The following is a 144,179-nucleotide window of genomic DNA, read 5'->3' as shown; positions in this document are numbered from 1 at the left end:
TGCAGCTCTCAAGTCCAGCTCACCCTACCAGAGACTATGAGTAGGACAAGAAAGTACTCATCCTCTCATCCGCATACACTGGGTTTGAACGCCCACATTGCCAAACTAATCTCGTTAGAGATGATGCCCTATCGCTTGGTTGAAAGCGCAGCTTTCCGCGAACTCAGGGCCTACGCAGTACCACGCTATGACCTACCCAGTCGCCACTTCTTTTCTCGCAAAGCCATCCCAGCCCTCCACCTTCATGTGAAAGACCGCATTGTACATGCACTCAAGCAATCAGTGAGTGGAAAGGTGCACCTCACAACTGATGCATGGTCCAGTAGGCATGGCCAGGGTCGTTACATGTCCATCACTGCGCACTGGGTTAGTGTGGTGGATGCAGGGTCCACAGGGGACAGCGGTGGTGGGACAGTGCTGTCTATCCCACAGTATAGGAAACAGTTGGCTGTAGGCGTTTGACCCTCCTCCTCCTCCTCCAGAAGTGAAAGGTGGTCCACAGAATGCAGTCATACGAGCACTCCATTCGCAGCTGCCAGTGTTGCACACGAGGTGTCCCCCTATCGATCAGCTAGTGGAAAGCGTCAGCAGGCTGTGTTGAAGATGATGTGTTTGGGCGACAGACACACCGCGGAGGTACTGGCTGACTACTTTCAACGACAAACTGAGTCATGGATGGGCAGTCTAAATCTTGAGGCAGGCAAGGTAGTTAGTGATAACGGCCGGAATTTTGTGGCAGCCGTAGCCCTTTCAAAACTCAGACACATACCTTGTTTGGCTCACACCTTGAACCTGGTGGTGCAGTGCTTCCTCAATAATTATCCGGAGTTAACAGGCCTGCTCCAGAAGGTCCGAAGACTGTGATCGCACAGCCGCCAGTCGCCGGTACACTCCAGTCGTATGCAAAAGCTGCAGCGATTGCTCCACCTTCCCAAGCACCACCTAATTATCGACGTTGCTGCAAGGTGGAACTCCACCCTGCACATGGTTGAGCGGCTGTGCGAACAGAGGCAGGCCATAATGCATTTGTGGGAGGATACACGGGCAGGCACTTTGAGGGCAGACATGGAGTTGACAGGTGTGCAGTGGTCGAAGCTGAAAGACCTCTGTAAAGTCCTTCAGTGTTTTGAGGAATGCACACGCATGGTAAGCGCAGACGACGCCATCATAAGCATGAGCATCCAACTTATACGTCTGCTCATGCAAACTTTGACGCACATTAAGGAGCAGGCGTCTGCAGCTGAGGATGATGAGGAAGAGGAGGAGGGAAGCCTTGATGACACTCAGCCATTGTCTGCTCTGGGAAATCTCCTGGACGAGGTGGAGGAAGAAGAGGAAGAGGAGGAGGAGGATGATGATGGGGATGATTATTTAGGGGATGAGGATGCTTCTTGTGGGGCAAGAGAAAATGTTGGCGTCGCAAGGTCTGGTACAGGGTTTGTGCGTGACTGGAGGGATGTGGATTTGCGGATTTGCAAGAAAATGCACCTCCACCCAGCACTCATAGTGCTTCATTGACACCGGGAACATTGGCCTACATGTCAGATTATGCCTTGCAGATCCTAAAAAGGGACCTCCGCATTGCCAAAATGATGAACGATGACGACTACTGGTTGGCCAGCATCCTGGATCCACGCTATAAAGGCAAATTCCAAAACATCATGCCACAGGAGAACCTTGACCTAATATTGACTAACAAACAAGCAACTCTGGTAAACCAGTTGGTTGAGGCATTCCCAGCACACAGCAGCGGTGATGGTTCTCACACGAGCCGTAGGGGCCGGGGGCAACTTGGAAGAGGTGTTGGTGGTGCACACATCAGAAGTGACGTTGGAGACAGGGGTTTCATGACCATGTTGTGGACTGATTTTTCAAGTCCCGCTCAGACGACTGGTAATACTGCATCGATTGAAAGTGACAGGAGACAGCACTTGTCAACTATGGTTACAATGAAGAAAAGAAACTACCATGTGATGTACACGAACCACAGGTTAATAATGGTGTAAATATGAATGAAGAAAATCCAAGGAATATATAAAGAAGATAATGTTTATTATTATAAATTCTAGCACAATATACAACAACAATATAAAAGACAAATAAAATAATTATAAAATGTGGCACAAAGAACACCTCAATATATTAGTAATTACATACTTTGATATTTTTACCACTGCAAAGGAAAATTTTTGTATGGTAAGGAACAAAATTATGTAGTAGTCCCCAATAGAACAGCAGAAAAAATACATATATATATATATATATATATATATATATATATATATCAGTATACGTGTATAAAAATAAATAAAGCGAAAAAACAAGAAAAATTTTTTTATTGTGAAAAGGTACACAATGAAAAAATGTCAAATGTAAAACACTGTGTGACAATTGTGATAATATATGTGCTATAAATATGTGTAAAGGACAATAATATAATTGGGGCGCGTTACTGTGGCATTCCGCCTCCACCACTGCTCTTCACCCACTGGATAATATATTATGCTTTACCTAGCTTTATGCCCTTTTCATCACTGAGCGCAGGACATTTTGTTTAGTCCACTATACCATAGATCCAGTCTGGTGCTGGCTTAGACTTAGTCTTGTACTGGCCCATGTTTACAACATAGCGCTACATGATAATTTAATCTACCACATGGGTTACCATATTAGGTTATGTACTCTATTACTAAGCGCTTTATTCATTGCACGGTTTAACATAGCATCTTTATTGTGCTGGTTTATGTTTTATATTTAGCGCTACATGGTGGTTTATTATATCATATTGGGTTTATTGTTTTTTGTGTTATAGAAGCGCCGGATAATTCACTTATTGCGTATATAGTGCGCTAGAGACACATATATATTTTTTTTTCACACAATCGCTTATTAGATTGTAGATTGTACTTTTCTGTCTCTGTGCTGGCCCATGTTTACTACATAGCGCTACATGGCAGTTTAATCCACCACATGGGTTTTGTGTTAACATTTGAGGATTTGATACTCAGCCTTTTGTATATATGTTATGGATGGTATTTTTGTGCTGGTTCATGTCCATCCTTATAGCACCTTGTGGTAATCCAATCTATTACATTAAGCTATATACCTTGTGATTGATTCCAACATATAGCGCTATATGTCCATTCATTCTAGGCTTCATGTCTTGCTATTAAGCGCTATATAGTTTACATACTGGTATTGCACATTGGCGAACAAATTTTGTTTACCCAACTATTTCAGCAGTTTATACTATATATATTTTTCACAATTTTTATTATATTATTGTCCTTTACACATATTAATAGCATATATATTATCACAATTGTCACACAGTGTTTTACATTTGACATTTTTTCATTGTGTACCTTTTCACAATAAAAAATTTTTTCTTGTTTTTTCGCTTTATTTATTTTTATACACGTATACTGATATATATATGTATTTTTTCTGCTGTTCTATTGGGGACTACTACATAATTTTGTTCCTTACCATACAAAAATTTTCCTTTGCAGTGGTAAAAATATCAAAGTATGTAATTACTAATATATTGAGGTGTTCTTTGTGCCACATTTTATAATTATTTTATTTGTCTTTTATATTGTTGTTGTATATTGTGCTAGAATTTATAATAATAAACATTATCTTCTTTATATATTCCTTGGATTTTCTTCATTCATATTTACACCATTATTAACCTGTGATTCGTGTACATCACATGGTAGTTTCTTTTCTTCATTGATACCGGATGGTCTGCCATCCAATTTTAAAGGAACACATTGCTAATTTATTATAGATTTTATTTATTTTTATATTTTCGATTTACATTATATATTGTTGGTGTGTTCCTTTACGTTTTTTCAACTATGGTTACAAGCTACTTCTCGTCCCATATCGATGTTCTCCCACACTGGTCATTCCCCTTTGACTATTGGGCCGCTAAACTGGACACCTGGCCTGAATTGGCCCAATATGCCTTACAGGAGCTCGCTTGCCCAGCTGCAAGTGTGCTATTGGAAAGAGTCTTCAGTGCTGCTGGATCAATCCTGACAGAAAAATGGACCCGTCTCTCGACCCAAAATGTGGATGATCTAACCTTCATTAAAATGAACCATGCATGGGTTTCTAAGAATTTTGTCACACCTTACCCTGATGACACATTGTTTGCCAGAAAAATGGCTTTCTTTGGTCCTCCTCTTCTTGGGACTTGACCAATTTCACCCTTAGCAGCAGGTGAATGTCCCACATCAACATATGCCATTTTGTTAACCTCCCTAACTGGGCTGCCTCCTCCCCCCATGGCTGGGGTCACCACCTAGCGCACGCAACCGTGTGAGTGCCGTTGCAGTGGACAGGTGGGTGGGCCGACTCTTGGGCGCGGGCACTGGCACAGGGCCCCTCATAGTGCAATCAAGTGTCTCTGACGGTGGGGGTGCACACACGCCGTCAGACACACCGCCGTACTATGAGCGGCCCAGTGCCAGTACCGACGCCCATGAGTGGGCCCCCTTGCTTGTCCAGGGCCCCAGCATTTGCAATGTTTACCTATCCTTGCTCCTCCGCTGTGTAGTCTGGGCTGTCAAATCCTTCACTGGGACTGTCACTACAAATTTGGTGAACTGATAGAAGATGATGGTTAAGACGTAGCTATGCCCTGTCCTGCTGGCCGGGCTCTAGCTTCAGATGATCAATGGCTTCCATTTCTTATGGACGTCGACTCACAATGAGATGCAGTGGTGGTTTCTCACCAGCTTTCACAGTTTTCCTACCCACTGACGTGTGACATTCCAGCGCACATTTTTAAATGTGCCCTCTCATGCCAATCCAATTGAATCGCCTATGGCCTATGGCTTCTGTGTTTTGCACTCCAAAGTTATGTGACAGATCATGATAGGCAGTGAGCACCATGTTTACATCTCTCCCTGTGATCAAAATTGGATGGATATGAGTAACGGGGATGGGATCAACGGTACTGCGATACAGCAACACTTTCTTCACAAAGAAAGGTTTTTGCTGTCTCCACACACTAATTAATTGCGGGTCAGCATCACCTCTAAGAATTGTGACGGAAGTTTTTCCCTTGAATAGTATTTCCTAGATTTCTGCAATCACTAGACTTTATGTCAGTAATTGTATGCATCTCATTTCAATTTGCGGAGAGTCTGGACTGTCTTACTGTGACAGAAATATATATGAAGATTAAAAAATACCACCAAAAGTGTATACTGGTGTACGCTTCAAATACATTTCCTTTTTTCGACTTTTTAGATTGTTGTCTAATCCATACTGAGAACACGGAGATTTTAAATGTTTAAACTATGCTATATATGCCTGCTATCCAGTGATAATGTACCATTTCTCAACTTTGTACAATCTGGTCAAATCCATACTGGACCTGAGAACGTCTGAGTCTGCCTCCTGATCTATAGACATATATTTTTAATGTGTAAACTATGCTATACATACCTGTTATCCAGTGATACGGTAACCTTTGTCACCTTTGTCCAATCACGTCTAATCCATACTGGGCCTGAGACCGTCTGAGCCTGCCTCCTGATATATAGACATAGGTTTTTAATGTGTAAACTATGCTGCATATATATGTGTTATTCGGTGAAACTGTACCCTTTATCAACTTTCTAGAATCTTGTCGAATCCATACTGGGCCTGAGAACGGCTGCCGAGCTGTTAAGCAAGCTACAGCACCTGTGGTTTGGACACGTAATTTTTTGCTTTTTTTCAGGAATGCCGGTTAGACCTATTTCAGGAATTGCGGTTGACCTGCACTTACTGGGAAATCATCATTCGCGGGGAATAATTGGAATCACACATCCCCTTCACTAACGGTGTTCAGCGGGTTATCTGCACCTGTAAGCGACAAAAGCTGGTCCTTTCAGTGTAGCACGCATGCAGCCCCGGACAAGTAAGGCCATGATAGACCTGTTATTGCTCAATCTCGCGTGCCAGAGCCTCGCGTATCCCTCTAGTAAGCTTGACGCGTACCGCGGGGGCATGCCGGAGTCTCGTTCATTAACGGAATAAAGCTGACAAATCGCTAGCGCAACTACAAACTGACATACCACACCACACACAGAATCGACAAAACTTTCAATGTGTGCATCTTTTCTTGAGATGGCATGATTGTGGTTTCCCGGGTGGAGTCCAATTAAGCCGCAGGCTCCACTCCTGGTGGTGCCCTTTTGGACATTTCTTCAAGGTTCAGCTTTGCAATCATACTGCCCCCGGAAAGCAAACACTTTGCCTTCATGGACGCTGTTTGGAGGTTCGTGGGAATAACGCCGCCCGATCGCCAGTTGGCATAATTTATCGGTGGGAAGTCCAACGGTATATGATCGTGTTCGATTTCAGAATTTTTTTTTTTTTGGTTTGTATTTTACATTTTTATTACAGCCTTTCTTGACTTCATAAGGGCATGACAAGCCTATATCTGTGTCTCCTCCACCTCCTACTTTTACTCCTCCACCTCTTTTCTAAATGTAGTTGCCCTTTTCCATATGTTATTTTTGTCTTCTGAGCATTTTTTCGGCTTTGGGACACCTTTTAAGGTGTTTTGTAATTGTTTTCTATGTGTTTGTATGTGTCTGTGCTTGCCTGCAATTGTTTTCAATGTGGTTCGACGAACATTCGACGAACTTGCCTCCTGTGCGATGAACCAAAACACTAGCGGGGTGGCTCAACACTACTCCTGATATATAGACGTACATTGTTAATGTTTAAACTATGCTATATATGCTTGCTATCTGATTATACTGTACACTTTGTCTACTTTTTATATTCTTGTGTAATCTATACTGAGCCTGTGAGCGCCTCTGTGTGACTGATGGAGTATATATGGAGATTAACAATTATCCTTTGACTGAATAGAGCTGTACGTTTCTGATACAGTGCCATATATCTGATGTTATTTTGCGTCTATTTTGCGCTAAATTTTGAAGTTTGGTGGAAGAGGCTGCAGTCGTGGGCGTGGGCGGGCCAACTGGTGCTGATGGTGGTGGTGCATCTGCTGGTAGTGGCAAAAGCACAATAGTAGCTAAGGCAGGAGGTGTTGAGCCTGTGTCATGGTCTTGCTCCGGAACGCCTGGAAGGCTACCTTTTCTGGGAGTAGGTTAACCGCTTTTAAAGCCGGAGCATGAGGAACTGGTTTTGGCTTACATTGCCGAAGTAGACTCCAGCAAATATGCCCTCCTCTTCTGAAGTTTCAAAAAATGCAAGCACTGAGTCGTCAAGTGCTGGCTCCTGGTCAGGAAGAACCCCTTTCCTTGTGTCCTGCACCACCACCCAAAGTGAATGATGCAGCAGGCCACACTTCACATTAGTCCATGTAGCTCTTTCTATCATACCATGCCTGGGTTATCAAGTCAAATCGTGAATTCTCCAGTCCAAGATGAATCTGACATGGAGTGTGGGTGGCCAGCCAGGGCAGTGGGGTTAATCAGTACCGGGCCGGTGTCTCACAACGATGTGTCACGATGGTGGTGACCCGTTCCGTGGCCCTGGGCGTCCATGCAAAGGGGTGAATTACGTTTATAGGTGAATGATACGTTACGCCACCTCTGGTTTCTGATTAGATTGCCTAGCGCTGCAGTGTCGCTTCTGTGGTACAGATGTTGTGGTGCAGCTAAGATGCAGAAGCCCTGCACAGGTAGGGCCGTAGTTGCAGGGCAGATGAAAGAGCTGGTAGATGGTGTGCAGTGCAAGATGTAGCAGAGCTGTGTGCCAGGTGCATGAGAAAGATGACAGACACAGTCGTGCAGTTCCTTTACCTGTACTTGGTAAGTGCCGTCCAGGACCCAGAGTACAGATGGAGAAGGAGTTGGTCAGCCTGGAAGCCAATTTGGATTTCTCTCTCTGCAGATAGGTAGTGTGGCCTCCGTTCTAGCGCTTATCTGAGGTACTCGCAGTGCTGAGTTCAATGAAGTTCCCCCTGTTGACTCTCTTTTTGAACTTTCTCGTATGGCAGGAAGCCGTAGCCTTTTCCTTCTGGCTCCCACACGTCGCTGCTGGGGCCTCCGAGCCTTAGTTGGGTGCAGAGCATTTACAACTGCTACTTCCTCCGGTTTCGGCTGCAGGAACGTCAGTGTCCCTACAAACTCGGAGACCGGAATCCGGACCAAGTGCTCCAGCTAGGAGTGAGCCTTAACTCTGCTCATCCTCCAGCTCCCCTTCTCAGGTCCACACACTTCCCCTTCCCTTCACAGACCGCCCTAACCTCCCTCCTCCCAACCACAGAGAGCAGCTCCTCAGCAGTCAGGTTCAGAGGTCTCCCTGCTGGCCTGGAGTGGGAAATGTGTTGTGTGTTTGTTTAACTGCTAGAGAGATCCTTTGTTGCTCCCAAGCATGACATCACACTCCCTAGGAGGAAGGTAATGCCACTGTGGTGACCGTACTCCTGTGGGCACCACAAGTGCACTCATGCCCAGCCACTGCTAGATGATTCTGCTTGTACATTGACCCAGACCACTACATTCCCCTCGCACTCTACAAAGCCAGAATCTGACCCTGATGAAACTCAGGTTACCCTTCCCATATACTGTACCACCTTACACGGTGACAAAGAGGAAGGTACAGCTGAAAGTACAGGTTCGGCCCACCCGCCGTCAGACACACCGCCGTACTATGAGGGGCCCTGTGCCAGTGCCGTCGCCAACGAGTGGGCGCCCCCTGCTTGCTCTGGATCACAGCACTTACAAAGTTGAAATACTTACCTCTCCCTGCTCCACCGCCATGATGTCTTCCGCATTTCCTGACAGTGATATTCTGATCAGATTGCGCAATGACATCACGTCTGTACGCCCAGATTAGTACAGGGATTCCCTAGCGAGGAGACTTATTTGAGGAGACTTATTTAATTGTTTTCAATGTTGGGACAGCAATTTTTGGGGAGCACTATACTCTGGAGAATGATATATGGGGCCCACCATACACTGGAACATTTCAAAGGTGGACATCAGACGCTGGAGCAGCATTTACAGGGCCCATTATACACTAGAGCATTAGAAATTGGGCCCATTATATATGGAGCATTATTTGGGCCCATAAGACAGTGCAGCTTCATCCATGGGGACCAACATATACTGTAGCATTATGTGGAGCTCATCATATACTGTTTCAAACTTTATATGGGACCAATGATTCTGTATGGAGAAATATATGGGCCTCATTACTTTGTATAGCGCACTATGCGGTGGCCATAATACTGTATGGACTAATATACTGTCCGTTTTGGGAGCTATTGGAGAATTTAAAATGGATATCAGTCATGAGATGTAAAAAGTGAAGTATTTTTCATTGTACTATGCCGCTATTCCTCTGCCGTATCGGAGCATCATGAGTTGTGGTATGTGTTAAAGGGGCGCTCTTTGGCCCAGGGCACATGAAAACCAGGAGCCAGCCCTAACCCCCCACAAATTTAGCCAAATAACCCCCATTTTTCAGTGCGTAACTAGTACAATGAAGTAAATTAAGGTTGAAAAGCTTCAGTAATCAGAATTGATGTTTTTGGCATTCAAAAGGGCACTGTAGGTGTGTTTCCTGTCCTCCACTCCCTGCCGACTTTGCTTCCCCATTTACTTGCATTGGGTTTCGTGTTTCAGTCGCCCTTCGACTTTTCACGATAAGCGGCCGATTTCGTTCGACCCGACTTTTGCGAAAGTCGGGTTTCATGAAACCCGACTTGACCCGAAAAAAGGCAAAGTCGCTCATTTCTACTAAGAAGTATTGAAGAGTTTTATTCTACCAGTCAACATAAAGTCATTGTATTAAAACAGAACCATAATAATATATTTATAAAATATATGTCAAAATAGTGTCATGGGTGTGTCAGTGTCACGTGGAACCGTCCTGTGTGACTCGACCAGCAGGCCGGAAACTAGAACAACAAGACGCGGCACATGATACTGTCCTGTGTGACACGGCTCGCAGGCCGGTAACTAAAACAGCAAGACAAGGGGTAGGGAAACAGAGACACTTTTGCATACTATGAGGGGCCCTGTGCCAGTGCCGTCGCCCAAGAGTTTACCCCCCCACCAGCTCAAGGAACCTGCACTTTCATCTGCACCTTCCTCTTTGTCACCGTGTAAGGTGGTATAGTTTGCAGGAAGGGGAACCTGATTTTCCCCTGGGTCAGATTCTGGCAGTGTAGCGTGTTAGGGGAATGTAGTGGTCTGGGTCAATGTACCAGAAGAATCATCTAGCAGTGGCTGGGCATCAGTGCACTTGTGGCGCCCCAAGGAGTACGGTCGCCACAGTGGCATTACCTTCCTCCTAGGGAGTGTGATGTCATGCTTGGGAGCAACGAAGGATCTCTCTAGCAGTTAAACCACACACAACACATTTCCCACTCCAAGCCAGCAGGCAGACCTCTGAACATGACTGCTGAGGAGCTGCTCTCTGTGGTCGGGAGGAGGTAAGTTAGGCCATTCTGTGCAGGGAAGGGGAAGTGTGTGGACGTGAGAAGGGGAGCTGGAGGATGAGCAGAGTTAAGGCTCACTCCTAGCTGGAGCGCATGGTCCGGATTCCGGTCTCCGAGTTTGTAGGGACACTGATGTTCCTGCAGCAGAATCCGGAGGAAGTAGCAGCTGTAAATGCTCTTTACACAACTGAGGCTCGGAGGCCCCAGCATCGACATGTGTGAGCCAGAAGGAAAAGGCTACGGCTTCCTGCCATACGAGAAAGTTCCAAAAGAGAGTCAACAGGGGGAACTTCATTGAACTCAGCACTGCGAGTACCTCAGATAAGCGCTAGAACGGAGGCCACACTACCTATCTGCAGAGAGAGAAATCCAAATTGGCTTCCAGGCTGACCAACTCCTTCTCCATCTGTACTCTGGGTCCTGGACGGCACTTACCAAGTACAGGTAAAGGAACTGCACGACTGTGTCTGTCATCTTTCTCATGCACCTGGCACACAGCTCTGCTACATCTTGCACTGCACACCATCTACCAGCTCTTTCATCTGCCCTGCAACTACGGCCCTACCTGTGCAGGGCTTCTACACTTTAGCTGCACCACAACATCTGTCCCACAGAAGCGACACTGCAGTGCTGGTCAATCTAATCAGAAACCAGAGGTGGCGTCATGTATCATTCACTTATAAACATAATTCACCCCTTTGCATGGACGCCCAGGGCCACGAAACGGGTCACCACCACCGTGACACATCCCTGTGAGACACCGGCCCGGTACCGATTAACCCCACTGCCCTGGCTGGCCACCCACACTCCATGTCAGATTCATCTTGGACTGGGGAATTCACGATTTGACTTCATAGCCCAGGCATGGTATGATAGAAAGAGCTACATGGACTAATGTGAAGTGTGGCCTGCTGCCTCATTCAGTATGGGTGGGGGTGCAGGACACAAGGAAAGGGGTTCTTCCTGACCAGGAGCCAGCAGTTGACCACTCAGTGCTTGCATTTTTTGAAACTTCAGAAGAGGCAGACATATTTGATGGAGTCTGTTTCGGCAATGTAAGCCAAAAGCAGTTCCTCATGCCCCGCCTTTAAAAGCGGTTAACCTACTCCCAGAAAAGGTATCATTCCAGGCGTTCCGGAGCCAGACCATGATGCAGGCTCAACACCTCCTACCTTAGCTACTATTGTGTTTTTGCCACTACCAGGAGATGCACCACCACCATCATCACCAGCTGGCCCCCCAACGGCCTCTTCCACCAAACTTCAAAATTTTGCACAAAATAGACACAAAATAACATCAAATATATGGCACTGTATCAGAAATGTACAGCTCTATTCAGTCAAAGGATAATTGTCAATCTCCATATATATTCCATCAGTCACACAGAGACGCTCACAGGCTCAGTATGGATTAGACAAGAATATAAAAAGTAGACAAAGTGTACAGTATCATCAGATAGCAGGTATATATAGCATAGTTTAAACATTAACAATGTACATCTATATATCAGGAGTAACTGTGGCCCAGTATGGATTTGACAAGATTCTAGAAAGTTGATAAAGGGTACAGTTTCACCGGATAACACGTATACATGTAGCATAGTTTACACATTAAAAACCTATGTCTATATAACAGGAGGCAGGCTCAGATGGTCTCAGGCCCTGTATGGATTAGACTTGATTGGACAAAGGTGAGAAAGGTTACCGTATCACTGAATAACAGGTATGTATAGCATAGTTTACACATTAAAAACGTAGGTCTATATATCAGGAGGCAGGCTCAGACGGTCTCAGGCCCAGTATGGATTAGACGTGATTGGACAAACGTGAGAAAGGGTAACGTATCACAGGATTACAGGTATGTATAGCATAGTTTACACATTAAAAACCTATGTCTATAGATCAGGAGGCAGGCTCAGACGGTCTCTGGCCAAGTATGGATTTGACCAGCTTGTACAAAGTTGAGAAATGGTACATTATCACTGGATAGCAGGTATATATAGCATAGTTTAAATATTTAAAATCTCCATGTTCTCAGTATGGATTAGACAACTATCTAAAAAGTAGAAAAAAGGAAATGTATTTGAAGCGTACACCAGTATACACTTTTGGTGGTATTTTTAAATCTTCATATATATTTCTGTCTCAGTAAGACAGTCCAGACTCTCCACAATAGGAAATGAGATGCATACAATTACTGACATAAATTCTAGTGAGTGCAGAAATCTAGGAATTCCTATTCACGGGATAAACTTCCTTCACAATTCTCAGAGGCGATGCAGACCCTCAATTAATTAGTGTGTGGAGACAGCGAAAACCTTTCTTTGTGAAGAAAGTGTTGCTGTATCGCAGTACCGTTGATCCCATCGCCATTACTCATATCCATATAATTTTGATCACAGGGAGAGATGTAAACATGGTGCTCACTGCCTATCATGCTCTGTCACGTAACTTTGGAGTGCAAAAGACAGAAGCCACAGGCCGTAGGTGATTTATTTGGATTGGCATGAGAGGGCACATTTAAAAATGTGCGCTGGAATGCCACACGTCTGTGGGTAGGAAAACTGTGAAAGCTGATGGGAAACCACCACTGCATCTCATTGTGAGTCGACGTCCATAAGAAATGGAAGCCATTGATCATCTGAAGCTAGATCCCTGCCAGCGGGACAGGGCATAGCTACATCTTAACCATCATCTTCTATCAGTTCACCAAATTTGTAGTGGCAGTCCGAGTGAAGGATTTGACAGCCCAGACTACACAGCGGAGGAGCAGGGAGAGGTAAACATTGCAAATGCAGGGGCCCTGCCAGAGCAAGGGGGGCCCACTCGTGGGCGTCGGTACTGGCACTGGGCCCCTCATAGTACGGCGGTGTGTCTGACGGCGGGTGTGCACCCCCACCGTCAGAGACACTTGATTGCACTATGAGGGACCCTGTGCGAGTGCCCACGCCCAAGAGTCGGCCCACCCACCTTTCCAGGGCAACGGCACTCGCACGTTTGCATGCGCTAGGTGGTGACCCCAGTCATGGGGGGAGGAGGCAGCCCAGTTAGGGAGGTTTACAAAATGTCATATGTTGTTGTGGGACATTCACCTGCTGCTAAAGGCGAAATTGGCTAAGTCCCAGGAAGAGGCGGACCAAAGCAAGTCATTTTTCTGGCAACCTATGTATCATCAGGGTAAGATGTGACAAAATCCTTGGAAACCCATGCATGGTTCATTTTAATGAAGGTTAGATCATCCACATTTTGGTTCGACAGATGGGTCCTTTTTTCTGTCAGGATTGATCCAGCAGCACTGATGACTCATTCCGATAGCACACTTGCAGCTGGGCAAGCGAGCTGCTGTAAGGTATATTGTGCCAATTCAGGCTAGGTGTCCAGCTTAGCTGCCCAATAGTCAAATAGGAATGACCTGTGAGGGAGAACATCGATATGGGAGGAAAAGTAGTTTGTAACTACAGTTGACAAGTGCTGTCTCCTGTCACTTTCAATTGATGCAGTATTACCAGTCGTGTGAGCGGGACTTGAAAAATCAGTCCACAACATGGTCATGAAACCCCTGTCTCCAATGCCACTTCTGATGTGTGCACCACCAACACCTCTTCCAAGTTGCCCCTGGCCCCTATGGCTCGTGTGACAACCATCACCGCTGCTGTGTGCTGGGAATGCCTCAACCAACTGGTTTACCAGAGTTGCTTGTTTAGTAGCCAATATTAGGTCAAGGTTCTCCTGTGGCATGATGTTTTGTAATTTGCCTTTATAGCGTGGATCCAGGATGCTGGCCAACCAGTAGTCATCATCGTTCATCATTTTGGCAATGCTGGGGTCCTTTTTAGGATCTGCAAGGCATAATCTGACATGTGGGCCAATGTTCCCGGTGTCAATGATGCACTCTGTGAGTGCTGGGTGGGGAAGCACTTTCAGGCAAATCCACATCCCTCCAGTCATGCACAAACCCAGTACCAGACCTTGCCACTCCAACATTTTCTCTTGCCCCACGAGAAGCATCCTCCTCCCCTAAATAATCATCCCCATCATCATCCTCCTCCTCCTCTTCTTCCTCCACCTCGTCGATGACAGTTCCCTGAACAGACAATCGCTGACTGTCATCAAGGCTTCCCTCCTCCTCTTCCTCATCATCCTTGGCTGCAGACGCCTGCTCCTTGATGTGCGTCAAAGTTTCAATGAGTAGACGCATAAGTGGGATGCTCATGCTTATGATGGCGTCGTCTGCGCTTACCAGCCGTGTGCATTCCTCAAAACATTGAAGGCCTTTACAGAGGTCTTTCAGCTTCGACCACTGCACACTTGTCAACTCCATGTCTGCCCTCAAAGTGCCTGCCCGTGTATCCTCCCACAAATGCATTACGGCCTGCCTCTGTTCGCACAGCCGCTCAACCATGTGCAGGGTGGCGTTCCACCTTGTTGCAACGTCGATAATTAGGTGGTGCTTGGGAAGGTGGAGCAATCGCTGCAGCTTCTGCATACGACTGGAGTGTACCAGCGACCGGCGGATGTGTGAGCACAGTCTTCGAACCTTATGGAGCAGGCCTATTAACTCCGGATAATTAGTGAGGAAGCACTGCACCACCAGGCTCAAGGTGTGAGCCAAGCAAGGTACGTGTCTGAGTTTTGAAAGGGCTATGGCTGCCACAAAATTCCGGCCGTGTTCACTAACTACCTTGCCTGCCTCAAGATGTAGACTGCCTAGCCATGACTCAATTTGTTGCTGAAAGTAGTCGGCAAGTACCTCCGCCGTGTGTCTGTCGCCCAAACACATAATCTGCAACACAGCCTGCTGATGCTTTCCACTAGCTGATCGATAGGGGGACATATCGTGTGCACCACTGTCAGCTGTGGATGCAGTGCTTGTGCGATTGCGCTCAGTGGACGAGCTTTCGCATCTGGAGGAGGAGGGTCGAATGCCTACAGCCAACTGTTTCCTATACCGTGGATTAGGCAGCACTGTGCCATCATAGCTGTCCACTGTGGACCCTGAATCCACCACATTAACCCAGTGCACAGTGATGGACACGTAACGGCCCTGGCCATGCCTACTGAACCATGCATCAGTTGTGAGGTGCACCTTTCCACTCACTGATTGCTTGAGTGCATGTACAATGCGGTCTTTCACATGAAGGTGGAGGGCTGGGATGGCTTTGCGAGAAAAGAAGTGGCGACTGGTAGGTCATAGCGTGGTACTGCGTAGGCCATGAGTTCGCGGAAAGCTGCGCTTTCAACCAAGCGATAGGGCATCATCTCAAACGAGATTAGTTTGGCAATGTGGGCGTTCAAACCCAGTGTATGCGGATGAGAGGATGAGTACTTTCTTGTCCTACTCATAGTCTCTGGTAGGGTGAGCTGGACTTGAGAGCTGCATATGGTCGAACTAGCGGTGGACATGGCGGACTGAGAGAGGGTTGATGATGGTGATGGAGTTGGTGTTCTTTCTGATGGCCTAGATTCAGTCTTTCGTTGCAATAACAGTGTGATTCCCTGACTGATTTGCCCTTGCGACGAAAACTCAACATTTACTGCTGGTGGTGTGCTAACCGTGGGCTTACACTGGGGGAAACAATGTAGTGTTGTTTACAACCTTTTTTGGGAGCAGTTGCACATGTGGTACGTGAGTTTTGGTAGTCCGTCCACGCTTGCAAGTGCATGGTGGTTAAATGTCTTAGCATGCAACTGGTATTCAAATTTCTCAGATTTTTCCCTCGGCTAAAGGTCTTTGCGCACTTCTTACAGATAACCTTTGCCTGATCATTAGGATTTTGTTAAAAAAAGTGCCACACTGCACTCTTCCTTCTATGGAAGACATTTTAAGGCCTTGTACACTGTGCTATTTTGACTGTCTGGCCAAGCTGTCCTGCAACTCTTTTGGTTTTTGTAACCTGTTTTTGGACTGCTCTGGGCCTGCCAGATAACAGCTGTTGCGATGTCGATGCCCGCTGCGGATGCTCCTCCTCCTCTTCTGAGCTATTGGCAGCGGAACCCTCTACCACCAATGGATGCCAATCTGGGTCAACAACTGGGTCATCCATCACCTCCTCTTCAATGTCATGTGCACCTTCCTCTGTGTCACCGTGTATGGTGGTATAGTATGCGGGAAGGGGCACCAGAGTTTCATCTGGGTCAGATTCTGGCTCAGTACACTGCAAGGACAATGTAGTGCTCTGAGTGAATGTACCAGCAGAATCATCTATCAGTGGCTGTGCATCAGTGTACTCCTTGTCAGATTCATCTTTGCCTGGGTAATTCACGATTTGACTTGATAGCCCAGGCATGGTATGTGAAAACAGCTCCATGGAGTAATCTGTAGTGTGGCCTGCCGCATCCTTCAATTTTGGTTGGGGTGAAGGACACAAGGAAAGGTGTGATTCATGAACATGAGCCTCCAATGACGACTCAGTGCTTTTATTTTTTAAAATTTCAGAAGAGGAGGCGATAGAGCTGGAGGCTGAGTCAGCAATGTAAGCCAAAACTTGTTCTTGAAGCTCCGGCTTTAAAAGCGGTTTACCTACTCCCAGAAAAGGGAGCCTTCAAGGCCTTGTGGAGCCAGACGATGACGCAGGCTCAACACCTCCTGCATTAGGTGCTATTTTGCTTTTGCCACTACCAGCAGATCCACCACCAACACCATCATTACCAGCTGCCAACCCCCGCCCACTTCCACGGACTCTTCCACCAAGCTTCTTCATTTTTGGGGAAAATGTACCCCAAAAACCACCAACTATATGGTACTGTAAAACAAGGTACAAGGTGTATATAGTAGTGGAGAAAATTTGAATCTCTCTAGACTTCAGGACACAGTTGGATTCTGTCAGGCCCTGTTTATTTTACACCGCAATGTGACAGGCAGATTATGGATGGTGTAATAAAGGTGGATAGAGGACTGTGAAGAATTGGAATCTCTCTAGACTTCAGGACACAGTTGTATTCTGTCAGGCCCTGTTTATTTTACACCGCAATGTGACAGGCAGATTCTGGATGTTGTAAGAAAGGTGGATAGAGGACTGTGGAGAATTGGAATCTCTCCACACTTCAGGACACAGTTGGATTCTGTCAGGCCCTGTGTCTTTAACACCGCAATGTGACCAGAAGAAATTGCCTAGTGTATGACAAACTACAAGATGTATATAGAATTGGGCAGAATTGGAATCTCCCTAGAGTGTAGGTCTGTAAGAACGGACAAACTCCTCGGCTTCTCCTTACAGAGTCACACACTTAGATAGCTTCAATTTGGCCGTGATAACAGCCGTTACACGGTACTGAGAGAGGAGCATGCACTACACCGCTGTACGGTGTATGTAAAATTGTCAAGCTCCGTGTTTTTGTATGCGGACTGACACACGCCGTCTCTCTCTAGTTTTGAATGTAATCAAACAGCAAATATACTAAACTGTTTGAAAAACGGACAAAACTATAAGGTGTAGGTCTGTAAGAATGGACAAACTCGTTGACTTTTCCTTACAGAGTCACACACGTAGATAACTTCAATTTGGCCGTGATAACAGCCGTTACACGGTACTGTGTGAGGAGCATACACCGCTGTACGGTGTGCAAAAAAATGAATGCTCACTACCTCACCAGGACAAAACAATACAATTTGGATTGCTTTTAAAAAAGCAGTTTAAACACCAGTGTGCACACAGCAATGCAGCTAGCCTTAAAAGGCAGGCTAATCATCACCAGCGCTGCTGCACAATAGCAAAAATCTTCACCTTTCACTGCACAGTAACTACAGTGAAAAGCGCTAGCAGCAGAAGCAGTTTTTTTTTCTTTTTGCCTTCCTAACGCTCTCCGTACAAAATCAGCAGCTGCAGCAGCTCTCCCTATTCTGAGATCAGCATGAGTAACATGGCGGTCGGCGTCCCTGCCCTTTTATACCCCCTGTGACGCCACACAAAGCAAGCCAATCACTTGCATGCCCTTCTCCAAGATGGTGGTGACCGCTGCCTTTGTCATCACGTTTCCCACAGTATCCGCTCTTCCTGATTGACTGAAAAAGGGCGCTAAAGCATCTTTTGAAACGCGACTTTGGTGCTAAAGTTGCCGACCTCGTGGCCGACTTCACGCTAAGGTCGGGTTTCTTTTCATGAAACCCGACTTTGGCGAAAGTCGGTGACTTTTGAATGTTTTCGACCCGTTTCGCTCAACTCTATTTCTTAGTAATTGATCTTTGTGTTTTAAATTAATTTGCTCAATTTTATGAAGTAAAACAGTTTAGTAAATTTGGACCAAAGTCATTGTAACATTGCATGTCTGATTAGATATGTTTTTCCTTAAGATCATTCTGTAATTTCAAAGTGCCCATACTGCTGCCTGAAATCAGCCATCTGTTGATCTGAAGATTCTTTCTCACATTTGGACAGCTTTTTCAGCAGCATGAGAGGAAAACACATTTTATAAAGATGATATTTTTCTTAAATGATTCCTTTAATGTTGCATTAGCTTTTAGATCAATTTTCAACAGTAAATCCCTCTAAACTGTGCTTGTACACAAAAGAATATTATAAAATAAGTAATTATCTTTGATACAAAAAGAATATTTTGTCTTTAATCATCATTCAGCTTTATCAATTCCCTATTTATTATGTAAATAAAATATTTTTAATTTGTGATTTTCCCATTGTAACTACCACCATGGAGCATTATTACTGTAAGCAGCTCTGTTTTTTAAAGCTTCTAACTTGTGCATAGTGTAGATATCAATTTGTAAAACAAATATTGAAATTACATTTCTAGCACATTCAGTGATATTTAGTATTTTACAGTGGTGTTAAAGTATACGGTAGAACAAAACTAAGTTAGACCAAGATGAGATTTGTACACCATCTTATTTATCGGTGCAATTTATAGAGATTCCGTTTTAAGGGGATCTATAATTTATATCACAAAATGTCAGCACAATAGGTATATGAAAGAATACGGGTTCATAGACTGTCCAGATTTAAAACATATATTTATTGGCATTTATTAAAAACCTCTTAATGGCTACAATATTCAAATATGAACACACCCCAAAACGTGATACCTCAAAAAACTAAGAAAAAAATATTAATTAAAATATGCCATTTGGTCAAGAGTGAAGAGACAGTCACCCCAATGTGCCAGCTACTCTTGTCCCTGTCTGTCCTTGAAAGTTTGCACCCTCTTGAATTGCAATTGGCGGCCCTGCTTCCCATCGGCTAGCCCTAGCAGTCCCTGTAAAACAGTATGAAGATGACAGATAAAGAAACTGAAATCTCAGTAGTGTAGATAAAGACTTCATTCAGACTCAAAAGTGTGAATAACACAATCATGTCTATCATATACATAGATATTAAGACACAATCTTTGCCTCAATTATGCTAGCAGGGACCATAAGACAAGCACTCTATCTGTCCGTATCCAAGACTATTGCACATGGAAGAAAAGATATGCTCTGTCTAGATAAGTTTGTCATGGATAGGATTCCCAGACTAACAACAATAATATTACCACAAGATGTTTACAACCAAATGAATTGCCACAAGAAGTATTAAATTGCTAAGCACATATGCAGCTATATGAAGTACAAAACCTTACTATTGATAGTAAAAGAGATTTAGGGAAATATTAGTGCTAGATATCATGAACTTACAAAATATGTGTAGTATTTTGCAAAAATCCGGCAATTAATGTACATGGCATGTTTCACTTGACGTGTTTCTCCTCAACAAAAGGCTCATCAAGAGTACATACTGTGAAAGTTCATTAGAATTAAATCACTTAATGTACTGAAAATTCTTAGCTCATGGGAATAATGATGGTGCCCTTGGTAATGTGCCTTCTGTATACAATGGATACAGTATCCAGATAGGAGGAGATCCTATGCAACAGCAGTGCATAATGTTGTACCGACCATGCAGCATACCATATGACTGGTCACTCAGTGCCATTAAATATGAGATATTTTTTTTCTATTAGAGATGGGTGAACCCGAACAGTAAAGTTTGATGTCTCCACCGAACACCTACTGTTCGGGCACGGACACCGAACACGGACTTCATCAGGAAGTCCTTGTTACTGTTTGAGTTCAGCTGCCCAAACACAAGGTGTTTGTCGTGCTGTCATGTGCACGGCAGCACGACAAACACCGCTTTTGATCGGCGATGAAAATACACGGTGAGCATTCAGCTGTGATTGGATGTATAAAGCTTACCTCCGGTCACTGTAGTCAGCTGAAGGGACTACTGATCCCATCATCCACCACCTGCAGCCACTAATTGCAGTGAGAGCAGGAGCGGTGGATGGGAGCATTCATTAGCCACTCCTGGGCAGCAAATAAATAATTTTAAAAAAGCACGAGGGTTCCCCTGTATTTTTGCTAACCAGCCAGACAAAACTCACAATTGGGGGGCTGCAACCATCAGCTGTCAGCAAGGCTAGTTATCAAGAAAAGAGAGGTCCCCATGCTGTGTTTTTAATTATTTGAGATAATTTTAAAAAATGCATGGGGTCCCCCCCAGGGGCGTAACTAGAACTGATTGGGTCCCATAGCAAACTTTTAAACGGAGCCCCCTCAAAGACACACCCCCTCAAAGACACACCCCCTTCAAGACATTCCCAGAGGTCCATGCGGCAGGCAGTTCTGCAGAGAGCTAATAGACAGCGAGGGCTCAAGGAAGGGGCGGGACTGAACTAGTCTGAAGCAATACACTCTGTGACTGGCTGCAGGCAGGGAGGCGGGCCCAATATGTGCTTCGCTCCGCACAGCAGGCACAGAAATGCAGCTTAGGCTGCAAAATCATAGTGTACATTTTTTTCTGCTGGGGCCCAGGATCCCCTACACTACACGCACCAGGCCGGTGGGCCCCCAAGACAGCGTTGGCCACCCACAGCACCCGCTGGAGCGCCGCAGTAATTTACTTAATTAAATAGCACTACCGGGTAGCGCCTATCGGAGCCGGGGACCCGGGCCCCTATATGGGCTGGGCCCCAAAGCAACCACTTCAGCTGCTACCCCTGTAGTTACGCCTGTGGTCCCCCCCTTTTTTGACAACCAGCCTTTCCAAAGCAGACAGCTGGGGGCTGATATTCTCAGGCTGGCAAGGGGCATGGATTGTGTCTCCCCAGCTTAAAAATAACAGCCTGCAGCTTCCCAGAAAAGGCACATCTATTAGATGCGGCAATTCTGGTGCTTTTCCCAGCACTTCCCACTTGCCCTGTAGCAGTGGCAAGTGGGGTTCATATTTGTGGGGTTGATGCCACTTTTGTATTGTCAGGTGACATCAAGCCCACGGCCTAGAAATGGAGGGCATCTATAAGACACCTATCCATTGCTAATCCTATAGTTGTATGGTAAATAAATACACAGCCAAAATAAAGTTCTTTAATTGAAAAAAGACTAAGCACAGTTTTCCATTTTTATTTTAATGCCTAATTCCAGTAAAACCCTCGTTCTCCAGTAATAAAGGTAAAATAAAAAAAACAATATTCCATACCTGTCCGTCGTTCTGTCTGACACCATAATCCATGTCTGGGCGAACCACTGGTGAATGAGCTGCTGCGAGCATGGCCTCAAAGACCAGTGGTGACATCATAGAGGTTACCTCCGATCAGTGAGGCTCCGTTCCCAGCCAGTTTGAACTGAGGTGACCTCATTTAGACTGCTTGCACACTTGCACAGTCAGAGCTTTTAATAATTTAAATAATTAAAAAAACAGTGTGGGCAGCCCTCTATTCTTGATAACTAGCCAGTTACCCGGAGGCTCACATTTATTCAGAAACCGGCATTTGTTGATAAAGGCTTGATTATGCCGAAATGTTGATATACGTGCCTGTATTACCTATATTTTGTGGCTACCGAGTCAAAGCAATTAATTCCTTTACAATAAACAGGATCTTTTTCCTGAGTGCCGGAGTTCATTATTTCTTATTGACTTATCATTTCTCCAGAGCACCGATAATGGCAGTTAGCACCCATTCTATATTTCTACCAGTAACCATAGGTAAGCTTTATATCTCTGATTACAGCTGAGCGCTTACGCTGTCTTTTGACAGCGTGGGATCCGCGGCTCTCTGACCGGCTGGGATGATTTCCACACCGATCAGAAGCTGTGTTTGCCATGCTGTCATGCACATCACAGCACAGTAAACACTGGATGTTCAGGCCCCCCCATTCAAGTGAATGGGGTCTGGGTTCGGGTCCAGGTACTGTTCTGGCACCCAAACCCGAACTTTTTGCAACTTTTCAGCCGAATTCGCCGGACTCGAAGATCCAGGTGTCCGCCCATCTCTATTAGCTATCATTCAGCCATCACCTCTGTCATATAAGCACCAGGACTGATGCAGCCTCATTATCAAGTAATTCTGTGAGACATTCTTGGAATGCAGGTTCACGTTCCAGGTCAGGAGCACATGCACAAGATGGCTGTGGTAGTGATTATTGCCTTGCAACTGTTAGAAAATAACGGTAGCAGACATGAAGAGAAGAGGGAAAGTCAGGCTGCGCACTTGCGACAAAAGGAGAAGACTGATATGGAGAAGAAAGTCAGAATGTGGTAAAGAGAGGAAATCAAGGAAATAGGACTAAGTATGTGACATAACAGAATGGGAAAAATAAACACAAGAAAATTAATAAATATAAGAAAATATGTATCTATATAAGAAAGTGAGGATGGAGAAGAGACAAGAAAGAGATACAAAAAGGGAGGAAAGGCATGTGATATAAAGGGGAATAAAAGAAATAGAATTGTATTAAAAAGGGGAGAAGGAAAAAAGGGATAGAGTTAAGAAGAGAGGAGGGGAGAAGGAAATTGGTAGAGTTATAATGCTTTGCATAATACATAAATGGTCTAATATGACAAAACAAGCATAACACCAACTAGGGAATAAACAAACAATATTTGGATAGATATTAATGGTAAACAAAATAATATTCCCTAGTATGGTCATGGGGTTCTACTGTTTGTAAGATATGTATGCAGTAGGCCTCTCAGTCTTTTTTTTTTTCTTTTTTATTGAATTTATAACGAATACAACATAAAGACCATTATATAAAGGGCAATAGCTACAAGCGTAATTTATACATACAAAACGTACATAAGGTTGGGTCAAACAAATTGAAATTACCCAAATTGAAATTGCCTCTCAGTCTTTAAGTACTTTAATTTTGTTTCCTCCCCATCTTTCCATGGGTAAGTGCTCTAACACATGGAATCTAATCTTTGAAATAGAGTCTCTCACAGTTACAAAGTGTGAATTTATAGGTAACATTAGCCATTTGTGTTCTATGAAAGATTTATGTTGTTTGATGCTGTCTTGGGTATGTTGGGTGGTCTTACCAACATATACGAGACTGCAGGGGCATTTGATGAGATACACACGTGGTCAAAATTGTTGGTACCTCTCATATAATGACAGAAAAACCTGAAAAGGTCACAGAAATAACTTGAATAAGACAAAAGTAATAATAAATAAAAAACCTATGAAAATTAACAAATGAAAGTCAGAAAAATATTCAGAATTGAGAGTCCTCAGTGGTTGATACCTTTTAATGGCTAACTGAAAAGATGGTAACACATTGCAAGCTTTCGAGACTACTCAGGTCTCTTCATCAGGCATTGACTAATACAAAATCTGAAGAATCATATATTTATGCACAATACAACACAGAAAAAACGCAATAGATAAGACAAGTGACATGAAGCAGAACTATCATTATGGGAGAGGGATAGACATAAATATTGGAACAGTTCATAGATAAGGAGTTTGGATGTTTTATTGTCCTCTGATAGCGGTCTGGTTCTGTGTTGTCATGCCCCCACAAGATTTAGGAGAAAATTCCTTAATTGATGTAAAAAGATATAAATTCATGTGACACATTCATTCCTGCATGAGAGTGTCAAAGGTCGTCATGAATTTGTACTCACAGACTCTTCTGTCTCTCTGAGATGTGATGTTACCTTTCAATGAAAGTCAGACATTGCTTTTCAACCAAGCTTCCACAGAATAAAAAAAAATAAAACTCATGAAATAGGCCTGGACAGAAATGATGGTACCCCTGAAAATAATGTGACAAAAGGGACATGGTAAAGCAAAGTGTGTCCAATAATTAGCCTCACAGGTGTCTACAATCTTGGAATCAGTGAGTGGTGACATGGTGTGTATCATACTCAACATGGACTAGAGGAAGTGAAGGAAAAAGCTGTCTCAGGAGATTAGAAAGAAATCTATAGGCAAACATGTTAAAGGTAAAAGTTATAAGACTTGTCATGATCCATTTTTGGATCTGTGGCTGAGCCGGGCTCTCATAATTAAAACTTTTTTCCTTTCAGGCCATCGGGGGTTAATATTAGTTTTTCCCCCTGGTGGCCTCTGGTGTTACTGCATCATTAGTTGGTCTTCTGGTGAGTTTTTCCCCACGGTGACCGCTGATGTTACTGCATTGTGACTAATTATCTATGCAGGCAGAAACCACTCCCACCTTCCTACATAAGCTCACCAGGTGCACCAACTAACTGTTGGTGATATTATTTCTCTTTGGAGACCAACCAAGCTGGAGTTCAGGAGCTGACAGAGTTCTGTGGATCTTCAGTTGTCTGCTGTTTTCAAGTGGCTAACTCTGCTATCCTGGAGCATTGCCGCAGAGCAAGCTAAGTCTTGTCTTTCAGTTTATTTAACCCCGAGGTGTCTATTACCCTTTCCCTGTTTTTTGGTGCAGTTTACTTTATTCCCTGTCTCACCACCTGGGGAGAGGGTTGGGTGTTTTGCTCAGGGCTGAACAGGAGATAGGGACAGGTCGGAGACTTGGGCCTCATTACCCTTAAGTGTACCCCCAAGTTAAGGAAAGTCAGGGCACCCCTTAGTCTTAGGGGCAGTTCAGGGGCCCTGGTTACACATCCCCTGCAAATGCCCCGTGACAAGACCATCTACAAGCAGCTTGATGTTCCTGTGACTACAGTTGCACATATTATTCAGAATTTAAGATCCATGGGACTGTAGCCAACCTCCCTGGATGTGGACGCAGGAGAGAAATTGATGACAAATCATAGTGATGGATAATATGAATGGTAACAAAAGAGCCCCAAATAATTTCTAAACAGATTAACTGTGAACTTCAAGCTCAAGATCACACCATCAGTCTTTGTATGAGCAAAAGTGGACTTCATGGGAGATCACCAAGGAGGACACCATTGTTGAAAAAAAATCATAAAAAAGCCAGACGGGAATTTGTCAAACTACATGTTGACAAGCCACAAAGCTTCTGGGAGAATGTCCTATAGACAGATGAGAGAAAAATGGAACTTTTTGGCAAGGCATATCAGCTATATGTTCACAGATGGAAAAATGAAGCAAATCAAGAAAAGAACACTGTTCCAACTGTGAAACATGGAGGAGGCTCTGTTATGTTCCGGGGCTGCTTTGCTGCATCTGGCACAGGGTGTCTAGAATATGTGCAGGATACAATGAAATATCAAGACTATCAAGGGATTCTAGAGAGAAATGTGCTGCCCAGTGTCAGAAAGCTTGGTCTTTGTCACAGTTCATGGGTCCTGCAACAGGATAATGACCAAAAATACACAGCTAAAAACACCCAAGAAGGGCTAAGAGGAAAACATTGGACTATTTTGAAGTGGCCTCCTATGAGTCCTGACCAAAATCCTATTGAGCATCTTTGGAAAGAGCTGAAACATGCCATCAGGAAAAGGCAACCTTCAAACACAAGACAACTGAAGCAGTTTGCTCTTGAGGAGTGGGCCAAAATGCCTGTCGAGAGGTGCAGAAATCTCATTGATAATTACAAAAATTGTTTGATTGCAGTGATTGCATCAAAAGGTTGTACAACAAAATATTAAATTAAGGGTACCATCATTTCTGTCCAGGCTTATTTCATGAAGTTTTTTAAAAATTCTGTGGCAGCGTGGTTGAAAAGCAATGTCTGACTTTCATTTCTTCATTTTCATAAATTTTTATTTATTACTACTTTTGTCAGATTCAAGTTATTTCTATTGCCATTGTGTGTTTTTATGTCATTAAATGAGGGGTACCAACAATTTTGACCATGTGTGTAAATGGCATATGGTACATTGCAAGTGAAAAAAACTTTGATCAAAAACTGCTTTCCTGATCTTGGATGAAGAAAATAGTCCCACTTGATCACGTTGGCACAATGAGAGTGTAACGTCAATGCTGGTGCCCCTCTATACACTTCCCAGCAGGGACACCGACATACTCACTTACCCAGCTACACGGCACAGTCCCTCCCTGTTCCCTGCTATCACATCCTGTCTATCTTGGCCTGCACACGTCATGCAGGTCTCTTGGCGGTGCACCTAGTGCACACGCCTTGAGTCTTAAAGGGAAAACAAGCACACTTTGGAAATTCTCCCAGTCAATAGCAGGGAGGCATCATATGTATAAGGCACACTCTCCAGTGGAGAGGTGCCTGAGCATTTAGGTGCTTTGATTTAGTCAATCTTCTACAATTAGTATGTTGCTAGATCATCTGTGTTTGAACCAGAACCTGTTCCTGAAAACCTTGCTGCCTGAACCATACCCTGTTCTTGAAATATCTGTTGACTGAACAGGACCTGTACCTGAAACCAGTGTTGTCTGAACCAGTACCTGTCCCTGATACCTGTGTTGACTGATCCAGGACCTGTTCCTGTACCTGAAGCAGCTCCTGTGGTACCCAAGCCTGAAACCACTCTTGTGGTACCTGAGCCTAGAAAAGAATAGTGGCGAGCATAATATATACATGGGTGAAACTATTCACACATAATGATGAAACTGACATTAAATTATACACCACCCAACTGCATATAGGGACTACCATCTTACTTATGCCAATCTTAGCATAGGGAGAGCTGCTGTTGCTGCTGATTCTGTCGGGAGAGCGTTAGGCAGGGAAGAAGAGCCAAAAAAACTGCTTCTGCTGTTAGCGATTTCCACTTACAACAAAACACTGTGTGCAGTGACAGGGGAGGCTCTATTTTTGTGCATCAGATCTGTTTGTTATTAGGCTGCCTTATAAGGCTCCCTGATAGCTGCATTGCTGTTTGCACACTGCTGTGCAAACTGCTTTTTTAAAAGCAAAAATACTTTTCTTCCTCTTTTCTGCACAGTTACCAAGCATTCATTTCCCCCTCTTTTGTGTTTGTGCACTGTGCAGAAGCCCTGCTTATTAGGCTGTCTGCGTCCATACTTGGACTGAGAGCATCATTGTCAGCATCCTCAAATCTATAGTGAGATTCAAAATCTCACCAATTCTATAGACACCCTCCACCTTGTCATTCACCATCCAATTTCAGCCTGTTACATTGAGGTGTAATCTCTACTGGGCCAGAGACAATAGTTCAGCATCCTCAAATCTATAGTGAGATCCAAATTCTCACCAATCCTATAGACACCCTCCACCTTGTCGTTCACCATCCAATTTCAGCCTGTTACATTGAGGTGTAATCTCTACTGGGCCAGAGACAATCGTTCTGCGTCCTCAAATCTATAGTGAGATTCAAAATTTCACCAATCCTATAGACACCCTCCACCTTGTCATTCACCATCCAATTTCAGCCTGTTACATTGAGGTGTAATCTCTACTGGGCCTGAGACAATAGTTCAGCATCCACAAATCTATAGTGAGATTCAAATTCTCACCAATCCTATAGACACCCTCCACCTTGTCATTCACCATCCAATTTCAGCCTGTTACATTGAGGTGTAATCTCTACTGGGCCTGAGGAGCGTACTCAAATCTATAGTGAGATTCAAATTCTCACCAATCCTATAGACACCCTACACCTTGTCATACACCATCCAATTTCAGTCTGTTACATTGAGGTGTAATCTCTACTGGGCCAGAGACAATAGTTCAGTGTCCTCAAATCTCTAGTGAGATTCAAATACTCACCAATAGTAGATACACCTTCTACCTTGTTTTACAGTACCATATAGCTGGTGGTATTTTGGGTACATTTTCACAAAAAATAGTAAGTATGGTGGAAGACGCCATGGAAGTGGGCGGGGGGTTGCCAGCTGGTCCCGATGGTGGTGGTGGTGGTGTTGCATCTGTTGGTAGTGGCAAAAGCACAATAGCACCTAAGGCAAGAGGTGTTGAGCCTACGTCATCATCTGGCTCCACAAGGCCTCGAAGGCTCTCTTTTCTGGGAGTAGGTAAACCACTTTTAAAGCCGGAGCTTCAGGAACAAGTTTTGGCTAACATTGCTGACACAGCCTCCAGCTCTCTCGCCTCCTCTTCTGAAGTTTCAAAAAATAAAAGCACTGAGTCGTCATTGGAGGCTCCAGGTCAGGAACAACACCTTTCCTTGTGTCCTTCACCCCTACCAAAAGTGAAGGATGTGGCAGGCCACACTACTGATTACTCCATGGAGCTCTTTTCACATATCATGCCTGGGTTAGCAAGTCAAATCGTGAATTCCCCAGTCCAAGATGAATCTGACATAGAGTGCACTGATGCACAGCCACTGCTAGATTTTTCAGCTGGTACATTCACTCAGAGCACTACATTGTCTTCGCAGCGTACTGAGCCAGAATCAGACCCTGATGAATCTCAGGTCCCCCTTCCCGCATACTATACCACCTTACACGGTGACACAGAGGAAGGTGCACATGAAATTGAAGAGGAGGTGATGGATGACCCAGTTGTTGACCCAGATTGGCATCCATTGAAGGAAGAGGGTGCCGCTGCCAATAGCTCAGAAGAGGAGGAGGAGGATCCGCAGCAGGCAACGACATCACAACAGCTGTTATCTGGCAGGACCATAGCAGTCCAAAAACGTGTTACAAAAAACGAAAGAGTTGCAGGACAGCTTGGCCAGACGGTCAAAATAGCACAGCATGCAAGGCCTCAAAATGTCTTCCATAGTAGGAAGAGTGCAGTGTGGCACTTTTTTTTAACAAAATCCTAATGATCAGGCAAAGGTTATCTGTAAGAAGTGCGCAAAGACCTTTAGCCGCGGGAAAAATCTGAGAAATTTGAATACCAGTTGCATGCTTAGACATTTAACCACCATGCACTTGCAAGCATGGACGGACTACCAAACCTCACGTACCACATGTGCACCTGCTCCGAATGAAGGTAGTCAGCAACGTTACATCGCTTCCCCCACTGTAAGCCCACAGGTTAGCACACCACCAGCAGCCAATGTCGAGGTGTCGTCGCAAGGGCAAAGCAGTCATGGAATCACAATGTTATTGCTACGAAAGACTGAATCTAGGCCATCAGCAACACCACCAACACCATCACCAACCCTCTCTCAGTCCCCCATGTCCACCGCTAGTTCCACCATATGCAGCTCTCAAGTCCAGCTCAACCTACCAGAGACTGAGTAGGATAAGAAAGTATTCATCCGCATACACTGGCTTTGAACGCCCACATTGCCAAACTAATCTCATTAAAGATGATGCCCTACCGGTTTGTTGAAAGCAAAGCTTTCCACGAGCTCATGGCCTATGCAGTACCACGCTATGACCTACCCAGTCAGCACTTCTTTTCGCGAAAAGCCATCCCAGCCCTCCACGTGCATGTGAAAGACCGCATTGTCCATGCACTCAAGCAATCAGTGAGTGGAAAGGTGCACCTCACAACAGATGCATGGTCCAGTAGGCATGGCCAGGGCTGTTACGTGTCCATCACTGCGCACTGGGTTAATGTGGTGGATGCAGGGTCCACAGGGGACAGCAGCGGTGGGACAGTGCTGCCTAGCCCACGGTATAGGAAACAGTACGCTGTAGGCATTCGACCCTCCTCCTCCAGAAGCGAAAGCTCGTCCACAAAGCGCAGTCGCACGAGCACTCCATCCGCAGCTGCCAGTGTTGCACACGACGTGTCTCACTATCGAACAACTAGTGGTAAGCATCAGCAGGCTGTGTTGAAGATGATGTGCTTGGGCAACAACAGACACACCGTGGAGGTACTGGCCGACTACTTGCAGCGACAAACTGAGTCATGGCTGGGCAGTCTACATCTTGAGGCAGGCAAGGTAGTTAGTGAACACGGCCGGAATTTTGTGGCAGCCATAGCCCTTTCAAAACTCAGACACATACCTTGCCTGGCTCACACCTTGAACCTGGTGGTGTAGTGCTTCCTCAATAATTATCCGGAGTTAACAACCCTGCTCCATAAGGTGCGAAGACTGTGCTCGCACATCCGTCGATCGCCCGTACACTCCAGTCGTATGCAGAAGCTGCAGTGATTGCTCCACCTTCCCAAGCACCGCCTAATTATTGATGTTGCAACAAGGTGGAACTCCACCCTGCACATGGTTCAGAGGCTGTGTGAACAGAGGCAGGCTGTAATTCATTTGTGGGAGGATACACGGGCAGGCAGTTTGCAGGCAGACATGTAGTTGTCTGGTGTGCAGTGGTCGAAGCTGAAAGACCTCTGTAAAGTCCTTCAGTGTTTTGAGGAATGCACACGGCTGGTAAGCGCAGACAACGCCATCATAAGCATGAGCATTCCACTTAAGCGTCTGCTCATGCAAACTTTGGCGCACATTAAGGAGCAGGCGTCTGCAGCTGAGGAGGAAGAGGAGGAGGGAAGCCTTGATGACAGTCAGCCATTTTCTGGTCAGGGAAGTCTCGTGGACGAGGTGGAGGAAGAAGAGGAAGAGGAGGTGGAGGAGGATGATGGGGATGATTATTTTGGGAAGGAAGATGCTTCTCAGGGGGCAAGAAAAAATGTTGGCTTGGCAAGGTCAGGTACAGGGTTTGTGCGTGACTGGAGGGATGTGGATTTGCCAGAAAGTGTTCCTCCACCAAGCACTCGCAGTGCATCATTGACACCTGGAACATTGGCCCACATGTCTGATTATGCCTTGCAGATCCTAAAAAGGGACTCCCGCATTGCCAAAATGATGAACGATGACAACTACTGGTTGGCCAGCATCCTAGAACCACGCTATGAAGGCAAATTCCAAAACATCATGCCACAGGAGAACCTAGAGCTAATATTGGCTAACAAACAAGCAACTCTAGTAAACCATTTGTTTGAGGCATTCCCAGCACACAGCGGCGGTGATGTTTTTCCAACAAGCCGTAGTTGGCAACATAAAAGAGGTGTTCGTGGTGCACACAGCCAAAGTGGCATTGGACACAGGGGTTTCATGACCATGTTGTGGACTGATTTTTCAAGTACCGCTGACACGACTGATAATACTGCATCGATTGAAAGTGACAGGAGACAGCTGTTGTCAACTATGGTAACAAACTACTTCTCCTCCCATATCAATGTTCTCCCTCACCGGTCATTCCCCTTTGACTATTGGGCCAGTAAACTTGACACCTGGCCTGAAATGGCACAATATGCCTTACAGGAGCTCGCATGGCCTGCTGCTAGAGTGCTATCTGAACGAGTCTTCAATGCTGCTGGATCAATCCTGACTGAAAAAAGGACCCGTCTGTCGACCCAAAATGTTGATGATCTAACCTTCATTAAAATGAACCATGCATGGGTTTCAAAGGATTTTGTCCCTCCCTCCCCTGCTGAAACGTAGGTTGCCAGAAAAATGGCTTGCTTTTGTCCTCCTCTTCCGCAGACTTTTCCAATTACTCCATTTGCAGCTGCTGAATGTCCAACATCAACATATGCCAATTTTTCCACCTCCCTAACCGGGCTGCCTCCCCCCACAGGGCCGAGGTCACCACCTGGCGCACGCACCCGTGCGAGTGCCATTGCCCTGGACAGGTGGGTGGGCACACTGTTTGGCAACGGCACTGGCATAATGTCCCTCATAGTAGAATCAACTGTCTCTGATGGTGGGGGTGCACACCCGCTGTCAGACACACCGGCGTACTATGAGAGGCCCTGTGCCAGTGCCGTCGCAAATGAGTGGGCCCCCCTGCTTGCTCAGGATCACAGCACTTGCAAAGTTGAAATACTTACCTCTCCCTGCTCCACCGCCATGACATCTTCCACATGTCCTGACAGTGACATTCTGGTCAGAGAGCGCGATGACATCACATCTGTACGCCCTCTGCCTAAACAGTCCAAGTGCAGTGAGATGGAAGATGGGGACGACGAAGAGTCCAGACTAGTACAGGGATTCCCTAGCAAGGAGACTTATTTAATTGTTTTCAATGTTGGGACAGCTATTTTTGGGGAGCACTATACTCTGGAGAATGATATATGGGGCCCACCATACACTGGAGCATTCCAAAGGTGGACATCACACACTGGAGCAGCATTTACAGGGCCCATTATGCACTGGAGCATTATAAATGGGGCCCATTATATATGGAGCATTATTTGGGCACATAACGCAGTGGAGCTTAATCCATGGGGACCAACATATACTGTTGCATTATGTGGAGCTCATCATATACTGTTTCAAACATTATATGGGACCAATGGATGGAGAAATATATGGGCCTAATTACTCTGCATAGCACACTGTGCGGTGGCCATAATACTGTATGGAGTAATATGCTGTCCATTTTTGGAGCTATTGGAGAATTTAAAATGGATATCAGTCATGAGATGTAAGAAGTGAAGTATTTTTCAGTGTACTGTACCGCTATTTCTCTGCCGTATCAGAGGATCATGAATTGTGGCATGTGTTAAAGGAGTCCATTGACACTCTTTGGCCCTGGGTCCATGAAAATCTGGAGCCAGCCCTACCCCCCAACAACTTTAGCCAAATAACCCTCAGTTTTCAATGCCTAACTATTATTATAAAGTAAATTAAGGTTGACAAGCTTAATTAATAAGAATTGATGTTTTTGGCATTAAAATGGGCACTCTAGGTGTGTTTCCTGTCCTCCACTCACTGCCGACTTTTCTTCCCCATTGACTTGCATTGGGTTTCCTGTTTCAGTCGGCCTTCGACTTTTCACGATAATCGGCCGATTTCATTCGACCCGACTTTTGAGAAAGTCCGGTTTCATGAAACCCGACTCGACCCGAAAAAAGGCAAAGTCGCTCATCTCTATCTATGGGAAATGAATTGTACTACATGGATGACTATAGCGGAGCATTATACTATATGGAGCACTATGACGAGTGTATTATACTATATGAAGGACTCAGCAATGTATTTTAATATATGGAAGACTATATGGAGTGTATTATACTGTATAGAGGACTGAGGAGTGTATTATACTATAAAGAGGACTGAGGAGTGTATTATACTATATTGAGGACTGAGGAGTGTATTACACTATATGGAGGACTGAGGAGTGTATTATATTATATGGATGACAGGAGTGTATTATACTCTATGGAGGACTGAGGAGTGTATTATACTATATGGAGGACTGAACAGTGTATGTTAATATATGGAGGAATATGAGTAGTGTAATATACTATATGGAGGACTGAGGAATGTATTCTACTATATGGAGGACTGAGGAGTGTATTATGCTATATTGAGGACTGAGGCATGTATTATACTATATTGAGGACTATGGGGAGTGTAGTATACTATATGTAGAACTATGGGGAGTGTATTATACTATATGGAGGACTATGGGGCACATTATGGGGTGTGTATTTTACAATATGATGGACTGTGGTGCACATTATACTATGTGGAGGACTTTGGCGTGTATTATACTAAACAAGCAAAATGCTGCATATTCATCGAGTGATTAGATTTAGTGATGAGCGAGTATGCTCATTGCTCAGGTTTTTCCAAGCATGCTTGGGTGTCCCTTATTGGCTGCCGGAATCAAGACACATAAAGTTAAGTGGATAAAAAAAAGCACACTGTTCCTCTAACCTCTCCCACCCCCTCCCCTCATTAAACACTTCCCCCCTGCTCATCGTACAACACCACTATCCACTAGCCAAAGTATTTAGAAAAATATTAGCGGAAACTCAATAATTTACCGAACTGTGGCAGAATTTTGCCGATTTTGAGTAAAAATGCTTGCAAAACTGAACACGAATATGAATGTGCAATGTTCGTGTCAAATTTTAGATTGTCAAATGTTTTCTGAACAAGTTCGTTCATCTCTAATTTTCAACCCATATTGTCATTCACTTTCTGTGAAGTTAGCAAAATAACAGCAGGGCAACCACAATTCTGCTTATCTGCAGAAGTTCAGGAAAAATCCTCACCTCTCTGCTCATCTGTCCTATTCCATAATCGCCCATTCGTTCCTCTGAGGTGCTCAGTCTGGCCTCATCTTTCAGAACCAACCGTTACACCCCTGTTGGCATATTTATTCGGCACCAGGTTTCCCATTTGGATGACATGACCTGTGTTCCCCGAGGAGTTGACTAGCCCTTGGAGATATACGTCATGAGGTCACCACAGCATGATTGGCTTCATGACTTCTGAGGTCTACTCAGTGCCACAATTCCTAAAAGAAAGTATCCCAGAAGAGTGCATTGTGTGGATTTGAATGAAAGAACTTGCTGGAGGGATCTTCAAGGGAGACCAGCAGGACAGGTGAGTGGCAATTTGAGTATTATTCCAATTTAATTTTCACCTTACCTTTATTATGCTCTGGAGTTTAGGAGAAACCCAGAGCGTAATAAGAAACAATCAGCTCACAGGAAATATCAATGATGCAAATTTAATTTACTAGCTAAATTATGAGTAAACGACTGAGTTTGATTTGTTTCAGATTCACTCATCACTATTCAGATTTATGAGGATGCTGAGCATGTGTAAAGGAAGAAGATTTCTTATCTTATTATTCTTTTTAAAATGACTTAGCTTCTTCTAATTTATGCTCTATAAGTTGTAAAATCATTTTCAATTTTGACTTGCTCAGGAGATCAGACATAAATAGCTTGCTGATTTGACATTGCTACAGCAAAAACGCCCACTAATGTGTATTTAATAGCAACCAAAAGTTTTTCATCAGGCACAAAGTTTGTTTGATTACTTATCCCACTAACTTAAAGTAAATGCTTTTACAGATGGCATGTGCTAGGCTTCAGAGTGTGTCCTACAGTTCTGTATAGCCATTGAAAATAAACTCTATGGCAGACAGGACAATGTAAGATCAAACACAGAAGTCTAAGTAAACATTCACTAGCTATTATTTTCTTAAGTTCCTCTTAAAATACTTATCTAATAACAAAATACTTTATTGAAAGGTAATTTAGAAATGCCATAGCAAATTATCACCCAAAGCAAAATAATTCAGACAGAGAGTAGACTCAGCAATTGGTATTTTAACTTACGGTACATTGAAAAAAGACATCATGTTTCCATTTTAGAACAAACCCTGGAAAAACCGTATCATATTGCCAAAATACACTCACTGGCCACTTTATTAGGTACACCATGCTAGTAAGGGGTTGGACCCCCTTTTGCCTTCAGAACTGCCTCAATTCTTCGTGGCAGAGATTCAACAAGGTGCTGGAAGCATTCCTCAGAGATTTTGGACCATATTGACATGATGGCATCACACAGTTGGCGCAGATTTGTCGGCTGCACATCCCTGATGCGAATCTCCCGTTCCACCACATCCCAAAGATGCTCTATTGGATTGAGATCTGGTGACTGAGGAGGCCATTTGAGTACAGTAAACTCATTGTCATGTTCAAGAAACCAATCTGAGATGATTCGAGCTTTATGACATGGCGCATTATCCTGCTGAAAGTAGCCATCAGATGTTGGGTACATTGTGGTCATAAAGGGATGGACATGGTCAGCAACAATACTCAGGTAGGCTGTGGCGTTGCAACGATGCTCAATTGGTACCAAGGGGCCCAAAGAGTGCCCAGAAAAAATTCCCCACACCATGACACCACCACCACCAGCCTGAACCGTTGATACAAGGCAGGATGGATCCATGCTTTCATGTTGTTTACGCCAAATTCTGACCCTACCATCCGAATGTCGCAGCAGAAATCGAGACTCATCAGACCAGGCAACGTTTTTCCAATCTTCTACTGTCCAATTTCGATGAGCTTGTGCAAATTGTAGCCTCAGTTTCCTGTTCTTAGCTGAGAGGAGTGGTACCCAGTGTGGTCTTCTGCTGCTGTAGCCCATCTGCCTCAAAGTTCGACGCACTGTGCGTTCAGAGATGCTCTTCTGCCTACCTTGGTTGTAACGGGTGGCAATTTGAGTCACTGTTGCCTTTCTATCAGCTCGAACCAGTCTGCCCATTCTCCTCTGACCTCTGGCATCAACATGGCATTTCCGGCCACAGAACTGCCGCTCACTGGATTTTTTTTCTTTTTCGGACCATTCTCTGTAAACCCTAGAGATGGTTGTGCGTGAAAATCCCAGTAGATCAGCAGTTTCTGAAATTCTCAGACCAGCCCTTCTGGCACCAACAATCATGCCACGTTCAAAGGCACTCAAATCACCTTTCTTCCCCATACTGATGCTCGGTTTGAACTGCAGGAGATTGTCTTGACCATGTCTACATGCCTAAATGCACTGAGTTGCCGCCATGTGATTGGCTGATTAGAAATTAAGTCTTAACACACAGTTGGACAGGTGTACCTAATAAAGTGGCCAGTGAGTGTATATCTATGAAGTTAAACTCTATCAGATAGTTTAAACTTTGAAAATATGGAGCTCAAATGTTTAAAACAAAAACAGTAGAACTACAGCTACAGTATTTCTGCAGGATCGAAACAGTATTTATCTATTAGGCTTTTAATCTAAATTAACCCTTTAGTCAGTGGCTAACAATAAAGATAGAGCAAGAGTTTTGATTCAATGTAAAAAACACTTAGAAAAATGAACTTTTATTGAAAACATATATAAAAACGACAATATCCCCATTAGTAAAAATCTCTAATATGGAATAGATGTCTGAGGGAGGAATGTGCAAAAAAGCGGGAGTTGGAAGTTTCGCCCCCAGCAGTTCGCCCCCAGGTACACTTCGCCCCTGAACATTTCGCCCCCAGCATTTCGCCGACAGGTTGTTTCGCCCCCGCACATTTCGCCCACGCACATCTCGCCCCCAGCAGTTCGCCCTCGGATGTTTCGCCCCCAGCAGTTCGCCCCCGGATGTTTCGCCCCCAGCAGTTCGCCCCCGGATGTTTCGCCCCCGGATGTTTTGCCCTCGGATGTTTCGCCCCCAGCAGTTCGCCCCCGGATGTTTCGCCCCCAGCAGTTCGCCCCCGGATGTTTCGCCCCCAGCAGTTCGCCCCCGGATGTTTCACCCCAATGTTTTGCCCCCAGATGTTTTGCCCCCGGATGTTTCGCCCCCAGCAGTTCGACCCCGGATGTTTCGACCCCGGATGTTTCGACCCTGGATGTTTCGACCCTGGATGTTTCGCCCCTGGATGTTTCGCCCCCAGCAGTTCACCCCCGGATGTTTCGCCCCCAGCAGTTCGCCCCCTGCTTTTTGCATCCAGATGTTTCGGCCCCAAATTAGGCAGGGAGTTTCGGCCTTGTGTTTTAGCCCTAAGACCACTTTCACAGTAGCCACTTTCCCAAGTGCTGAGCACTGGAATAACTCTAAGAAGATTGCCAATTTTGAATATACTAGATGGTGGCCCGATTCTAACATATCGGGTATTCTAGAAGGCACAGCCACGTGGTATGTTGCACAGGTTATGTAGTATATTGGACAGTCCACATAGTAAATTGCACAGTCCACGTAGTAAATTGCACAGCGCACGTAGTAAATTGCACAGTTCACGTAGCAAATTGCACAGCGCACGTAGTATATTGGCCAGCCAACGTAGTATATTGCACTGGTCATGTAGTATATTGCACTGTCCATGTAGTCTAGGAATGTGGGCACTATATTCGCTTTTAAAAAAAATTAATAAAGATATACTCACCTCAGCCACGGGCCCTGAAGTCCTCGCGCCTCTCTGCAGTGCTGGCGGTGGCTTCCGGTCTGAGCGTAGGACCTGCGATGACGTCGCGGTCACATGACCGTGACATCATCGCAGATCCTGGACGCATAGCATCATTCGGACCGGAAGGCACGGCGTGCATCGGAGAGAGGCGCGGAGGACAGCGCGACGTTGGAGGGGGTGAGAATAACTTTTTTTTATTATTATTATTTTTAACATTACATCTTTTCACTATTGATGCTGCATAGGCACCATCAATAGCGAAAAGTTGGTCACACAGGGTTAATAGCAGCGTTAACGGTGTGCAGTACATCGCGATCCGTCAACGCTGGCATTAACCCTGTGTGAGCGGTCAGCGGTGAGTGCAGGGCAGTGAAGCAGCGGCCATTTTTATGGCAGACTGTGACCGTCGCTGATTGGTCGTGGGCGTTTTGCCACGACCAATCAGCGACTTGGATTTACATGACAGACAGACGCCGCGACTAATGAATATACGAATAAAACGTTACAGACAGAAAGACGAAAGTGACCCTTAGACAATTATATAGTAGATAAGTCAATGGCTAGAAAAGCGAGGTGTTGTTTCGGCCAGCTCTTTTTATTTTATTACAGGAGCTATTTTTGAGCACTTAGCGTTCATCAATAGCCTGTATCTTATGGGTCATTGCCGAGAGCGCTCACAAAAGCACTCTGAAAAATGCCAGTAAAGCACGTGCTTTGGAGTTCTAAAACAGTGGCAGCATAAGGGTGCTTTCACACTTCCGCTACATATGCACTACAGGCCGCCCGTTCTCTTCTCTAATGCCGCATTCCGCTAACCTGCAGCGGAAAGAAAAGAAGAAAATGCTCTTCTTTTTGTTCTGACACTGATAGCAGAATGCAGCATTACAAAAGCGAACGGGCGGCTGCAGATCGCGGAACCCAGCCATTCACGTCTATGGGCAATGCAAGCGGACTGCCAGAATTCAGCCAGCATTGCCCCGGGGTCAGCTGGATGTCAGATCCAGAGCGGATCGACCTCTGGCAGCCACAAACACAAGTTTGAAACCACTCTAAAATTATAGTGTGCAAGAGGCCTAAAATCTAAACAATTTTGAACTTTTACCTGACCCAGCACTGACCTGCTTTGTTGCAAGTTTTGTTGCAGATGTAATAAGTAGCAGGTCACATGTCTTGCAAGTTACATTAGACTAGCTTTTATTCCATCTGTACATCAGAATATAGCAGTGTCTGAAATCTCCACAAAGAGAGAAGTGTACTGCCACAAAAAATCAGTCAGCTTCCACAGCAATTCACTTTCTACAACTATGAATTCAGTTCTGTCCAAACGTGGAAGGAGGAAGTTGGTCCATGAGAATCACATTTACTTATTTTCCAAACGAACCGCTGATGATGTCCATTCCATCTGGGTATGTGAAAAATGGTCGACTTCAAGGGACGTGTTTGGACCAATTAAGAATCTGGCAAAGTTGTGAAAGTAGTCAATTTTCACAATCACGCAACACAAGCTGCAAGACCTGAAGCAATCCGACTTGTTAATGAGGCTGTGACCAGGGCAAGGACAACACAGGAGACACCACAACAGATTCTCACAGACGTCGTTTCAGGAGCCCATTCTAATGATGCAGCACTTCTCCCAAGGAAAGCATCACTGAAGAGGACAATACGATTAGCAAGGCAACTTGGCAATATCCCAAGGTTACCTCAAACCCTTGATCAACTTGTTTTCCCCCTGGAGTTCCAGGAGATCAGTATTGATGGTGTGCAGCAGCAGTTCCTTCTGCATGACTCTGGTAAGCTACTTAACCATTTAACATTGTATTAAAACAATTCCATTATGCATAATTATTGCAAAATTTATTTTGCACAAATGTGAAAAATGCTACACTATAAGGTGCTGATATAAAATACTATGTGATTTTTGCCTTCAAGGGAAACTTTGAGGGTAATATAATGTAGTGAGGCCTACTGATTCCAACTAGTGTTGGCCGATCACTGGAAAGATAGGATCAGATCGGGCTGATCATACCGAAAGATTGGAATTAATTCAGATCCAATCTCCAGAGCTAGATGTAGATATATATATATATATATATATGCACACTGTACGCCCGAACAGTGTGTATATATATGTATATATGTGGGTGGGTGATTGTGGTCTGGCACTTTTGGAACTTTGAAATGCAATAAAGGATTTGTATAGGACTTCAGCAGCGCGGAGGTCTTTCTTCATGGATGCATGCTTCATGGATGCATGTTAAGTACGGGCGGAAGCCAACCCCTGCTCTAGCAGCACACTGAGTCCTCAGCAACAATCTCAGTTGAGCCACTCTTCTTCCAGCTTTCTTGCATGTATATAATGGACCCAAGCTGCGCTGTTAAAAAATAAACAAACCCAGTTATTCAACTCTCTCTCCGGTGTCCAGTGCTGTCTCCGGCGGTGCAGGGAATTCTGAAATCCCAACGCTTTGCATTCTGGGTTGTGCATCACCACCTCTGCACATGTGCCGGGCTGTTCTGTGACGTGATGTGGTGCTTTCCCAGGACCGTCTAGTGAGCGGTCCTGGGATCACTCTCCACTGTAGTTATACTGTAGTTATAGTACGGCAGGCATAGAGGCGGCGATGCGCCGCCCGGATTTCGGGATTCCCTGCACTGCTGGGCTAGGAGCCGGAGCCAGTACTGGACACTGGAGAAAGCGGTGAGTAACTGGGTTTGTTTATTTTTTAACAGCGCAGCCTGGAGCCATTTACTAAAGCTAAATATGCACACACGCTGTACACCCGTATTGTGTGTGTGTGTGTGTGTGTGTGTGTGTGTGTGTGTGTGTGTGTGTGTATATATATATATATATATATATATATACGCACACTGTTCGGGCATGTATGCCCGGACAGTGTTTTCAGATTACGGAGGATTCCAATTTCTAATTCAGATCATCATCATGATCTGGCTACAAATCGGATCGTAATTTAAAATAACGATCAGCCTGAAAATCGTAATAAATTACGATCTTCAGTGATCGGACCGGCCAACACTAATTCCAAATATGCAGCATTGTACTGGCCATACCTGTCCTGGATGCTGCCCCGGAGTTCAGCCTCGCCTGTCTGCGGCATGCACGGGCTGAACTGCCATCGCCGGCTGATTTCTCGGCTCTCGTAGTTCAGTCCTGCAGATCCGTGGACAGGTCGGGCTGAACTCCAGAGCTCAGGTGATATACGCCAGGATTTGCAGATGCGTTTTGCCTGCTGCTTCCAAGCACTTTTTAAGCACTTTGCAAGCGCTTTGGCAAAACGCTTCTGCAAATAGGGGACGTGGCCAAGCTCTGCTATGAGCGTGGCCATGCCCTGCTATGGCCTAAACCGAGCGTATTTGGTGAGGTTTGAAGGCATTTTTCGGGAGGTTTCCCTCTTGCCCATTCCTTCCAGGATCCGCCGGAAAATACCTTTGAAGCTATTTTCCGGTGGGGCGTTTTCTGGCCCCGGCCGGAATCCGCCCGTAACCTGCACCATAGACATGATAGGGCGGGTTTCAGGCAGGAAACACAGCACGGAATACGCCTGTAAATCCAGCTTGTCTGGATAAAGCCTGAGGCCTCGTGCCCACTGACGGAAGGGGATTGGGGAGCGGCATCTCCGCAGCGGCTGTAATTGCGGTAGTAATTGCAGATCCCACAGGAATCTATTTGTGCCTGCAATTGTGGCCACTATTGTGGTACCCTAATTCTGTATCAAAATCTTCACTTAACTCTATGGATTTAGGTGCAGGTTTTAGTGCAGGATTTCAGCCCCTTGTCTGAATGGCTGGAATTTTGCTTGTATAATGGCAGCATATATTGACATGCTGCACTGCATGTTTTTATTTGTAAACAAAATTTTTTCATCAGCATGTGGATGGGATTTACAGATTAATGCTGCATATGACCCCAGCCTAATGGACCATTCAGTTATGCCTTAGGCCAAAAGCACACTGGTGATTTTACTGGCGTTTTTTGCGTCCTGCACAATCCTCTCAATGAGACAGCATAGGCAGCGCGGACGTCACAACGTCCGCGCTGCCCACCCGACGACTAGCACGCCCATTCAGGGGCATTCCATTCAGGCGGGCGGCCCGCCCAGTCGTTCATTCAGACGTCCAGCCGCACCCTGCGTCTGGATGCGGCTGTCAACTAGACGGCCGTTGAGCATGGCGGCGATCGGCCGTGCTGAACGGCCGTCTAGTTGAAGGGTCTAAAGGTACCCTAAAAATGTGACCTATTTCAAGTTTGGAAGTAATTTTAATTTTAAACAAAAATATATAATTTTCCACTGGGACAATATATGTTGTAAAAAACTATTGGTTGGCCCCTTCACACTAGATTTTGCTTCAGTTTTTTTATTATGAAATCAGAAAATCTGGAGCAAAATGTGAGTATTTAATGTGAGATATGAACAGAGGCTTCTGATTAGGATATTTTTTTTGTGAATTTATCCCAAAACTCTGTCTGCTGCTTGTTACACTTTTTCTGTTATTTCCTCTACTAATACTTTCATTTTAAATTAGGAAATGGACACAGCTGTATGTTGATATTTGGAACAAGAAACAATCTCCATCTACTGGCACAAAGTAAGGAGTGGTTTGCTGATGGCATGTTTTTCACTACACCAGCCTTGTTTAAGCAACTTTACACAATCCATGTAGTCCACAGCGGCCTTGTTGTTCCTGTAGTGTACACCTTGCTGACAGACAAGAGCCATTCTACATACCAGAGGTGGCTGCAAGAGCTGAAGAACTTGCAGCCTGGACTGCAGCCAGACAACCTGATGTTGGATTTTGAACTAGCTGCAATACAGGCATTTGAAAGTGAAACATACGGGGGCGAAACATACGGGGGTGAACTGCTGGGGGCGAACTGCTGGGGGCGAAACATCCTGGGGCAAAACATCCGGGGGCGAACTGCTGGGGGTGAAACATCCGGGGGCGAACTGCTGGGGGCGAAACATCCGGGGGCGAACTGCTGGGGGCGAAACATTCGGGGGGCGAAACATGCAGGGGGCGAACTGCTGGGGCGAAACATCCGGGGGCGAACTGCTGGGGGCGAACTGCTGGGGGAAAAACATCCGGGGGCAAACTGCTGGAGGCGAACTGCTGGGGGCGAAATGTGCGGGGGCGAAACAACCTGGAGGCGAAATGCTGGGGGCGAAATGTTCGGGGGCGAAGTGTACCTGAGGGTGAACTGCTGGGGGCAAACTGCTGGGGGCAAACTGCTGGGTGCGAAACTTCCTAAAACCGATTATCACAGCTGACACCAGGCACTATGTGTCAGGGGTGGTCACGGATGGCCCCTGACACGTTAACCCCTGGCACACTGCGATCAAACACAATCGCAGTGTACCAGGGGTTTAGGTAAGCATCGGCAGGGAGGGGTGCTCCCTCCGTGCTTCCCTGAGCCCTCCCGGAGCAGCGCGATGTGCAGTGCTGCTCCGGGGGCCTCCTTCCCTGCAGGTCTCTGGATCCAATATGGCGGCGTGGACCTTCAGGGGCCTGCAGGGAGCCAGCTTCCTCATGCCTGCAAAGCGCCGGCATGAGGAAACCTTCTGCACTGCCTGGGACAGATCGCTGATCTGTCACAGCGATCTGTGATGTGACAGATCAGCGATCTGTCACATGACAGTGATGTCCCCCCCCTGGGACAATGTAATAAAGTTTAAAAAAAAGTGTAAAAATAATTTATAAAAAAAATTGCTAAATAAATTAAAAAAAAGATATATATTCCCTAATGAATTTATTTTTTGGAAATAAAAAACCAAAAAACAATAAAAGTACACATATTTGGTATTGACGCATCTGTAATAAAAAACAAAGCAAAAAATAATGTTTTATTATGATACCGCCGAACAAAAAGTGCAATAACGCGCGATCAAAAAACCGGATATAAATATCATGGTACCACTGAAAACTTCATCTTGTCCCGCAAAAAATGAGCTGCCATACAGTGTCATCAGCGAAATAATAAAAAAGTTATAGCTCGCAGAATAAAGCGATGCAAAAATTATTATTTTTTAAATAAAATTGTTTTCATTGCATAAAAGCGCCAAAACATAAAAAAAGACATAAATGAGGTATCGCTGTAACTGTACTGACCCGAAGAATAAAACCGCCTTATCAATTTTACCGCACGCGGAACGGTGTAAATGCACCCCCCTAAAGAAATTCTTGAAATGCTGGATATTGTTCATTCTGCGTCCCAAAAATCGTAATAAAAAGCGATCAAAAAATGTCTCGTGCCCGAAAATGGTACCAATAAAAATGTCAACTCGTCCAGCAAAAAATAAGACCTCAATATGACTCGGTGGGCCAAAATACGGAAAAATTTTAGCTCTCAAAATGTGGTGATGCAAGAACTATTTTTGCAATGAAAAGCATCTTTTAGCGTATGACAGCTGCCAAAAATAAAAACCCACCATAAATAGTAAATCATACCCCCTTTACCATCCCCTTAGATAGGGAAAAATAATAAAATAAAAAAATGTATTTATTTCCATTTTCCCATTAGGGTTAGGGTTAGGGATAGGGCTGAGATTAAGGTTAGGGGTGTGTTGGGGCTAGGGTTGGAGTTAGAATTGGGGGGTTTCCACTGTTTGGGCACATCATGTGCTCTCCAAATGCAACATGGCGTCTGATCTCAATTCCAGCCAATTCTGCGTTGAAAAAGTCAAATGGTGCTCCTTCCCTTCCAAGCTCTGCTATGTGCCCAAACAGTGTTTTACCCCCATATGGGGTATCAGCCTACTCAGGACAAATTGCAAAACAACTTTTGGGGTCCAATTTCTCCTGTTACCCTTAGGAAAATTAAAAATTGGGGGCAAAAATATATTTTTTGTGGAAAAAAATGATTTTTTTATTTTCACGCCCGGGCGTTTATAAACTTCTGTAAAACACTTGGGGGGTTCAAAGTGCTCACCACAAATCTAGATAAGTTCCGTGGGGGGTCTAATTTTCAAAATGGGGTCACTTGTGGGGAGTTTCAACAGTTTAGGCACATCCGAGGCTCTCCAAACGCGACATGATACCCGCAGACCATTCCATCAAAGTCTGCATTCCAAAACGTCACTACTTCCCTTCCGAGCCCCGACGTGTGCCCATACAGAAGTTTTTTCCAACATATGGGGTATCAGCGTACTCAGGACAAATTGGACAACAACTTTTGGTGTCCAATTTCTCTTGTTACCCTTAGGAAAATAAAAAAAATTGGGGACTAATGATCATGTTTGTGGAAAAAATATGATTTTTTTATTTTCACGCCCGGGCGTTCTAAACTTCTGTGAAGCACTGGGGGGTTCAAAGTGCTCACCACACATCTAGATAAGTTCCTTAGGGGGGTCCAGTTTCCAAAATGGGGTCACTTGTGGGGGGTTTCCACTGTTTAGGTACATCAGGGGCTCTCCAAAGGCAACATGACACCCACAGACCATTCCATCAAAGTCTGCATTCCAAAATGTCACTACTTCCCTTCCGAGCCGTGACGTGTGCCTATACAGTAGTTTTCTCCCACATATGGGGTATCAGCGTACTCAGGACAAATTGTTCAACAACTCTTGGGGTCCAATTTCTCCTGTTACCCTTGAGAAAATAAAAAAATTGGGGCCTAAAAGATCATGTTTGTGGAAAAAATATGATTTTTTTAATTTCACAATTATAAAGTTCTGTGAAGCCCTTGGGGTTCAAAGTGCTCACCACACATCTAGATAAGTTCCTTGGGGGGTATAGTTTGCAAAATGGTGTCATTTGTGGGGGGTTTCCACTGTTTAGGTGCATCAGGGGCTTTCAAAACGCGGCATGGCATCCAATCCCAATTCCAGCCAGAAAAGCCAAATGGTGCTGCTTCTCTTCCAAGCTCTGCCATGCGCCCAAATAGTGGTTTACCCCCACATATGGGGTATCAGCTTACTCAGGACAAATTGCACAATAACTTTTGGTGTCCTGTTACCCTTGGGAAAATAAAACTTTGGGGCAAAAAGATCATTTCTGTGGAAAAAATATGATTTTTTAATTGTACGGCTGTACATTGTAAACTTCTGTGAAGCCCTTGTTGGTTCAAAGTTCTCACCACCTATCTAGATAAGTTCCTTGGGGGGGTCTAGTTTCCAAAATGTGGTTACTTGTGGGGGTTTCCACTGTTTAGGTACATCAGGGACTCTCCAAACGTGACATGGTGTCAGATCTGAATTCCAGCCAATTTTGCATTGAAAAAGTAAAACGGCGCTCCTTCCCTTCTGAGCTCTGCCATGCGCCGAAACAGTGGTTCCCCCCACATATCAGGTATCAGCGTACTCAGGACAAACTGCACAATAACTTTTGCAGTCCAATTTCTCCTGTTACCCTTGGTAACATGAAAAAAATTGGACGTGAAGGAATTTTTTTGTGAAAAAAGTTAAATGTTCATTTTTAAACATTCAAAAAATTCCTGTGAAGCACCTGAAGGGTTAATAAACTTCTTGACTATGGTTTTGAGCACCTTGAGGGGTGCAGTTTTTAGAATGGTGTCACTTTTGGGTATTTCCTGTCATATAGACCCTTCAAAGTGACTTCAAATGTGATGTGGTCCGTAAAAATAAAATGGTGTTGCAAAAATGAGAAATCGCTGGTCAACTTTTAATCCTTTTAACTTCCTAACAAACAAAAATTTAGCTCCAAAATTGTGCTGATGTAAAGTAAACATGTGAGAAATGTTGCTTATTAAGTTTTTTGTGTGCCATATCTCTGTGATTTAAGGGCATAAACATTCAAAGTTGGAAAATTGCGAAATTTTCAAAATTTTTGCAAAATATTCAGGATTGAGAGTCCTCAGTAGTTGATACCTTTTAATGGCTAACTGAAAAGATGGTAACACATTGCAAGCTTTCGAGACTACTCAGGTCTCTTCATCAGGCTAGACTAATACAAAATCTGAAGAGTCACATATTTATGCACAATACAGCCTAGAAAAAATGCAATAGATAAGACAAGTGACGTGAAGCAGAACTATCAATATGGGAGAGGGAGAAACATAAATATAAACATTGGACCAGTTCATAGATAAGGAGTCCGGATGTTTTATGGTCCTCTGATTGGGGTCTAGTTCTGTGTTGTGATGCCCCCACACGGTTTTAAAAGGAAATTCCTTAATTGATGTAAAAAGACATAAATCCATGCGACACATTCATTCCAGCACTGAGAGTGTCAAAGTTCGTCATAAATTTGTACTCCCAAACTCGTCTCTCTCTCTGAGAATTGAAGTTACCTTTCAATACCAGTAATTTCATATCCACGCTGCTGTGATCAGGGATACAGAAATGTTTTGCCACAGGTAGATCCATTCTTTTTTCTCTTATTGTGTGACGATGAGCATTCATCCTTGTTCTAAGCTTTTGCCCTGTCAGCAGGTATCTGGATGGGTAGAGGGTATTCTTAAACCACTGGTGAAGCATACATCCAGCTACATTCAGGACACAACTGACCTATTGAATAAACTAGCAGCAATAGGTCCTCTACCAGAAGGAACCATCCTGGCCACCATGGATGTGGAATCTTTGTACTCTAATATCCCACACCAAGATGGTTTAAATGCCTGCAAATTCTTCATGGAAAACACAGGGACTGATGCTGATGCTGTGGTGAAACTTATAAAATTCATCCTCACCCACAATTACTTTGAATTTGACAACAGGATCTATCTACAGGAGACTGGCACAGCTATGGGAAGTAAAATGGCTCCACAGTATGCAAATCTTTTCATGGCAAAGCTTGAAAGCGACTTTTTGTCCTCATGCCCCATCAGGCCCCTGGCCTACTACCGCTTCATTGATGATATTTTAATCATCTGGACGGAGTCTGAGCAACAGCTAAAGACGTTCCACGAACAGTTTAATCAATTTCATCCCACCATCAATTTAACACTCAACTACTCCAGTACTGAGATTAATTTTTTGGACACCATCATTAAGCTAAAAAACAATGAAATAGAGACATCCCTGTATCAGAAGCCAATCGACCGTCCAACATACCTTAAATGGGACAGTTTCCATCCAAAACACATAAAGAACTCTATTATCTATAGCCAAGCCATCAGATACAATCGTATATGTTCCAACCCCATGGACAGAGACAAACACCTTGGTCGCCTCAAAAAGACCTTTTTGAATCAAGGTTACCATCCAAGAACAATTGAAAACCAAATTACAAGAGCCACCAGATTGTCAAGGAATCACGTGCTAAATTACAAAGCTAAAGAAGAAAATAACCGAGTGCCTCTAGTAGTCACCTACAACCCAAATCTGGAGGTGCTAAGGGGAGCTGCACGGAAATTACAACCTTTACTACAAAAAGATGCCCGATTGAAATCCATTTTTCCAGACCCCCCACTGCTGTGTTTTAGGCAGCCCCCAAATTTAAGAAGCATCATTGTCAGAAGCTCCCTGTCCTCTACAACAACTGCAGGAACCTTTCCTTGCAACCAGAAAAAATGTAAAACCTGTCCATTTATAATGACCACGGACAAGATAAAGATCCCCAACTCACATCAGGACTACAAGATCGCAGGTACTTTCAGCTGCATTACATCTAATGTGGTGTACTTAATTATTTGTACTAAATGTCCAACTGGGGGTATGTATGTGGGGGAGACAGGGCAAACGCTTAGAACAAGGATGAATGCTCATCGTCACACAATAAGAGAAAAAAGAATGGATCTACCTGTGGCAAAACATTTCTGTATCCCTGATCACAGCAGCGTGGATATGAAATTACTGGTATTGAAAGGTAACTTCAATTCTCAGAGAGAGAGACGAGTTTGGGAGTACAAATTTATGACGAACTTTGACACTCTCAGTGCTGGAATGAATGTGTCGCATGGATTTATGTCTTTTTACATCAATTAAGGAATTTCCTTTTAAAACCGTGTGGGGGCATCACAACACAGAACTAGACCCCAATCAGAGGACCATAAAACATCCGGACTCCTTATCTATGAACTGGTCCAATGTTTATATTTATGTTTCTCCCTCTCCCATATTGATAGTTCTGCTTCACGTCACTTGTCTTATCTATTGCATTTTTTCTAGGCTGTATTGTGCATAAATATGTGACTCTTCAGATTTTGTATTAGTCTAGCCTGATGAAGAGACCTGAGTAGTCTCGAAAGCTTGCAATGTGTTACCATCTTTTCAGTTAGCCATTAAAAGGTATCAACTACTGAGGACTCTCAATCCTGAATATTTTTCTATCTACTGGCTAACACGGTACAAAGATATACATCTTCCCTGTATCAAAATTTTTGCCAAATTTCCATTTTTTCACAAATAAACGCAAGTTATTTGAATGAAATTTTACCACTATCATGAAGTACAATATATCACAAGAAAACCGTGTCAGAAACACTGGGATCCATGGAAGCGTTTCAGAGTTATTACCTCATAAAGGGACAGTGGTCAGAATTGTAAAAATTGGCCCGGTCATGAACATGCAAACCACCCTTGGGGGTTAAGGGATTAATATGTATTTTTCAATAATTGATTTTGTAACAAATAGGAAGCATAAAAAGGAAGAAAACACAATTTAAAGTTATTCTGTCTGCTGTTTTGATCACTATAAGATGCAGCCACTGCCTTTCATGGCTTATCGACAGCATTCTATAATGCTTTAGATAGGCCCGCAATCTGACCTGCAAGATAAGAAAAATAAGTTTTTTTATACTAACCCGGGAGGAGGGGCGGTCCAGTGTTGTCTGGTCCGATGGGTGTCGCACCACCCTACTGTTTGCTTCATGCCTTCCCTGAATCGGACTCCTGCACAGGCATACTTCTCTACCCTGTTGAGTGTAGAGCAAAACACTGCAGTGCACAGGTGCCAGGAATGGTCAGTGAGGCCCAGCGCCTGCACACTGCAGTACTTTGCTCTGCCCTAACAACAGGGCAGATAAGTATGCCTGCGCAGGAGCGAGATGCCGGGGACCGATGAAGCAACAGGAAGTTGGCATCGCAAGAAGATGGGAGGTGCCGGACAAGGACCTGTGACACCCATTGGACTGGACCACCCCCTCACGTGAGTATAATAAAACTTATTTGTCTTATCTTTTAGGTCAGTCCGGGGGCTTATCTAAAGCATTAGACAATGCTGTAGATAAGCCTTGAAAGGCAGTGGCTGCATCTTATATCAGCCAAAACAGCTGACAGGTTCCCTTTAACATGGAGAATTGTAGCTTTTTAATTTTCCTAATCGATGGAGATTCCAGTGGTAAGATCCTCACTGATCAATAGAATAATAGGCACAAGGTCCCCTACAGTTAATATATTTAACTGACTGAGAACCACTTTAACATATGGATGTAAAAGATGAATTTGAATTTGTGACTTTCTTATAATATAGCAGCAAATGTCTGGTGACGGAATGCAGGAAATCCACAGGTAATTAAATGCTGTACATAAATAGATTTAAATTTTATTCACCTTGTTAACTTTTCATGCAATTTGACTTCTATAGTGATGATAAATATATTGTCTATCAATAAATACTTTTCTCTTTTCCTTTATAGGAAATGTTAAGGTGAGTTGCATCCACTTATGTGGCATATATATTAAGTAAGGCTTTCACCTTGAAAAGGAGGACACATTATTTGGAAGTTTTTATGCATGAGGTTATTGTACTGTCCTCATTAAATATAGAATATCTCTAGAATGAAGAAGTTGTAAAATATATAAAACATTTATTTATTGCACCTACTTTTCAAGCAGACATATAGTTCTTAGTGGAGACATTTTAAGATACCTTACCTTACTTTTGTAATTCTGGTGAAATTCTCTTATAATGAGGAAAGTACAATGGCATCTTAGTTAATATTTTTTTGACTGGGCTGTATTACATTTATATACAGAGAAATTCTAAAAAATAATAAATAGCCAAGTTTTTGTTGTGGTACTGCAATATAACAGATTGTGAGTTTTATTATCTCAAGAAAGTACAAAGTCTATCAGCAAAATGTTTATAAACATTCTTAATGTCATCACAACTCACTAGTGCTAAAGGGTAATAAACATATGTAGATATTCTTTATCAGCTTTAAAACATAGCAATAGTATACACTCCCTACTACTAAATAATAATTTGATAAGTACCATGAAAATGTAAATGTAGGATCAATAGATGATAAGGACTTCTTACTGAGAATTCAATTGTAATGAATTCAGCTTCATTGACAAAATAAAACAAAATTTGCCCAAAATAGTTGGAGTTGCTAATAACAAGAAAGTTTACAAAACAAAAAATTTAGAAGTGACAAAAGGAAACAGAGTTATGCTCAAGAGTTTACATCACCCCAGCAGAATTTTTGCTTTCTTGGCCTCTTTTCAGAGAATATGAATTATAACTAGTGTTGAGCATTCCGATACTGCAAATATCGGGTATCGGCCGATATTCGCTGTATCGGAGTTCTGATACCGAGTTCCGATATTTTTACAATATCGAATACTGGAATCGGAAGTTCCCATAATGCAATGAGACAGTTGTGTTAGCCATGTTAACTAATGGCATGGCTGTGATTGGCTGCTGAAATGATGTCATCATGATTTGCGGTCTGTGCGGGTCTGCCGGGGGTCTGTGAGAGCCTGCTGGGGGTCTGTACGTGCCTGACGGGGGTCTGTATGGGCCTGCCGGGGGTCTGTGCGGGCTGCCGGGGGTCTGTACGGGCCTGCCGGGGGTCTGTGCGGGCCTGCCGGGGGTCTGTGCGGGCCTGCCGGGGGTCTGTGCGGGCCTGCCGGGGGTCTGTGTGGGCCTGCTGGGGGTCTGTATGGGCCTGCCGGGGGTCTGTGCGGGCTGCCGGGGGTCTGTATGGGTCTGCCGGGGGTCTGTGTGGGCCTGCCGGGGGTCTGTGAAAGCCTGCTGGGGGTCTGTGCGGGCCTGCCGGGGGTCTGTGCGGACCTGCCGGGGGTCTGTACGGGCCTGCTGGGGGTCTATACGGGCCTGCCGGAGGTCTATACGGGCCTGCCGGGGGTCTGTACGGGCCTGCCGGGGGTCTGTATGGGCCTGCCGGGGGTCTGTATGGGCCTGCCGGGGGTCTGTGCGGTCTGCCGGGGGTCTGTGCGGGCCTGCCGGGGGTCTGTGAGAGCCTGCCGGGGGTCTGTGCGGGCCTGCCGGGGGTCTGTGCGGGCCTGCCGGGGGTTGTGTGTGTGTGCAGGCTTCATCCGATGGGACTTGTAGTCCCATCGGGCTATGCCTGCTACAATGACAGTGATTGACACATTAGCCAATGATTGGACAGTAGTAGTCCCATCATCCGGCTAATGTGTTGAATGTAAAAAAAAAATATATATATACATACTACATACAGTCATGGCCAAAAGTATTGACACCCCTGCAATTCTGTCAGATAATACTCAGTTTCTTCCTGAAAATGATTGCAAACACAAATTCTTTGGTATTATTATCTTCATTTAATTTGTCTTAAATGAAAAAACACAAAAAGAATTGTCCTAAAGCCAAATTGGATATAATTCCACACCAAACATAACAAAGAGGGTGGACAAAAGTATTGGCACTGTTTGAAAAATCATGTGATGCTTCTCTAATTTGTGTAATTAACAGCACCTATAACTTACCTGTGGCACCTAACAGGTGTTGGCAATAACTAAATCACACTTGCAGCCAGTTAACATGGATTAAAGTTGACTCAACCTCTGTCCTGTGTCCTTGTGTGTACCACATTGAGCATGGAGAAAAGAAAGAAGACCAAAGAACTGTTTGAGGACTTGAGAAACCAAATTGTGAGGAAGCATGAGCAATCTCAAGGCTACAAGTCCATCTCCAAAGACCTGAATGTTCCTGTGTCTACCGTGCGCAGTGTCATCAAGAACTTTAAAGCCCATGGCACTGTGGCTAACCTCCCTAGATGTGGACGGAAAAGAAAAATTGACAAGAGATTTCAACGCAAGATTGTGCGGATGCTGGATAAAGAACCTCCACTAACATCCAAACAAGTTCAAGCTGCCCTGCAGTCAGAGGGTACAACGGTGTCAACCCGTACTATCCGTTGGCATCTGAATGAAAAGGGACTGTATGGTAGGAGACCCAGGAAGACTCCACTTCTTACCCCGAGACATAAAAAAGCCAGGCTGGAGTTTGCCAAAACTTACCTGAAAAAGCCTAAAACATTTTGGAAGAATGTTCTCTGGTCAGATGAGACAAAAGTAGAGCTTTTAGGGCAAAAGCATCAACATAGAGTTTACAGGAGAAAAAAGAGGCATTCAAAGAAAAGTACACGGTCCCTACAGTCAAACATGGCGGAGGTTCCGTGATGTTTTGGGGTTGCTTTGCTGCCTCTGGCACTGGACTGCTTGACCGTGTGCATGGCATTATGAAGTCAGAAGACTACCAACAAATTTTGCAGCATAATTTAGAGCCCAGTGTGAGAAAGCTGGGTCTACCTCAGAGGTCATGCCTCTTCCAGTAGGACAATAACCCAAAACACACTTCAAAAAGCACTAGAAAATGGTTTGAGAGAAAGCACTGGAGACTTCTAAGGTGGCCAGCAACGAGTCCAGACCTGAATCCCATAGAACACCTGTGGAGAGATCTAAAAATGGCAGTTTGGAGAAGGCACCCTTCAAATATCAGGGACCTGGAGTAGTTTGCCAAAGAAGAATGGTCTAAAATTCCAGCAGAGCATTGTAAGAAACTCATTGATGGTTACCGGAAGCGGTTGGTCGCAGTTATTTTGGCTAAAGGTTGTGCAATCAAGTATTAGGCTGAGGGTGTCAATACTTTTGTCCGGCCCATTTTTGGAGTTTTGTGTGAAATGATCAATGTTTTGCTTTTTGCTTCATTCTCTTTTGTGTTTTTTCATTTAAGACAAATTAAATGAAGATAATAATACCAAAGAATTTGTGTTTGCAATCATTTTCAGGAAGAAACTGAATATTATCTGACAGAATTGCAGGGGTGTCAATACTTTTGGCCATGACTGTACATACTACATACATGGTATATATACAACATTCATACAACATACATACTGTGAGGTAGCGCTGTCATTTACATAGGGGATTCTCGCTTGCAGTGAACAAAAACACATCCGGCACCAGGATTTCCATATATAATCACAGTCCATGTGGTTTATTGTTCAGCATAAAATAGCATGCAGTTCATATCAGCATTACCAGCATAGCATTCATTACAGAGTTCCCCTCTGTCAGCAATGTCCAGCATACACAGGTTGCTCAATGTCCAGCAAACAGGCTCTCTTAGGCCTCTTTCACACATCAGGTTTTCGCCGTCAGGCGCGATCCGGCGCTTTTGACAGAAACCGGATCCGGCGAAATGCAATGCCGGATCCGGTTTCCCCCCCATTGACTTGCATTTGCACCGGATCGCGCCGGATGGCCATGCGTTTCATCCGGTTTTCGCCGGATCCGGCAATGTGTCGCGATCCGGCGTCTGGAAAAAACGGCTACTGTAACGTTTTTTGTCTCCGGCGTAAAAGCCGGACACGCCGGATCCGGCGCGTCCGGCTTTTTCACACAATGAAAGTCTATGAGCGCCGCAATGCGCCGGATCCGGCGAAAGCCGGATCCGGTGGCCGGATCCGTTTTTTTTGGTCTGAGCATGCTCAGTAGCTCTGCCCACAAGACATATATAAAAGCAAGACAGTGGGACCCACAGCCACACCCAACATGCCACCCAAGAAAGCAACCAAGCGCAGCAGGAGAAGGCAGGAGACCACTGCAGCACCATCAGCACCACCACCACCCCAAATGGAGCAGCAAATTGAACATGCTGAGGAGGGGAGGCCAGCAGCAGATGAGAGACGGTAATTATCAAATCCCCCATTCCTCCAAACTAGGGCTATTGAATATCAAGATATTCATTGGCCCTTTGTTTCTCTTTATTCAACAGCCGCCCAATAGATGCAGCAGCAGCAGCAGCAATGGCAGCAGGTGGAACACCACCCACAGGCATGGAGTGTGGCCACCAGGAAGACAGCACATCATCTTCTGGGAGCCCTCCCTCGCATCGTCAGCGTTTGACGGTAAGTTTTTATTTCCAAAATCCATCATCTCTGTAATATATGTCTATTCATTGCCTTTTATTTCAAAACAGGATTCACAAGATGAAGAGGAGCTCCCAGAAGAAGAAGGAAGGGGTGGACAGACGCTTGGAGTGGGCTCACAATTGGTAAGTTTTTTGCATCAAACGCAGAAACACAACATCACACTACACACAACACATAGAAAACAATGTTCTGCAGACCACACACAGCAAACAAATGCCTACATCCAAAGACATAACATTTTTTGTTTTCTTCTCTAGTCTTCCCAATCTGGTGCTCGGCCAAGAGGTCCTCGCAGTGCCTCCCAGGGTCGTCGGCGACAGCAACGCGGCGGTCACCAGCGTGTAAGTATAAATATTTTTGCTTTGTTTTTTTGCACTTTTTATTTCATTTCTTTTGTGTAGGCTAATTATGTTATTTTTGTCTTTTTCTTTAACAGCCTTCACAGCGTGCTCCCGACTCTGACGGTGAGGATGGAGGACTCGATGTGGACCACCTCATCGATCTCGTCAGAGAAAGGGAGCCGCTCTGGAATATGGCTGACCGCCGCCACGCTGACCTTATCGTTACCCGACGACTCTGGGAGGAAATCTGTTCGCTCCTTGTGGGCCGCTGGGAGGACCTCGATGTTCGGGCCCAGATTAAAGAGCGTAAGTATATACAGTATCGGTTGCTTGATGTAAACCAGTGTTTCCCGAACTCCAGTCCTCGTGGTCCCCACGGATCATGTGTTCAGGATTTCTATTTACTATGGAAATCCTGAAAACATGACCCCTGGGGACCATGAGGACTGGAGTTTGTGAAACACTGATGTTGTATACTAACCACTCCTTTCTCGTTTCAGGGAACAGAATTGTGAATCGGTGGCGGTCTGTGAGGGATCGTTTCAAGAAGGAGTTCAATAAAGAGATGCGGGCCCCGAGTGGGTCTGGAGGACGCAGGAGCAAGTACAAGTACGCACAAGCCCTGTCGTTCCTCTGGGAAACAATGGTCACTAGAAGGTAAATATTACACACCACATGTGAAAAAAAATGTTAGATGTAACTTTTTTTTTTCAGCCAGGGCCATACCATGTCAGTATTTTAATTGTTTTTTTTTCTCTTTATTCCACAGCACGGTGAGCAGCACTCGGGAGCCTGCACGATTGGACCCTTCTGAGGCGATCCCTGAGGAGACCGGCACCGAGGGACACTTCGACCGCCCCGGTACATCTGCACCTTCCCAGCCTTCCCACACATTCGACCCATCTGTCCCATCCACCAGCACAGGAGCATCGTGGCCGCCTACATTACATGAAGCTGCTGGTGAGGAGATTGCTTTCCCTTTACCCCACCCTTCTGCCCCTGCCACCTCTAGTACACCTGCGGGTACTGGGCGGCAGCGGCAGAGGGGTCAGGAAAAGAGTTATGCACCAGAGTTCTTGCATCTGAATGCATCTTTCCAGAACTGTCTAAAAGTCTTGTCAGAGCAAATCTCCGCAGGCTTTCAGCAGATCAACTCCAGCATTCTGGAGGTGAAGACACTTCTGCAAACCATGCATTCAGAAGCAAGATCTTCGCCAAACCACACCTTTTTCAGGTCTGTTGTGGAGCGCATGGCAACACTATCTCCTACCCAGCAGATGCTTGTAATGCATTCGTGCCACGGTGCTCTACAGCAGGTTACCTCCCAACCTCCACCTCCCACCACTGTAGTTCCTCCACCTGCACCCCCTCCAGCCACTTTCCATCCTCCCCCTCCTATTACATCTGCACCCCCTCCAGCCACTTTCCATCCTCCCCCTCCTATTACATCTGCACCCCCTCCAGCCACTTTCCATCCTCCCCCTCCTATTACATACCAGCAACCTCACCAGTACCAGCAACCTTCCCAGTACCAGCAACCTCCCCAGTACCAGACATCTCCCCACTTCCAGCAACCTGCCCCGTACCAAACTCCTTCCCCGTACCAAACTCCTTCCCCATACAACTTTCCATCAACATCATCTGCTCCTACAGTCCCTGCCCAACTCTCCACTCCACTGCCCACCACCTCTTCTGCCTCCCACATGTCCACCCATTCTGTATCTTTTTCCACACCATCACCTCTAACTGTTCCTTCCCCACCACGATCCCAGTCCTCTCTCCACACTCCCATTGTCGAAGTGTCCCGCAGCCCCTCCAGCAGTATTTCCACCCCACACTACACCGAGTTATAATGTATTTTTTGTAATAAAAAGGCCCATTTGGTTGGTTTCAAACCTTTATTAAAAAAGTTTTTTTAACTTTAAAAACAGTTTACACAAAAAAAAAAAATTTTAAATAAAAGTTAAATTATTGTTTACACTGGTTGTCTGTCATTTCTTTCTGCGGCGAAATATGTTTAAAAAAAAGGTTAAATACAGGGTATTTAAAAGGTAAAAAGGTATTCAAAACCAGGTATATAACTGTGGGTAAATTTTAGCTTTTTGCCACAGTTGTGTTCCTGGTTGTGTTTGAAGCAAAGTATTTCACCTGAAAAGTTGTGTTTATTGTTGGTGATTTCCTAACAATGTACACAACTTTTGTTAAAAGGTGAAATACTTTGCATAAAACACAACCAGGTACACACCTGTGGCCTAAAGCTAAAAATAGTAAGACCATGACAAGATAGCCAACTTTGGTTGGCAAAGGTATATACTGTTGGTCCAGAAGGTACACAAGTTTGGTAGGGCACAAATCTTTCACACTCTGTCATCCTGCCAGTGTACTCTGCCTTGAGGTGACATAAAGTATAGTGCAAAATTGTCCCTCATTACTGAAACCGTCACAGAACTTCTAGTGGTAATATTTCCAATGACAACATCCATCTTCGCCAGTAACTTGCTCTTCTCTCCAACCTGCACTTTCTCCTCTACAACCTGTCAAAGAAGGGCTGCAGGAACATGCTATATATAGTTTTCCAGTAGCCAATCCCGTTCGGAAGGCCACAAGGGTCAATTTTAAAAACCAGATCCGGCGTAATCCGTCGAAAAACGGATAGAAAAACGGATGAACCGGATGAGACGGATCCGGTTTTGTCTGTCAAGAACAAGACGGATCCGGCAGAAAACAGGATCCGGCACATCAGGTTTTACAAAACATTTGCCGGATCCGGCATTCCGGCACGACGCCGGATCGCGCCTGACGCTGAAAACCTGATGTGTGAAAGTAGCCTTAGCCTCACAACTGTCTCACCCAAGTCAGGGTTCCTCATGCGGCTTCAGCATTCCGCACACGTTCATTCCCTCCAGGGAACTCTCAGGCTCTGGCAGCCATTACACCCAGCCACACGCAGGCTGTTAGCCTGGAGACATTCCTCCTCATGGGACCTTCCACTCTGGACCAGCCAGGTCCCAGCATTCACCACATGTGACCTACCCTGGCCAAATTTTATGATCCATAGCCACGCCCACCTGGTCACGTGACTATGACCTCATCACAGGTCCTTCAGGCATTCACATAGCCTTTTACAACAGGCGTTTTCAGACACACCCCTGGGTGGGTCTGTAGGTAACTGGCCTGCCCAACTCCCAAGTTACCTAGAGACTTCTCCCTTATACCTTGAAATAACACCTCAGCAATACCATTGCTGATCAATACGCATAACTAAGTCGCCATCTCAAAGCCACCCCCTTTGAGATACACAACCATCCTTCAGGATTCTGCCACTCATCCTCTCCCTTGGAACCTCAACACAGCGCCCCCTAGCGGACATAGTGGTTACTACACCACAATACATACTACAAACATACTACATATATACTACATTCATACAGCATACATACATAGTACATAATACATACATACTACATATTTAGTACATTCATACAACATACATACATACTACATACTACATACATACTATATATATACTGCATTCATACAACATACGTACATACTACATACATACTACAAATATACTACATTCATACAACATACATACATATATACTACATTCATACAACGTACATACATACTACATACATACTACATACAGTCATATGTAAAAGTTTGGGCACCCCTATTAATGTTAACCTTTTTTCTTTATAACAATTTTGTTTTTTGCAACAGCTATTTCAGTTTTATATATCTAATAACTGATGGACTCAGTTATATTTCTGGATTCAAATGAGGTTTATTGTACTAACAGAAAATGTGCAATCTGCATTTAAACAAAATTTGACCGGTGCAAAAGTATGGGCACCCTTATCATTTTCTTGATTTGAACACTCCTAACTACTTTTTACTGACTTCCTGAAGCACTAAATTGGTTTTGTAACCTCATTGAGCTTTGAACTTCATAGCCAGGTGTATCAAATCATGAGAAAAGGTATTTAAGGTGGCCACTTGCAAGTAGTTCTCCTATTTGATTCTCCTATGAAGAGTGGCATCATGGGCTCCTCAAAACAACTCTCAAATGATCTGAAAACAAAGATTATTCAACATAGCTTTTCAGGGGAAGGATACAAAAAGTTGTCTCAGAGATTTAACTTGTCATTTTCCACTGTGAGGAACATAGTAAGGAAATGGAAGAACACAGGTACAGTTCTTGTTAAGCCCAGAAGTGGCAGGCCAAGAAAAATATCAGAAAGGCAGAGAAGAAGAATGGTGAGAACAGTCAAGGACAATCCACAGACCACCTCCAAAGACCTGCAGCATCATCTTGCTGCAGATGGTGTCACTGTGCATCGGTCAACAATACAGCGCATGCATAATGCCTTTTTGTATGACCAAACAACTCAATCTTTGTTTCATCAGTCCACAGGACCTTCTTCCAAAATGTGACTGGCTTGTCCAAATGTTCTTTTGCATACCTCAGGCGACTCTGTTTGTGGCACGCTTGCAGAAACGGCTTCTTTCGCATCACTCTCCCATACAGCTTCTCCTTGTGCAAAGTGCGCTGTATTGTTGTCCGATGCACAGTGACACCGTCTGCAGCAAGATGATGCCGCAGGTCTTTGGAGGTGGTCTGTGGATTGTCCTTGACTGTTCTCACCATTCTTCTTCTCTGCCTTTCTGATATTTTTCTTGGCCTGCCACTTCTGGGCTTAACAAGAACTGTACCTGTGTTCTCCATTTCCTTACTATGTTCCTCACAGTGGAAACTGACTGGTTAAATCTCTGAGACAACTTTTTGTATCCTTCCCCTGAAAAGCTATGTTGAATAATCTTTGTTTTCAGATCATTTGAGAGTTGTTTTGAGGAGCCCATGATGCCACTCTTCATAGGAGAATCAAATAGGAGAACTACTTGCAAGTGGCCACCTTAAATACCTTTTCTCATGATTTGATACACCTGGCTATGAAGTTCAAAGCTCAATGAGGTTACAAAACCAATTTAGTGCTTCAGGAAGTCAGTAAAAAGTAGTTAGGAGTGTTCAAATCAAGAAAATGATAAGGGTGCCCATACTTTTGCACCGGTCAAATTTTGTTTAAATGCAGATTGCACATTTTCTGTTAGTACAATAAACCTCATTTGAATCCAGAAATATAACTGAGTCCATCAGTTATTAGATATATGAAACTGAAATAGCTGTTGCAAAAACCAAAATTGTTATAAAGAAAAAAGGTTAAAATTAATAGGGGTGCCCAAACTTTTACATATGACTGTATATACTACATTCATACAACATACATACATACTACATAATACATACATACTACATATATACTACATTCATACAACATGCATACATACTACATTCATACAACATACATACATGCATACTACATAATACATACATACTACATATATACTACATTCATACAGCATACATACAACATAATACATACATACTACATTCATACAACATACATACTACATACATACTACATATATACTACATTCATACAACATACATACATTCTACATACTACATATATACTACATTCATACAACATACATACATACTACATACTACATACATACTACATATATACTACATTCATACAACAGACATACATATACACTACATTCATACAATATACAGACATACATACTACATACTACATACAGACTACATATATACTACATTCATACAACATACATACATACTACATATTACATGCATACTACATTCATACAACATACATGCATGCTACATACTACATACTTACTACATACAACATGCTACACACATAAAACATACATACCACATACATACTACATACAAACTGCATACAATACATTTATACATTCATACAATACATACATAGAGACTTCTCCCTTATACCTTGAAATAACACCTCAGTAATACCATTGCTGATCAATACGCATAGCTAAGTCTGCATCTCAAAGCCACCCCCTTTGAGATACACAACCATCCTTCAGGATTCTGCCACTCATCCTCTCCCTTGGAACCTCAACACAGTGCCCCCTAGTGGACATAGTGGTTACTACACCACAATACATACTACAAACATACTACATATATACTACATTCATACAGCATACATACATAGTACATAATACATACATACTACATATTTAGTACATTCATACAACATACATACGTACTACATAGTACATACATACTACATATATACTGCATTCATACAACATACATACATACTACATACATACTACATATATACTGCATTCATACAACATACATACATACTACATACATACTACAAATATACTACATTCATGCAACATACATCCATACTACATACATACTACATATATACTACATTCATACAACATACATACATACTACATAATACATACATACTACATATATACTACATTCATACAACATGCATACATATATACTACATACATACTACATTCATACAACATACATACATGCATACTAAATACTACATACATACTACATATATACTACATTCATACAACATACATACATACTACATAATACATACATACTACATATATAATACATACATACTACATACATACTACATATATACTACATTCATACAACATACATACATACTACATTCATACAACATACATACTACATACTACATACATACTACATACATACTACATACATACTACATAATACATACATACTACATATACACTACATTCATACAATATATATACATACTACATACTACATACAGACTACATATATACTACATTCATACAACATACATACTACATATTACATGCATACTACATTCATACAACATACATGCATGCTACATACTACATACATGCAACATGCTACACACATAAAACATACATACCACATACATACTACATACAAACTACATACAATACATTCATACATTCATACAATACATACATAGAGACTTACAACAAGAGAGCACAAAATGGCAAATTTGAAAAAATACTCTGCAGTAAAAAACATATAAAAGTAATCAGGAAGTGCTGTATAACAAATACAGGGTATTTAGTCGACACATTTTTTGCAAAAAATACATACCAAGCTGCTTCACCACTTCACGGTAACCCTTCACGAAGCAGTCCCTATCTAATGTATTCAAAACCTGAACATGTGAACAGTGTCTGAATGAACAGGATACAGACAGGCGCTTCCCAGTATATGGGCTTGTTGGTGAAAGACAGCTCATTTATGTGCATGTCACAAAGGAGGAGGGTGGGGTCTCCCAAACCGTGCTGAGCACGGAAAAAACGGATTAAAAGCATATATGTGACATGCACAAGTGTGAACAAGTCGGTAAGACAATGCCCACACCACCCAATGGCTGAACCACAACAAGAGAGCACAAAATGGCAAATTTGAAAAAATACTCTGCAGTAAAAAACATATAAAAGTAATCAGCAAGTGCTGTATAACAAATACAGGGTATTTAGTCGACACATTTTTTGCAAAAAATACATACCAAGCTGCTTCACCACTTCACGGTAACCCTTCACGAAGCAGTCCCTATCTAATGTATTCAAAACCTGAACATGTGAACAGTGTCTGAATGAACAGGATACAGACAGGCGCTTCCCAGTATATGGGCTTGTTGGTGAAAGACAGCTCATTTATGTGCATGTCACAAAGGAGGAGGGCATTGTCTTACCGACTTGTTCACACTTGTGCATGTCACATATATGTTTTTAATCCTTTTTTTCCGTGCTCAGCACGGTTTGGGAGACCCCACCCTCCTCCTTTGTGACATGCACATAAATGAGCTGTCTTTCACCAACAAGCCCATATACTGGGAAGCGCCTGTCTGTATCCTGTTCATTCAGAAACTGTTCACATGTTCAGGTTTTGAATACATTAGATAGGGACTGCTTCGTGAAGGGTTACCGTGAAGTGGTGAAGCAGCTTGGTATGTATTTTTTGCAAAAAGTGTGTCGACTAAATACCCTGTATTTGTTATACAGCACTTGCTGATTACTTTTATATGTTTTTTACTGGAGAGTATTTTTTCAAATTTGCCATTTTGTGCTCTCTTGTTGTGGTTCAGCCATTGAATCCTTCAGGATTCTGCCACTCATCCTCTCCCTTGGAACCTCAACACAGTGCCCCCTAGTGGACATAGTGGTTACTACACCACAATACATACTACATACATACTACATATATAATACACACATACATACTACATAATACATACATACTACATTTATACTACATTCATACAGCATACATACATAGTACATAATACATACATACTACATATATAGTACATTCATACAACATACATACATACTACATACATACTACATATATACTGCATTCATACAACATACTGTACATACATAGTACATATATACTACATTCATACAACATACATACATACTACATAATACATATATACTACATTCATACAACATGCACACTACATATATACTACATTCATACAACATACATGCATACTACATTCTTACAACATACATACATACTACATACAAACTACATATATATTACATTCATACAACATACATACATACTACATATTACATACATACTACATTCATACAACATACATACATGCATGCTACATACTTACTACATACATACATACCACATGCATACTACATACAAACTACATACAATACATTCATACATTCATACAATATATACATATAAACATACAGTACATATAACATAGAGTACATACTTACCATCACTTGTCACTTTGATCCCCGAAGCCAGTGTCATCTCACTGTAAAAAATATTAAAATAACAAACAACCAATATACTCCCTGATCCACAGAAATCCATGAGTGTCCCATGACGATCTCCTGCAGTGCATCACTGAGAGGTTACTATAGTTCACTGGTCTCACCTTATGGCAAAGGCTGTGTGGGAACTTTCTCACACAGCAATGCCAAAAGTGAGACTAGGGACTATTTTTTTACAGTGGTGGAGGAATACAGTGCGGAAGGATACCTACCTCCCGTCATTGTATTCCTGGTGCCCCTAGAAAGCGGTCGCATCAGCTGATGCTGCTGTTCTCCACGGGAGATCGTCGTGGCACACTCGTGGATTTCTGCGGATCAGGAAGTATATTGGTTGTTTGCTATTTTAATATTTTTTACAGATGACACTGGCTTTGGGGATCAAAGTGACAAGTGATGGTGAGTATGTACTCTATGTTATATGTACTGCATGTCTATATGTATGTATTGTATGAATGTATTGTATGCAGTATGTAGTATGTATGTTGTATGTATGTTGTAGGTCTGTAGCATGTTTTATGTATGTTGCATGTATGTACTATGTACTATGTATGTATGTTGTATGAATGTAGTATATACACTCACTGGCCACTTTATTAGGTACACCTGTCCAACTGTGTGTTAAGACTTAATTTCTAATCAGCCAATCACATGGCGGCAACTCAGTGCATTTAGGCATGTAGACATGGTCAAGACAATCTCCTGCAGTTCAAACCGAGCATCAGTATGGGGAAGAAAGGTGATTTGAGTGCCTTTGAACGTGGCATGATTGTTGGTGCCAGAAGGGCTGGTCTGAGAATTTCAGAAACTGCTGATCTACTGGGATTTTCACGCACAACCATCTCTAGGGTTTACAGAGAATGGTCCGAAAAAGAAAAAAAATCCAGTGAGCGGCAGTTCTGTGGCCGGAAATGCCATGTTGATGCCAGAGGTCAGAGGAGAATGGGCAGACTGGTTCGAGCTGATAGAAAGGCAACAGTGACTCAAATTGCCACCCGTTACAACCAAGGTAGGCAGAAGAGCATCTCTGAACGCACAGTGCGTCGAACTTTGAGGCAGATGGGCTACAGCAGCAGAAGACCACACTGGGTACCACTCCTCTCAGCTAAGAACAGGAAACTGAGGCTACAATTTGCACAAGCTCATCGAAATTGGACAGTAGAAGATTGGAAAAACGTTGCCTGGTCTGATGAGTCTCGATTTCTGCTGCGACATTCGGATGGTAGGGTCAGAATTTGGCGTAAACAACATGAAAGCATGGATCCATCCTGCCTTGTATCAATGGTTCAGGCTGGTGGTGGTGGTGTCATGGTGTGGGGAATTTTTTCTGGGCACTCTTTGGGCCCCTTGGTACCAATTGAGCATCGTTGCAACGCCACAGCCTACCTGAGTATTGTTGCTGACCATATCCATCCCTTTATGACCACAATGTACCCAACATCTGATGGCTACTTTCAGCAGGATAATGCGCCATGTCATAAAGCTCGAATCATCTCAGATTGGTTTCTTGAACATGACAATGAGTTTACTGTACTCAAATGGCCTCCTCAGTCACCAGATCTCAATCCAATAGAGCATCTTTGGGATGTGGTGGAACGGGAGATTCGCATCAGGGATGTGCAGCCGACAAATCTGCGCCAACTGTGTGATGCCATCATGTCAATATGGTCCAAAATCTCTGAGGAATGCTTCCAGCACCTTGTTGAATCTCTGCCACGAAGAATTGAGGCAGTTCTGAAGGCAAAAGGGGGTCCAACCCCTTACTAGCATGGTGTACCTAATAAAGTGGCCAGTGAGTGTATGTAGTTTGTATTGTGGTACAGTAAAGGGTGTTTTACTGGATGGAAGATACGTTTCTCCTAGCAGATTAATGTTTGGCAGGGTTTTTTCTTAAAGACGGGACCTGCGATGATGTCACGGTCATGTGGTCAGCCCATGTGATGTCTACCTCACTGGTGGGAGGGGTTAGGCCCTATGTAATGGAGGTTGGAAATTGCCACAGTGTGAGTGTGTTTCTGGAAGCTACAGGAACTTGTGTGGACTCAGCCTGAAACTTGTATATAGGATTCCCGTGCTGCAGGACTATCACAGCAAGACTCGGAAGAACCCCAGGAATGGCACCTGGTGGATGCCGCAGGACCTGGCAGCCGCTTAGTTATGCCCGTCCCATGCAAAGGGTGAGTCTGGGACCAGTGGTTCTCCAACCTGGAGTATGTGCTTGTTTTGCCTTCTATTTTGTTAAGCTGCTGGTTACTGAGTGACATTAAAACCTCTGAAATTGGACTTTATGCCTGCGTGTTGCCTTGTTACTGCCGCCCAGCTATTGCCTACCAGAGCGAATCCCTACAATTGGTGGACTGAATGCGGGCAGAGGCAGTGAGGCCAGGCTGTTTTTGTTTTGATCGGTACCCCAGCCTATGTCTTGGGTGAAACGAGTGGCAGAGACTCAGGTGGGGAACTTTCCAGAAATGGAGGCCACGGTAAAAATGCTCACAGAGGCCATGCGACAGCAGCAGCAGGCTATGCAGCAGCAAGCTACACAGCAACAGCAGGCTATGCAGAAGCAGGCTATGCAGCATCAGGCTACACAGCAACAGGAGGCCATGCGACAGCAGGCTATGCAGCAGCAGGCTATGCAGCAGCAGCAGGAAACCAATCAGCTGTTGATCCAGCATATCACAGCAGCGCAGACAAAAGGAGCTGACCGGGGAATCCATGAGGTCTGAAAAGCGGTTCGTATAGCGATTCCCAAGATGGAGAGATAGGACGATGTGGAGGCATACCTGGAGATGTTCGAAGGAGTCGCTGAGAGAGAGAAGCTACCCCGGGACCATTGGGCGGATGTCCTCGCTCCATTTCTGACCCTAGGATCTTTAAAGGCATATCAGGACCTAACCCCAGAGCAAAGGGTGGACTACACGGTTGTCAAGGGTGAGATACTGGCTCGTCTTGGGGTAAATGTGTTAGTGCGGGCCCAGCGGGTACACCAGTGGGAGTTTACCCCCTCCAAGCCAGCCCGGTCCCAGTATTACGATCTTTTGCACCTGTTACAAAAGTGGTTGCAGCCTGATGTGTTGTCCCCCACGGCCATACTGGACCGCATAGTGACTGATAAATTTTGGAGGGCTTTGCCCCACTCTCTCCAGACATGGGTCGGTCAGGCATCCCCTACTAATGCCATGCAGATGATAGACCTCATAGAAAGGTATGGGGCTACCAAAGAGTTACAGGGAGGGACCCCTCGAAAGGTAACAGGAAGGTTCCCTAAGTCACCGCCCCTGGTTTGGTGAGCGGAGCCCAGGAAGGCCGCTCAGGACTTATCTGGGGAAGTAAGGAGCCCAATAATCTGCTGGCGGTGCCAGGAACCAGGTCATATGAGAGCTGATTGCCCCCACCTGACTGAGCCCATGGACACCAATTTTGGGTACCGCAAGTCCCACTATGCCGAACCGATGTGTGCAATGGGTACCCCGAAAGGTTCCAATATGGAACATTTGTGTCGGGTTGAAGTAGAGGGCAACCCGGCTGTGGCCCTGTTGGACTCAGGGAGTCTTGTAACCCTGGTACGAGCCAGATGGATACACACCAGCGAGTATACGGGTCGGAAAATTGAGGTGTTGTGTATACATGGAGACTTAAAAGACTATCCCACCGCACTAGTGGTAATCAGCAGGAAGGCGGTGCCACGAGGTGGGGGTGGTGACTAATTTACATTATGAAGTGATAATTGGAAGAGACTTTCCGTTGTTTTCTGTACTGTGGCCGTCGGTTGTCCCGTCCACTGAGCAACTGCCGGTACCAGAGACAACCAGGTTACATTCTCCAGAAGGGGGGCATGAACCTGGTGGCCCAGAGGAAGAGGTGCAGGCGGTAGGAATAACCTTCCCTTCGGTGGAGGAGGGGGAGAGTTCTCCCATAGAAGTATTGGCTGGAGAGGTGGAAGACTTGCCCCTGGGACCCGAGTTGTCAGACTTGAATGTATCAGGTGATAATTTTGGTACAGCGCAACTCTGAGACCTCACTTTAGCCAGAGCCAGAGAAAATGTACTGTTTGTCAATGGGGAACCCTAAGAACCAGGGGCAGATACGGTGTTTCCACACTTTGAGTTGAATCAGGATTTGTTGTACCGAGTCGGGGAAATAGTAGAACAGTTACTGGTACCTCAGACATATCGAAGGCTGGTAATGGATTTAGCGCATGCGCATGTACTTGGGGGGGGGCATTTGGGCCAAAAGAAGACCCTCGACCGAATTCTGCAGCGATTTTACTGGCAAGGGGTTCATGAAGAAGTTAAACCGTATTGTAGCTCCTGTCCAGCATGCCAGGTAACCAGTCCCCAGCCTCACTTTCGGAGCCCTTTGGTGCCTTTGCCCATTATAGAGGTACCCTTCGAGAGAGTGGCCATGGACCTGGTGGGGCCTCTCAATAAGTCGGCAAGGGGACACCAACACGTTCTTGTTGTTCTATACTATGCTACCCGATTTCCTGAGGCCATTCCTTTGTGCCACACATCAGCTAAGCTTATAGCAAAGGAACTTGTGGGTATGTTTTCAGGGGTAGGAATTCCGCAAGAGATTTTAACAGACCAGGGAACCCCCTTTATGTCAGAAATTATGAAGGAACTCTGCCGGTTGTTAAATGTTAAACAGTTGCGTACCTCGGTCTATCATCCCCAAACAGATGGTCTGGTAGAAAGATTCAATAAGGGTACCATTACACCTAGCGATGCACCAGCGATCCCGACCAGCGATATGACGCGGTCAGGATCGCTGGTGCATCGCTAGGTGGTCGCTAGTGAGCTGCCACACAGGCAGATTTCACCAGCGACATCGCCGGGGACGGGGGTCGCTACTGTCAGACGCGGCGATCCTGCGTCCTCCCACCCGGCTCCACGCGTCACTCGTCTCCACAGCAGGAAACGCAGCAGGAAGCAGACGACGAGAAGCGGCCCTGGGCGTTCTCACACGATCAGCGATAACCAGCAGGAGAGCCGTCGGAGGTAAGTATCAGACATAGCGATATTGCTAGCAATACCGCTATAACGTCACAAAAACCAGTGACGTTATAGCGATATTGCTAGCGATATCGCTTAGTGTGACAGGCCCTTTACCGAAGACAGTCATAGCATGACAGGTGAGTTGCGCTGGATGATAGATTTCCTTCTCTAGGAAATGGTCCAGGAGCTTCTCGCGTGATCAGCGATAGCCAGCAGGGGAGCCGGTCGGAGGTAAGTATCACATGCAGCAATATCGCTAGCGATATCGCTAGCGATATCGCTGCAACGTCACAAAATCGGTGACTTTACAGCGATATTGCTAGCGATATCGCAGTGTGTAACGGGAGCTTAAGACACTGAAGAGCATGTTAAAAAAGGCATTTTCCGAAAGATGGGAAGGACTGGGATCTGTTATTGCCATATTTGATATTTGCAGTGCGGGAGGTATCCCAGGCATCTACGGGGTTCTCGCCCTTTGAACTACTGTACGGCAGACATCCACGGGGCTTAGTAGATATAGCCAAAGAGGCCTGGGAGAACCAGCCTACTCCGCACAAAAGTGTGATAGAACATGTTGCAAAAATGCAAGAGAGAATGGAGACAGTCCTACCTTTTGGTCCGGGAACATATGGAGGCAGCACAATGGTCACAGAGTCGGGTCTATAACCGGGAGGCTCGGGTAAGAACCTTTAGCCCTGGGGATCGAGTTTTAGTGCTTGTGCCTACCGTAGATAGCACATTTCTCGCAAGGTGGCAGGGACCCTTCTAGATCATGGAGAAGGTGGGGCCAGTAGACTACAAGGTACACCAACCAGGGTGGAGAAAGCCAGAACAGGTTTACCATCTTAATTTGCTTAAACCCTGGAAAGATAGAGAGCACCTTGGTGGGGATAGTCCACTGCCAGCAATTCAGATGGAAAAGGCTCCGTTACCTCGGGGCGAGGCAGGAGAAGCCCAACCCGCAGTCAAAATTGCAGATACTTTGTCTCCTAAACAGGTTCAGGAGGTCCGGGAGTTCATCAGCCAAAATACAGATGTTTTTTCAGAGCTCCCTGGACTTGCCTCCCTAATCCAACATGACATTGTCACAGAGCCACAGGCCAAGGTCCGACTAAAGCCATATCGAGTGCCTGAGGCCCGGCGACAAGCCATCTTGGAAGAGGTAAAAATGATGCTACAGTTAGGGGTCATAGAAGAGTCTGATGGGTCTCTAAGATTCTGTAATGATTTTAGAAAACTCAATGACATTTCAAAGTTTGACGCCTACCCCATGCCCTGGGTTGACGAGTTGATAGAGCGCTTTGGGCAAGCACGGTATTTTACAACTCTGGACCTCACAAAAGGTTATTGGCAGGTACCCATAACAGAGGCGGCGAAGGGAAAGACGGCATTTATAACACCTGAGGGGCTGTTCCAGTATAAGGTGTTACCCTTTGGGTTGCATGGAGCTCCAGCAACGTTCCAGCGGTTAATGAATATTGTTCTCCGTCCCCATCGCCGCTATGCCTCAGCCTATCCAAATGATATTATTGTGTTCAGCACCGATTGGGAAAGCCACTTAGCAAAAGTACAGGCAGTGGTAGACTCCCTGCGACAAGCAGGGTTAACTGCCAACCCAAAGAAGTGTTTCATAGGGTTGGAGGAAGCCCGGTACTTGGGTTATGTCATTGGGAGGGGAGTTCTCAAGCCCCAAGTGAACAAGGTCGAGGCAATTCAGAACTGGCCCCGTCCCCTCACAACAAAGCAGGTAAAGGCCTTTTTGGGTTTGGTGGGATATTACAGGCGATTCATTCCCAACTTTGCAACCCTGTCCACGCCTTTAACAGATTGTTTAACAGGGAAAAAATCTGTGATGATCCACTGGAATGATCAGTTAGAGGAGGCCTTTACAAAATTAAAAGGGGTACTGTGTGGTACACCAGTCCTGATCACTCCAAATTTCAAAAAAGAGTTCGTGGTGCAGACTGATGCCTCGGAGATAGGCCTCGGTGCCGTGCTGTCTCAGGAAGTTAACTGGGAAGAGCATCCAGTTAGCTACCAAAGCCGGAAACTTACCCCAGCTGAAACCCGGTACAGTATTGTGGAGAGAGAGTGCCTGGCCATCAAGTGGGCACTGGAATCGTTGCTCTACTATTAGCTGGGGAGAACATTTCGGTTAGTAACAGATCATTCCCCTCTTACGTGGATGAGCCAAGCAAATGAGAGGAATGCCCGAGTCACCAGGTGATTCCTGTACCTGCAAAACTTTAAATTTTCAGTAGAACATGGCGCATGCAGACTACAGGGAAATGCAGATGCCCTGTCCAGAGTTCACTGTATGTCATGTGTCCACCCCTCTAGGGTTGAACATAGGGGGGAGGTATGTGGTACAGTAAAGGGTGTTTTACTGGATGGAAGATACGTTTCTCCTAGCAGATTAATATTTGGCCGGGTTTTTTCTTAAAGACGGGACCTGCGATGATGTCAGGGTCACGTGGTCAGCCCAGGTGATGTCTACCTCACTGGTGGAAGGGGTTAGGCCCTATGTAATGGAGGTTGGAAATTGCCACAGTGTGAGTGTGTTTCTGGAAGCTACAGGAACTTGTGTGGACTCAGCCTGAAACTTGTATATAGGATTCCCGTGCTGCAGGACTATCGCAGCAAGACTCGGAAGAACCCCAGGAATGGCACCTGGCAGATGCCGCAGGACCTGGCAGCCGCTTAGTTACGCCCGTCCCGTGCTAGGGGTGAGTCTGTGACCAGTGGTTCTCCAAACTGGAGTATTTGTTTGCTTTGCCTTCTATTTTGTTAACCTGCTGGTTACTGAGTGACATTAAAACCTCTGAAATTGGACTTTATGCCTGTGTGTTGCCTTGTTACTGCCGCCCAGCTATTGCCTACCAGAGCGAATCCCTACAGTATGTAGTACGTATGCTGTATGAATGTAGTATATATGTAGTATGTATGTGGTATGTATGTATGTTGTATGAATGTAGTATATATGAAGTATGCATGTAGTATGTATTATGTATGTTGTATGAATGTAGTATGTATGTATGTTGTATGAATGTAGTATGTATGTGTCTTGTATGAATGTAGTATGTATGTATGTTGTATGAATGTAGTATATATGTTGTATGTATTATGTAGTATGTATGTTGTATGAATGTAGTATGTATGTATCTTGTATGAATGTAGTATGTATGTATCTTGTATGAATGTAGTATGTATGTATGTTGTATGAATGTAGTATATATGTTGTATGTATTATGTAGTATGTATGTTGTATGAATGTAGTATGTATGTATGTAGTATGTGTCACGGTCACGTGTGTCTGGACGCAGATGATACAGCAAGGCGGACCCATAACACACGTGACCCTGGATACAGCGCCTCCAGCGGGGCGAATTTAAATAATAAAACGTGCAGATGGATACGCCGCCTCCACCTGGCGAATTTAGGAATTACACGTTATACATACATTCTGGAAACCCCGCCTCCAGTAAGGCGAATTTAAATAAATAATAAGGGGGACCTGGGTAACATTAACAATGGTGGGCCCTGCGATAGGGAAAAGGGAAGTGGAGACCTCCTGAGCTCCCCTGAGCCAGTGTCCCTGCACTCCTAACGTTCCCTATGCTGGTTCCGCACCGGGCGCCGCACGCGTACCTCAAAGCCCTTGCTCGCCCTGACCCTAAACCCTCACTAGGGAATTGGTCGGTGCGGAAACTAATCCCACCACTGCACTAACAACACACATGAGGAAAGAGACAATACAGGGGGACACCACTTAGCTTTATGCTCTGTGCTTATGCTCCTGCAACAGAGCCCTCCACCTGCGTGCGTCTTCTCCTCCACCTGGATCCATCACCATAACAGGATCCTTCACCATAGTGCAGCCTTGGAGCAGAGTCCACCACCAGTTGCTGCTGCTTAGTAACAGAGTCCCAAGGATGAGTTCAGCTTCTGACACGAAGTCAAGCATGCTTGAGTCCAGCTCAGCAGCCAAGTCCCACATGGTGAGTGCCACTCTCCATAGTCGCCACTCCACCAGTCCATGCAGACACTTCCTGCTGACACCATCACTGCGACCCCACCACGCCATGCCAGCCCTTCGTCCAGACACCATAGCTGACACACGTCCCCCCTGGCTAAGCTGCGCAGGACTCCTCCTCAGCTCCATCCTTCCACCAGGCTCGCACCAACTCAGAATATAGGGAATGAATGAATATCACCAGCAGTGATTACCCACCCTGAGACTCATTTATAGAGCCCCACACCTGATTCCTAATTACGTGCACATTAAACTGAAACCTAAGGTGTGATACCACTAACCACCACCGGGGACAGTCAAGTCACCTTGGCAACTTGCCAAAAGGAAAAAAATGTTCACTCTGTGCTTTTAAAACTGTCAGATCACTTCAGATCATGACAGTATGTATGTTTTTTTGTTTTTTTTACATTCAACACATTAGCCAGATGATGGGACTATTACTGTCCCATCATTGGCTAATGTGTCAATCACTGTCATTGCAGCAGCCATAGCCCGATGGGACTTGTAGTCCCATCGGACGATGACTGCGCACAGACCCCCGGCAGCCCCGCACAGACCCCCAAGAGACCCTTACAGACCCCGCCCGCACACACACACACACGCACAGTCTCCGCCCACACTCTTCCCCCCCCTCCCGAACTGGATGTGCAAGTAAAGAAAGGGTTTATTTTCATTCCGATATTTGTGCCCCATTGAATTGCATGGGTTTCTGGTATCGGAATCGGCGATACCCGATATTTTTGGGGTATCGGTCCGATCCGATATTTCCCGATATCGGAAGGTATCGCTCAACACTAATTATAACACCAAATCTTTATCTCCACTCATGGTTAGTGTTTTGGTGAAGCCATGTGTTGTCAAACTACTGTGTTTTATTTTGAAATCATAATGACAATCCAAAACATCCAGATGACCCTGATCAAAGGTTTACATACCCTGGTGATTTTGGCCTGATAACATGCACAGAAGTTGACACAAATGGGTTTGAATGGCTTCTAAAGGGAAGATCCTCAACTGTGACCTGTTTGCTTGTAATCAGTGTGTGTGCATAAAAGCTGAGTGAGTTTCTGGGATCCAGACAGACTCTTGCATCTTTCATCCTGCTACTGATGTTTCTGGATTGTGAGTCAAGGGGAAAGCCAAACAATTGTCAATGGATCTATGGGAAAAGTTAGTTGAACTGTATAAAACAAGAAAGGGATACAAAAAGATATCCAATAAATTGATAATGCCAGTCAGCAGCATTCAAACTTTGATTAACAAATGGAAAATCAGAGGCTTTGTAAAAATATAACCACGATCAGGCAGACCAACAAAAATTTTGTCCACCACTGCCAGGAAAATTGTACAGGATGCAAAGAAATACCCATAAATGACATCAGTTGAAATACTGGACTCCCTGAAAATTAGCGGTGTGGCTATTTCAAGATACGCAATAAGGAGGCACTTGAAGAAAAACAGGCTACGTGTTCGAGTCGCTACAAGAAACCTATTACCGTGCAAATGCCACAATGCATCTCGCCTACAATATGCAAAACAGCACAGAGACAAGCCTCAAAACTTCTGGAACAAGATAATTTGAAGTAATGAGACCAAAATTGAACTTTTTTGGCCACAACCATAAATGTTACATTTGGAGAGAGGTCAACAAGGCCTATGATGAAAGGAACAGCATTCCTACTGTAAAACACGGAGGTGGATCGCTGATGTTTTGCAGATGTGTGAGCTACAAAGGCACAGGAAACTGGGTCAAAGTTGAAAGAATGCAGCACGTAATCAGCAAATTCTGGAGGCAAATTTGCAATCATCAGCCCAAAAGCTGCGCATGGGATGTACTTGGACATTCCAACATGACAATGATCCAAAACGCAAGGCCAAGTCAACCAGTTATTGGCAACAGCAGAACAAAGTGAAGGTTCTGGAGAAGCCAATTCAGTCTCCTGACCTCAATATCATTGAGCCACTCTGGGGAGATATCAAGCTCGCAGTTCATGCTAGACAGCCCAGGAATTTACAGGAACTGGAAGCTTTTTGCCAAGAAGAGTGGGCAGCTTTACCAGCTGAGAAAATAAAGAACCTCATCCACAACTACCACAAAAAACTTCAAGCTATCATTGATGTTAGAGGGGGCAATACACAGTATTAAGAAATGGGGTATGTGAACTTTTGATCATGGTCATTTGGATGTTTTGAGTCATCATTATGATTTGAAAAAAGAAAACACAGTAGTTTGACAATAAATGCCTTCACCCAACCACTGACCATAAGCGGAGAAAAAGGTTTGGTGTTATCATTCATATTCTCTGAAAAAAGGCCAAGAAAGCAAAAATTCTGCCAGGGTATGTAATCTTTTGAGCACAACTGTATTAAGGCAAAAGAGTACAAGGATAAATAGATGGAAGTAACCTTTATTAAATGACAGTAAATTTTAGCCTGAAGAACCTTAGAGAAGGAAATCTATCATCCAGCGCAACTCACCTGTCACGCTATGACTGTCTTCGGTAAAGGGCCTGTCACACTAAGCGATATCGCTAGCAATATCGCTATAACATCACTGGTTTTTGTGATGTTATAGCGGTATTGCTAGCAATATCGCTATGTCTGATACTTACCTCCGATGGCTCCCCTGCTGGTTATCGCTGATCGTGCGAGAACGTCCTGGGCCGCTTCTCGTCGTCTGCTTCCTGCTGCGTTTCCTGCTGTGGAGACGAGTGACGCGTGGACGCGGGTGGGAGGACATCAGGATCGCCTCATCTGACAGGTAAGTAGCGACCCCCGACCCCTGCGATGTCGCTGGTGAGATCTGCCTGTGTGGCAGCTCACAAGCGACCACTTAGCGATGCACCAGCGATCCTGACTGCGTCATATCGCTGGTCGGGATCGCTGGTGCATCGCTAAGGCCTGTTTCACACTTCAGTTTTTTGTGTCAGTTAAAATCCGCCAAAAAGGAGCAAAGCGGATCTGTTCCTAACTGATGTGAACGGATGCCACCGGATCCGTTTTTTTGACGGATCCGCCGAATGAAGAATTTTAAAGGAACCGCTGCCCGGGAAGGGAGAGAGAGAGAATTTTTTATTTTTTCTCTGTTTGCCAGAAATGATTTCAGGGTTAAATTTGCTCCTGACTTCATTCCTCCGGGCATGCGCTCTATAAAAATGCGCATCCTGCAGTACAAAAAACGTTACATGGTCCTTCCAGGCATCTCGGCGGACGCAAAAAAATTGATGGATCCGCAAAAAAACGGATCCAACGGATGGCCATCTGTCAAGATCCGCCAGTAATGCAAGTCAATGGGGAAAAAAATGGATCCGCCCAAAAAAATGGCGGATCCGTTTTTTTGCAAAAACGGCAGATTTTGACTGATGGTCAAAAACGGAAGTGTGAAACAGGCCTAAGTGTGACAGTACCTTTAGGGTGAGGAGTCTCAAACTGTCCCTGGAACTGGAATCCTAACTAGCATTGTCCCAGGGTTGCTCTTGAAGGTAAAAAGGCCTGGATCTCTGACTTTACTCTTCTCATGTTAAACCCTAATCTGTCCCCTCCTCACCCCATAAGGCATGGGACCTAAATGTAAAGTAAACAAGACACAAAGACAAAAAAGGATAACAGAAAGCCTCTATCATGCAAAATCTCTCACAAACAATAGGGAGTCGGATAGGGATAGGGAAGAATAAACTAAATGATAATAGGGACCAGGAGATATATACACACGTACCACAGCAATCTAGAGATGAGCGAGCACTAAAATGTTTGGGTGTTCGCTACTCGAGTCATCCAAATCGTAATACTCGGGTGCTCAGGCGGAGTAACGAGTATAAAGAAAGTGAATGGGAAATGCAAGCATTTTTTCCGGTGCTCCCCCTTCCTGGAGGTATGGAGGTGTATGAGAAATGGCATGAGGAACACCACTTGAAGCAATGTCTGAATCCCTGGTCACTGCTGGGAACAACGTTGTCAGCATACTGTGCCACTTTTATTGACTGATAGTACAACATACAAAACCATAGATAAAATGGATTTTGCTGGAAAAAAATGTTAAGAAATATTCTTTCCAGGATAATGACTTACACAGATGAAACCAGATGTTTACATACACTGTATGAAATGACACATATGCATGTTTTTCTCAATATGTGACATGAAATCTGAATAAACCTATCCCTTTTAGGTTAACTAGAAATACTATAGTTATAAATATTTGCCAAGTGCCAGAAATATGACAATGTTTTAAGGCATTTTTATTAGTTATTGCAAAGTCAAAAGCTTACATACATTTCATTAGTATTTGGTACCACTGCCCTTAAACTGAATGACTTGGATCAAATGTTTGTGATATCATTCCACAAGCTTCTCACAATAGTTGGTTAGAATTTGGTTCCATTCCTCCTGACAAAACTGATGCAACTGATCCAGGTTTTTAGGTCGCCTTGCTCGCACCTGCCTTTCCAACTTTGCCCATAAAATTTCTTCCCGGCTGATGTCTTGAGATTTTGATTCCTTATTGCCACATAATCTTTTTTCATTATGCCATCTATTTTGTGAAGTTCACCTGTCAGTCCTGCAGCAAAACAACCCCACAACATGATGCTGCCACCCCCATGTTTCACAGTTTCACAGTTGGGATGGTATTATTAGGCTTCCAAGTTTCTCCATGTTTCCTACAAACGTAACAATGGTCATTATGCCCCAAAAGTTCAATTTTAGCTTCATCATACCACAGGACATGTCTCCAAAAATTAAGGTATTTGTTTATGTCTGCATTTGCAAACATTAATCTGGCTTTTTTATGGTTTTGTAATGGCTTTGTCCTAGCAGAGTGGCCTTTTAGCCCATGATACAATACTCATTTCACTTTGGATATTGACACAATCTTTCCAGCTTCCGCCATCATCTTCACAAGGTCTTTTGCTTTTGTCCTTGGATTAATATGCACATCCTGGACCAAAGAACGTTCATCTCTGGGACACAGAACCCGTCTCCTTCCTGAGCGTCATGACGGCTGGACATTCCCATTTTGTTTGTACGTGCATATAATTGTTTGTACAGATGAATGAAGTACCATCAGGTATCTTGGAATTGTTCCACAGATGAGCCAGACTTGTGCTAGTACACAATTTTCTTCCTGATGTCTTGGCTAAATTCTTTAGACTTTCTCATGATGCTACACAAAGAAGCAGTGTATTTCAGGTGTGCATTAAAATACATCTACATCTGTGTTTCTAATTAACTCAGATGTTGCAAAAAAAATCAGTAGCTTCCAAACACATGACATCATCATATGGGCAGTCCAGAATTGTTTAAAGGCATAGTAATTTAGTGTATGTAAACTTTTAACCTTGCATTAAGTAATAAAATTGCCTTAAAACATTCCTTCTCTCTCATTATTCTGGCATTTGGAAAATATTAACAACAGAGCAGCACGGTAGCTCTGTGCTTAGTAGTGCAGCCTTGCAGCGTTGGAGATCTGGGTTCAAATCCAACCAAGAACATCTGCAATGAGTTTGCATGTTCTCCCCGTGTTTGTGTGGGTTTCCTCCCACATTCCAAAAACATACTGATAGGAAATTTAGATTGTGAGCCCCATCTGGGATAGGGATGAAAGTGTGTGTGAAAACTGTGAAGTGCTGCGGAATATGTTAGCGCTATATAAAGATTATTATGGCAATCCTAAATTACCTAAAACAGGAAAGGTTTATTCGGATTTCATGTCAGATATTGAGAAAAACACGCATATGTATCTTTTTATATAGTGTATGTAAATTTCTGGTTTCAACTTCATATAAGGCAAAATAAATAAGAGACAAAAAATGTCCCTCCACACCTTTGGCTATGTTCACATGTAGTGTTTTGTTTCATTTTTGCATGTTTGTATTGCTTTTAATGGGGGAAAAAACTTTTACAGGAAATATAATGTTAACATTTTACGACCTTATCTGGCCTTGTGGTTTGAAACATGATCAGAGATATCCTGTTTAATTTATGAAGGAGGGGCTCTGAAAGTTAACTTTTTTTCAGAGCCATCAAGCAGCCCTCACTAATTGTAGAGAGCCATCAAACGGCCCCCACTATTGTGTTTTCTACCCCATTGGTTAATCAGTGTACTCAGGAGAAATTGCACAGCAAATTGAATGGTCTATTTTCTCCTGTTATCTTTGTGAAAATGAAAAATTGGTTGCCAAAGGAATATTTTTGATGGAAATTTTTCATTTTCATCTTTCATTTTCTCAGCTCATCGCTATAAATTTCTCTGAAGCACCTGTGGGTTCAAGGTGCTTACCATACCTCTAAATATGTTTTTTGAGGTATGCAGTTTCCAGAATGGGGTCACTTCTTAAATGTTGATTTGCGTACTTTGAGGGGTGCGATTTTTATGATTGTTTCACTTTTGGGAATTTTTTTGTCACGTAAACTCATCAAAGTCACTTCAAGTATGCTGTGGTCCCTAAAAGAACTGGTTTTGAAAATGTTGCTGAAAGAAAAAAAAGATGATTAACTTTTAACCTTTCTAGCAAAAAAATGTTCAAAAATAATGCCGGTGTAAAGTAGACATGTGATAAATGTTAATTATCTATTTTGTGTAGTACAACTACAGTATTTGTTTTAAGGGCCTAAAAATTAAGAATTTGAATTTTCAAAATTTTCTAATTTTTGTCAAATTTTCAGGGAACACAATTTTAAAAAAATGCAAATCCAAGTGACCAAAATTTACCACTAACATGAAGTATAACATGTCACTAAAAATAATTTCAGAATCACTGGGATATGATGAAGCATTCCAGAGTTATTACCACACAAAATGATACTGGTCATAATTGTGAAATTTAGCCGGGTCATGTGTATTAAATTTGCTTCTTCTTTTCTACCAGTGATAAAAGTAAAATAAAAAAAACCCTTCTATTAACAGAAAAAACAATATTTACCTGCAGACTTAGTGGTATTCTGCAAGTAAATAGAATTTAAATAACTTCTGGAAGACTTACCGTATGTGTGTTGACAGTGAGAAAATGAATAATTCTAAAAGTAGGAAAAAGAGCGCACAATACGGTGATACCCTATAAAGGAAGAATAGGAGAATGCTGGTTACACTCACTTGACGAAGCACAAGCACAATTCCTGTGTAGGCCTGAGGAAAAACAGCTGCTGCTGCCCCTTGGCTGGTGGATAAATTCTCCAGGAGCTATTGGATCCAGTTGGATGAACAAGTAGATTTGCTGCCCTGCTGGGGTAAATCAATTCTTCAGAAATTATGATGAGATTAAGGTGTTTTATTCACAATGCAATTTAATGCTGCATCTTTATTAATTGAAAAAATAAATGTGCAAACCATGACAACAGATGGGTTTTTAAAGGACCAAAATAGATGACAATTACAAAAAGAACACCTACAGTACCATACTTATTGATGATAAAATGTAAATAGAGGACAAATTGATGAGGAGAAATGATTGCAATGTAGGAGAAGTGAGATAAGAACCCAGGATGGGCCAGTGAATAGAATGGAAGAGCTGAGAGAAAAGTGATACAGTCAAAAGTACTATACATATAATGATAGAATATAAATAGATAAATAAAGGACAAAGTGTTGAAAAGAAAGTAGTAAAAAGATGAGTGCAGGAAAAATGTGATGACGTTATTTTCCTTCTGCAGCTGCTTGCTTCCTGTCATAGGGGTCAGTGCAGGATTTTTTTTCACATTAAACTGGACAATGGATGTAATAGTGGCTACAAAGCAGAATAAAACTTTTTTTTTATTTCACCATAAGTAAATGGACAGAAAATGTATTCAGCTACTAGCCAATATAATGAGTTTATGGGACATGTGTAAAACTTGTGTAAGGTTATAAAATGTTGAACATTAAGGATTGGTTTCCACGGTCCTTAACTGCAGCACTTTGGACGCAGCTCTGTTCAAAGCGCTGCTGGCTTTTGTATGTACAGTGTTTCCGCATGTGTTCATTGAATCATGCGTAATTACTGCATCCTATACATAGATTGTGATATTTATCTTGTGGAGATAAATTTCCACAAGATAAATAGACATGCTGTGGTCTAGAAAGACGTGCTGCATGTGCATATACGCAGGTCTGCCACCTGCATCTTTGAACGCATAGTGGAGATGGAATTTCATAAAATCCCCTCCACTATGCTGTAATATCTGTCCGCTTCCGATTGGACGCTGCGGCTGTATGCAGTGTCCAATCCTCACCAAATATTGAACATGGAAACATGCCCTTTAAGTGGGTAATGCACCCTCTCTTAAGATTCTGAATCCCTTCACACACCCATCTCTCTTTACCTAACTGCTTGTATGTGATTTGCATACTTTTGAACATATGCTGACTACTTCTTTTAATTTTCTCAATTGAAGCCATTCAAATCTCATATGGATGAAAGTCTAGAAAGTCTAGAAATAGCAGGATTCTAAGAATGAGTAAAAGCACACTGATAGCTTTCTATGGGGTAGCAAAATCAGCCCTCAAAAATTCAATGGTGCGCCGTGTGCTGTACGGCCGTGAGGGCCATATATATATGGCCGTGAAAAAATATTGAGCTTGCTCAATATTTTTCACGGTGTATGGACACGGCGCCCATTTAAATCAATGGGGCCTCAAAACAAACCAGAAGTTTGTTTTTACAGCGCGCCGTCACTTTTGGTTTTGCAGCACGCCGTTTTTTCTCAAATACTATTACCATAGAAGTGGAAAAAAAACGGCGATCTGCAAACATTTTTTGTGGCCTGCTATCGCGGTACACCACAAAAAATGTGGCGATACGGCCCACAAAAATGGGCTGCAATAGCGAACCGCAAAAAAATGCGGTAAGTGTAAAACCACCCTTAGGATTAAGCATGTTACAATTATATAAATGTTAAGAAAATGATTTTAAAATTAAGTAATGACCTGCCTTACATGGGAACTGTAGTTTTACAATTGGAAAATGAAGTGAAAGGCTATTCGTTTAGTGTATCTAATTTGGTAAATGGCTTGAGCAATACATTATAGCAAGAGTTTTCTGCTTTGGTAATCTTAGTCCTAAACTTTATGAAAAGGGGCTTTCAAGAAAAAAATCACCCTTTAAACCCTTTGTAATTTATGATGATTTTATTTGCATGATATGTGAGGAGTGGACCAGCTGCTATGCTTCCCCCTGAAGGAATCAATGTACTGTGGTACATATTGTGTGAAATATAATGTTAATGTAGGAAAGTAATGCAAGTTATGTGTTCGAATGTAGGTGAAAGGTTAAGTCTGACCAGTAACAAACTGCAGGGGCACACTGAGTAAATAATGGGCTTTGCCCACAGGGGAGGAACTAACTTGCAGAGAAAGGTGACTGTGGTCCTGTTAGAGGAGAGTGTGCAGATATCTGGAGAGGAACATGGCTAATTAGAAGTGAGCTGAGAGTCACAAGACAGCAAGCACCATTATTAAACTTTAGAAGCAACTGCGATTCAGACCAGCAGGCAAGTGGGCAAAATCTATTTGTAGGAGAAATAAAGGAAGAAGTGAGTCCAGTGTTGGCCAGATGTGGGAGGCTCTTTGATGAAGCATCAGCTTAGGACATGGAAGAGGGCAAACGACTCTAAGAGAGGCTCTCGTTAACAGATTACAGACTGCTGTTTGGATGCAGAGTTCACAGAGTAACATAATAAAGCAATCATTGGCTCACAAAGGTTGAGAAATGCCTGGAATGAGGGTGCAGTGAAGGGAGGCTCCAGGCTGGGTTCCTGAACATGTGAACCATGAAAAAAATAGAAAAGCCAGCATTCATTAAAAGATCATATGTATTTTTAGATCAAAACATGGAAAAGTAAAGTTTAAAAAACATGTTAGCACAGCGGTCAATGCGTTTCAAGCTACCCTAGCTCTTAATCATGACAACCAATGAGCAGGAGCTATGAAAATATATAGAATAGAAAGTAGATATTGATGATTAATTGTTAACCCTATGTATACACAAAAAAACAGGTAAAAGAAAATAGTACACAAAATGTAAGCTTTACAAAACACTTTCGTTTTAGTTCTTTAGCACTTTGTTCTCTGCTTCAAGGCGGAAAGATTAAATGTTATAAGAAGCACATCTTTGGTTCAAAATAAGGAATAAAAATGCATTGTGTTCTCCTGAAACTTTCCATGTCTAATGAATATGTTTTATAGCTTTCTCCATCCAAATATAAGGAAGATAAATAGTAGACCATTCTAGCACATTGTGATATTGCATCTTCGTATTAATGCTTTCCAACTGCAAGGCAAGTAGTGATACGTGCAATTATGTGCCTCCCATGAGACAGATAGTCTCACCCCTGTGTGTAAGAATCCATAAAGTAGCCACTTGAATGATTTATATGCATTCGTTTTCTCTATGTGTGACAGTTTTTCTAAGCATGCTTTAAGGTAATGTGACAAGATTCTATCTAATGTCACTGAGGTATGAAAAAGTATTGTTTAATCAATATTCAGCACAACATTTCACCGCTAGTCAGTGGTTTATATCAAAGTCATAAATTATCAATCACCATTCTTTTTCTTTTATTACTAATGTGCAGCCAATTCAAAGCAGCTGTAAAATGTTATTTGAAGTTATAAGCTTAGTCCAGATATCCAACGCCAAAGGCAAGCCATGTAAGAGGTTTCTTCCTTTATATTCTGTATGTTTTTATGATAACATGGCATGTGACAGAGTTGTTAAGGTTGCAGGAAGACTTTAAGTCCATCTAGTTCAACCCATATCCTAGCCTGCCCTAACATGTTGATGCAGAGGAAGGCAAAAAAAACTTGTGTGGCAAACAGTAAGCTTCACATTGGGGAAAAAAATTCCTTCTCGACTCCACATACGGCAATCAGACTAGCTCCCTGGATCAACGCAATATCAAGGAAATTAGTGTATATACCCTGTAATATTATATGGATAGATATGCTACTATTTGAGATATCTAAAATTCACAGTTTCATGCAAATTTTAATATTTTGATATTGATTTGTGGTATGCAAAAGAACTACTTTCTCAACACACACCATTTTCTATATTGCTGAAGCATCAGAGAGAAGGTAAAAGTCATTTTGCATTGCTGTGTGAGATTCCCCATATTGCCCTACAGCTGTGACATTTTATGGATTATCACACCTTGTACAGTAATGGTCAGAATCTGGGACATTAGAAATCAGCAATTTCCAGTGGAGTACAGTTTGTACTGCAGAGTCATTTTCGACGTCCAGAGTCACTGGGAAGCAGGTACGGACTGGGACTGAAATTCAGCCCTGGCATTTAAAGTCACAGAGGCCCATGCTGTCCCCGACCCAAGCACCAGATGGGAAATATTACTACTAATATTACCCTGGATGGAGGAAAGGAAGATTTACTACAAGACCAATATGTCTAATACCTGCTGGGGTAAGATACGAAGTCAGCAACTTTGTGCTCCATCACAACTCTTAAACATTATGGGTGTCTTTAGAACACCGATTCTGCCAACAACATAGCAGACAAGGCAGCACATGACCAGACAGGCCCTTCTGACATTTGCCAGAATTGCCAGATGGCCAGTCCGGCCCTGCTGGGAAGTCTCTCTCTTCTGCAGAATGTAAGCTCTTATGTTCAGTGAGGGCCTCTCTTTCCTGCAGAATATAATCTCTTATGGTTAACTTGGCCCTCTCTTTCGCCTGTAAAGTATAAGTTCTTCTGGTTTTCTCCCTCTCCCCTCCCTTATGTGTACTTCAGAAGTAATTTTAAGCTTTCCAGTATTGAAATTTGCACAAATTTATACACTGTTGTTTTAATTTTTTGGGAGAACTCTGTGAAGTCAATTCATTCAAAATATCCAAGCAACTATAGAAATAAATGAAAGTTGATACAAACATCAAGTACTCTTTGTTTAGATAATTTCTTTGAAAAAGAAGGTCTCAACATTATTTTCACATGAACATTAGTAAGTGAAAAAATACCACTGTTGCTTCAAATTTTCTGAAATAATTGTTTTTCAGCCAATCTGAAATCTTAAAATATATAGTCCTTAACAAAAAATTTACCACCAGGAAAGAAAAGTTGTGCAGTCATGGAAATGGGTAATGGGGGTATTAATAGTGATGAGTGAACACTAAAATGCTCAGGTGCTCGTTGCTTGGGTAGAGCAAATTGGAATGCTTGGCGCTCGACCCGAGCAACGAGTCCAATGAAAGTCTATGGTAAACCTGAGCATTTTTGCTGTGCCCCAGGGGTCTTTTTAGTGTCTAAAAACGTCTGAAATCAATGTGAACAGTGCTCAAATGACATGGGAACATCATGGGGAGTATCCCTGGAAGCATTTCTGACTCTGAGGTCACAGCTGTGAACAATATTGTCAGAGTCTTACACCACTTTTACAGGCGCACAATAAAACATACAAAAGCAAAGCCAAAATGGATTTTCCTGTGAAACATGTTAAGGAACCTCCTTTCCAGGGTAATGATTTGCATGTAAGGCAAAATAAGTAACCCAAAACAAAAATGTTCCTCCACCACTTGGGCTATGTTCACACGTGGCATTTTTGATGCGTTTTTCAACTTTAGCATTGCTTTCAACTAAGAGAAATGCATTCACTGGGAAATTAATTTGAACATTTTACAGCCGTATCCGGCCATGTGGTGTGTGGCACATCATCAGACACATCCTGTTTCATTTATGAAAGAGGGACTCTGAAAGTAAGAGAGAATATGTCAAAAATCACAAAAATAAGGTCCTAATTCAAGAAAGCAACCAAAGGCCTTATATAACAATGATAATATAGATGAAAATTAGCTTTTATTATATTAAAAACCCCAGACATTACCATGCAACATAGACGCAAGCATGATGTCTACCATCACCTCATGTGATCAAAACCTATTTATGTCAGCCTACCTACCAACGGAGGTTGGCACCCTAAAAACACAACGAGATTGGTGCCCCCGCTCCTCGGCGGCTGACGCTAACACTCCTAGATGTCCCTATGTTGGTGGGCCACACATGCAACCATTTGTCCAAACATAGAGAGGAGGGTATAGGGATTTCCAATCAAGGACTGATATTGAGGTAGGCAACAATAGAAAACATGTGCAAAAAGAGTGAATTGGTAACACGCTGACAAAAATGACAAGTGCAAACACACAGTACCTGGCTATACTGTTCCCTATTGCTGTATAGCCTTCCTGACAGCAGAGGTTGGCACCCTACTGGTCAGCGGAATGGTGCCCCCGCTCCACGACTGCTCACCCTTGGGGTCTCAGATCTCTCTATATCATTAACATAAGGTGGCCATGAAGGCAGTTAGCATCCAAAGAATGTCCATAAGGCAGATAAACACCTCTAATGGCACACATAATATATGCTTAGCGTATTTGTTGATAACATCAAGCTTAAAGGTACTTATAGTTTGTTGATATGGATGGTTTATATATATATAGAAGGAGCATGGATGCGTACCATCCAGCATCCTCACATCAGGCCTCCTGATGATCCTGAAATGGTAAAATGCATTGCAGCTTCTTGAATGTCAACAAACTATAAGTACCTTTAAGCTTGCTAGTATCAACAAATATGCTAAGCCTATATTGTGTGCGATCCACTTCCTTCTTGATGGGGTGCTACTCCTCCCTCCCCCTGTGTGATGCTGTCCTCGCTCTGCATGTCCTCCTGCCAGGTTGGTCAGTTACTATATCATCCACCTCTACGTCTTCCACTTCCACACCCTGGTCCTCCTCCTGACTTTCTGGCAATTGTGTCTCATCATCGTCCACCTGTTGTGACACGTTCCCACCGTTGCTTTCGTGTGACCGAGGCTGCTCAAATATTTGGGTATCGCTACATGTGATTTCATCTTGCCCCACTCAAGTTGACTGGGCGAGAGGCCCAAATTTTTAAATGAAAAAGTGAACAGCTCTTCGGAGTGTCCAAGTGTAGGATCAGTTGTCTCCAGGCACTCGGCATGGTGGGAGGAAGGAGAATCAGGGTGAGGAATATGCGGTCCAGACTCATGGCAACTTAGACTTGACAAAGTGGATGACAGGATGGTGGTGGTGGTAGCAAAGTGACTGTGACTGGAAGCATTATCTGCTATCCAACGAACAACCATTTGACACTGCTCTGGGTTCAATAGTGGTGTGCTGCTGCAGTCCCCTAGTAATTGGGAAAGGAAAGTCGAGCGAGAAGATGTGGGTGTTTGTGGCCCAGTTCCAGCTTACCCACGGCCATGACCTTGGCCTCTGCATGCACCATCACCATCACGTCCACTTCACCATCCCTTGCCATGTGCCTTGCCCATTTTAAACAGACTACAATATTTTCCATATTCACTACAAATGGCTGTATTTGGAGCAAACTTATATGTGATCCATGTGTGGGGAAAACTAAAGGTTAAAATATACAGCTTGTAGGTAACAATTTCTTTTTTCAGAAAACTGGTGTCAATAACAAGGCAAGACACAGATAAAACAGTTGAATGGAGGCCTCAAATGCCACAATTTGTAGCCCACAGATAGATGAGGCAAGTTACGAAGATACCAGACTGTAAAATATGTCACCAGTATTTTTATTTTTTTTTACAGGAAAATAGCGTTAAGAACTAGGGTAACACACAGCAAAAACAGTTGGAGGCCTGAAATGCCACCAATATTAGCCCACAGATAGATGAGGCGTGTGACGGAGAAACCACACTGTAAAATATGTGGCCTGTATTTTTATTTTTTTTATAGCAAAGTAGTGTCACTAACTAGGGTAGCACACAGCAAAAACAGTTCAATGTACGCCTGGCATGCCACAATTTTTAGCCCACAGATAGATGAGGCTTGTGAAGGAGATATCACACTGTAAAATATGCGGCCTGTATTTTTTTTTGGCCTGTAAAATTGTGTCAATAAGTAGGCTAAGACACAAAAAAACAATTCTATGGAGGCCTGAAATGGCACAATTTTGACCGCAATGATATGCGATTCCTGTGGCGGACAAAACCCCGTGGAAAATATCTGCCCTGTAGCTAAATATTTTTTTGGCAGCAAAATATTTTTTGGCAGCAAAATTGTGTCAAGAAATTGTATAAGACACAAAAATTTTTTACAGTACTGAAAAAATGGCAGAATTTTCTGTGCACTCAGATGTGATCACTGGAACGGGCCAACCCGTTTAAAATAGCTGGATTTTCACGCTGCACTATGAAAAGGATCTGGCTGTATTCTGCAGTGTCAACAAGCAAATGGAGAAAAAAAGGTGTGGTCTGGATTGCTTTTGAATAAAATAATCAGGTTTAAGATGCAAAAAAAATATTTCTGGCCACTGATACCTGGGTCTATTGTATATACGGTCAATATATGTAATAGGCAGCAGCAGCAGCAGACAGTAATGGAATGAACACTCTTGATGTATGCAATGAAGTATGCCACATACAATGCCTGCCTGACTAGCAGTGATATCTATATACCCATATACCATGGCTGCATGCTTTGCACTGATATGTATATATCCTCATATGCTGCCTGCCTACCTAGCACTGCAATCAATATACCCCGTAATTAGTCCATAGACCGACTGTTGATTTAGCTGAATTTGTTTATTCAATTATGGTATACCCACAGTAACTAATTCCCCACCTATTCTGTCCCTATCGCTGCAGCAACTCTCCGCACACTGGTGATTCTGTAGCTGACTGGGAAGAGCAGGGCAGTGTCAGGTCTGATAGACCTGATGATGCTGTGTGGCCAGCCAATCACCGTGATGCCACAAAAAATATGGCTGTGGCATTACAGTGTGTGGCAGACCATCCCTGCATGTTGATTGGTGCTCTAAAGAGTGCCAAACATGCAGGGCGAGGACCCAAGCTCTCGCTGAACAATCCCGGAAATGCTGGCGAGTACAGCGATGCTCGGGTGAGTACTGAGCATTGCCGAGTATACTCGTTCATCACGAGTTATTAATGGTTTTACATAGTAACATAGCAACATAGGTAGCAAGGCTGAAAAAAGACATTTGTCCATCCAGTTCAGCCTATATTCTATCAGAATAAATCTCCAGATCTAAGTCCATCTAAAGAACCTATTAACTGTAAGATACAATATAGTTACGCTCCAGGAAGACATCCAGGCCTCTCCTGAAACCCTCGACTGAGTTCACCAAACCTTCTCTCCTCCAGATGCGGAGAATTCCTCCTTGTGACCGTCACATTCCTTGGTATAAACAGATCCTTGGAGAGATTTTTTATTGTCCACTTATATACTTATACATGGTTATTAGATCACCCCTCAGTCGTCTTTATTCTAGACTAATAAAACCTAATTTTGCTAATCTCTCTGGATATTGTAGTTCCCCCTTCTCCTTTATTAATTTTGTTGCCCTCATTTGTACTTGTACTAGTTCCATTATATCCTTCCTGAGCACAAGTGCCCAAAACTGTACACAGTACTGTCATGATCCTACGGTAGGATTTGAGCAGGATCCTCGGGGGTTAATGCATGCGGCCTCTCTTTGAACAGGGGAGGGCATTTTATAGCTGTGGGAGGCTTGCATCCTTGTCAGTTATACTTTTTCCCTTGGCTGAGTTAAGTGACCCCTTTGCGTTTGTGTGCCTGTGCCTTGTGCCTGCGTTTGTGAGTGTATATCCTGTTTTTGACCCGGTCTGTCCATCACGTTGCTATTGTCCTGTGTTTTGGTACTGTCTGTGGCTCTCTTGGTATATTGACTCCTGCTCGTTCTCTGGTTATCATTCTGTCTATCCCCTCGATATTGGTATTCGCCCACTAAATTCTCTAACCCGTGCTATTACCTGTTTACTCTTCTGTACTAGTGCATGTCGGCTCCCTCGTTTTGGTCCCCTTCCTGATCTGTCTTCCGGCTCTCCTTACTCCCTCGGAGGGTCTCCATGGTTGGCCCCGCCTCCTTAGGTCACGTGCTACAGATCCCATTATTTTGTGGTCGGGCTGCTCTGCTTCCCCAGGCACCGCTATTCCATCATTCCCTGCTATACACAGAACACGTGAACGGACCAGGGTGAGTTGGTTGCAGTGCCCGAGATACTGTCTACCCATCCCGCTCTGCTTTGCGCAGGACCCGTGCTCACACCTTTACTGGTTGGTCATGGAGTCCTTATATTATAACTGACCTATAATAGTTGCCTTCGGTGTTTTGGGTGCAGGATGGATTCAATGCTCACCTTGACTGAGCAGGTAAAGCACCTGTCTCAGGTAATGCAGAAGCTGAACTTAGAGCAGCAAAACATGGCCCAGTCCCATCAGCAGGTGACTAAGACACTTAAGGGGGCTCTGTCCTCTGGAATGCAGGGGGTGGGAGCTGAAGAAGTCGCTTTGTTTCCCCCAAACCCCCAGTTAAGCTACTGTATATGTTTTCCGGTAACAAAAAAGATGTTAGAGTCTTTAAAGGAGGCTGCAAACTTTTTTCTCTTTAAGACCCCGCTCGTCTGGGGATGAAAGTCAGAGAGTGGGCGTTGTTATGTCTCTACTTAGGGGGGTTTCGCAAGCCTCGGCCTTTTCTCTCCCCTCTAGTGCCCCTGAGAGAATGTCAGTGGATTCATTTTTTGAGGACTTAGGGCACATTTACGATGTGCCTGATCAAGTGCGCCTGACGGAGAATTTGCTGATGAGTGTTTGTCAGGGAAAGCACTCAGCCTAGTGTTTTTTCTCGGAATTCAGACTTTGGGCTGTGGAGGTTACATGGGATGATGCCGCTTTCTGGAGATTGTTCCATAGAGGTCTGTCAGAACACCTGAAGGATGTCCTAGCACTGCATCCTCCACCTGACTCTCTGTAGGAAGCCATGATCCAGGCGGTGCATATGGATCGCAGGCTACTGGCAAATGGTGTAATGCAACTAGAAACACCATTGTTCCCCTGTGGAGATGAAGCCGGGACTACCTCTGAGGCTATGAAGGTGGGTGCCATCACCTTGAAAGAAAAAGAGAGGAAACGTCGTCGTAATAAGCAGCTGTGTTTCTATTGTGGAGAATCAGGACACTTGTCTTGTCCTTCATCATCCAAGATGATGTGAAACATCTAGGTCTGGGTGGTGGTTGAGGAGGCCATCCAGACCCTCAGGTACATTTTTCCTCATTTGCTAAGCTTTTGTTACCAGTGGAACTGTTTGTGGATGGTTGTCCTTATTTTTCTACAGCTTTTGTGGACTGTGGTTCATCCATCAACTTGGTCAGCCCTCATTTGATTTCCCAATGCAAGATAGGGACAGTTAGACTCCTGACTCCTAAAAAAGTGTTAGCCATTAAAGATGGGATCCATTACGTCTCAGGTGTCTTCTTCAAAGTAGAGGTAGTCATGTTGAAAAGTTAAGTTGGTTTGTCTTGGAGAATTTGCCTGCTGGGTTGGTGTTAGTTAGGTATGCCCTGGTTGCAATACCACAACCCAATCATCAACTGGGTGACAAGGAAGATTGTCCAATGGGGCCATAATTGTGATAGCCATGGTTGTGAATCTGTATTATTATCTAAACCTGTAAAATCTGTCTCTGTGTCATCTGTCGGTCTGGAGGGTATTCTGTAGTACCTGAAAGACTTCGAGAGCATGTTCTCCGAAAGCGAGGCTGAGGTGTTAACACCTCATAGATGCATTGATTGTGCCATCAATTTAGTCCCAGGGGCTAAGCTACTGAAAGCCCGCCTGTTTAATTTTTCCGGTCCTGAGTGTTTGCCATGAAGGAGTACATTGCAGAGAATCTCCGAAAGGGGCTTATACGGCCTTCCGTCTTTCCTGTGGCTGCCGGGTTTTTTTTTCATGAAAAAAAAAGATGGAGGTTTGCGTCCTTGCCTCGATTCAACAAAATAATGGTGAGAAACACCTACCCTCTTCCCCTTATCCCTGACTTAGGTAATCAATTATCAGGAGCCAAATGGTTCTATAAATTAGATCTCCGGGGAGCTTATAATCTTATAAGGGTTCGTGAAGGGGACGAGGGAAATCGGCGTTCCTCACATCAGAGGGTCTTTTTGAAAACCTGGTAATGCTTTTGGACTTACTAATGCTCCCGCTATTTTTCAAAATTTCACCAATGTGGTATTTGCTGACCTTATAGGATGTTTTGTTATTGTTTATCTAGATGCTATTTTGGTGTTCTCCCGGACAGTCAGACTCATTTGCAGCATCTACAAACTAGTCTCCAAATAATTTATTTGCTAAATTGGAGAAATGCTCGTTTTTTTGTACAAGAACTTTTTTGGGTCTGATTGTGTCCTGTGAGTGGTTTCATATGGATCCCAGGAAGGTGCAGACGATCGCTGATTGGGTTCAACCCCGAGACCTTAAGGGGCTCCCGTGCGTCCTCGGATTCGCCAACTATTATAGTAAATTTATTAAGGGGTTTTCGCAGATGGTTAATTCTGATCTTACCCGCAAGGGGGCAAATGTACAAGATTGGTCATGGGCCGCCATTGTTATTGTGGCATGGACGCTTCTGAGGTGGGGGTGGGAGCAGTATTTTCCCAGGGACCAACCACCTTGACTAATCTCAAGCCCTGTGCCCTCTTTTCCAAGTTTTCTTCCGCTGAGAGAAATCATTATGTGGGTAATAGAGAACTTCTTGTGGTCAAGTTGGCATTTGAAGAATGGAGACACTTTTTGGAAGGGGCGGCTCACCCGATTACTGTGATCACAGGTCATAAAAATTTGGCATATATCGAGTCGGTGAAAAGATTGACCCCTAGACAAGCTCGTTGGTCATTTTCTATTTCCCGGTTTCAGTTTCCTATTACTTTTCATCCTGGTTCTAACAACGTTAAAGCCAATGCCTTGTCCCAAAGTTTTGAGACTGTTTCTCCCCCCGAGCCGCCATCCTCCATTCTTCACCCCGGGTTGGTGATAGCGGGGATCTCATCTGAGTTGGAGTGGGAGATTGTGGGGGCTCAGTCTTTGGCCCCTGCTTCCAAGCCAAGTGATAAATTGTTTGTCCCGGATCAATTTCAGGCTAAGCTCCTTCAGCAATTTAATGGGTCTAGATTGAGCGCCCATCCTGGGATCGCGGCCAAGCGAGAGGTGGTGGCAAGGGTTTTTTGGTGGGCCTCATTGAGTTCTGATGTCAAACAATTTATATCTGCATGTGGGGTTTGTGCACGTTCCAAAAGCTCTCATAGCTGGCCAGCTGAGGAACTGGTGCCTTTACCAATTTCCCTCCATCCAGGGGTAATACTGTGATATGGATGGTGGTGGACAGGTTTTCTAAGCAAACCCATTTTGTTCCTTTGGCCTCATTACCCTCAGCTGAGACTTTGTCCAGATTGTTTGTTCAGCATGTGGTCTGTATGCATGGAGTATCCCTGAATGTTGTGTCTTGACAGAGGTGTGCAGTTTGTGGATAAGTTTTGGAGGGCGTTCTGTAAGAAATTGAGTATTCCTTTCTTTCTCTTCCGCATATCACCCGGTGAGTAATGGGCAGAGAGAACGCACCAATAAATCCTTGGAACAGATTTTTAGGTGTTTGACTTATGTTAGGTAAGATGACTGGTGTGATGCTTTACCTTTGGCTGAATTCTTCTTCAACAACCGGGTATGTTAGTCAGTCCACCAGTATGTCCCCATTTTTGGTCAATTATGGCTTTAGTCCTCATTTTGGGGAATTTTCATGATTGGATTCTGGTTGTACTGGGGTAGAGGGATCGGTTCAGCGGTTAAGGGATTTGTGGGCTGAGGTACGGTGTAATATTTCAAGGGTTCAAGCAAGGTATAAGTTGTTCGCTGTTAGAAAAAGAACTCTGGGTCACATATTTCAGGTTGGGGAGAAGGTTTGGCTTTCCACATGGAAAATCAACCTGAGGGTTCCATTGGCTAAATTAGGCCCAAAGTTCATCGGGTCATACGAGATTGTGGAAATTGTCAATCCGGTAGCCTATAGGTTGCATCTTCCAGCCTCATTTAAATTATATAATGTGTTCCATAAATCTTTGTTAAAACCATTAGGGTAAGTCAAGGAAGATTCTGGGTCAGCACCCCATCCGGTGTTGGTGGAGGGTCACAGGGAATATGAGGTTGGGCACATTGTGGATTCTCGGCTGGTGCGCCGCTCTTTGCAGAATCTGGTGCACTAGAAAGGGTATGGGCCAGAGGATCACTCGTGGGCTCCTGCTCACTTGGTAACTGTTGATTGTCTGGTTCGAGCATTTCATGCCAAACATCCGGGGCGACCTGGTGGTCCAGTGGCCCCCCGTTGAGAGGGGGTACTGTCATGATCCTATGGTAGGATTTGAGCAGGAACCTCGGGGGTTAATGCAGGTGGCCTCTCTTTCAACAGGGGAGGGCTTTTATAGCAGCGGGAGGCTTGCATTCTTGTTAGTTATCCTTTTGCCCTCGGCTGATTTAAGTGACCCCTGTGTGCTTGTGTGCCTGTGCCTTGTGCCTGCGTTTGTGAGTGTATAGCCCATTTTTGACCCGGCCTGTCCCTCACGTTGATCTCGTCCTGTGTTTTGGTACTGTCTGTGGCTCTCGTGGCATAATGACTCTTGCTCGTTCTCTGGTTATCCTTCCGTCTATCCTCTCGGTATTGGTATTTGCCCACCCGGTTCTCTGACCCATACTATTACCTGTTTACTCTTCTGTACTAGTGCTTGTTGGCTCCCTTGTTTTGGTCCCCTTCCTGATCTGTCTTCCGGCTCTCCTTACTCCCTCGGAGGGTCTCCGTGGTTGGCCCCGCCTCCTGCGGTCACGTGCCGCAGGTCCTATTAGTCTGTGGTCGGGCTGCTGTGCTTCCCCAGGCACCACTACTACATTGCTCCCTACTATACACAGGACACATGCACGGACCAGGGTGAGTTGATTGCAGTACCCATGATACTGTCTACCCGTCCCGCTCTGCTATGCACAGGACCCATGTACGCACTTTGACAGGTTGGTCACGGGGTCCTTACAGTACTCCATGAGCAGTCTAACCCGGGATTTTTTTACAGAGGCAGTATAATCATCTCATCATGTGTATCCAGACCTTTTTTTTATTGCACCCATGATCCTGTTTGCCTTGACAGCCGCTGCCTGGCACTGGCTGCTCCAGGTAAGTTTATCATTGAAGCGCTCGAGCAGCGCGAAACGGCCGTTGTCAGCCTTTCTTGCACTCCTTATGTCACTCCCCCGACTTGACATGTTTATGATATGTCAATAAATCAGTGAAACTTCCATCTCGATGAGTGCGACCTTTTCTCTTTGCATGGATTCCCAGGATTGACTGTTTCCTGGTCTGGCACCCGAGATTCCCAGCTGCTGGGCTTCTGTATGCCGCACATCATTTGAGGTTACACAGTAACAGCGGTGCCGTCCGCTTTTTATCTTGAGTTTTGTGATTTATCATTAACTAAGATCCCCAAGTCCTTCTCCATGTCAGATTTACCCAGTGGTTTCCCGTTAAGTGTGTAATTGTGATATTGATTCCTTTTTCCCATGTGTATAACCTTACATTTAATTGTTAAACCGCATCTGCCACCTTTCGGCCCAAGTTTCCAACTTATCCAGATCCATCTATAGCAGAATACTATCTTCTCTTGTACTGACTGCTTTATATAGTTTTGCATCATCTGCAAATATCGATATTGCTAAATACATGCTAAAAAGGAAGAAAGAAATGTTTATAAAATGGAAAGAGGGAGGCATTTCTAAAGAACAATATAATGCTGTCTTCAGAACTTGCAGGGCACAAATCAGATTATTAAAGCTGACAATGAATTGAGGCTTGCAAGAGATGTCAAAAGCAATAATAAAGGATTTTGGGAATATGTCAAAAGTAGGGATGAGCTTTCCGAAATTGAAATATTGGAAATCGGCCCGATATTTGCGATATCGGAATTCCGATTTCCAATTCCGATATTTTTTTCACATCGGAAATCGGAAATCCCATAATCCTTCAGCCTCTGAGCGCTCCGTGGAGCCAATCAGGAGCTGAAGAATTGCTGACAACATTGTGTAACTCCCCTAAGCTTGGTAGGAGGTGTCCAAACTTGCTAGCTAGGGGCTGCGCTGCGATTGGCTGGCTGGATGGTGTGATCAGGCATTATAAAAGGCTGTGCCTGCCATTTTATCCTCACTCTACTGTGAAAGCAGATAGGAATAGGTTGCTGTTGGAGATAGGGAGAGATCTCGGATCTAATAGGGATAGAAATTGTTTTTCAGCGATTGTAGCAGCCCCTGTGTGTTACAGAAGCAGTCATTTTCCTCACTGACCCTGCTCAGTTTCATTTTTTGTGCTGTGCAGGCTCTCAGTGAGGTGCTTAGTGAGACAGTGCAGCGCACATTCACTGCAGCTGTTACAGCTCCTCTTGCTGCAACACTGTGTGGTATGTGTCTCACTGCCTTTTCCCAGCCTTTTCTTTTCATCCCTTAAATCCCCTTCCCCTATTTTTTCCTAAAAGTGTAGCTTCACCATCCAGTACATTTTGGTGAATGCTATATAGGGATTTTTCAGTGAGGGGTTCCCCCCCGAACCTCCCCCCCAATCCCTTAACCCCATTTATCCCTCAATTTTCCTGGTGCACACTTTAATCATCTCAGCTGCGCAGACCGCCTGTGTGCTTTTTTTTGGGGAGTGCAGCAACCACTAGGTCAGTCTTTGTAGTCACATCAGACTGCAGGACCCCTAGTGCGGCCTGTTCTATCGCGCACCCCCAAATTTTTCACCAGTAAATTCACTCTCAGTGCCCCTATAAGAGTTACTTTACCTCACAGCATCTATTGAGGTTAAAGTTAAACACTATATAGGGATTGTACTGTGAGGGCACAAACAACCTCTGTGGCTGGTGCCACACAGCACCTGGCCCAGTCCCGGAGAATCCTTTTTTTTTGGTATCACAGCAGTGTCATTTACTGCGCTGTGACATCCAACCGTAATGTGTACACCAACACCACATACACACGTTACTCTTTGTGTAGGCCACACTAGATTCCAATAAAGTGTAGCAGACACACCATCATACAGTGCCATTAGTGTTTCTTATGCCTGTTTGTAGTCCTATAGGAATAAGCACACTAATCCCTAATAATTACCTTCTTGCCGTTCTGAATCCATCGATAGAGATGAGGAAGGCAGGGAGTAAGGGACGTCCCCACGGCGACCGCGGAAGAGGTGCATCAGCAGCTAGACATGGTGCACATCCAGAGCAAGCAGCAGGCCCAAGTCACTCAGCACCTACTTTCACCCGGCAGCAATCATTTATGCCCAGCTTGTTAGGAGCACAGGGCCTTAGGCTGATAAGAAAGGATCAAGTAGAAACCGTTGTTGGTTGGATGGCAGCTGAGGCATCTACATCAATGAGCGCAGCATCCTCCCAGGACCTCTCCACCACATCGGGTCAGGCCACTGAAGAGCAGCACCCATCTGCTTCTTCACCGCCCACTAAATTACCCAGACATTCAGAGGGCAAGGAGCCAACCTTATTCCTCTTCTCAGAATCTGTTGGCTTGGAATCTGTGTGCCAGCCAGACAGCATTCCTGCAGCTGAAGAAGAGGTAGTGTGCACAGATGTGCAACCACTGTGTGCATCTGAGGAAGAAGTGGAGGGTGGGCCAGTGCCCACAGTGACCAGACCCCAGTCAGCAGATGATGATGAAACTCACCTGCCAGTTTCTGCTGACGAAAGTGTATTGGATGACGAGGTCCTTGACCAATCATGGCATGCTGAGGGGCAGCAAGCAAGTGGGGATAGCTCAGAGGAAGAGCTTGCAGGTGTGGCGCAGCGTGGCCGTCCACGTGGGAGAGAAAGAGGGAAAAATTGGTTGTCGGCTCCCTCAACTTCAGCACCCATTAGGAGCAGGGCTCTTTTAATGAGCACAAGGGGTGTGCCCAAGAGTTGTGGTGCATGGGCCTTTTTCGACCAAGTTGCAGATGACGTTACAGTAGTCAGATGCAAGCTTTGTCGACAAACTGTGCAGAGAGGGAAGAACATCAGCAACCTTAATACTACCAATATGTTGACGCATGTCAGGAAGAGGCATCCTGTGGAGTGGCAGCATCACACCCAAGATGATTCGCCACCTGCATCTGGTCCCCCACCTTCCACCTCTTCAGCCACAGTGGCCACCTCTTCGTCCAGCTCGCAAACAGCTGCTCCCGCTTCCTCGCCAGAATGCCAGGGTGCATCTGCAGGCAGTGTTGTACGGCGGCACACTGTCTGTACTTTGTCAGCATCAGCATCCCAATCGCTGGCATCCTCACACTCCCAATCCAGTGTGCAGCCATCTGTCACACAGGTGTGGGAGAAAAGGCACCCGTACTCGGCAAACCACCCACGAGCACAGGGCATGAATTCTTGCATTGCCAAACTGCTTGCAGTGGAAATGATACCATTCTGGCTGGTGAGCAAGCCAGCCTTTATCGATATGTTGGGGTTTGCAATCCCACAATACAGCGTTTCCAGCACTAGCAGGCACCTCATTGCATCCTGGGCCCAGCGGAATCCATTCAGAAGCCGGTAGCAGAAGCAGTACATCTGCTACTGACAGGTTCAGTATACCCAACTTGCTCCAACAGTTTCTGAACCTGCAAACAGTTCGGGCACCATCAGCACAAACAGTGCAACGCACTAGGAGGCAACGTTACCGTGACACGGTGGCACAATACCTCTCCACCCCTGTCAGTGTGCTTCAGGATGGATCTGCCCCCTTCAAGTTTTGGGTCTCCAATTTGGATACATGGCCCGAGCTTAGCCTGTATGCCTTGGAGGTCCTGGCTTGTCCTGATGCCAGTGTGATTTCTGAACGCGTCTTTAGTGCAGCTGGCAATGTACTAAGAGACCAACGTACCAGACTATCCACTGCAAATGTGGACCTGCTTACATTCGTAAAAATGAACCAGGCCTGGATTTCTGGTGACTTTTGCTGCCCTGGGCCAGAGTAGACAGGTTACATGCATGGTTGGTAGCAGTATGCATGCTCTGTCATGTGCCTATGTTGCACACATCGTCATCTGTTATGCCAGTGCTCTGGCCTCTACTACCAACATTTAGCACCTGGTTCTGTGACTGACTCTTTCACCTCATACTGTTTTCGATGGGCTCTAGTATCGCCAGCTAGTGCCCATTTCCCTGACTGCTGATTTCACAGCATGCCGTGTTTCTGGGCTCTAGTACCACCAGCAAGTGCCCATTTCAGTGACTGCTGATTTCAAAGCATGCAGTGTTTCTGGGCTCTAGAACCACCAGCTAGTGCCCATTTCTGTGACTGCTGATTTCAAAGCATGCTGTGTTTCTGGGCTCTAGTACCACCAGCTAGTGCCTATTTCTGTGACTGCCACTTTCACAGCATGCCGTGTTTCTGGGCTCTAGTACCGCCAGCTAGTGCCTATTTCTGTGACTGCCACTTTCCCAGCATGCTGTGTTTCTGGGCTCTAGTACCGCCAGCAAGTGCCCATTTCCGTGACTGCTGATTTCACAGCATGCCGTGTTTCTGGGCTCTAGTACCGCCAGCTAGTGCCCATTTCTGTGACTGCCACTTTCACAGGATGCCGTGTTTCTGGGCTCTAGTACCGCCAGCTAGTGCCCATTTCCGTGACTGCCACTTTCACAGCATGCTGTGTTTCTGGGCAACAGTACCGCCAGCTGTACCTCGTTATACCAAAGTGGAAAAAAGGACGACAGATGCCAAACACCTATAGGCAGAAGCACAAGAGGTGGGGTCCAGCTACGCCGGCTGTTTCCTGGCAGTGGAGTGCGGACACAGGTGCCTCCCCAGAGGGGTAAACCGAGTTCCAGCATCACCAGCTGGTTCTCGGGAGTGCCCAAGGGCACGGGTACCTCCTGCTCTAAACCATTTTTCGACAATGCTCACCGTTACACGGTTGTGTCCGCCGCACATCATTCCAGCTCAGTTTGCTGTTATCCGTGGTGTCGGTAGTGTAGGAGCCCCCTACATGGACTCTGGGACCTGGTGCTCAAGGCTGGTCTCAACAGTGCCAGTAGGCTCTGCTCCTCCCCTGCTGCGACTGCGGAGTAAAGAAGACTGTGTCCGGGTTGCGGGGGCAAATGTGGCTCTTGCACCTTCTGCCGAGAAGACATTACTCTGGTAGAAGACCCAAGACAGGAAGACAGATGCAGAAGACCCAAGACAGAAAGACAGATGCAGAAGACCCAAGACAGGAAGACAGATGCAGAAGACCCAAGACAAGAAGACAGATGGAGATATCCCCGGACTCATGTCTTTTTGCTCTAGAACTTGCGTCTTTGTGGGGTTTTTTTGGGCTTCTTGGCAGTGCTTTGGCTTATGTCACTACTACATTGTGGTATCTGGGCTACAGTAATGTCAGCTGTTGCCCAGTACAGCCACTAGCAATTTTACCTTCTGCTGCCTATCTGGGTTTCAGTAACGTCAGCTGGTTCTCAGTAGAGTCAATGGCTTAGGTCCCTCCTTTGTGGTATCTGAGTTCCAGTAATGTCTGCTGGTCCTTGGTAGTGCATTCTGGCACAGGTACCTCCTGCTTAGTTAACGGGCTCCAGTAACATCAGCTGGTGCCCATTAGTTCCATTGGCCCTTATGCTGATTTCTGCTGCCTATACGGGTTCCAGACTCACCAGCTGGTTCTCTCAAGTTCCTGTGCCTACTATTACTTCTGCGTATTTCCTCTGGGTTTGGGACATTCTGCGACCAGCCAATAGCAGAATAACCATAGACGGAGGTTTAGGAAGCAGTAGGAGCAGATGTACATGAACCAAAAGCAGAATATCAATATGCAGAATTACTGAATAACAGTAATATAATCAGCAGAAGAAGACTAAGCATGGTTTAAAGGGAGTGTATCCGTTCCTCCATGTGGTGCTCCTGGAAACTCCCTGCAAAGCAAGGTGAGCTGAACGTGGACACATGTCAGTCAAAGGGCATATTGACACCACCACTGGCAGTTTTAATTTAATAATGTAAAAATCACTAACCCTTACCCCAACTATCCCTAACCCCTAACCCTTAACCCTTACCACTAACCCTAATCCTAACTAACCCTAACTACTAACCCTAACCCCTAACCCTTACCCAAACCCTACTAACTAGTGTTGAGCATTCCGATACCACAAGTATCGGGTATCGGCCGATATTAGCTGTATCGGAATTCCGATACTGACTTCCGATACTTTTTTCATATCGGATACCGGAATCGGAAGTTCCCATAATGCTGTGAGCCCGCTCGCTTTGATTCAGCCAATGGGAATCCTCAGAAGTGTGGGCACATCCTGTTAGGCATGTTGTTAACTATTGCCATGGCTGTGATTGGCTGCTGAAATGATGTCATGATGCACTATAAAAGCCGCCGTCGCCGCCATTTCTGGTCACTCTGCTGTGAATTCAGTTAGGGACAGGCTGCTGTTGAAGACTGTGAGGGACAGTTAGAAATAGCGATTCTACCAAACATATTGTGCTTTAACCAGGCTACATAAACCACCACTGTAGCTTTCTTTTCCCTAGCAGCAGTGTTCACAGCTGTCTGCAAGGGCTGTGTGAGTGCAGTGGGTCCTGCAGCCATGTCTGGTTGTAGGCCACCCAGCGTGCCTCACTGCTGCCTCATACATATTTTTCTTTTTGAGCTGCTTATTTTTCAAAAATTATATCTAGTGTGCTTCCATCCGTATCCATATACGTTGGTTGCAAACACTAGTAGTAGACAGCGGAGCCTTTCTGCAGCCTTTCAGTGCTAATGCCCACTTAGCTGCACTGTTCACAGCTGTCTGAGAGGTCTCTGACTGTGTGTGAGTGCAGCTCACGCTGAGTAGTGTGTCCTGCAGCTACATCTGGTTGTAGGCCGCTGAGCGTGTCACTGCCTCACACATTTTTCTTTAATTGCAGCTCATTTTTTCTTCTCCTATTAGTGTGCATCCATCCGTATCCATATACAGTGGTTGCAAACACTCTAGGAGTAGACAGCGGAGCCTTTCTGCAGCCTTTCAGTGCTAGTGCCCACTTAGCTGCACTGTTCACGGCTGTCTGAGAGGTCTCTGACTGTGTGTGAGTGCAGCTCACGCTGAGTAGTGTGTCCTGCAGCTACGTCTGGTTGTAGGCCGCTCAGCGTGTGTCACTGCCTCACACATATTTTTCTTTAATTGCAGCTCAATTTTTCTTCTCCTATTACTGTGCATCCATCCGTATCCATCTACATTGGTTGGTTGCAAACACTATATAGGAGTAGATAGAGGAGCCTTTTATCTGGCTTGTGCCCTTCATCTGCAGCCAGATTAGCATTACCCAATTTTTTTTGGAGCCTCATCTTTTGCATTGTAGGTTACCTGCCTGCATTGTAATAGCTCCAAAAAGTTGGTCATACTATCACTTTCAAATCTTTGGTCACATCCTTTTAGTTTTTTTCACAAAAAAAAACAATAAAGTTCACCAAACACTACATTTGAAAGTTGTGTAGGCCACATTATCTCCTATTAAAGTGTAGTCCACACACACACTTCATAAAATTAGTGTTTCTTCTACCTGTAACCAGCTGTTCAGGAATAAGCACACTAAGCCCCCCTTTGTACTTTTCTGCCTATCTTTATCAGTCTAGCAAGATGAAGAAGGCAGGGAGTAAGGCACGTGGGCGTGGGCGTGAAGTTTCAGAAGGGAGAGGACGTGGGGATTCTGCAGGGAGAGGACATGGGGATTCTGCAGGGAGAGGACGTGGGGATTCTGTGCCTGCTGCGGGCACCAGTGAGTCAGCAGCCCCCAGTTTTAGCAGGCAACAGTCCTTTATGCGCAGCTTTGTAGGACCTCGCCGTACCCCACTGCTGCGGGAGGAACAAATTGAAGCCGTTGTTGGATGGATGGCAACTAACGCATCGACTTCAATGACTTCCACATCCTCTGAGGGCCAGAGCACCGAAGAGCAACCATCTGTCTCTTCACCACCTACCAAAGTGCCCAGGCAGTCAGAGAGCCCTGGACAGGAGCTATCACAGTCTCTACTTCTGTTCTCTGAATCTGTTGGCTTGGAAAGAGGGAGCCAACCAAGCAGCATTCCAGAATGTGAAGAAGAGGGCGTATGCAGTGATGCGCAACTTCTTTGTCCCTCTGAATCTGAAGAGGCGGGTGGGCCAATGCCTATGGTCAGCACACCTCAGTACGCATCAGATGATGACGAGACACTGGTGCCACTTTCTGGTGCGTACGGTGCTGGCGAGACAACCCAGGAGAAGCAGGTGTTTGAAGAGGGGAGTGTAGATGATGAGGTCCTTGACTCATCATGGCGTGAGGAACAGGAAGGTGGTGGGAGCAGCTCTGAGGAAGAGATTCCCCGAACAGCCAAAACAGGAGGGAGAGGGAGGGGGCAGACTTGGTTGCCTGTAGCCTCCACTTCGGCACCCGTTAGGAGAATTCCTCTTTCAAAAGGCAAAACGGGCGCTCCCAAGACTTGCAATGCGTGGTCCTTTTTTGACACAGTTGCAGATGACATTTGCTTTGTCAAATGCAAGCTGTGTCATCAGAGATTCAAAAGAGGGAAAAATGTCAGCAACCTCAATACCACTAATATGTGGAAACATGTGCGGCCCAAGCACGAGGTGGAGTTACACAGACACACTGAAGACGTAGGCCAACGTACAGCACCACCTACCACCTCTTCGGCTCATGTTGGGGCCTCTTCCTCCAGCTCACACACAGCTGGTTAGGCTTCCTCACAGTATCGCCAAGGAAGAACCTCTGGCACTGTTGTCCGGAGACCCTGTGACATTCCACCCACAGCACCACGTTCCCAGTCATCCTCACACTCCCAGGCCACTCGACAGCCATCGGTAGCACAGGCATGGGATAAAAGGCGGCCATACTCGCAAACCATCCCCGAGCACAGGCTCTGAATGCTGGCATTGCCAACCTACTGGCACTTGAAATGCTGTCATTCAGGCTGGTGGAGACTGACACCTTCCAGGACTTCATGGCATTGGCCGTGCCCAGCCGCTTTTATTTCAGCAGGTGAGCTGTCCCTGCCCTGCAGAAACATGTGGAGGGAAAAATAAAACATGTGCTACTAAATGCCGTTAGTAGCAAGGTCCACCTGACCACCGATGCGTGGACCAGTAACCATGGACAGGGACGATACCTTTCCCTCACTGCCCATTGGGTCAATGTTGTGGAGCCTGGTACAGATCTGATGAGTGGCGCTGTACGTGTTCTGCCAACTCCACGGATTGCAGGAATCCAGTCTGTACACATAGACTCCTCCTACTACTCAAGTTCCTCAGAAACAGCGCAGCAGGAGCCTGTTACGACCGATATGAGCACAGCCGTGGCCAAACGTCAACAGGCCATACTCAAATTAATTTCTTTGGGAAATCGAAGCCACACAGCGCAGGAGCTCTGGAATGCCATCAAGCAGGAGAGCGACGTGTGGTTTGTGCCAGCGAATCTCCAGCCGGGCTTGGTAGTGTGTGACAATGGCCGAAATCTGGTGGCAACTCTTGACCTAGGCAACCTCACTCACATCCCATGTCTGCCACATGTGCTGAACTTGATTGTGCAGAGCTTTCTGAGGGACTATCCGGATCTTGATGCACTGCTGCACAAGGTCCGCATAGAGTGCGCTCACTTGCGGCGTTCCAGCATGGCAAGATCGCGCCTTGCTGCTCTGCAGCGCCGATTACGCCTTCTGGAACATCGCATCATATGTGACCTACCCACCAGGTGGAATTCAATGTTACATAGGTTGGAGCAGTTGTGTGAGCAGCAGGCAGCTGTCATGGAGTACCAGCTGCATCAGGCGCAAACAAGTCGCACTGTGCGCCGGTCACACTTCAGCACCACTGAGTGGGCCTCTATGAAGGACATCTGCCTCGTTTTTCATGCCTTCGATGATTCCACGCGGATGGCGAGTGCAGATGATGCACTAGTCAGCATGACTGTCCCCCTTATCTGCCTGCTTCAAAAAACACTGCAAGCACTAAGGGATGAGGTTTTGGAAGAGGTGGAGGATGAGGAGTCCCAAATGCCATCTGCTTCTGGACAGTCTGCGCTACGTGGTTCCTCACAAAGGCCTAGGCAGGGGACATTTTGTGAGGAGGATGAGGCGGAGTCGATGGAGGAGGAAGACATCTCTCCAGAGGAGGGAGCTACACAAAGCTCTAGTCAGTATGTACAGCGAGGGTGGGGTGATGCAGAGCAGGAAGAGATCACGCCTCAAGCAGGGGACAGAGGTTCTTTGGTAATTTGGAGTCTGCAGCACATGGTTGATTTCATGCTGCAGTGCCTGAGAAATGACCGCCGCATCACCCACATTCACTACACGGCTGATTATTGGGTGTACACCGTCCTAGATCCTCGCTACCGGGACAACTTACAAAGCCTCATACCAACGTTGAACCGGGAGCGTAAACTGCGGAAGTACCATGACACACAGGTGCAGTCCATCATGTTTTCCATTCCACTTGACAGCATTGGTGCTAGTGCTTTACAAAGCAGCTCTGTGCGTCGAGGCAGTGGAGGAAACTCGGCACAAAGAGGCAGCAGATGCAGCTCCTCACCACAAGGCAAGACCACTATGGCCCAAATGTGGCAAAGTTTTGTGTGTCCGCCACAATTGTCTACACCATCACAGACGGCTCCAGTCAGCAGGAGGCAACGTTTCCGTCAGATGGTGACAGACTACATGTCTTGCCCTGTCAGAGTACTCCCAGATGGCTCTTCCCCCTTCAAGTTTTGGGTCTCTAAGCTGGATACATGGCCAGAGCTTAGCCAGTATGCATTGGAGGTGCTGGCTTGCCCTGCTGCCAGTGTATTATCGTAACGCGTCTTTAGTGCCGCAGGTGGTGTACTAACAGACCGTCGCACGCGACCATCTTCCGATAACGTCGACCAGTTTACTTTTCTGAAAATGAACAAGGCCTGGATCTCTCCAGAATTTGCCAGTCCTCTTCCCGACTAAATAATTGGTTGGCAACTGCATCCAGGTCTCCTGTTGTGTTCATGTTTCTACCACCTGAACTATAATCCCTGGGCTTCAACACAGCCAGTTGTCGCTCAGATGTGTCGTCTGCACAGAGAAAAACATTAGCTCCTGTGTTAGTGGGGTTCAGTAATGCCAGCTGTTCCCCTGCTGTGTAGACGGCAAAATCTCCAGCTCCATCCACATGCCAACAACATCAGGCCTCAGCCTGCTCCATGCCTCAACCTGGGCTCCAACAACGCTAGTTGGTGTTCAGAAGTGCCGTCTTCACAGAGAAAAACACACTAGCTCCTGTGTTAGTGGGGTTCAGTAATGCCAGCTGTTCCCCTGCTGTGTAGACTGCAAAGTTTCCTGCTCCATCCACATTCAAACTACTACTGATTTTTAACCGTGCTCCACTGTCTCTAGTTTTTCCCCTGGCCTCCAACCCCGCCAGTTGCTGCTCTGAAGTGGCGTCTGCACAATCCACACTTGATCCTGAGTTACTGGGGATCAGTCACGTCAGTTGATCCCCTGATGTGTGTCCGGCAAGGTCTCCTGCTCTGTCCACATTCCCATTACTAGCAGTGGGAATGTGGACAGAGCAGGAGACCTTGCCGGACACACATCAGGGGATCCACTGATGTGACAGAGCCCCTGTAACCCAGGAACAAGTGTGGATTGTGCAGACGCCACTTCAGAGCAGCAACTTGCGGGGTTGGAGGCCAGGGGAAATACTAGAGACAGTGGAGCCAGAGGCCTAAGTGGAGCACGGTTACAATCAGTTGTAGTGTACAACCGATCTAAAACTTGCTCCAAGTAGGCCTCAGCCTGCTCAGTCTTTGGCGCGGGCACTCCCTCCTGCCCAGCCTGGTTCCAGCACGCCTGCTGTTTCCGGGTAGTGTCAACGTCACTTTGCCACCAATACGTTGTCCTGTCATTTTGCGGTCGGGTTAGCCGAGTCTATGGTGCCTGCAGTTTCGGAGCTTCCTATGTGGGCTGCGGGTTCTGGTAATAAAGGCTGGTTCCGTAGTGCCAATAGGACAAGCACCCCCTGTAGGACTGTGGGTTTCGGTAACTGCGACCGGCTCATGGCCTTGCAACTTTGTTTTTTTCATGGGTACCTTCTGCTACCCATCCGGGTTCCAGCACCGTCAGCTGGTTCTCGGCAGTGCCTTTGGACTAGGTGCCTCCTTCCTGGTATCCGAGTTCCAGCAACATCTGCTGGTCCTTGGTAGTGCTTTGTAGCACAGGTACCTTCTGCTTAGTAACCGTGTTCCAGCACCGTCAGCTGGTCCACAGTTGTGCCATTGGCTGTTGTTCCTTCTGCTGCCACTCTGGGTTCCAGCACCGTCAGCTGGTCCTCGCTAGTTCCATTTGCTATTGTTCCTTCTGCTACCCATCCGGGTTCCAGTACCGTCAGCTGGTTCTCAGCTGTTCCTCAGCCTTCTTGTACCTTCTGCTACTTTTCCAAGTTCATGCTTGTGGAAATGGGTTTTGATTCTCACTCTAGATCTCCCTGACAATGACCCTGAAGACGACGACCCTGAAGACCACACAGAAGAATACCTAAAAGATGACCCTGAAGAAGATGACCAAGAGGACAAAAAACATGAAGACAACCACCAAGATGCAGAACAACAAGAGACAGAAGAACAAAAAAACAAAAGCAGAAGAACATTAAGCATAAGATTAAAAATCTGAGCAAATGATATTATCTAATTTATAAGCAGAAGAAGACTAAGCAGTGTATGGGGATGAGTCCGCACCTCATCGTGGAGCCCCTGGAAAAGGCCTGCTGCTGCAGGCCAAACTGAACGCGGACAAATCCTGTTGTTAATCTTTGGTGACAGGCTGAACGGAAGGTGTAATCTTCAAACTTTTATAGATTACAACTACAGTAATGCCTGACACAAATAAGAATATGATGAAGAAGAAGAAAAGGAAGAAGATGAAGAAGTAGAATATGAAGAAGAATAATAGTTGAATAAGAAGAATATGAAGAATGTAAAAAAAAAATATAGGAAGAAGGTGAAGAAGAAGAAGATGAATAAGGTGAAGAAGAAGTTGATGAAAAAGATGCTGCTGAGGATGATGAAGGAGAAAGTGTGGGAGAAGTAATAAAGAAGGTGAAGAGCATGGAAGTAGTGAAACATACATATCTGACAAAATATTAAAGACTTTAACATAGTCGATATCTTTGTAACTACGAACGTCTTTAAAAAAAACAAATTACTGCTATTCCATTTGATTGGGCTAAACCTCTATGGCTTTAATGTCTCCTACACCTCCCACAATACATTCTACATTATTATTAGTTGTTTTTCTTCATGTAGAATTAACCTACAGGGGAAAAAAAGGTTTTTTTTAATTCCGATATTTCTGTTCCATTGACTTGAATGGGACTTCCGGGACCGGAATCGGCGATACCCGATACTTTTTTTTACATCGGCCGATCCATTCCGATCCGATATTTTTCAGTATCGGGTGGTATCGCTCAACACTACTACTAACCCTAAACCTAAACCCCCACCCTAACCCCTAACCATAACCCTACTAATCCTAACCCCTAACCTAATAACCCTAACCCCTAACCCTACTAACCATAAGCATAACCCTAACCCTAACTCACCCTAAACCCTAACCCTACTTACCCTAACTCTTACCCTAACCCTAACCCTACTTACCCTAACCATAACCCTAACTAACCCTAACCCCTAACCCTACTAACCCTAACCCCTAACCCTTACCCTAACCTTTACCCTACTAACCATAAACCCTAAACTTACCCCAACTAATCCTAACCCAAAGAAAAAAACCACTGTTAAGAAGATGGCGACCAGTTTTCCTGCTACAGCTTTCACTCTGTGCATTTTTCTACTGATTTTTTTGCTCCTCTGCCTCTGCAAACTCCTTCCCCATTATCCTGAGGTGTTTCCCCTCCATTTTATCCATTATATAGCACTGTAGTGGTCATTTTGTAATTCCGATTTTTTTCACCCATTGACTTGCATTTTCCAATATCGGAAATCGGAATTCCGATACGAATATCGCTCATCCCTAGTCAAAAGTAAATGAAAAGTCTGAGATGCTATAGGATTTTTACAGGATGAAAATGATGAAATGGTAAGACAGGATGTTGAGAAGGCTGAATATCGCTCATCCAACGTGATGTGTTCGGCGCACACCGGCGCACCTTTAAAAGCGGTAAGCAGATTAGCCGCGGTCCGAACATCCGGGTCACCACGCTCCCAAAGTGGCGTCGCCCATTCCAGCGCCTTGCCTGACAGTAGGGAGATAATAAAGGCCACCTTGGCCCGTTCTGTAGGGAATTGTGCAGCCAACAGCTCTAGATGGATTGAGCACTGGCTGATAAAACCCCTACAGGAGGCGCCATCCCCAGAATATTTCTCAGGTAACGGGAGGCGGGTAACTGTCGGCGCAAGGGCGGACATGGACATACGAGCCACCGCATCCATAAGTGCCTGAACAGCATCATCTGTGGCCTGCAAAGCTCCTCTCAAGGGTAGTCAAGCGAGCCTCGAGCTATCGCACGCATTGCACGAGATGCTGCTGATCTGCCATTTAACCAGACCCTGGCGCTAGTATTATGTTACGACGGCGGAACATGCTTAAAAAAAATATAAATAAACGTGTTCGCCGCCCGGGGTCCACCGTGCGGCAGGTGAAATAACCGCTGCTAAAATGGCAGAACACAGGGACGATAATGTGCACAAGGTTTAACTGCACCTGGTGCACAAAAGTAGCTCTGTTGAGGTCACAGAGCTGCACATGAAAAGTAATGCAGAAGCAGGCTGTTTCACAGACAGAGCTGCAAGCAAAACAAAAATACAAAGAACGCTGAGTCTGTATCAGCTTCACAGACCAACAGCGGCACACGTGCGGTAGCCAGGGATCGGAGTAGGTCAAGACAACACTGCAACCGGATAGACTTACCGTGGCAGACCGTGTGCACGGCAACTGCGGACGCCAAAAACGACTGCAAGTGCGAATTTAGCAGGCGCAATGCAGAACGCTGGCTGCTGTAACGAATGATGCTTGAGCGCGCTGGCGCTAGCGCAATACTGGCTGTCCCAATCACTCACACAAACGTAATATCCGATGGAAGGGGTTTCATAATAAGTCATACACCAGACCAAGCATCCATCACCAAGCACACAGCAGCAAGTATAGAAAATATTAGCGCATGGCATAGCGGCCATGTGCACTTTTTATAGCGTACGGGACCTGCCGGAAATCTCCAGAGCCCTGAGCATAACCAATCAAATCAGAAGCAGGACCTGAGCACCTGACTCCTGAACTCCAGTGAGAGCTCGTCCCGTGAGCATGCTCAGTAGCAGGGAAAAAGGACTTAGCCTCTGGAGACAAATGTGAGAATCTAGGTTGCTGCATAAGCATAGACTGACCCAGATTCCTAACAATTGATATTTGGGTTAACAATTTAACTACAGTTTTAATATTTTGTAGTTTTTAAGACATGATTTTATTTCATAAAGTAAACGTTTCAAAAGGTATATATTCTTGAAAAACTTAGGAATTTGATACAATAGGTTGCTTGTTACTGCAATATACTGTATTTTTCCTCTACTATTGATAATTCCCAAAAAAGGCAGAGAGAAAAATATTGTTTGTCAGCATGAGATTTTTCTCAATATTGTGCAGAGTGAAAACATATTGAAAAAGCAGAGTTGCACTTTATGTATCTTAGTTACAGATGGGCAAAAATGAACAGTAAAGTTCAGGGTCTCTACCGAACACCAATTGTTCGGGCATGGACGCCGAACACGCACTTTTCTAGGAAGTCCGTGTTACTGTTTGGGTTCAGCACCCCAAACATTGGGTGTTTCATCTGCATAACTGCGCAAAAAACACCATCAGCTCTCATCGGCAGTAACATTATTATGACCGGTGAGAGCACTGCGGCTCCCACGCAGTCACAGTCATTGGCTGATGGGATTACTACCTATTTATTTATTCATGTATTGTAAAGCAGTTTTTCAGCTTGAGGACATGAGGGACAAAAGCTATACAGCAAGTGAGCGTACGAAGTGGCAAATCTCACTCTGAATGACTGCCTGTCATCTGCAGCTTGGCATTGCCATGAGTGATAGTGCCTGGCACATTCTGTCAGCCTCACATTTGTGCAAATTAACTCATGCTTCCTACTCTTATATGGCGCACATTCTCAGTTTAATCGTGTAAAATTTCTTATAGGGAATCTGGCACCATATTTGACCTAAACTATTAATATAGGTATACAGGTTATAGACTGCTGAAAAAAGTCCTACCTGTATGCCTCATATCAGATGCCTTGTTGAGTTTAAATCAACCTTGATCACATAATGAAAATTACTTTTTCCGGGCAATGGGGATGACACTGACTAACGATAACTCTGCCTCCAGAGCTCATTTTATATGAAGGAGAAGTTACCAATATGATGTGTAACGGTCGTTCTCTGCTCTCCTGATCACACTGCAGAGCTGTGTGTGATTATAACTGACACATCTGCAGTTTCCTCTCAGCTTCTGCTTCTATTTTACAGGCAGGCAGTGCTGCAATATTGTTGCAATACAGCAGAGTTCAGAGAGATGTAAAAATTGTATTTTCAAGAACACAAATTTCAGTTCTTCTGTTCTGTGTTAGTTACATGTCTCACACTGGTAACTCCCCCTTCATATAAAAAAGCTCTGGAGGCAGAGTTATCTTCCGGGCAACATCCTCCCCATAGCCTGGAATAAGTCATTTATATAAAGTGATAAAATATGATTTCTCAACAACAAAACATCTGATATGAGTCAACAGGTAACACGTTTTTCATGAATCTATAACCTGTATGCCAATATTAATAGTTCAGCTATGTCAAATGTGGTTACAGATTACCTTTAAAGAAATATAGAAGCTTAAAGAAAGTAGGAAAGTGGTGGCTATGGTGGTGGTGGTGGCTATGGCCAGGAAATTTTCTGCTTATTCCATCCATTCTTACTTTGAAAATCACATAATCCTGACTAAAGATAAGTGAATATATGCGAGACGAATTTAATTTTACTCGAATTGGACAAAAAAATGCATTTGCCAAAATGCAAAATTTCTAGAATTTGCTTCCACATGGATTTCAGCAAAATGCAAACCATAAAAGGCCATCAGAAAGTAAAAAAAACTTATGCTCACCTTACCACTCACCTCTTTGGCCCTTTCTCCCCCATCACCTGTTCTCTTCACATCATCTAATCAATACCACAAGCACCAGAGTCTCTTGTGCTAGGCCAAGACATCTGGATTTAATGATTCCCAGGACAATTCTGCACATGCATTTGCAAGGTTATGACATCTCACATGATTGATAAGGCTCGGGGTTGAAATTATTCATGGTGGTGATTAGAAGATGTGACAATGCCCAGACAGGTGACGGTGAGAAGTGGAGGGGTCAGAGAGTAAAGCAACAAGGTGAGTATTAGGATTTCTTTGTTTTCACATGTTACTTTTACTATGCTATGGGTTTGAAGACCCTAGGCAAAAATATGTTGCACATTAAAGTTGCAAAGAATAACATCTCTGCAAATCAAATTTTCTAGGAAAATCAGTATGAACATGAAAATTTGAATTTTACTTGATCTGCTCATCTCTTCTCCTGACTTTGAAAAAAATAGAATGATCTGTCAGAGCATCGACAGATTTGCAACATCACAACCAGTTTGAATTTCATAGTGCACTGGGTAGCACGGTGGTTCAGTGGATAGCACTGCAGCCTTGCAGCGCTGGAGTCCTGGGTTTGAATCTGCAAGGAGTTTGTATGTTCTCCCTGTGTTTGTGTGGGTTTCCTCTGGGTACTCTGCTTTCTTCCCACATTCCAAAGACATACTGATAGGGAATTTAGATTGTGAGCCCCATCAGGGACAGTGATGATAATGTGTGCAAACTGTAAAGCGCTGCAGAATATGTTAGCGCTATATAAGGATTACTTATTATTCTAGTGCTGTTTTGAAAAGAGCAAAGTGGTGAAAAACTATATCATGCAGCATACAGATAGAAGCATGAGACATTTTTGAGCTGAAGAGTAAATAAAATGTGTTGCCTACTGTATCCCTTCAAAGATGCTGCAAAATTTGTCCAAAGGAACTGTGGCTTCTACGATGTCAGCCTCTTCATATTTAACAGGGAAATGACACTCATCAGAATGTAAAAATGGGTTGAAGGAAGAACAACGATTTGAACATATTCATCATCATTCTGTGTTTCATGTGGACCTTGAAGATCCATGTTACATATAGCTATAAATATAGGAAGAGGAGAAGCAGCAAATTAATATAGAGGGGAACAAACCTAAGTAGGGGACAAGGCTGGTTGAAAATAACTAACATACAGATGACACTGGACATGATTTCCAGCTGTGGCAGTTGTATGCAGAAACTGATTAAATGGTGTGTTCAGTCATGCTGGCAACCATTGCAAGCTTTATGTTGGAATGCATGTGGAATGACGTGTATTGTAACCACGAAGCAAAGGGATGACTATTGGATAGCTTGGCTTTTAGACCACCATTTTTTAAAGAAAATTGGTGATTTTTTTAAGGCTTCCAAAAGGGAGTCCAAAATTGTGTATTATCAGGATAAGCTAGGTTTCTTACTCAGCAAAACAATCTTAAAGCAGACAGAATTTTGCTAAAGCTGTACCGATGTGAATTACAAAAAGACAACATTTTGGTCAATGCAGACTTTTGTAAAATTGAATAAGAATTTAATTCCATTCAAATATATTTGCTCGTGTCTACAACTATCATGACAAGACATGACACATAGTACTTTTCACGGATGATCATAAGAAAGAAAAACCATTAACAGATGTTGTAACCTAGAGCAATGTACATAAAATAAAAGCAGACTGAATCAAATCACCAAAAAATTAACTGGATAACGGATTTCAAACGAATTTCAAAACTGATCAATTTGCTTTGCCCATCTCTACAGGCTGAAACAGACCATAAACAAAGATCTTCTGCATACAAAGCTTTTGTAAAGTAGATTTTTCAAGCTTTAAGATTTAGACAGTAAGCATGTCCTTCTCTGTGTTATTAACACACATAGAGAGCACGCCGTATTTTCTATGTTGCGTAAAAAGTAACTGAAAATTAATGTAGTACATATTTCGGTTGATTATATTTATTACTCATATGTGATATTAAAATATAAAAATTCTGGATGAATAAAATATTAGAAACTGAGCAAAATTATTATCAACAACACAAATTCAGAACAGATGGCATTTGGAGCTTAGATTTAATAAAGAATGAAGTGTCTTTTCCGAGTAACAGATGCAAAACAGCTTTTGTCCAAAACGTAACAGGAAGTTACAATTGAACAGTAGTTCATGCTAGCCTGGTATAGTAGATTGTTAAGTTGAAAAAGAAAAAACATTATTTCTGGAGGATATTACCATTAATGAAATGCTGGTAACAGGTGACTAATGACTCCTCTGCCATCATAAGAGCTGCTTTGTATTATTACATAATTTGCAAAAGAATAATAGAATGAAATACAATGATGCATGAGTATTGCTCAGGAAGATATGCTGTATTTATTATCTGTTTCATAGAAGTTAACCTAGAAATAGATAGAGTATATTTACTATATTAGTACATATTTCTAAATAAAGAAGCTAGCAGAAAAAACTTTGCAGTTCTTTCCTGATATAACTGAGATGAAAACTTATAATTTGGCATAAAAAACACTCCTATATTAAGGGAAAGATATAGAAGAGACCTGAGTAGTCACCAAAGCTTGCAATGTGTTACCATCTTTTCAGTTAACCATTAAAAGGTATCAACCACTGAGGACTCTCAATTCTAAATATTCTTCACGCCTTTATTAGGCACTAAACATGTGCCCATGATTAACAAATAGCACTATGAATTCACATTTATCATCAAAAGTAGCATATAAACAAGGGAAATTGGAAATGCTTTATTGTTTTCTTAGAGTTCCAAACTCCTTTATGCCACTTCTTATTTTGTTGTCAAATTTAACCCCTGCACGACCATGGAATTTTTTCATTCTTGGGTTTTAGTTTTTTGCTCCCTTTCTTCTCATAGCTATAACATCTTTATTTTTCTGTCAATTTGGTCATGTGAGGGCTTGCTTTATGAAAGACAAGTTGTGATTTTTGATCAACACCATTGGTTTTACCTTATTGTATTGTGCGGTGTCGGCTCTGCGGTAGATGTTGGTTCACACATGGGACGTAGTTTGTTGGTTCAAAACAAAACAGGCCGTTTATTAAAAGAAGTCTATAAGCCGTCAGGGTTACAAAATAAGGCTGCCTCTTCCGGGTAAATTAAGGTATCACAGAATAAAACAGAAAATAACTAGTTCACATAACATATGGGCTCAGCCGTTTAAATGTGAGTTTTTCCTCTCAGACCCCAGCAGGGTCTGAGCAGCCAAGGCTTCTTCGCCTTGCAAAACACAGAGACAGACTGAGACAGCCCCAGCTGCCTTTAATCAGTCCTTTCCAGACCTGGACTGGAGGTAAGGGAGCAGCCGATCCCACCCAGCTCCTTCACCTTCTCATAAAACCCATACCTATAATCTGGGCTATTAAAACACCTCTCAGCACTTAGTGTGTTGGAGCCTGCTTCTCTGGGTCCTACATCATCGAGACTTGGCATTTTGGGTGGACAAAGCACCCATCCACGACCAGTCCAGCTGCCACCATACAGTATACTGGAAAATGGGAAAATATTAAAAGTGTGGTGAAATTGCAAAAAAGTTTAATACCACAACTGTTTTTCGCTGTTTTTTTTTACAATGTTCACTAAATGATAAAACTGATCTGCCATTATGATTCTCCATGTCACTACAAGTTGAAAGATACCAAATAATTTTATTTGGGTTTGTTTTCTTTTTTATGTGGTGAAAAAAAATTCCAAAGTTTGCAAAAAAAAAATCTTGCCATTTTCCGACACCAATAGTTTCTCCACTTTTCGCAATCTGGGGCTGGGTATGGTCTTTATTTTGTGCTCCAGGCTTACATTTTTATTATACCACATTAGGGTAGATATAATGTTTTAATTGTCTGTTATTGCAGTTTACTGAAGTGTTGCTGGGACCAAAAAAAGTGATTCTGGCATTTTGATTCCTTTTCTCATTAGACCATATACCTATTGGTTTAATTCTTTTTATATTTTAATAGATTGGGCGATTCTGAATGCTGTGATATAATATACAGTATATATGGTGGCCTGATACTAACGCATCGGGTATTCTAGAATATATCTCTCTCTCTCTCTTTCCGCCGCAGATCTCCCGATGGTAGCGGGGGCGTGCGTCATTCCTGTCGCTGATTGGTTGCGGCCGGCTGGGCGCGACCAATCAGCGACCCGGGATTTTCTTAACAGACAGAATAAGACGATTATATAGTAGATATATATTCTTATTTTTTTATTTTGAATGGGGCAAAAGAGTGGTGATTTGAATTTTTATTTATTTTTACTTTTTAAATATTTTTAGAAACATTTATTTTCTACTTTTTACTTGCTTCAATAGTCTCCATAGGAGACTTGAAGCTGCGATACTCTGATGTCCTGTGCTACACATAGCATGGCTACAGGGCTAATCTGGCATATTTTGTCCTTTCAGTATTAAAGCACAAGCAAATTATCAATAGCACACCATTTGTAATTTATTCCATACATCATTATATGTTGATTCTACTAGATCGATGTCTGTCTTAACTTAAATCTACGTCTGTCTGAAGTGATGACCATTTACAGGTACTACAAATGTTTTCAACTTTTGCACTTCAAGAGTTTTCTCCCTTTGGTGATCTATTTGTGATGACAGCCATGTTCCAGTACATTAAAATACATCATATTCAGTTTAGCAGAGGCACATTACTGTGACTTCACATTTTAGCTTTTTACATTGAAGATCTCTTTTTGGTTGGGCATAAAACAGTTGAAAAATTGATTTATTATCAACAACTTCTGCAGAAGAGAAAAACTGGCTTCATAACAAACAGGGGCCGAGAATTGTAAACATAAATTCTTTTGATTTTCTCGTTGAGGAAACAGCCCCATCAAGTCTAAATCTTTCCTATATGGAAATTAGATAAGTGACTCCAGATTACAGTGTAAAATCAAGAAAGCAAGTTTTCTGTGGATCGGTTTCAGTGTCAATCCAAAATAAAATGTGAAAATGGAATGAACCTAGAAACCTCAATTGAGGCATGCTCATTGGTAGCCAGGGCCAACATTGCAAAACAACTAACAACCTTTCGTGCTTTTCTCAGGCAGCATTGTCAATGCTAAAATGAGAAGGAAGACCTTGTGGACATAAATGACTAGTCGACTAAAAGGGATTTATGAGAAGAATTGTTTTAAATAGCAGATGGCGTAAAGTCAAGCAAATTGCCTCAAATTACAACACTGGTGCTTCAACTAACCAATCTAAATGCACATTTCATGACTACGCATCTGTTGAGAGCACGTGAATACCTCATACAATTTGCAGCAAGTGATCTGTCTCTCTCAATGTGTTCATTAAGTGTATAGTGTATAATATTGTGTTTTCCTGCCAAAATAGGTTTGAATTTGTGACATGTGTTCCATGTTACCTGAAGTAGTTCTGTGATTTTTCTTATACAAAAATGTTAGCAATAAATCATGCAAGTGGCAATGTGAAACTACCATGGATTTAGGAAATTAAGTGGCCAAGTTAATGGATTGATCTCTGTGTTATGTTTCTTAAATAGAAACTATCACTAGGATCAAACCTCCAAAGTCATCAACATGGACATATACATTGACTTGTGAAAATATTAATACCCTTGTAATTTTTTTGTGTTTTGCTATCTCACAACCTGGAATTTCACTTGATTTTTGAGGGTTTGCATCAGTTCATGTAAAGAACATGCCTACAACTGTAAACATTTGATTCTCTTTTTATTGTGAAACAAACCAAAAATAGGACAAAATAACTGAAGATTTCAGTGTCCATAACTATTCACCCCCTCAAAGTAAGTGCTAATGTCACGTGCCCCTTCCTGAGTGACACGGCCAGCAGGCCGGTAACTGATACAACAGGACGCAGCACGTGTAATTGTCCTATGTGACGCGACCCGCAGGCCGGTAACTAATACAATAAGACATAGGGGAAAGGGTAAACCTGGGTAACAATAACAATGGTGGCCCTGCGATAGGGAATGGGGACGTGGAGACCTCCTGCACTCCCCTGAGTCAGTGTCTCTACACTCCTAACGTTCCCTAGGCCGGGTCCGCATTGGGCGCCGATCAGGAACCTAAAAACCCTGACTCGCACTGCACCTAAACCCTCGCTAGGGAATTGGTCGGTGCGGAAACTAATCCCACCACTGCACTAAACACACATAAGGAAAAGTGACAAAACAGGGGAACACCACTTAGCTTTGCTCTGCTGCTTACGCTCCCAGCAACAGAGCCCACCACCTGAGTGCGTCTTTTCCTCCAACTGGATCCAACACCATAGTGCAGCCTTGGAGCAACCAGAGTCCACCACCTCCATGCAGCTGTCCAAAAACAGAGTCCCACAAATTGGTCCAGCTTTTCTGCCAAAAAGTCCAGCATGCTTGAGTCCAGCTCTCAGCAACAACGTCCAGCATTTTGAGTGCAGCTCCACACCACAGCCACCACTCCACCAATCCACGCGGGGGCTCCCTGCCGACACCACAACTGCAACTCCACCACGCCATGCCAGCCCTCCTTGCAGACACCACAGCTGACACTCCAGGAATCTCACTGAGCTGCCCGTGACTCTCCTTCAGCTCCATCCATCACCCAGGCTTGCTTGCAAATGAGGAACTTATCACCAACAGTGATTAGCACACCTGATACTCTCTTATAGAGCTATCACACCTGTTACATAATTACGTGCACAAACTAAGGTAACCAGAATGCAATGACCCTAATGGCCACCGGGGGCAAAACCACCTTTGGCACACAGCCAAAGGAAAAAAAAAGGTTACTTTGTGCATTCAATCTGTCAGATCCAACCTGGATCATGACAGTACCCTCCCCTTAATGAGGGGCCTCTGGACCCTCAAGACCACTCCTCATCAGGGCACCACCTACAGCAGAGACGCCTAGATCCAGAGTTCACCCCAACCACTACCTGCACTTCAGGTTTATGACAAACGCACCTCTGGTATTGGCAAAGTAAGTTCTGGAGGCACCACTCATCTCCAAAGCGTCGACCTGGGGAATGAGTTAAGCATGTGTATGTTTGGTATGAGCTGGTAAAGCTTCGCAACACACTTCCAAGATGTTTTTTGGTGGCCACCCATACACGCTCATTCACACACAGGTCCGGACCTGAACGTTTATTGCCACTCGTACGTTTGTCACCATTTGCAGAACTCTTTCTGGGATTAACAACAGAGGCGTCCCCCTGTGTCACCACACTCACACCCCCACACTCCACCAAGGGGTACACCACCCCCCAACCCTTTACACCACGAGGTCTGCGCCTCCCAGGGTTGGCTAATGGCGAGGGTTGAGATTTGCCCCTACTCCCCCACAGCACACCTGCTGCTCACACCAGTGAGGGAGGGGCCTGGGAAATGGAGGAAAAATACACTCACTGGTCGCCTTCCTCCAAACGACCAGGAGGGGTGGCTTCTTCGGTGGTAAGGAAGATTTGGCGTAAACCCCGCAGACTATCACACCAGTCTACTCACTACAGGGATGCACCCCTTCACCTCGGGGAACCCCAGAAAGCACCATGGGGACCAACTCCACCCACCTGTCTGGGTACATCCGCCTGTTAGAGCAAGTCCCGCTCTCCAGCAGCGACTCTAGGGGGCTTCATTGCCAGCCGCTATTTCATTCCCTGGTTGAGCCAAACGGGAGGCCCCTGACCCTGATAATTTCCGCTGAGCGGCTTCAATACACCATGCAGCTCCTCACTCACCTCAGTGAGGCTCAGCAGCAAATAGTCACAGGTCTGAACATGGCCTGAGGCTAGCCAGAAAAAAAAAAAGTAAGGTTGGTAATAATGTCACGTGCCGCGTCCTGTTGTATCAGTTACCAGCCTGCTGGCCGTGTCACTCAGGACGGGGCACGTGACAGCTATGTAGTGCCTCCTTTTGCAGCAATTATAACTGCAACTCACTTTGGATAAGTTTATATGAGCTTTATACAACTTGCCATTGGGATTTTTGCCCATTCCTAAAGGCAAAACTGCGCCAGCTCTTTCAAATCAGATGGTTTACTATGGTGTACAGCAATCTTCAAGTCTGACCACAGATTCTGAATCATGAGGTCAAAGGAACTGGCCAAAGAACTCAGAGACAGAATTGTGGCAAGGCACAGATCTGGCCAAGGTTACCAAAGAATTTCTGCAGTACTCAAGGTTTCTAAGAGCATAGTGTCCTTCATAATCCATAAATGGAAGAAGTTTGGGAGCATCAGAAGTCTTCCTAGACCTCGCTGTCCAGCCAAACTGAGCAATCGTGGGAGATGAGCCTTGCTGAGAGAGGTAAAGAAGAACCCCAACATCACTGTGGCTGAGCTTGACAGATGCAATAGGGAGATGGGAGAAAGTTCCACAAAGTCAACTATCACTGCTCTCCACCAGTCGGGCCTTTATTTCCTCTCCTCAGTGCCAGGTGGGATTTATTATTTCCCTCTTGTTGGGCAGGGCTTTGTAGTGTGCCACACCACTGTGGGAGTGTGGTGCTCATGTGGTGCAGAGTGCCTTGCAGTTCTTGGGCACTCTGAAGCAGGTCTTCCTGGGACCTCGAGTCACCCATGACACCACGCTCCGGCTGCTGGCATTGTCTCAGGGCTCGTCCATGGTCAGCCACTTCACCATCCAGTTCCGGATGCCGGCCTCTGATTTGGAGTGGTCAAATAAGGTCCTCATTCCGGCATTCTGGAGAGGTATGGCTGACCATGTGAAGGACGCCATGGGCACCAGGAAGATTCCCACCACACTGGAGGAGCTTATCACTGTCTCCACCTGTATAGATCTTTGCTTTGCCGAGCGAAGGTTGGAGCGGTCCCAGTGTAGGCAGAGGTTTAGGTTGGCACCCAGTTTTGCTAAACCTCTGGAATCTCCAGATCAGGCCTCCGAGCGTCAGCGGGCTTCCTGTACGGGATCCAGGCCCTGATCCGCTCGAGCTCCTGTAACCTGTCTTGTTTGCCGGCAGTCTGGTCATCTTGCCAACCGGTGCCCAGAGCAGCCTGGAAAATGCGCACGTCTAGTGGCCGTAAGAGGCGACTCACTAGAATCAGAGGCGTTTTCCTCCAAGCTGTCCTTTAAGGAGACACTTGAGTTTGGTTCTTCCACTCTGGCGTTGGAAGTTTGCGTGGATTCCAGAGCAGAGGGAAATTTTATGTTGTCTGCCTTCGCTCAACGGCACGCAATACCCCTGGTTATGATACCTAAGCCAGTCACCACCAGAGTGGTGAATGGCGCAACTCTGCCCTCACACATTACCCACCAGATTGCCCCATTGTTACTCTCAGTGTCTCCATCTCATCAGGAGACAATATCCCTCCTCGTTATGCCCGAGGGTATCGACCAGGTCCTTCTAGGAGTCCCATGGTTGCAGTATCATTCCCCCATATAGAGTGGAAAATTCTTGGTTGGAGCAAATCATGTGAGGGTAGATGTCTGAGGGAGTGCGTCCAGGTTGCCTCCGCCAAGGTCCCCGCAGATCTTTCCTCGCTCCCTAAACACTATCGACAGTATGCAGATGTTGTTTTGTGTCGGTTTCCTGCCTCTGCACAGCAGGAATCACGAGCCTTGCCATCTGCCGTCTCCCATTCCTCTCCGGCCGCAGTGGAGCCTGCTCAGCAAAGACGTCATTTTTGGCATCTTGCTCAGTCTGCTACTGTTGGCTTGATTATTGCTGCTAATCAGGGTTCAGCTAGAGTAACCTGCAATAGCCCGCAGCGAGCAGCTCCTGGGACTAAGTCCTTCTTTCGGTCCACTGAGCATGCCCGTGGGAAGTCCTCTCATTGGAGGTCTGAGGTCACATGTTCAGTTCCTATTGTTGCTCCCATTGGAAAACTAGGAAGGTCCCAGAAGGACGCTGCTATAAAAGAGTCACAAGGCTGCACGGCCATGCGCTAGTATAGACAGTAATTTGTAGTGATGTGTGTGATGATGAATGCTTGTGAACCGCTGAATGACTCATTATGAAACCCCTTCCCTTTGATACGTATGCTGGTAGGGTTTAGAGTTCTGAGTCAGCGCCGAGTGGTGGCACTGCATAGCGCCACAGTGCTACCAGCATCTCTCACACAATAAGCCAGAGAGTGTCATCTGTACAAGACACTTCTGTACCGCATATGCCGCAGTGTCCGTCTCAGCGATGCCGTGCGCAGTTACTGCGCTTTCCAGCGCTAAGCTTAGGCTGGTTAATGGCATCCACAAGGGTGGCGCTGTACACATGCAGTGCGGTAACACAACTGTTGGCTGCACCCTGTGACTGTTAACAGGGCACAATGTTTCTCTAGGGTTAATCCCTGGCGATGCAGTAGCGGTTCCCTAAGCCGAAGTCTGTGAGGCAACAGGCTTTGGCTTCTCTTTCTGCGGCTCTGTGCTGTAAGAGAGTTCGCTCCTGTGCACACCGGGTTAGAAGTTACTTCACTGGTGTTCAGTTAGCATCCGCCATTCATTGCCGAGCAGCAGTTTACCATCTCTGCACAGTGGACTCCGGGTTGCGATCGCACTTTATTATATTTTAAATTTAGTTCGATCCACAACCCTAACAGACGTGTTCTTCAAAAAGGTGGCGGAAACCCTTCCACCGCATCACCCCTATGACTGTCCTATTGACCTCTTGCCTGGTGCTGAGCCTCCCCAGGGTCGAGTCTACCCCTTATCTCTCCCGGAGACAGAGGCCATGTCTCAATACATCAGGGAGAATCTGGCAAGAGGATTCATAAGCAAGTCAGTGTCACCAGCGGGGGCAGGATTCTTCTTTGTCCAGAAGAAGAATGGAGAACTGCGTCCCTGCATCGATTACAGGGGTCTTAATGCCATCACCGCTAAGAACAAGTATCCTCTGCCCCTGATATCGGAACTGATCGCTAGGTTACGGGGAGCGAGAGTTTTCACCAAATTAGATCTGTGGGGACCTATAACCTGATACGCATCCGTGAGGGGGATGAATGGAAGACGGTATTTAACACCAGGGATGGTCATTATGAGTATCTGGTCATGCTCTTTGGTCTTTTTAATGTGCTGACTGTCTTCCAGGACTTTGTCAATTATATCTTTCGGGATATGCTCTCCACCTCGGTGGTTGTCTATCTGGATGACATCCTCATCTTTTCTCCAGATATGGACTCTCACCGGAGAGAGGTTGGCAAAGTCTTCGCCCGCTTACGAGCTAACTCCCTCTATGCCAAGTTGGAGAAGTGCCTGTTTGAGCAGGAGTCCTTGCCTTTCCTGAGCTATATCATCTCTGCCCAGGTTTTGGCTATGAAAAAAAACCCCTGTTTGGGAGAGAAGAACAGACAATTCGCGGCGCCCTAAGTGCGTAAACACAATATTGTAGTCTTTAAAGGGTGCACAATTTTATGCACTCACCTGATAGAAGACTAATATAGCTTTGGATTATGTATCCTCAAAAATCCTTCCTTTTGGGATACTCCTCAGAAGACAGGGCTTGCAGCTTGCCTCGGGTGGATCCAAGTGAAAGGGCCAGGTTCAGGCTCACACAGGATGAGTAAATCAAGAAAAACACATCCAGCCCATAAACGGCAGCGCTTCCCAGGACTCACATCCAAAGATGATATTCCATATTTTTTTTTTTATTTCATAGGTTAAAAAAGAGATACAACGCGTTTCGGATACAGTGTATATCCTTCATCAGGTATCATAAAAACACAGTACAAATCCTAATAGTATAAAATATATTTATAAGTGTAACTGAATTTTATACTATTAGGATTTGTACTGTGTTTTTATGATACCTGATGAAGGATATACACCGTATCCGAAACGCGTTGTATCTCTTTTTTAACCTATGAAATAAAAAAAAAAAATATGGAATATCATCTTTGGATGTGAGTCCTGGGAAGCGCTGCCATTTATGGGCTCCAGGTTTTGGCTATGGATCTGACCAAATTGCAGGCAGAAATGGACTGGCAAGAACCCCATTCCCTTAAAGTGGTGCAGCGCTTTTTGGGGTTCGTAAATTACTATCGCCAGTTCATTCCCCACTTCTCCACCTTGATGGCTCCCTTGGTCGCCCTCACCAAGAAGGGAACCAATCCCAGGATGTGGTCGAAATAGGTCTCCAAGGCCTTCTCCTCCATCAAAACTCATTTTGCCAGCGCTCCCATTCTACATCATCCTGATGTGGACAAACCCTTTATCTTGGAGGTGGATGCCTTTTCCGTCGGTACTGAAGCGGTCCTCTTCCAGAAGGATGCTCAAGGTCGGAAGTAAGCCTGCTTCTTTTTCTCCAAGACCTTTTCGCCAGTGAAGAGGAACTATTCCATTGGGGGCAGGGAGTTGCTGGCAATGAAGTTGGCCTTCTCAGAGTGGAGACATCTGCTGGAGGGGGCCCGGTTCCCCTTCCAGGTATATACCGACCACAAAGACCTGGTGTTCCTGCAGACGGCCCAGCGCCTAAATTCTCACCAGACCAGATGGTCTCTTTTCTTCTCCCAGTTCCACTTCACACTTCATTTTCTGTCTGGTGAGAAGAACGTCAGGACCAATGCTCTCTCTCGCTCCGTAGTGTCATCGGAGGAGGAGACAGAGCTTTGGCTGATCATCCCATCCGAGAGCCTGAGGACCGTGGCTCCAGTCGCCCTAGAGTCGGTGCCCCCGGACAAGACTTTTGTCTCTGCCCATCTGTGACTGGAGGTTCTCTCTTGGGCTCACGCATCCAGGGTGGGTGGACATTTTGGGATGAAGCGGACAACTGAGCTCCTGGCCAGAATGTACTGGTGGCTGCATATGGCCAGGGATGTCGGAGACTGCATTAGGGTGTGCGTCTCCTGCGCCCAGAACAGGTCTTCTCAGCAACGGCCCGCTGGGCTGCTTTACCCCCTGCCAGTGGTGGACAGGCCCTGGGAGATGGTCAGCATGGACTTCGTGGTGGGTCTGTCCAAGTCAAGTGGCAGGCTAGTGCTAGTGCCCAGCACCGCTGCAGCGGTGCTAGCAAGGGATGCAATTATGGAGAAGTGTGCAGGTGTGCACAGTGCCGCTCAGGCAGACGCCTCTAATCACCCAGGGTTGGGTCAGATAAGCGCACAGGTTGCTCAAGGTGCTGCATAGGCAGTGGCTGTCACCTGCCGCGGTATGATAGTTCCCAGCAGTGGGCGGCACCATTGGACGCTAGTGTGTCCTAACCCTGTGTCCTTGGGGCAGAGTCCTGTGTTCATCTGGCCAAAGCCTGTGAGCTTAACAGGCTTCGGCATTTACATTGTGCGGCACCGCGGTTCTGTGAAGAAACAGAACTGGCTCCTGTACACACAGGGTGATGCTAACCCGCATGTGTTTATTTACCGTAGAGCCTCCGCCATTACCGAGTAGCAGTTCTACATCTCTGCACGGTGGACCCCAGGCTGCGAACGCATCTCATTATCATCTTTATTATTTGGTGCGTTCCGCCAGCCTAACACATATTCCCCAACCCTTTACGTTACAAAGGGTAATGAATCGCTGTTTGCAGCAAGCTGCAATGTACTGTGTGTTTTTCCATCATTCTATCCCTGTTAGCCTTAAAGGAAGCCTGTCAGCGCCTCTTACATACGTAAGTAATGAGATGGCTGTATAATACTGTACCTGTCTCCCAATACAAATGAATAATTCATTTTCAAAGACTTGATGCACTAATTACAAGAATTCTAGCATAAAAGTAATATTTGTTTGAAGGCTATGTCTGCATTGGGGAGTAACCATGCACTTAGATTGATTCTTTCATTTGTATTGGCATTGTGACTCTATTTTTTGAACCAATTTTCAAGAGTCGTGTTGAAGCACGTATGGTCTCATTACACACCACCCTCTGTCATTGCTGTGCCATCTGAGATGTCTGTTTGTAATCTTGAATTTTTAAAGGGTTATCCAATAAAGGTTTGCTAATTTTTAAATAAGCCCTGCGAGTGAGCTGGATCCACTTCTATTTTTCCTATAGAAATAAAGACCAGTCCTACTGCAAAACTGCAACTTTTTTTTTCCAACAACTGAATTGTTCTTTTTGCCTGCCAGTTGTTTTCATGGTGGTATGCAAAGGAAAATGACAAATCTATTCCCAATTTCTTAAAAAACGCATTCCAGAACTTGGAGACAAATTGCACCCCCTATCAGATACAATGTTCAAAGATATTCCATGCAGTCTCACCACATGATTGATAAACAACCTACAAAGTGTTTTGTCATTCATTAACCCTGATAAATGAACAAAATGTGCCTGTTTGCTGAATCTGTCAACTACCACCCAAATGACAATCTTCAATCCAGACAAAGGCACATCTAATGAAATCCATAGACAAATGAGTCTACGTTCTTTCTGGAATTGGTGATGGAGCCAATTCCCTGGTAGTCGGTTGTGACAGACATTAGCGCGTGCAGAAATATAACAAGCAGATACAAAATCTTTAATATCATTAAGCATGGATGGCCACTAAAAGAGTCTAGCAGTAGCTTTTTCAGAAGCTATGACCTCAGGATGATCACTCAAGACATCATAAAACTCCGGCAACAAATGTAATCTTAGAAGGAGACATCAACTGAACTTCAAGGATATCAGCTTACAATTCTTAGGATATCATAGAAACCACTGTAGTCTGATGAAGAATGGAGAAGAGACGCTCTGGGAGACAAACTGATTCAGGGTTGCGTGATAACGCATCTGCCCTCACATTCTTGGACCCTTGCCTGAACGTGATAACAAAATTTAATCTAGAAAAAAAAGGACCATCTGGCCTGTCTTGGGGATAAATGTTTAGAAGATTCAATATAGGCTAAACTTTTATGATCTGTCACAACAGTGAAAGAGTATCTCTGACTCTTTTAGCGAGAGCATATCTCCGAAGACTTTCAGGTACCCCGGCAGACCCTCCAGACTAGAGGATCAAATTTGTGCAGACTTAAGAAATTTCTTATGACAATCTGGACTCCACTTAACAACATCCTTCTCATACCAATCGATAACAGGATTGTGAATACACAGCCATGGATACTCCAATACCAACCCAGAAGATAAATTGTCCAAAACATAGCAGGATGTGGACTCCGAGAGAAGTGTTCCCACTCTCAGCGTGAACTCCACCCTTGCCAGCTGGAAAAAGTTTTGGAATAACAGTGTCCTGTCAATGGCAACAATGTGAATGAATCTGTCTAATCTAACTGTCCCCAATCCTAATTTAAGAACCAGTCCTCAATCAATAAAATTGGCTGTAGAACCAGTCAATGAAAGCAAATGCAGATAACCATCAGTTTTGTAAACATAGTTCCACGTTTAACAGCACTTTATCAGATGAGTAAAAATATACCTGGAAGTCTGGGTCACCTCTTCGACAGTCACCCAGACTTAGGCATTTCCTGCCGGCTTACTTGATTGAGGGCATATCATGCAATCCCGAAGAAAATGCCCAACACAACCACAGTAAAGGCAGAGTCTGAGATTGCGCTAACATCTGTTCTCAATGACCCAGGAGCTGGAAGCTCCAACCTCCATCGATTCTGCCTCCTGTAAGTGGATATAATGGAGGGAAATATCAAACACCCATGTCACTCATCACAAATTCTGTGGTCCAGCTAAATTGTCAGGGTCATGATCTACTCCAAAGAACAGGGTGGACTATGGAGAGCCAGAGAGTCCTTTAGAGTATCTGAGAGACCTCAGAGGAACTAGCACCAGAGAGCTGCATCATTCCACAGCCTCCCTTCATCAGAGTTATAATCTTTGCCTCTGCTACCTGAATCCTGTCAGATTCATCATTGATTAACCCTAATGTGTCAAAAAAGGCATTAAACAAAGACCAATGAGGGGCTAGTGGGGACAAAGAGAATGCCCAAGTCTCATGGCCTCCTCGCAGTGGTGCAGGGCAAAACACGCGTCGGGGCAAGGAGGATACAAGCGTGTGGACATTTCAGTATTGCAGTGAACTTCAGGTATACCATGTTTCTAGCTTTATCTCTGTAACACATCGGGTATTTATCTCTCCATAGTTTTAGACACAAAGGATGTGGTATTGCAACAAAGATGTTACTTATAGCTGAGTCTATAGGAGTGTAATCCTGCATGTATTGATCATTTCTATGTATTATAGGGCCATCTAGTGGTTGGATAATTGAACAACACCATTTCAATTTGTATATGAGATTTTTTTCTTAATTGAAAATGATTTAAAGTTTGTTCTGAAAGTCTTTAATAAGCTCTCAATTGGCACCTGCACTTTAATGATTATGGGATTTCTGTTTATCTTTTGATGCCATGAAATTAATAATGAATATGGAGATTTAGCACTGGGCATGCCTATCTGCTACCTGTTAATTATGTTGGCTTGTACCTCCTATTCCAGCACCTTTTTTCTGAAATTTTAAACATTTTTAATTTTTTGTTTTCTAATAAATGTTATGTTTTTATAAAACTCTAAGATTGTGGTTGGTCACTTGTATTGTTGCACTGGGTTACCATATCAGGAGCACAATGGTTTTTGAAAATGCTCATAATATTGCTCAGTTTGCTTAAGGCTTCTACTTTAGACTTATCATGGCTAGCACATCAGATCTCTTCAAAAAGGTATCATTTTTATTGAAGCACAAAAGTTAGACCACTACTTCTATATGTAAAAATATGCTCACAGGCTTTCTTCTAGTTTTTCATCAATCTGAGCTACCGTATCTCTACTATGGAATTGAACCAGATGTGCCTGGCTAGCTTTTACCCAGCAACCACATCAATGAGCATTGGGAAAGTATGACAGTATAGCATGCTCACTGAATGTTCTTTCTTAAGGTGCCAGTAGGTAAATGTCAATCTCAGCAAATCAGATATACTCCATAAAATTTGAGCTTTGAGGAGCATTTGATCCAGTAATTCAGCAAATACAATTTGGCCATTGTCAAAGTTGCTACCAATGCTCAAATTTAAAGCTTACTACCTTATATATTACAATATTTAAAAAGTGTCATAGTCACAATATTAAAATGTTAATGTTATTCTTTCACCTTCAGTGAATTTAAAGCTTTCACTAATTTTTATATATCAAGGTTTGTATTTGGGTATTGATGACATTTGGTTGACACTTGGGTGATTCTAGCGACGACCAAGCGTAATCTAATTATTGCCCAAGGCCCATGGCTCCGGGGTGCTTATTTCCAGATTGTCCATAGTAAAATTGAATTATTTTTCATTAGTGCAGTTTTGGCCAGGGAGCTGCTTGCAATTTATTAGCAGGTGAGCTGCAGGAAGTTATGCTTAGCTTTCTACCCTGAACTTTATTATGGAGGTGGCTTGGCAATATCATTATACTAGCTGTTTCCAGCCAGCTAACGCTCGGCATGCTCAATGCTTTCTAATCAACGCTGCTGGTGATTAAACTAAAGTAAATAATGACAACATTCAATAGCGCTTAGGCCCTCATCACAAATAGCGACTCACCAGCAATCCCAACAATGATATCAATGTGTCAGGATCGCTGGTGAATCGCTACATGATCGCTGGTGAGCTGTCAAACAGACAGCTTCACCAGCAATCAACACAGCAACGCCGAGCGTGCGGCGTCGCTGTGTTTGTTAGTTACCAGCGCGCTGATGCAGGGAGCTGGTAACTAACGTACACATCGGGTATCCAAGGGATGTGCGTCCCTTAGATACCTGATGTGTACGTTAGTTACCAGCTCCCTGCATCAGCGCGCTGGTAACTATCGTACACATCGAGTACCTAAGGGACACCCGTCCCTTGGATACCCGATGTGTACGTTAGTTACCAGCAGATCACTGGTCTCCCGCCTGTCACACGCAGCGATGCATGCTAGCCAGCGGGAGACCAGTGACCAAGGAAAAGTCCAGAGGTTTCCAAGAGCGATCAGCGATACCTGCAGGGGGGCCGGTGGTTGATTGCTGTCACACACAGCGATCTCCGCTGGTGAGATCGCTGTTGTGTCACAAAACTTGTGACTCAGCAGCGATCTCGCTAGCGAGATCGCTATGTGTGACGGGACCTTTACGCAGGAGGTAAATTAATTTAAAATGAAGTTAATAACAATAATAATCATTAAAAATCTGAATAATACTAATGATACATTTTATTCACAGTGTAAAATCAAAAACAAACTGGATTCAGTAAGATGTGCATTTTTTATTCATTCCAGCATCAAAACAAATTTCATAATGAAAAATAAATTAAGTTAAAATTTCTCTGTAAACACAATTAAATGTATAGTCATTTTTGTCATTTTCAAAGATCTTTCCTTGACTTCTACCAGGTACAATTTGACCTGAAAGACCTTTACAACTTGTTACTCTAGAGAATGCAGTGTATAATTGACCATGTGTGAATACAGGATCAGGTAGGAGAACGCCAATCTTATCAAATGTGGTGATGTGGTGGGGGGTGGGATTATGTGTGGTGATGTGGTGGGGGGGCAGGATTATGTGTGGTGATGTGGTGGGGGCGGAACTATGTGTGGTGATGTGGTGGGGGGCGGGATTATGTGTGGTGATGTGGTGGGGGGCGGGATTACGTGTAGTGATGTGGTGGGGGGCGGGATTATGTGTGATGATGTGGTGGGGGCGGGATTATGTGTGGTGATGTAGTGGGGGGTGGGATTATGTGTAGTGATGTGGTGGGGGGTGGTATTATGTGTGGTGATGTGGTGGGGGGGCGGGATTATGTGTGGTGATGTGGTGGGGGGCTGGGACTATGTGTGGTGATGTGGTGGGGGGCGGGATTAAGTGTGGTGATATGGTGGGGGGCGGGATTGTGTCTGGTGATGTGGTGGGGGGGCGGGATTGTGTGTGGTGATGTGGTGGGGGGTGGGATTGTGTGTGGTGATGTGGTGGGGGCGGGATTGTGTGTAGTGATGTGGTGGGGGGTGAGATTGTGTGTGGTGATGTGGTGTGGGGGGTGGGATTGTCTGTGGTAATGTGGTGGGGGGCCGGATTGTGTGTGGTAATGTGGTGGGGGAGCGGGATTGTGTGTGGTAATGTGGTGGGGGCCGGATTGTGTGTGGTAATGTGGTGGGGGCCGGATTGTGTGTGGTAATGGAGTGGGGGGCGGGATTGTGTGTGGTAATGGGGTGGGGGGTGGGATTGTGTGTGGTAATGGGGCGGGGGCGGGATTGTGTGTGGTGTTGTGGTGGGGGGCAGTGCTACTGTGCAGGGGGTGGGATTAGTGAGTAATCACGATGCCTCTTATATATATACAGTGGGGAAAAAAAGTATTTAGTCAGTCAGCAATAGTGCAAGTTCCACCACTTAAAAAGATGAGAGGCGTCTGTAATTTACATCATAGTTAGACCTCAACTATGGGAGACAAACTGAGAAAAAAAAATCCAGAAAATCACATTGTCTGTTTTTTTTTCATTTTATTTGCATATTATGGTGGAAAATAAGTATTTGGTCAGAAACAAGCAATCAAGATTTCTGGCTCTCACAGACCTGTAACTTCTTCTTTAAGAGTCTCCTCTTTCCTCCACTCATTACCTGTAGTAATGGCACCTGTTTAAACTTGTTATCAGTATAAAAAGACACCTGTGCACACCCTCAAACAGTCTGACTCCAAACTCCACTATGGTGAAGACCAAAGAGCTGTCAAAGGACACCAGAAACAAAATTGTAGCCCTGCACCAGGCTGGGAAGACTGAATCTGCAATAGCCAACCAGCTTGGAGTGAAGAAATCAACTCTGGGAGCAATAATTAGAAAATGGAAGACATACAAGACCACTGATAATCTCCCTCGATCTGGTGCTCCACGCAAAATCCCACCCCGTGGGGTCAGAATGATCACAAGAACGGTGAGCAAAAATCCCAGAACCACGCGGGGGGACCTAGTGAATGAACTGCAGAGAGCTGGGACCAATGTAACAAGGCCTACCATAAGTAACACACTACGCCACCATGGACTCAGATCCTGCAGTGCCAGACGTGTCCCACTGCTTAAGCATGTACATGTCCGGGCCCGTCTGAAGTTTGCTAGAGAGCATTTGGATGATCCAGAGGAGTTTTGGGAGAATGTCCTATGGTCTGATGAAACCAAACTGGAACTGTTTGGTAGAAACACAACTTGTCGTGTTTGGAGGAAAAAGAATACTGAGTTGCATCCATCAAACACCATACCTACTGTAAAGCATGGTGGTGGAAACATCATGCTTTGGGGCTGTTTCTCTGCAAAGGGGCCAGGACGACTGATCCGGGTACATGAAAGAATGAATGGGGCCATGTATCGCGAGATTTTGAGTGCAAACCTCCTTCCATCAGCAAGGGCATTGAAGATGAAACGTGGCTGGGTCTTTCAACATGACAATGATCAAAAGCACACCGCCAGGGCAACGAAGGAGTGGCTTCGTAAGAAGCATTTCAAGGTCCTGGAGTGGCCTAGCCAGTCTCCAGATCTCAACCCTATAGAAAACCTTTGGAGGGAGTTGAAAGTCCGTGTTGCCAAGCGAAAAGCCAAAAACATCACTGCTCTAGAGGAGATCTGCATGGAGGAATGGGCCAACATACCAACAACAGTGTGTGGCAACCTTGTGAAGACTTACAGAAAACGTTTGACCTCTGTCATTGCCAACAAAGGATATATCACAAAGTATTGAGATGAAATTTTGTTTCTGACCAAATACTTATTTTCCACCATAATATGCAAATAAAATGAAAAAAAAAACAGACAATGTGATTTTCTGGATTTTTTTTTCTCAGTTTGTCTCCCATAGTTGAGGTCTACCTATGATGTAAATTACAGACGCCTCTCATCTTTTTAAGTGGTGGAACTTGCACTATTGCTGACTGACTAAATACTTTTTTTCCCCACTGTAGATGTCTTTGGCAGAATTCCTATAAGAAGTAGCAAATGATGATCAAGGATGCGGTGTTGTCAGGAAGTCAGCAGATGGGTAATTTTCCTTTTTTTATGGAGGGTGAGATCATATTGGAAATATGGGGACAGTACTGTAATAAATAGAGCACAATGGGGCGTGCAAACAAAGAGGAATGAACTGAGAGCACAATGAAGAGAGAGAGAGCAAAGAGGCAGAGTACAATAGGGAAAAGCACAATGAGGTAAGTCAGTATAGTGAAGGGGAGCACATTGTAGGGAGACCACAATGACGAGATAAACAATATTGAGATGAGAACACAAAAGTGAGGAGAGCATACAATTTTGGGACAGAGAAGTGTAGGGGAAAGTACAGTTGAGGGGAACACAATTGGGGAGATCACAATGGATATAAGTACAATTTGAGGGAGTGCATAGTCAGGGGATGAAGAACACGTAAAATAGTGAATGCTAATACATTGTTGGGGATAGGAATACATTTCGGGAAGAGAACACAGAGGGCTTTGACTGTTATTAAATTTGGATGTAGGGATGACACAAAATAGTGGATAATGAATTGGGTGGAAGATAAAAGGCTTCTGAATCCATACAGCACATACACTGCAAATAATAATAATCTATATTTATCTAGCGCCAACATGTTCTACAGCGCTTTACAGTTTAGCAGTTTCAAAACACAAGTCATAAGTAACAACGTTAACAATACACTAATTAAAGGAAAATAAGATGACCCTGCTCTTGAGAGCTTACAATCTACAATGAGGTAGGGGAGATACAAGTTACAGGTGTGTATTTACAATGATGGTCCAGCCATCTTGAGGGAGTGAGGGATGGATGGAGATAGCCCATTCACTAAACATGCACACTTACAAATAGAATGAGTCTGATTAGTGAATGTGATAGGGCGCTTTGAATAAATGTGTTTTGAGGGCGTGCCTGAAGCTATGCAAATTGTGGATAGTCCTAATTTTTTGGGGTAGAGCATTCCAGAGGATTGACGCAGCACGGGAGAAGTCTTGGAGCCGGGAGTGGGAGGTACGGATTAGTGCAGAGGTTAGTTGAAAGTCATTTGCAGAGCGCAGCGGTCGGTTAGGCTGATGGACAGAAATGAGGGAGGAGATGTAGGGGGGTGCTGCACTGTGGAGAGCTTTGTGGATGAGAACAAGCACATACACTGTCACTTTTGTTGAGGCCGAAAGTAGGCAGTCACGTGATTGCAAGCATGCGATTTGAATACTTCCAGCCACATTATGACTAGACAGGCTTGATTTTTCTGAATTCACTTGAATTGAGCAATGCTAAGCACATCTATTGGCAAATTGAAAGCGATTTCACTAGGGTTTGTACTTTTCCTCTTTCTGACTCTGACCAACTTTAAGCAAGCATCAAAACACTGAGGAAAGAAAAACAAGTTCCCATTTTAGCATTACATGATCATGCCCAAAGACAATAATGGGCATGTGCTCTATCTGTGAAAAGCATAGCTAAAACATGTAAATGAAAAATGGATGTGTGAACAGGCTATCTTGTATTTTATTAATTTGCATTTATAATGTATAGCTTTCAGTCCTCCAGATCGAGGACTAGAAAAGAACTGTGATTCTGGCTATTGTCACTTCTCATAGACAAGCCATGAGGCATTCGAATCAAAGATGCCAGGGGTCAAATACCAATTGTGTATGTCAAAAGCAGAGTGCACAACAAAGGAGTAAACAGGTTACGGTCTGAAGTCAGCAGCCCAAAACAGTGCGGATCAAGACAGAGAGGCTAGGCAACCAAATAATCAAAGGCAAAGTCCTAGGTCAGGCAGCAGAATATCAGAACAGATGAACAGTTAATAAGCATTCAGGTGCTCCACAGAGCAAACCTGGGACTGAAAACGGTCTAAAATAGACTGACAATCACTCTGAAAGCCTGTGATTTGACTGCTGGACATTATAAATTTGCATTGGGACAGCCTAGCATGCCCCTGCCCCTGACAGGATGGGTTAACTATCCCTAATTAGCTTTAAAATAGTCAGCATGCTCCAGTCCCTGATTAGGCATCTGGGCTATCCCATTCACAATATTGACAGCACAGTACATCTCTGCCATTTATTGGGCAGCTGAGCTGTCACTCACTGGTTCCCTAGGGCACAGTAAGTGACACATTTTTTACATTAAAATTCTGCACACATGTTATTTTTCATTACAACTTGATCCTCGAACATGTCCTAACTTGTTTAACTGTATAATACAGCATCTTCCAATATCTATGATCTACAGTGCTCAGCATAAATAATTACACCCACTTTGAGAAGTAAGATTTTCATCAATATCTCAGTAAACACAGAAACAATTTCCAAAATTTTAATAAGACTCAGTTTCATAGAACATTTTTTAAAACATATCTGAAAAACAAGGTTAATAATATTACTTTCATTACAAAATCTTCAGTTTTACTCAAATTTGTTGATCTCTGCACCAAAAACTACTAAAGCTAGTATTTTGTTTGATTTCCATAATTTTTAACCCCTTCCTGACATCTGACGTACTATCCCGTCCATGGGAACCGGCAGGTTCGGACTGGGGTGCCTAGGGCCCACCAGGGGAATTTACTCTAGGGGCCCACCCTATAGCTACCATAAACAGTTTTATTACGTGTTCATTTTTTGGGCTCTCCCACTAAAATATGTGCCATGTAGCAAGTTGTACAGTGTGCAAAAGAGAATGCTCTCAGCCTCCTATATATCGTACACACTGCACTCTTGGCATCCTATAGCACATACAGACCGCACTCTCAGCCTCCTATAACAGATACTTTCTATAAGAGGCTGAGAGTGTGGTATGTACAGTATATAGGATTCCAATATTGCGGTATGTATGGCATATTGGCCTCGTATATGACATGCAGACTGTCGGCCTCCTATTACGCCCCCTATTAGACAGAGTGTCGGCCTCCTATTAGGCCCCCTATAAGACAGACAGACTGTCGGCCTTCTATTAAGCCTCCTATGAGAAATGCAGACTGTTGGTCTCCTATTAGGCCCCCTATAAGACATACAGAGTGTCGGCCTCCTATAAGACATACAGACTGTCGGCCTCCTATTAGGCCCCCTATAAGACATACTGAGTGTCGGCCTCCTATTAGGCCCCCTATAAGACATACTGAGTGTCGGCTTCCTATTAGGCCCCCTATAAGACATACAGAGTGTCAGCCTCCTATTAGGCCCCCTTTAAGACATACAGACTGTCGCCCTCTTAGATACTGTACAGATTGCACTCTCTGCCTATGTACGGCATACAGGAGGATGATAGTGTGGTCTGTACAGTCGGTATACAGGCCTCATATGACATATTAGGCCATATAAGAGTGTGGTGTGTGTGTATCTTATATAGGAGGCCCTGGCAGAGATTGTGATCTGTGATGCTGCATCATGTCATGTGTATGAGCAGGGCTGGTTTTAGGCAAAGTGGGGCCCTAGACCAATTTTAAAATGGGGCCCCAAATGCTAACATATTGCACATCACACAGAAGCATTTCGGTTGTAGTTACATGCGCTGAGTTCAGGACGCTAAATGAGTGTGATCGACAATATTGAAGTCATTCAACACTTGTTTCCCGGCCTCTTTCCACCATCTGAGAAAGAATGATGGGGACAGAACAATCACTAATGGATTAATCTGTCCCCATACAGTATCATGGTATCAGCAGCACATCTACAGTTTACACCCCATAGTCCTCCATATAATATAATGTTTCCCATAGTCCTTTACATAATATAATCTGCCCCATAGTCCTCCATATAGTATAATACACTCCTCAGTTCTTCATATATTAAAATACACTGCTCAGTCCTCCATATAGTTTAATACACGCCTCATAGTGCTCCATATAGTATAATACACCACCAGTCATCCATGTAGTTCAATTCACTTCCCATAGTATAATGCACCCCATATTTCTTCATATAGTATGATGTATTCCCCATAGTCCTCGATACAGTATAATGCAGCCCTCATATAATATAATGCAGCCACCCCATAGAGCACAATGCAGCCACCCCACAGAGTATAATGCAGCGCTGCCATACTATATAATGTAACCCCTTAGAATATAATGCGGCCCCCCTCATATAGTATAATGCAGCCCCTCCATAAAATATATGGCAGCCCCTTATATAGTGTAATGTTGTCCCTCCATAGAATACAATGTAGCCCTCCTCATATAGTATAATGCAGCCCCAATAGAATATAATGTAGCCCCCTCATAAAGTATAATAAAGCCCCCCTACAATATAATCTAGCCCCCCATAAAATATAATGCAGCCCCCCATAGAATACAATGAAGCCTCCTCATATAGTATAATGTAGCCCCTTCATAGAGTATGATGCGATCACCCCCATAGAATATAATAAAGATAATACAGCCCCCCATAGAATATAATGTAGCCCCGAATAGAATATAATACAGCCCACCTCCCCATAGAATATAATGTAGCCCCCTATATTATATAACACAGCCTCCCCCATAGAATATAATGTACCCCCATGGTATATAACACAGCCACATAGTATATAACACAGCCCCACATGGTATATAGCACAGCCCCACATGGTATACAGCACAGCACCTTGGTATACAGCACAGCCCCCATTGGTATACAGCACAGGCCCCATTGGTATACAGCACAGCCCCTCATTGGTATACAGCACAGCCCCCATTGGTATACAGCACAGGCCCACATGGTATAAAGCACAGCCCCACATGGTATAATGCACAGGCCCACATGGTATAAAGAACAGCCCCACATGGTACATAGCACAGCATCACATGGTATACAGCACAGCCCCCCATTGGTATACAGCACAGCCCCACATGGTATAAAGCACAGCCCCACATGGTATATAGGACAGCATCACATGATATACTGCTCAGCACCACATGGTATACAGCACCATGGTATACAGCACAGCCCCACATGGTATACAGCACAGGCCTCTTCATCCTCCAGATTCCTCTGGCCTCTTCCTCCTCCGGACCCCTCTTCCCTCCTCTTCCTCCTCCGGACCCCTCTGGCCTCCTCTTACTCCTCCGGACTCCTCTGGCCTCCTCTTCCTCCTATGGACCCCTCTTCCCTCCTCTTTCTCCTCCAGACCCTTCTGACCTTCTCTTCCTCTTCTGGACCCCTTTGGCCTCCTCTTCCTCCTCCGGACCCCTCTTCCCTCCTCTTCCTCCTCCGGACCCCTCTTCCCTCCTCTTCCTCCTCCGGACCCCTCTTCCCTCCTCTTCCTCCTCTGGACCCCTCTGGCCTCCTCTTCCTCCTCCGGACCCCTCTGGCCTCCTCTTCCTCCCCCAGACTCCTCTTCCCTCCTTTTCCTCCTCCGGACCCCTCTGGCCTCCTCTTCCTCCTCCGGACCCCTCTGGCCTCTTCCATGGAGATGCTTTGTTCCCCCTCCTCTCCAGGGACACAGACCATCAGTCACCCACTCACTCTAGACTCTACTCACCGGACCGGAGCAGAGTAGGAGCAGGAGCAGCAGCGGGGAGAGCAGAGCTCGGGGGCGTCCTCTTGTCTCACACGCTGGCTGCTATGCTATTAGTCTGACAGCAGCCAGCTACAGAGCCGGAAAGCAGAGTGCGGGGCGTGTCACCGCCCATCAAGAACAGCGACATCACGCGGCAAGGTCCTGGGATTGGGTGAGTCATCAGAGAGAGACGGAGCCAGAGCCAGCAACGGGGTCACCCAGCGCCATGCGCTATGGTATGTGTACGCACGTGTCCCTTGAAACCATGGGACACGCTTTTAAAGGGCCCATGCACTTTAAGGGGGAGCATTTTTAAAGGGCCCACCAGGAATTTACCCGCAACCCACCAGGCCAGACCAAGCCTGGGACATAGACGGGATAGTATGTCATAGCGATCAGCGGCGCTCACGGGGGAGCACCACTGATCGCGGCCAGGTGTCAGCTGATTATCACAGCTGACAACCCGGCACTATGTGTCAGGGACAGTCACGGACTGCCCCCGGCACGTTAAGCCCTGGCACAATGTGATCAAACCGATCGCAGTGTACCGGGGGTTTAAAGAAGCATCGGCAGGGAGGGGGCTCTCTCCGTGCATCCCTGAGACCCCCAGTGCAGCGTGATGTGCTCTGCTGCTCTGGGGCCCTCCTTCCTGCAGGTCCCCAAATCCAATATGGTGGAGGGGACCTTCAGGGGCCTGCAGGGAGCCGGCTTCCTCACTGCCTGCAGAGCACAGGCATGAGGAAGCCTGCTGCAGTGCCTGTGTCAGATCGCTGATCTGTCACAGCGATCTGTGATGTGTCAGATCAGCGATCTCACACATGACAGTGATATCCCCCCCTGGGACATTGTAATAAAGTTAAAAAAAAAGTGTAAAGATAATTTATAAAAAATCGCTAAATAAATTTAAAAAAAAAATATTCCCTAATAAATTCAATTTTTGGAAGTAAAAAAAATAAAGTACACATATTTAGTAACGCCGCGTCCATAACGACCTGCCCTATAAAACTGTCCCATTAGTTAACCACTTTAGCGAACCCCTTAAAAAATAAAAATAAAAAGCAAAGCAAAAAAAAAATGCTTGATTATCATTCCGCCGAACAAAAAGTGCAATAACACGCGATTAAAAAAACTGATATAAATAACCATGGTACCGCTGAAAACATCATCTTGTCCCGCAAAAACGAGCCATGACACAGCATCATCAGCAAAAAAATAAAAAAATAAAAAAGTTATAGCTCACAGAATAAAGCGATGCAAAAAAAAATATTTTTTATATAAAATTGTTTTCATTGCATAAAAGCGTCAAAACATAAAAAATGACATAAATGAGGTATCGCTGTAATCGTACAGACCCGAAGAATAAAATCACTTTATCAATTTTGCCGCACGTGGAACGGTGTAAGCGCACCCCCCAAAAGAAATTCATGAAATGCTGGTTCTTGTTCATTCTGCGTCCCAAAATTGGAATAAAAAGCGATCAAAAAATGTCACATGCCCGAAAATGGTACCAATAAAAATGTCAACTCATCCCGTAAAAAATAAAACCTCACATGACTCAGTGGGTCAAAATATGGAAAAATGATAGCTCTAAAAATGTGGTGATGCAAAAACTATTTTTACAATAAAAAACGTCTTTTAGCATGTGACAGCTGCCAAACATAAAAACCTGCCATAAATAGTAAATCAAACCCCCTTTATCACCCCCTTACTTAGGGAAAAATAATAAAATTAAAAAAAATGTATTTATTTCCATTTTCCCATTAGGGCTAAGGCTAGGGTTAGGGCTAGGGTTAGTGCTAGGGTAAGGGCTAGGGTTATGGTTAGGATTAGGGTTAGGAGTGTGTTGGGGTTAGGGTTGGAGTAAGAATTGGGGGGTTTCCACTGTTTGGGCACTTCAGGTGCTCTCCAAACGAAGCATGGCGTCTGATCTCAATTCCAGCCAATTCTGCGTTGAAAAAGTCAAATGGTGCTCCTTCCCTTCCAAGCTCTGCCATACGCCCAAACAGTGTTTTACCCCCACATATGGGGTATCAACCTACTCAGGACAAATTACAAAACAACTTTTGGGGTCCAATTTCTCCTGTTACCCTTGGGAAAATAAAAGAATTGGGGACTAAAAGATCATGTTTGAGGAAAAAATATGATTTCTTAATTTTCACACCCCGGAGTTATAAACGTCTGTGAAGCCCTGGGGGGTTCAAAGTGCTCACCACACATCTAGATAAGTTCCTTGGGGGGTCTAGTTTCCAAAAGAGTATCATTTGTTGGGGGTTTCCACTGTTTAGGCACATCAGGGGCTTTCCAAACGCGGCATGGCATCCGATCCCAATTCCAGCCAAAAAAGTCAAATGGCGCTGCTTCTCTTCCGAGCTCTGCCATGTGCCCAAATAGTGGTTTACCCCCACATATTGAGTATCACTGTACTCAGGACAAATTGCACAATAACTTTTGGGGACCTTTTACCCTTGGAAAAATAAAAATTGAGGGTGAAAAGATCATTTTTGTGGAAAAAAATATGATTTTATAATTGTACAGCTGTACGTTATAAACTTCTGTGAAGCCCTTGTGGGTCCAAAGTTCTCACCATATATCTAAATTAGTTCCTAGGGAGGTCTAGTTTCCAAAATGGGGTCACTTGTGCGGGGTTTCCACTGTTTAGGCACATCAGGGGCTCTCCAAACGTGACATGGCGTCCGATCTGAATTCCAGCCAAATTTGCATTGAAAAAGTCTGAGCTCTGCCATGTGCCGAAACAGTGGTTCCCCCCACATATTAGGTATCAGCATACTCAGGACAAATTGCATAATAACTTTTGCAGTCCATATTACCCTTGGTAAAATAAAAAAATTGGACCCGAAATACTTTTTTTGGGAAAAAAAGTTAAATGTTCATTTTTTTTAAACATTCAAAAAATTCCTGTGAAGCACCTGAAGGGTTAATAAACTTTTTGAATGTGGTTTTGAGCACCTTGAGGGGTGCAGTTTTTAGAATGGTGTCACTTTGGGGTATTTTCTATCATATAGACCCTCCAAAGTGACTTTAAATGTGATGTGGTCCGTAAAAATAAAATGGTGCTGCAAAAATGAGAAATCGCTGGTCAACTTTTAACCCTTATAACTTCCCAACAAAAAAATTTTGGTTCCAAAATTGTGCTGATGTAAAGTAAACATATGTGAAATGTTACTTATTAAGTTTTTTGTGTGCCATATCTCTGTGATTTAAAGGCATAAAAATTCAAAGTTGGAAAATTGTGAAGTTTTCAAAATTTTTGCAAATTTCCAGTTTTTTCACAAATAAATGCAAGTTATTTGGATGAAATTTTACCACTAACATGAACTACAATATGTCATGAGAAAACAATGTTAAAATCACCGGGATCCATGGAAACATTTCAGAGTTATTATCTCATAAAGAAACAGTGGTCATGAACGTGCAAACCACTCTTGGGGGTAAAGGGGTTAAGGACAGCATCGAGTCTTCTAGGCATGGAATAACAAGTTCATGACATATTGCCACATTTATTTTTTTCATTCTTCAAGGACAACCTATTTTAGAGCCTGGATGCTGAATTGAGAGTCATTCTCATCTTTTCCCTTCAGAACTTCTCATAAGATTTAGGTTTAGTTCAGATCGAGAGACGTACTTAGCCACTGAATCACCTTCACCCTGTTCTTCTTCAAAAATGCAACAGTGCATTTAGATGTGTGTTAGAGATCACTGTCATATTTGAAAAGTGAACGTCTATCAAGGGCACATATTGATGGTAGCATTTTCTCCTTCAATACATAGCAGTACATCTGTGCTCCTCCACACTAGGAGCACTCAAAAGGACACTGCCACCACCATGTTTCACCATGTCTTTAGAAAAATTAATTCAGAAAAATACACAGTGAAACATGGTGGTAGTATCCTTATGTGACAACTACTCACTGGAGGAACACCCCAAAAACTGATCTGTACCCTCTTGAAGTCCTTATTTCAAAGCTGTCCATTAAACATCTCTTTGGCTCCTTTGCACGTTCTTCTCTGTGCTTCACATGCTAACATCACTGCAGAGGTCAATATTGCCGGCAGTAATCATAAGAATGTATAGCATTTCACACATATCTCTTATTATACAAGAAAAGTTGTAAAAATATATTGTTACATTGTATAAACATAAATAAATAAATGTTTGAAAAATCCAGGTGTAAAATTTTTAAGATGATCCAAAAAGGAAAATTATAATTTATGAAGGGGCTTTTCATAACTTGTGATAACAAGTGTAATGCAATTTTAAACGATTATCAGCAGGTGGCGATAAACTCCAAAGACACAGCTCATCAGTAATTAGTCACATGCTTCATATGTTTTATATTCAAATTGAATTGTAAGAGGAATAGTTAGGACTCATCCACCTTGGTAAGCATTGAGGAGCAAATCATTACCGTAACTTAGCAAAAACTGAAAGATTCCCGGTGAACTGCAATATCTTGTCACTGTAATAAATGATCTTAATAGCACAAAATGTTTTACATTAAAGCCTATTATATTAAAAAAATTTGTGAATATACTTAGGAGTGGACCCTGGACTTAAATTGTATCATCTTTATTGGGTAAAATTGCAAACTTGCTTGTATGAATAAGAAACTTTGAATTTAACTCATATTATAAATGCTTTCTTTCATCAAGAATGGAGGGATATTTATTTTATAATGTACTGATTTTGCCTAGAAAATGCATTACAGACGTCTGATTTACTAGGCAATGAGTGTGCATTAGCAAACTATTTACTGTACAGCTTGAAATTACTGTGCTGAAACAGGCCAGATTATTAGATCTGGCTAGATGCAGAACCCTTGTGCTCCTTACTGCATAGTCAGAGAATGCAAAGCTTCAACAAGCGCTCAGTCACACCGTTGCCCCGAGCTGTCAATCATCAGGAGTGCACTGCCTCTAGCAAGTAAAAAGTAGGGAGATTCGAAGGCTGTGTGCCCTTGAAGACAACGTGAAACAACCTCATTCATCAGTGGGTTTACAAAAAAAGAATATTTAGTCTATTGAGAAATATCCCTTGCTAAAATATGGATGAAAAACATGGCAAAGAGATTGCAGGTTTCTGACAAACATTCAAGTCAATTAGTATGAAAAAGTTTGCTAACGTCAAAACATGTTGCGATGAAAACTACATTAACATCTCTACACCGCCTGTGGATTTTTATTATTGATACTGTACAAGTAGTGCAGATTCACCAATTTTTTTCCACTAATTGACTGCCACGTTGGAGCCTCCAACCTGTTGGTGTTGCAGCAGCTGGAATAATTGCCTCCTATGCATGCAACATTTCTTGTAGCTCACACAACTTCACAAGGTGAGCAGTTACCATATTATTGTTATTGTTTATTATTATAGCGCCATTTATTCCATGGCGCTTTTCATGTGAGGAGGGGTATACATAATAAAAACAAGTACAGTAATCTTAAACAATACAAGTCACGATG

Source organism: Dendrobates tinctorius, unplaced genomic scaffold, assembly GCF_039654945.1.
Source record: "Dendrobates tinctorius isolate UK_male_01 unplaced genomic scaffold, ASM3965494v1 ptg000026l, whole genome shotgun sequence".
In the NCBI taxonomy this organism is placed as follows: Eukaryota; Metazoa; Chordata; class Amphibia; order Anura; family Dendrobatidae; genus Dendrobates; species Dendrobates tinctorius.
The sequence above is the reverse complement of the archived record's forward strand: the minus strand, read 5'-3'. Positions refer to the sequence as shown.